General features: G+C 39.2%; 2 long non-coding RNA genes and 1 other non-coding gene across 4 annotated transcripts; 1 reads left to right on the top strand and 2 right to left on the bottom strand.

Moving 5' to 3' along the window:
* Nucleotides 1-37,202: 37,202 nt before the first annotated feature.
* LOC142864771 (small nucleolar RNA U13) lies at nucleotides 37,203-37,307 on the bottom strand. The gene has a single exon (XR_012915113.1). It is a non-coding gene; the product is annotated as a small nucleolar RNA U13 (small nucleolar RNA).
* A 9,830-nt stretch (nucleotides 37,308-47,137) lies between these two features.
* Nucleotides 47,138-136,268, top strand: LOC105867884 (uncharacterized). Its single transcript, XR_012915073.1, has 3 exons — nucleotides 47,138-47,231; nucleotides 134,951-134,992; nucleotides 136,176-136,268. It is a non-coding gene; the product is annotated as an uncharacterized LOC105867884 (long non-coding RNA).
* Nucleotides 72,178-85,013, bottom strand: LOC105867883 (uncharacterized). Of its 2 annotated transcripts, XR_012915083.1 has the most exons (6): nucleotides 84,953-85,013; nucleotides 84,229-84,415; nucleotides 83,606-83,766; nucleotides 74,905-74,950; nucleotides 74,348-74,509; nucleotides 72,178-72,328 (listed from the first exon to the last, which is right to left on the bottom strand). It is a non-coding gene; the product is annotated as an uncharacterized LOC105867883 (long non-coding RNA). The 2 variants fall into 2 exon arrangements; XR_001152474.3 differs by lacking the exons at nucleotides 72,178-72,328; nucleotides 74,348-74,509; nucleotides 74,905-74,950 and adding an exon at nucleotides 82,193-82,400.
* Nucleotides 136,269-144,179: the final 7,911 nt, after the last annotated feature.

The following is a 144,179-nucleotide window of genomic DNA, read 5'->3' as shown; positions in this document are numbered from 1 at the left end:
TTATGCTCTAAAAGGTTGCAGAGAAAACGGCGCAGACAGACCTGTAGGCCAAATACCAGGGAGCACGGAGAAACACAAATCAGGTTACAGTGTCACCCGGGTCGCGTGGAAAGTAGAAAGAAAGAAAGGATTGGCCGCGTGTCCTGTTGCTATTAACAAGCTTTCCACTGTCATTTCTCTTCCCCGGGGTCAGAGGGGAGTGAGAGAGAGATTGGCACTCTCCAGCCAGACTGGCTTCTTGCTTCCCTGGCTCTCTGCCCCTCCCCTCCCTGTCCCCCGCCTCCCCTCCCCCTGTCAGCCCCGGGTTGTGTGGCCCTGGCACTCAGACCTCTTTATCAGTCCCTTGAGCCGTTCTTGGCATGGAGGCAGCAGCGGAGAAGGTGTGCTGAACCTGCACCCAAATTACTAGCAACGGCAAGCGCCAGGGAGGCATCGATCCGGCGGCACGTGACAGCTCAGGGAGGAAGGTTAGAGCAATTTTATGGCCTATTACAGCATTGCTTTCTCACAAGGCTAAACCCATGGCAAGTGACTCCATCCCACCTGGGTCTCCGAGACACTGAAACTTGCTTTTAATTACAATAATTACTGCTCCCAGCCAGGCCTACCCCACAGTGGCCAGAGATACAGGGACATTCTTTGTTAGCTGGTGTTCGCTCCTGCCATCTTCCCTTATTGTCGCCAAACACGACTTGCATTCAGCATCACACCTGGAAAACTACTGTCACTGAACAAACCCGGACACAGCACATCCCAAGCCCAGCATGCTCCACATGCTGTCCTCGTCTAATCTTGTTCAATTCTCACCTCTCAGCACTAACGTGATAAGCCTTGTTTGTTCAGATCAGGAGACTGGGTCGCAGAGAGGTCAAACACCTTGCTCCAGGTCACGTAATTAGCGATAGGCAGGGTTGGGCTGAGCTTGGAACCCAGGCAGTCTGGCTCTGCTCCCTGGCACCTCAGCACTGTGTCCTGTTATTCCCAGAGTCAGCAGTGAGCTCACTTCCTGTGAGTAGAGAGGAAAGTTTACCTTTACGAAAGTATGAGAATGTTGGGCTGCCTCAGTTTCTCCAAGATGATCTGTCTTGGTGGGTGACATGGATTACTGCTACAGATGACAGTAAGTGCCAACGTTATTGGCTGCCTCTTCCAGAAACACCACCCTGACGAGCTTGGATGCCACCAACTTGTGTGTCGTAGGTCACAATGCACATGGTGTCATGGGTTCATCACCAGAAAGAAAAATGCCCATCCTTACGGGCAGTCCCTGGGGACCGCTGAGATGTCTCCAAGAACAAAGTCGTGACCTTTAATTAAATTTATTAAACAAGTACTGGTGGTGTGTCTACCACATGCTAGCACGAGGCTCAGTTCTGGGGATATGGAGATTCGTAAGACACAGTCTCGCCATCTTGCACCGGGTCTGGAGGGGACACAGGTAAGTAAACAACAAGATGTCCAGAAGTCTGCATCCCGGGGCCACATTCAAAGCCCCTCTCAGAGTTCTTGCAAATGAGATGTGACCCAGAACCTTAGTAAACAGGACTATAAGTCCCAGACTAGAGAAATTACCATCTATGCCAAGGAAGCTGTCTTGAGACTTACTAAACTATACCTTACCATAAACTCCTAACAGAGCAAGGAGAGAAAGTGGTGACCCCCATATATGGACCGGCTGGATGAGGCTTTAATTTCAGAAGCATTTTCCACTGCTCATTTATCACCATGACCGGCAAGCATTTCCATGAAACATTTCTGCTATGCTCGAGTTTCATCAGGTTAATCTTGCAAATAGAAATCTGTCCCCTGGTTTGCAATCTTGACATTTTGAGGAATGTGAACCTCATTGTCCTATCACAGCTCACAATATTCCACCAAGAAGGGAGAGAAGAAGGAAGATGACATCATTGGGTGTGAACATGGAAGGGGGGGATCACTGAGGACAAGGGAAGAGAGGACGAAGCCAGGAGAGGAGAAACAGCCAGAAAGGAGGACAGAGCAGGCAGGGCCGCTGGGGCCCCGATGGGAGGGAATTGCAGGACACCGGCTCTGCCCCTGCCCCTGCCTGACTGCCCCTTGCTCTATTGTTCACAGCAAGTCTGTAGGAATGAATTATTATTGTCCCCACGTCGTAGATGAGCAAACAGAGGCACGGAGTAGCCAAGTGACTTTTCCGAGGGCACGTAATAAGCAAGTGGCAGGGCTCGGATTCAAAGCCAGCAGCCCAGCTCCAGATCCGGGGCTGTTAACCACACCGCCTGCTGCCTCTGCAAGACAAGACGGGCTCTGTGAGCTGTGGCCACGACAGAGCCAGGGCGGAGAGACACGGGCAGGCGAGCACGAGGTGGCCCGGCTGGAAGTCAGCTGAAGCCATGAGCTGGTTCCGCACGGGAGGGCTGGCTTTGCTTTTCTGTCTAGGTGGTGGCTGATGGCGGCCTGCTCTTTTCCACATTCAGCTTCCAGTCGGGCTGAGTGGCTCGGAGGGCCAACTGTGTGGGCGGCAGGCAGGGTGCTTGGATCGTGGTGAATGGGACTTGGCTGGGACCAGGTCTACCGGCCACAAACATGTCAGTTTGGGGACAATTCTCTCATTGCAGGCCAGAGAAGTCCGCTGATGAAAAGGCCTCGTGCGTGAATCCTGCCAGGAATCTCCGTCCAGGCAGAAAATGGGATTTAGAAGAGGAGAGCTCAGAGCTCCCAGAGCTATGCAGAGCCAGGCTCAGGTTTGCGTGTGGCGGGAGGGTCTGCCTCTCCACTGGACTGTGTTTGATTCACCCTAACATTTCCAGAGTCTGGGATGGTGTCTGCATAATGGTAGGGACTCAGGAGTGCCTATTACATGAGCAGGCAATTAAGGCATACATTCTGCACCTAGTCTGAGAGGTGATGTGGAAAGCAAAACACCACTGTGGATTGTGAAGATAATCTCTCCAGTCAACACTCTGGCCTGGCTTCTTAGAGAGGAGAGAAGGTGGGCGGGGTGAGAGGAGGAGTAAACTAGTGCATGTTTAGCATGCATCTTACACACACACACACACACACACACACACACACACACACACACACACGTACTCACTGTGCTCATTCCTGTGCCATTTTGGAATCCGGAAGGGAGGGCTAAAAGCAAATGTTATATCAGGTGATTGTGCTTTTGAGCATTCTCCAATCCAAGAAGCCTGTCATGCTTGCAGTTTGCATAATACCTTGTTCATTAAAGCCCATACATTAGCGCTGTTTTAATTGATTCCCTGGAGATGGTAAATAGAATGACATGGAATGACATCAAAGGAGGGGGAATGGCACTAGGTGAGCGTTTATCCCTTCGCCCTCTGTGCCTGCTTTCAGGAGCAAGGTCTGACAATGCTCGCCCTCATACACTTCCTGGCCAGGCCTTTGTTCAAGCTGATTTAGGAAAAGGCCAATACCCTCAACGGGCTCCAGGGCTCTGGGGCAATTTCACCTCTTGGGTTTGGGGTCCTGAGTTGCCAGGGCAGGCTGTGCATGAGAAAGGAGTAGGTATGGTCAGATCACAAACTAGAGGTAGCGATTTTGCTAGTTATGGAAACAACTCTAATTGTGAAATCAGTCTCCATCCCTTACTAAAGCAATTTCAGCCGTTATGTGCTGGTGTCATTACTCACTCCAGCTCACTGGTCTCTGGCCATAAACCACGCTACCTTGAGAACAGCAAGTAAGCTGATGTTTGCCAAGGCCCGACTCTGCCAGATCATGCTCCAGGGACCTACACGTGTGATCTCGCTCTACAATCCCGATAAATGGATATTGATTTCTCTCTTTCTACAGACGAAAGAACAAAGATTCAGAGAGGTTAACTATCGGGCTCAAGGTCACAGAGCTTGAGAGGGATGGACCCAACATTTAAACTCATGTCTAACTGCAAAGAGTATGTTCTTTGTACAAAATGACATAGTCATAATCACTTTTGTGATTTCATCATGGGAGAACCAGAAAGGGGCCAGCATTGCTCCTTAAATAGTCCCCCTTCTCTGCCTACTGATGCGTAACTTTCACAGAGAAATTTAATGACATGCATGAATAATTCAGTATTTATGTAAATCTGTGTGTCACGTCTCAGCAATATTTTTATTTAAAGGGAGCCCTGGTTGTGGAATAAAAATGTTTGTCCCATATTTTTATGTTTTGTTCACTGCTCCTATTCCCAGTGCCCTGAACCGAGCCTGTCATGATGTAGAGTCTCGGTACATCTTTACTGAACACATTAAGGCAATGTCAGTTATCACGGATAGCTTGGGGAGAATTTTTTGGGGGCAGAGGAAGGTAGAATTTGAAAGTGTTCTTTCCTGGAACCCTTGAAATCACATGCCTTAGGCAGTGGCTTACTCAGAGAAAAAAACTAAATTTGTGTCTTTAAATAATGCTGATAGAAACCTCAGGGTTATGCAAAAACTGAAGGAATTGAAGACAGTAGAAGGAATAAGAGGGAGGAAAATACGTAGGAAAGGAAATGGGTAAAGGATGCAGAACTGTGAAGAACATTCTTGGTCTGTCTGCAAAGTTGATCGCATTCCCTTCCAGTCTTCTTTCATGGCAGTAGTGGGTCCTGAATGGTTTATGGAATGAGGCAGGAAGGCTGCAGGGCTTCCAGGATACTATGTTTTTAGGCAGTTGCTGGCTACGACTACCAGAGAGCAACAAATCTCAGCCTCACAGGTGCCTTCCTCACTGGATTCCTGGGCACAACTGCCTAGAGAGGCTGGGGTGGGGTGGCTAAGGGGGGCAGAGCTGATAGTAAGGGGATTGCACCAGTGCGGGGGTAAGAGAAGACATGAGGGAGAAGGGGAAACCGGTGGTGATTGTGAAAGGCGATCAGAATTGATGGGGATTTGCAGTTAAAACTCCTGTAGTTCTTAAAGATAGCAAGGTGACTTGCACACAGTGTAGATGAAAATATCTCATTGTTTAGATCCAGTAGACTGTGAGCTCCATGAGGGCAAGTATTACTGGCTCTGATGGTAAATTTCTTCTTTTTCTTTAAATATTTTTAAAAATTTTTTCTACAATTCATTTGTATTTTTTAAAATTTGAATAGATTTAGGGAGTACAAGTGGTTTTTTTTTGTTGCATGGATAAATTGTCTAGTGGTGAAGTTGGGCCTTTTAGTGTACTCATCACCCCAATAGCGTACATCATACCTGAAAGGTAACTTTTCATCCTTGACCCCCCCCCCATTTCTGAGTCTCCAAAGTCCATTATACCACTCGCTGTATGACGATGTATACCCATTGTTTAGTTCTTACTTATAAGGAAGCACATGCAGTATTTGTTTTTCTGTTCCTGAGATACCTCACTTAGGATAATGGCTTCCAAGTTCCATCCAAGTTACTGAAAAAGACATTATTTCATTCTTTTTTGTGGCTGAGTAGTATTCCATGGAATACTACACACACACACACACACACACACACACACACACACACACACACTACATTTTCTTTATCGTCTCATCAGTTGAGGGGCACTTAGGTTGATTCCATATCTTCGCAATTGTGAATTGTGCTGGAAAACATATGAGTGCAGGTGTCTTTTTGATATAATGACTTCTTTTCCTTTGGGTAGTGGGAAAAATCCCACCCAGTAGTGGATTGCTGGATTGAATGGTCGGTCTAATTTCAGTTCTTTGAGAATTCTTCACGCTGTTTTCCACAGAGGCTGTATGAATTTACATTTGCTCCAACAGTGTATAAGTGTTCCCTTTTCACCAAACCCATGCCAACATCTATTGTTTTTCAGCTTTTTAGTAATGGCCATTCTGACAGGGGTAAGGTGGTATCTCATTGTGGTTTTAATTTGCATTGTTCTAATGATTAGTGATATTGAGCATTTTTTCATGTTTGTGGGCCATTTATGTATCTTCTTTTGAAAAATGTCTGTTTATGTCTTTTGCCTGCTTTTTAGTGTTTTTTTGTTTGAGTTCCTAGTAGACCCTGGATATTAGTGCTTTGTCAGATTCATAATTTGAAAATATTTTCTCCCATTCTGTAGATTGTCTATTTACTCTGTTGAGTATTTCTTGTGCTGTACAGAAACTTTTTAGTTTAATTAAGTCCCATTTATTTATTTGTGTTTTTGTTGTGTTTGCATTTGGGGTCTTAGTCATAAATTCTTTGCCTAGGCCAATGTCCAGAAGAAATTTTCCTGTTTCCTTTTAAAATTTTTATGGTTTCAAGTCTTACATTTAAGTCTTTAATCCATCTTGAGTTAATTTTTGGTTGTATGGTGAAAGATAGGGATCCAGTTTCATTATTCTGTGTGTGGCTATCCAGTTTTTCCAGCACCATTTACTGAATAGGGCTTCCTTTTCCCAATGTAGGTTTTTGTCTAGTTTGTTGAAAGATTATTTGTTGTATGTATGTTGTTTTGTTTATAGGTTCTCTATTCTGTTCCATTGATCTGTGTGTTTACTGTTATATAAGTAAAATGCTGTTTTGGTTACTGTAGCCTTGTAGTATAATTTGAAGTCAGGTAATGTGATGCCCCTAAATTTGTTCTTTTGGCTTAGGATTGCTTTGGCTATTCAGGATCTTTTTGATTCCATATGAAATTTAGAATTTAGTTTTTCTAATAGTGTGAAACATGACTGGTATTTTGATGGAAATTGCATTGAATTTGTAAATCATTTTGGGCAGTATGGACATTTTAACAATATTGATTCTTCCAATCTATGAGCATGGGATATTTTTCTGTTTGTGTCATTAGTGATTTCTTTCATTAGTGTTTTGTAGCTCTCCTCATAGAGAGTGAGAGATCTAGGTATTTTTTTTGTTGTTGTTGCAGTTATTGTAAATGGTATTTAGTTCTTGATTTTATTTTCAGCTTGGCTGTTATTAGTGTATAAAAATGCTCCTAATTTGTGTACATTAATTTTGTAACCTGAGACTTAACTGAATTTATTTATGAATTCTACGAGTCTTTTGGAGAAGTCTGTAGGGTTTTCTAGATATTAGATCATATAATCAGAAAACAGGGATAGTTTCCCTTCCTCTTTCCCAGTTTGGATGCTCTCTATTTCTTTCTCTTGCCTGATTGCTCTGGGTAGGACTTCTAATACTATGCTGAATAGAAATGGTGACAGTGGGCATCCTTGCCTTGTTCCAGTTCTTAGGGGGAATGCTTTCAACTTTACCCCATTCAGTATGATGTTGACTATAACTTGGTCATATATGGCTTTTATTATTTTGAGGTATGTTCCTTCTATACCTAGTTTGTTAAGGATTTTTATCATGAAGGGGTGCTAGATTTTATCAATGCTTTTTCTATGTCTATTGGGATGACTGTATGGTTTCTTTTTTTTAATTCTGTTTATGTGTTGAGAATAACATTTATTGATTTGAGCATGTTGAAGCATCCTTGCACCCCTGGGATGAAACCCACTTGATTGTCTGGAATTATTTTTTTGGTGTGCTATTGGATTTGGGTTGCTAGTATTTTGTTGAGGATTTTTGCATCTATGTAGATGCCTGGGAGTGTCAGGTGCCAGCAGTAGTGGACTAGTTTAGGTAATCCTCAGTTTCCAGGCCCCTGGATGGTGTACTTGAGTTCTAGGGGGAGCCGGCTAAGACTGGGTTGGCACACCTGCCTTCAAGCCTCCCTGAGTTCACGTGCTGGCTGTGATAGTGTGGGGTGGGATGATCTCCTGATACAGAAGAATGCTAAGGCAGGAGAAGGACAGATGCACTGTTAGCCTGCAACAGCAGGGGTGGGCTTTTCTTGAGACTAGCAGAAGCAGGCAGCTATGGTATGCACAAGCTGCTTACACTTCTCTCTCAGCAATGGCAGCCGTCTTTGCCCTTCAGGGGCACAAAAGCACCCGGATTCCCAGCTTTCACCCTGGCCCAGTTGCAGCAAAGGTGATGGAATCAGTTCAACCCACTGTGTACAGGGCTACCAGACTGGCTGTGGGCTGTGGATAAAATGCTCTGGTACAGGAGGTGTCATTACACCAGGGACTTGCTTCCAGGATGGGTAGGCTTCTCCCAGAAGAGTCAGACAGCTTGGGGAGAGGACTGCACTAGCCCCACCCTCCCTAGAGGGAGGCAGTATTTTTTGTCCTTGGAACACATGAAAGTACTTGCTGGAGCTATCTAGAAGGAATGGCATGAGCCCCAAGCTCTGTAGAACACTGGATGTGGTATGGGTTCTGTCACAGGTGGGGTGGCCACTCCCAACTTCCCTGGCTTAATCATCCCTTGTGGGAACCTCACTGGTTCTAAGCAGAAACAGCTGTGGCTTCCTTGGCAGCAGTGGGCAAAGGAGAGGAAGAGAGGGAGAAACCTGGGACAGCTGCAGCCAGTGTGGCCCTGCCTGAAGCCTGGAACCTATTATAGTAGGTGTAGCACAGGGGTGGGTCAGAAGCTGGGGCCACTGATTTCAGCTTGGCAGTAGTGTGAGATGGAGCTCACCAAGCAAGTCTGAGGCTGTGTGGTCCTGCCTGGCCCTGGGGCATGTCTAGACACTCAGTTTACAGGCATTACCATGAAATATGAAATCATGGTGGTCTTCCCTGTGTTGAGTTTTATGTGGCAGTTCCAATGCTGGAATTCAAGGCAAAATCCTGTGCTCACTTCTTTTACTTTCCCCTATGTGGTGGTATGTCTCTCTGCACTGTGCTGCCTGAAGTTTGGGGAGGGGTGACATAGTAATGCAAAATTGTGTTTTCTACCTTCTTCAATGCATCTTTTTTTTAATGGTGCTATACCCAGGTATTGTGATCTTTCACCTGGTTTTCTTAGCTCTTGTGAAGGTATTTTTGTGTGTGGATGGTTGTTAAAAATCAATATTTCTGAGGGAGGATGATTGCTAGAGATTTCTACTCTGCCATCTTGCCCCATACCTCTCTCTGATGATGAATTTTATGTGCCAACTTGACTGGGATACAGGATATTCACATTGAACACTATTTCTAGGTGGGTATGAAGGTATTTCTGGATGAGTTTGGCATTTGAGTCTGTGAATTCAGTAAAGCAGATTGCCCTCTCTGATGTGAGTGGACCTGAATAGAAGAAAAGGTGGATGAAGGAGAAATTCTCCCCTTTATTCTTCCACCTCATTGATTAATTTGGGATGTCTCATCTCATCTTCTCTTGCCCTTGGACTGAGTCTTATACCATTGGCTCTACTGGTTCTCAGGCTGAATTATACCACTGGCTTTCCTGGTTCTCCAGCTCATAGACAGAAGATTGTAGGACTTCTCAGGTTCCATAATCATGTGAGGAAATTCCTCATAATAAACATGTATATCTCTCACATTCCATTGACTAGAGTTCAGTCAATCAAAAGCAATGTTTAAGTATATAATACAGAATTGTTGACTATAGGCAGTATGCTGTACAGCAGATCTCTAGAACTAGTTCATTTTGTATATCTATAAGTTTATACCAGTTGAACAACAAATTCCCATTTCCCCTCTCCATAGCCCCTGGTAATCAGTGTTCTTCTTTCTTCTTTTATGTGTTTGGTTATTCTAGGTATCTTATATAAGAGGAATCATGCTATATTTGACCTGTGACTGCCTTATTTCACTTATCATAATATCATCTAGGTTTATCCATGTTGTCACAACTGGCAAGATTTCCTTATTTTTTAAAGGCTGAATAATATTCCACTGTGATTATATACCACATTTTTTAAATCCATTATCTGCCAGTTGACATTTGTTAAGAGGATAGATTTCATGTTAAGTGTTCTTACTATATTAAAAACAAAAAACACAAACAAAAAACAACACCCCCTCCCCAACCACAAAGGAAAATAAGGAAAACTTTGGAGTCATGGATATGTTTATTAAATTGATTGTGGTGGTGGTTTTATAGGTGTGTGCATGTGTTCAGGCTCATCAAGTTGTATATATTAAATATGTGTAGTTCTTTGCATGTCAATTATACCTCAATAAAGCTGCTTTTTAAAAAAGAGTAATATTTTCAATAGGAGGTGGGAAATGTGGTCTAGCTATGTTCTGGTAAAAGAGATTGGTGAGCACTTATAATCCTCACCACATCCCCCTTGTCTAAAACTAAGTACTTTTGCAGGAACAATCTTTAAGTGATAGTACCAGTCCTAAATTCTCATGACTGATGGTCTGACTTCTCTTTCTTGAGACCCACAACAATTTTTAAAACCTTGATAATTATGGATAATGGCACTTCCTGTTTCAAATAACTCTCAGAGTCTCAGACAATTTTTACAGGAGTCTTGTTTGCTTTGGCAAAGTGGAGTTTTTCTGGGGACAAGATGAAGTTTCACATAGTTTCTCATCCAAAGTGGTCCAAAATTCAGGAGATTGGAGGATATTTTAGAAGAATAACCTAGACATACAGGATCTGTTATTACTCGTTATCTTATCAGGAGGCAACAAGCATAGCAGGTAGAGCATACCTGACTTGGACTGGCCACGCAGTGAATGTTCAATCTAGGTTAGCCAGTGTTCTCACTGTCTTTCACTGATCCATGAAGATAATGGATTTTTGTCCCTCCTGCTGTTGGCAAGGATAAGATTAAACTGAGCCAAAGCAGAATAAAATAATAAAAAGATTGTGACTTCTGTGTTGAGCGCTCACTTTCACTCTATTTTGGAACTTTTACTCTGGAGAAAGCAAATCACCATGTAGAAAAGTACATAAGGCAAGGGTTCAAGGTCCATGTGAGTGAGTGTGGAAGTAGATTCAGATGAGACTCCATCAGCTCTGATTTATAGCTTGACTGTAACCTCATGAAAGACCTTGAGCCAGAGGCACCCAATTAAGCTGTACTCATATCTTGGCTTACAGAAATGGTGATTCAATAATTATTTGCTGTTTTATGCTACTACATTTTGGAGCAATTTATTATGCATCAATAGATAGCCAATACAGTCCTACTAGACTATAAATTGCTTGTAGTCTGAGTCTTTTTCTTCTGTTTTTATCTGTAGCATCAAGCAGAACATTTTTGCATCAGTAGCAAAAAGAAATACCCTCACTCACATCTATAGTACTGTTGACACGGACTTGGGATTAAATAAAATCTTATTGCAATTAATTAATACCATCCCTCTTAGATGGCAAAGATAGCTAGTCCCAATGGCTGCAGTGGCTTATGTAAGTTGAGCTTGGCTCAGTAAAGAGCCAAAAAAAACATTTAGCCCTGAAATACCAGGAATCTTGTTTCCTAAGGACAGCATCACAAATCATGTTGATAGGGGGAATGTCTTTTCTTCATAAATGATTAGATCTGATTGCCTTAGGGAAAAGTTCTTACTTGCTTTGGTATCTGTTTGTTTCTTGGACAAACTAGTGAGAAAACCAGTTGCAGTTCTCCCTGACAGGGTGAAGGAAACAGAATTGGAGCAATAATCTTTGCATTTTCTCCTGGCACTAGATCTCACCTTTCTCCTTCTCCCTCCCTTCCTGTGTTTGCAACTGAGCACCTCAACACCTCAATAAGGCTTGAGAAACCTAATGTTTAAGCCACACAAGAAGGTATCAAAAATCCTCCTTTTTCCAGAGGGAGGATATAGTTTCCCAAGTGTTTTAGTCTGTTTTTTGCTGCTATAACAGAATATCATAGACTGTATAATTTATAAACAAGGACATTTATTTCTCATGGTTCTGGAGGCTGGGAAGTCCAAGATCAGGTGTGTCCGGTGGTTTGGTGTCTGGCAAAGTCCTGGTCTCTACTTCCAAGGTGGCTTCTTGAATGCTATATCCTCTGAAGGGGAGGAATGCTGTTTTTTACATTGCATGGAAGACAGTTGGAAGAGAGCAAACCTACTCCTACAAGCCCTTCTTATAAAAGCAGCAATCCACTCATGAGACTGGAGTCCAAATGACCTAAACACCTCCCATTAGCCCCCACCTCCCAACACTGTTGCATTGGGGATTAAGGTTCAACATGAGTTTTTTTTGGGGGGGGAGTGGGACAAACACATTCAAACCATAGCACTGTGGCAGGCAGTAAGATCACCAGGCTGGCTTGATGAAAGGATGGATTATTTGACAATAGGAAGAGGTTGAGAGAAAGAGAGAAGATCCCTGTATTACATACAGTCTTTGTTCAAAAGGCAGAGACTGAAAGCCTTGTTCCTTAGGGAACACCAAAAGGGTGAAGGTAAATGAAAGTTATAACCACTGTTTCTTCCAGACCATCTTGTTCTTTTGAGAGTGACTTGACCACTCTTATTTTGAAAACTCTTAATTTATTTTGCTTTGTGAGTTTATTATCACTGCTGTAGCTAAAGTTATCATGTAGGGGGAAGAGATGTTCCATTTTTTTTTCAATATGTTCTCATTTGTTTCCTGCCAATGTTTTGCAATATTATGAACATATTTGTGTTGTGTGCGTGTGTGCGTGTGTCTGTGTGTTTTAATTAAATCTACGTTTGTCAGGCTAACACGCCTCCCATTATTGGCAAATACAGAAATACTAATGCAATGTGCTATTTATTGACTAGAGAAGAAAGTTAAAGGATGAGATGTTTTGTCCAGGGAGGAGAAATTAAATTTATAATCTTCTGCCCCTTATGAAAGATCTTGTTGAATATTATCTTAAAACTGATCATAAGAAGGAAAAATTTAGAAATTTTTTTTGAAAGAAAGAAAAAGCAAATATCTATATAACAAACTTCTTTAACTTAAATAAACCCTGAGTGAAGGAACAATCCACAAGAATTATCTTCATTATTCCACAGCCAACAGCAAAGGCTTATATCCCATTATGGTAATAAGCAAACCTTTGAACTTTGCATTGTTCACTGCCAGACATCAGCAGTTAAGGCTTAGGCAAACAACATTGTACAATTGCTTTAGGGAATTGCTGGGATAATACCTCGGTTTCTATTTCTGAGCAGGCTTGATCCTGCCTTCCCAGCCTGCATTTCCCAGAGCCGAGGCTGAAAAGGCATACAACTGGATTAAAAAGTGGACTCTTGGGAGCAATACATCAAGTTTCTCCCTGTGCCTCATTCCTTCTCCTTGTTAATAAGTAATGGATTGACGTGAGGGAGACGATGTATCCTGTCAAGTCACGATATTGCTATTTAGTCTAAGTCTCTGCAAACCCCTCTGAGCTCAGGTTCGGAATATCCCATTACTCTGGTGGAATCTGTATGCAACTCATCTAAACATCTGAAAGGAATGACTGGGAAGCAGTGTACCACAGTGGAAACCACAAGGTTTTGAAGTTAGGTGGGCATGGGTTTGACTCTTAACTTCACCTTTAACAAGTTATTCATCTTTCAGTCTCTGTTTTCCCATCTGCAAAATAAATGGCATGATAGGGATAGAAGCATCATGTGCCCTATGTCAGTGTCTGATGAAAAGTTGATGCTCAGTGAATGGAAGTGTCTGATGAAATGGTCAATCCAAGCAAATAGGATTGTTTCAATGACTATTGAATATATTGAGGTTTAAAACTGAACTACTTGGAAAGTTTGATTAAAAACCTCATTGGATTTATATGGGTATGCAGTTTTAATGGGAAAAAATCAATCGAACCAATTATTTGCCATGGTGGGTTGTAGTGTTCACTACAAATATTGCTTTATTGCCTAGATTTCTCATTTATTAACTTATGGTATTAGTTATATCTTTAACCTTAGAAGTCCTTAGTTGGCTTGAGAGAAGCAACGTGTCTCTCTGATTTTCCAAACTTGTAACCATGGAAGCATTTGAGAATATAAAGAAGATGAAATGAAGGCAGTTATTTATTTAATCTTAGGATATTGTTTACATAATTTAGTGACATCATAGGTATTAAAATAGATTCTATATAACTCAGGTGGCATGTTCTCTTTTTCCTGGAAATTCAGCCAGACTTTGTTTCCCAGCCACTCTTGCAATTAGTTGAGGCCATCTGACTGAATTCTAGCCAGTACGTTGTGAATGAAAACCTTATGCTCCGCTTTCCTGCCCTGCTCATTAAAACCTCTCATGTGCTTCTCCATGCTCCTTTTCCCCCCTTCTAGCTGGCTGGAATTCCAACGCTTTCAGTGACATCTTGGAAGCTACACGTTGAAAACGGCAAAGACGCTGTCACCTTCATCAATTAGTCTCTAAATAATTACTTAGAAGAAAGATAGCTTACTAATTTATTCATTGTCCAGTACTAGTAAGTGAGTAAGAAATAAACATCTGTTATAGAAGATGCATTTTACATTTGGAGCTTATTTGTTACAACAGCTTACTCTAACTAATACGTGTAATTCTATTACATGCATTGGGGATTGCCTTTAAGTTTTCTCTATCCAAATAGTGTTCCTGTGTCAGTAACAAGGTGTCTACTGGGTTTCATGACGAAACTGAGATTGACAAAAGGCCGGAAAAGGGCATATTTAGCATATTTCATATCCACATTCTCTCAGCTGATACTATTCATAGTGTTAAACCATCTTTTTAAGTTTTTTGAGATTATTTCCCTTTGTGCCTGGTAGGTTGCTGTCCATATTACTCTTATGAGGGACAATTAGCATTGTGGTTGCTTCTGTCTGTTTTTCAGGGTGATAGAAAGAACAGTTCCCCTAGATCAAAGTAGAATTTCTGGCTGAAGGATAAAAGTGATGCAGAGAAAGGGAGAGAAAGTGCAAGTGGGGGTTTACTAGGTAGGGACCGAACGCTAAGGTAGTGACAGCCGAATGAAAGTCAGAATGCTAAAAAAGCGCTTTCATGATACCAAGGGCTGGGCACTTTGTCAGGGGAGAAGGGTGAGGCCTTGGCACAGGTCAGATGTGTGACTTTGGCAAATCACTAAGATTCTCTGGGACCAGTTTTCTAATAATGAAAGGGGATGTGACCAGATACTTCCTAAGATTTCTTTCTTAACTCTAAATATTTGATCCCAAGTCACATGAGTGAGAATGTAATGTACTGATAGGCATACATTGGTGCTGTAATGTATTATAATAAATGTCACAATCTCCCCCTCTTTTCCCTCCTCCTCCCCGCAAATTCCATGGCTCATTGATATACACACACCCCCCGCCATTTTTCAGGGCTTAGTGGTGATGCTCAGTGACATCTTATGCAGATCCACATGCATAGGGCGTCTGGGGTGGCTACGTTCAATTTTAATTGAAATAAAGCAAAGTAGCAGCTGTTTGGCATTAGAGGGAATTTTAAGCCTGTACTCCGATTCCACCAAGGAAAGGAGTGAACAAAAGTCAAAAACATTTTAAGCCAGTCAGTCTGAAATATTTAAGGCCATCTGCATTTTCTCAGTAAGTGGCCATCACCTGGAAGTGCTCTCATTTTCTTTTGAAAGCGGAATTGACAATGATTTACAACAGGATAAAAGATGCAGCGGCATTCAAGATACTGAATTCTTAGCTCATCTTCAGTGACCCTGCCATAATTATGAGTTATTCGTCTAAACCTGCTTTTTCCATTATAGCTAAAAATATTATAACAGCAGAGTCAAATTTTACATGGTGGGAGCAAAAGTGGACCTTGTTTTTCTATAGCAACATCGTTGAGCTTCCTGGTGTTGTCTGAACCTGAAGGTATTCAAATGCCCAAGCGCTGTAATTCTGATGCAGCAGAAGAGCAAGCACGCCATGTCATACTGTGCAGCATTTGATCCTGCTAGACTTCTGTGTCTCAGACTATCGACAGAGATATTTGCAGCTGCCTCATGCCAATGTACCCTTTACAGTTAGGTAATGCCAACTCAAGACGCTCACATCTGAACTCTGCGGCTGGCTACCATTGGTGCTCTCTGCGCTGCTGTCTCCTCGACCCTTTTGTTTCCTCCTAACTCATTCATTCATTCATTGAACAAATATTTCTTGAGAGACGGCTATGTGCTATACGTTTTAATAGGTGCTGGAGACACAGGGGCAAATAAGATAGATTTATTCCATGTTTTTACCATCCAGTGCAGAAAACAGACACCGATAATTATGAGTGTAATAAAGGAAGGATTTGCAAAGCAAGAGAGGGGGAGCTGAGCCATAATGGATGGGCAGACATTAGGCAAAGCGGGTAGAGGAGGCATTTGAAGGGGTGGGGTAGCTTCTGCAAGTAAATTCGTGCTGAATGTATTTAGCAGACACATGTATGATTCCTGCAGGGGCTTTGGTGTCTGTGTGTCGTTGGAGTGTGAGAACAAGTGAGCAGGTGCAGGACATGAGGCTGGAGAGAACAACAGGGGCCCCAGAGGTGCTGGTGTGCTGTGTTTTCTAGTTTGGACTATATCCTGTAGGTAAAAGTCACTGAGAGTTTAAACAGGTAAGCCAGATGGTCTTGTTATCTTTTATAAGGATCAGTGATGTGGAGAATGGAGCTTAGGGAATGGAAAAGAGGGCAAGACTTTTATAGGAAGCATTATCTCCTCCACGGAGATGGTCACAGCCAGGACGTGATCCACATGATTCTCCCCAATGGAAGGCCTACCCGTGAGCCTCCTCCCATTTGTGCTGGTTGATTCCAACCATATTTCCATGCCCAGCCCAAATTCCACTTCCTTTCTGGACCCTATGTTATTCCCACTCTCAGAGATTGCCTCTTTGAAATTCTATACTTATCTGTTCTCTTATTGGGCTTAGAGTACAACCAGCTTGTAATGTTCTTTGTTGTGTTTCTGTATGAACCTCGTTACTGCTACAAAGTGCCTCCTCTGAGGAATAGGGGAATGTCTATATTTTCTTAAATTTTTGGCGTCTAGGATGTGCCTTGAAGAAATCAAGGCACTTTAGAACTAGAAGAACCTCAGAGATCATCTGATCCTTTTTATTTGTTGTATGAAGAACTTGATGCCCAGAAAAATGAGTGCTTGCCTAGATTCCTTGGCTGCCAGTTTTCTATCTTTTCGGTTATCCAACAAGATAATTAATTTTGTGGTTGATGATGATGATTTAGATATTCATCACTTTATTAGAAAAATATGATTCTTTGAGGATTAAAGGATGAGTCTTGTTTATTCATACCTTTCTTCATTAATAACAAAAGGCCAAGTTAATGTACTTTGTTTTCCTCCCAGGAGAAAGCCCAGCAAATTCTACCGAATATTTGAGCCCCAAGATGATGGGGTCATGCATTGAATGTAGTAGCAGCTGCTGCTAACTGCACTAGGCATTTTCTTTCTTTCTTTCTTTCTTTCTTTCTTTCTTTCTTTCTTTCTTTCTTTCTTTCTTTCTTTCTTTCTTTCTTTCTTTCTTTCCTTCTTTCCTTCTTTCCTTCCTTTCTTCCTTTCCTTTCTTCTTTCTTTTCTTTCTTTCTCCTTCCTTCCTTCCTTCCCTCCCTCCCTCCCTTCTTTCCTTCCCTCCCTCCCTCCTTCCCTCCCTCCTTCCTTCCTTCTCTTTCTTTTTCTTCTTCTTCTTTAATAAATTAATTATTTTTCTGAGAACATAGCATAGGCAGACTGGTTGTCAGTTGGAGAATAAAATAAGAAAAATTTTTTTCTTCCTAAGCATGGATGCCCTCAGTGCATACCACCCCTTTTTATTTTCTATTTTCCCATAAATTTTGATTTAGTCCATGACAGTGCCTTCACGTGGGGGGTAAAGAATGCAGGCTGTGCAGAATGCAAATTATCTGCCCAACCAAGGGCATATAGGAATTTGGAGATGACAAATGCCTTACAAAGACCTCAATGTTTAAAATACATTGCAAACTCAATACATGCAGAAGCCACATAGGCAATGCAAATGAGTGAAGTTGGCTCAGTAGGCCCTCGTGACCTGGACAGGAAATGCCCTAACATGATGATAGCTTCTTCTCCAATCCAGTTATTTGTTGCTATGAGAGAATTTGCACAAATTCTATCAGGTTTTCTGATTTTCCAAGGCAATGCGGAAATCTGGGTATTTATGTGAAATATATCAAATCTTAAATAATGGCCATGGTTTAAAAAATTTAAGACTCTTTGCAGGCAAATACACAAACACTTTTGCAGACTGGCCTGAAGTCCTGTTAGTTTGCAATTTCTTCTTTCAAACATTCTAGACACTTTCTTTTAGTTACTAGATATGCAAACTGATCAATATACCATTAAGAATTTGGAGGTACTTTGTGTATGTCAAATATTATTCAGGGGTACTTAAGGGAACCTATAGAAGTTAAAGGCATGTTTTGGCCCACAATAAACTTTCAGTATTTTTGGGTAATATAAAACCACATGAAAAAAAAAATAACAAACATCTTAAGTGTAAACACAAAGTGAGGCAGCCTATAAGTTAAATAAGAATCCCTAGATCACATCCTTTGAGGGCCAAGTTAGTGCTCTACCCATAAGTTACGTTATATGCTCTGCAAACCTACATATCTTTTTATAAGTTCATTCAGCTCATTATAGTACAATTAAGGATTAAGAATCTGCTTGAAGCTCTTAAAATGCAAAATCGTGAGGTCACGACTGTCACAATTTATATTCATACATCCCATGCTTAGCATAGTGGCTTCAGGTGATAGTGTGAATTAAATGTTTGTGGAATGAGTCAATAGCAAATCAGAGCTTATAGGAATAATTGACCATTACAAAAATTTCACTAAATGGGAAAGAACTGGTGCCAGAGGGTAAAGAAAGACTGTGTAGAACGTAATGTTTTCAGTTGGATTGTGTGAAGCACAGTTTGGGTGGAGAACATTAGTAATGAGGTTATGATGAAACTAAATAGACTGATTTGCAGTATAGAATTCCACTTTTTTTTTTTTTTTTTTTTTTTTTTGAGACAGAGTCTCACTTTGTTGTCCAGGCTAGAGTGAGTGCCGTGGCGTCAGCCTAGCTCACAGCAACCTCAAACTCCTGGGCTCAAGCGATCCTCCTGCCTCAGCCTCCCGAGTAGCTGGGACTACAGGCATGTGCCACCATGCCCGGCTAATTTTTTCTATATATATCAGTTGGCCAATTAATTTCTTTCTATTTATAGTAGAGACGGGGTCTCGCTCTTGCTCAGGCTGGTTTTGAACTCCTGACCTTGAGCAATCCGCCCGCCTCGGCCTCCCAAGAGCTAGGATTACAGGCGTGAGCCACAGCGCCCGGCCTAGAATTCCACTTTTATAGCATGATTTTATTTGAATATGATTTTGATGTGCTTCAAATATTGCAGCTCAATGTGTCCCTGTGGGTCCACACTTTTCATATTATTTCCACCCCAGTTCACTAGCATGTTTAGTTATAAGCCTGTAACCCTCTTAGGAGATAAGGTGGTGACATGCTCCTTTGTAATGGTAAATCTTTCTTCATCCACTTGGTTGATTGGGAGATGAATACCAAGCAAGAGGAGATGTTTTATTAGCTAGGAACAATTTTTAATTACTTATATCAATTTCTATAGTGCTGATAGGGGATAGTTTTTAGAGCTATCTAATATGGTGGGAAACCAAAAACTTCTGGGGATTGGGCTTTATTCTTTCAAGCTTTTCCCCATTTTCTGGTTAATTGGATGTGCTCCAGAGGTCCCAGTGGGGGAAATTCTTCCCTTAACATTGTTGATACCTTTTCTACATAGCTTGCCCAACGAGGAATTGGGTTGAGAGAGTGAGGTGGTAGCTTCCTGGTATTTTCTGGATGCCTTGGTGACATGTGGATTTTGTCCATAAAATTCTCTGTCCTTAAAATTTTCTTTGCCTCTTTTCTGATACCAAGTCTTATTCTAGAACCTTCTCGAAGTCCTTTATTAAGCAAAAATATAGTTACATGTCAGAGGCCAGATCACTGTTTGCTGTGGAATTTTTCTTAAAGACTCTGACAAGATTATTTTAAGAACCCAAAAGGGTAAATTTATCAGCCAGTCTAAAACCTTATTTTTTCTCAATAATTTTATTTATTCATGTGTATTGCAAGTGATCAATCATTCTGCCAAATGTCCTGTACTAAATGTGCTAATGAACTAGTGAATCAAATATTTTGAAAGTATGGACACATGTAACATTGATTTTCAATATTTGAATCACATCAACAATCTGCTCAAGGAAAACAACTTTATAAGGATGGATTTCCATATAGCTTATTAATAGTTGGCAGGCAGAACACTTGTTAGATTCATCACTGATTTATTTCCTTTAACTCTCTGTGTCCTCAGTCCCCTGAGTCCTTAGTGACAATATTGGTAACAACAGAATTGTAATATCCATTATCTACTGAGCACTAGTGAAGCCTTGCTTTAGGCTTACCTGGATTTTTCCTTGAAGTAACTCAAATGTTTCTTGGGTTACTTTAGGAAATAGACTGTGGATACCAGTTGAATGCCAGGTAGAAAACAAACAACAGCAACACCAAGAAACAGCAGTGAAGGGAAGAGTTAAATGGGGAGTGGGGACAAGGCCGTGATGCAGAAAGTGCTGGAAGGATATGGAGTGGAGAGAATTGGGTTCTGATATACTCTAGCTCTGAACTGGGTCAGTCACTTAAGCTCTCTGAATCTCAGTTTCTTCACTTCTGAACAAGGGATAACAGTACCCATCCCTCATGGTAATGTGAACAATTAAGTGGATACAAACATCTGGATAGCACCCAGTGCAGCTTAGCCCAAGATAATTTAGTTCTCTTCATCGTCCTGCTTCTATTCATCTTCCGATCCCTCCACTCTCTCTCTTTTCACTGCCCACTTCTTTCAAAAAAAAAAAAACAAAACATCACTCTGACTTTCATATGTGGACATGGATATATTTGTTGTGTCAAACGACATGTGGTCTCAAAAGAATGATGATGTCAACTCCGCATACGAACAAGAAGGCGAGGCCAATTTTGTCTGACTCTCCAGCTTTCTCATTTTCTGAGACAGGTAGAGAGAGAAATCACACTCATGGGAAGCTTACCATGTACCGGGCACTGTGCACACCTAATTTGCATCTCACGACAATTCTGTGAGGTGTTAGCGTCCTCGATTTGCAGACGAGGAAGTGAGGTACAGAAAGGCTATTAACACGTCTGGTATCACACAGGTAATGAGAGGCATCCACTGGTATTCAGACCATGACGACTATCACCACTAAATCACACCGTCTGCCTCAGTGGCTCTCAACTGGTGAGAGGAGCACATCCGGATCATCTCAGGGAGCATAGGGGTGGTTTGAAAAATTTCCCCCAGGAATTTCCTTCTTTGGGTGGGAATCTTGACCTTGGGTCCCCGAGAGTCTCTGGTGGCCCTCCTTCCCAGCCTGGCAGGCGAAGCCACCAACTCCGCTCAGTGATCCTCAGAACAACCTCCAATGTCATTTCCTTCTTAATGGATTCCGAGTCTTTTATGGATGTTTTCTGCACAGTGTTTACCAAAGCAAATGCATTAAAAGATCAAAACTTGAATATGGGCTCCTTAGGGTCTATTTTAGAACAACATCACAAAAATAAAAATAGGGAACAACGTTTATGCATATTTTTAAAGGCAAAGGAAATCTCTGTCTTTTAGCTTGGCAGAGGAACCGAGGAAGTAATCATGGGCACCAGAGCTGTTGTTCACTGGCCGAGGTGCCAAAGATGCCCATCTGTCAAGAAAATGTGTAGGGTGCTGATCAAGCCTGGAGCCTCTGACCCTGAACGACCCGCTGGGGACTGGAGATGCCACTCCAATGAGAGTGTGCCTGCCTGACAGTGCATTGCCCCTGTGAGCAGGGATTTCCATCCATATTTCCACTGAAAAACCGGCTTTTATTAGGGTTGAAAAAAATGGCGCGGGAAAATTGCCTTCATCTTCACAAGAGGAGCTACGATCTGAGTGTTGCACACATTAAAAACTCTTTTTGAAAGATCATTTTGGACATTGACAAACCAAAGCAACTGGTATTTTAATTCAATGAAAATAACAAGCCTTTGCCCCAGCCACTGCTGAGGTTAGTGCTAAAACGGAGGACATATGAATGCAGCAGAGATATGGCTCCAGCCTTCCATGGCTTATATTTTCTTCTTTATTCTCCCTGATCAATGCTGTAAGTTCTCTCTAATATTATATATATATATATATATATATATATATATATATATATATATAGAGAGAGAGAGAGAGAGAGAGAGAGAGAGAGTTACCTGGCGGTAAATATATAACAGGTAATTTGCAATCTTTTGTTGATTGATACTAGACATTGGGAAGGACACTTGGACTTGAAAGACACCAACTCCCTGGAGCTCCTGAATCTACCTGTGACATCTGCAGTGCTCCTGGGCAGGTGGCCTACCATGCCCAGAGCCTGGAAACAAGGTCAGGAACGTGAGCATCACCGGGAGACAAGATCTGTTATATGAGGTGAAGGTAACGTCTGTTGGACACGTTCTATCCTGTGTAAAAAGCAAAAACACTTTTCACTATTTGTTTTGGGTGTTGTCATGGTGACAAAGATGGAAGTACAGAATGGGCAGAGTTTGAGAAAATACAGCAAAGAGTTTTATTTCTCTACAACTTTGTCTGAAAGTACTCATTTTTGCTACGCTTAAGACATGACATTACTTAAGCCCATGGTGCTGGCAGCATCTTAGGGACAGTAGGGAATGCTAATCATTGGCCAACCATACAGGTAGCCTCTGATTCCAGAAAAAAGCTACCCAGGACAGGGGCGAGGGTAGTGTCTTGAGTGTAAGAACACAGATAAGGCAGCTGCTTGGTGTCTTGCATAGACCAACTAGCAGTAAATTAAACTGTTTACATTTTGGCTAATTTCTTTGATATTATGGAGTTGTATCATTATTCCCATTACTTTCCCTGCCCCCACTTTCTCTCCTGCTTCCTCTCGGCTTTCTCTGGGAGCCACTGGAATGATCATTTGAAAGATGTGCTTCTAGAGTTCATCAAAGTGTCTGCGTAAACTATTCCCTCTATCTGCTCACTCCCTGTCCCACTTCACCTAGTTAAGTCTCATTCATGCTTTGGATCTCTTTCAAAAATGCCATTATTCCAGAGAAGCCACCTTTGACATCTCCTCAACCTGACCTTGTCTTTTTCCTTCCAAGTACTTATAATCAGTAATTAGAATTTATTTGAAAAACACAATCTCCCCCTCAATAATGCAGCTGCCATGAGGGCAAAGACAGCTCCTGTTTTGTGGCCACTGTTTAAGCAGAAAACCCAGTGTCTGCCATGTAGTGCCCAGAAATATTTATGGAAGGAGTCAATCAAATGTTGTATTACACTTACTGACCAGCATTCACGGAATGCTTCACAGCAAGCCCTGTACTGAGCAATGTGGGAGATGTAAAAGAAGCAGAAGCACAGATCATATCTCTAAAGAGCTTAAAACTGGTTTGGGAAAGGTAGTTCTTTGGAGGAGTGATCTTGTGATTTTTTTAAATTACATTGATTTTTAAAACACACTGCTTCAAAAATCACAAGTATTAATAGAGTAATATTAATGTTATATCACAGAAGTGCAAAAATCAAGAACAAGATTCACATTGGGTATGTAGACAAATTTCTACAGCTTCTGGTTTTGCACTTATTTTATCATAGTCTATTTCCTTCTTTGTACTTATTATGAACACAACTTTTTAATCTTCTTCCTCTCTTGTTTGCATCATTTCCTTGCTTTTATTCTGGTTGCATTGCACACTGTTGAGACTGATGATTTGAAAAGTTGCTAATGATTGGGAAAAAAAAAAATTTCCATGTGGGTGCTTGATAAGATATACCAAGATAAATCCAGAGAGTTTAGAAAGACAAGTATTTAAAGGTAGAGGCTTCATTCATATGTGAAACATAAAAAAGCTGATCTTGTAAAAGTAGAGAGTAGAACAGTGGTTACCAGAGGATGGGGAGAGGTTGGTTAATGGGTAGGAAGTTACATTTAGAGAGAAGGAAGAAGAAGTTCTGATGTTCTATTGCACAATAGGGTGACTATAATCAATAATAATGTATTATGTACCTCAAATGCACTAGAAAAGAGGATTTTAAATGTTCTCACCACAAAGAAATGACAAATGCTTGAAGTGATGGATATGCTAATTATCCTGATTTGATCACACGATGTATATATGCATCAAAACATCACACTGTACCCCATAAATATGTACAATTCTTGTGTATCAGTACAAATAAAACCAAACTTAAAAATGAGAGGGAAATGGATTGAATATTTGTTAAAATTCTCAAAAAGAGATTGACTTTCTCTGCTTAGAAATGAGAAGAAATTATAAGGAACAGACCTGTAGGTTTTATTTGATAAAAACTTCAGTTCCTTTATATTAGTAAATGATGGGTAGTATAGAGTAAATATCCCTAAATATTTATTATTATTATTATTGTTTTATTATTGTGTTATGACAATAAAAAGGACATAAAAGAAAAAATAAAAAGAACAATCTAGGGGAAACAGAAAACATGGAAAATATGAAGTTAATAGTTTTTTCTTAATCTAAAAATATTTAATTGACAAAGATTGTATATATTCAAAGTGTTCAACATGATTTGATATTTGGGTACATTGTGTAATGATTATCACAATCAAATTAATTAACACATTCATCACCATCCATGCTGTACATCAGATTCCTTTGACCAATATCTCCCCCTCATTCCTCAGTCCTTTGCAACCACTGTTCTCTCTTTTTTCTAGGAGTTTGACTTTTTTAGATTCCAACTATAAGTGAGATCATACAGTATTTTCTTTCTGTGGCTGACTTATTTCATTTAGCCTAATGTCCTATAGGTTCTTGTACGTTGTTACAAATGGCAGGATTTCCTTCTTTTTTTATGGCTAAATAATATTCGTGTGTGTGTGTGTGTGTGTGTGTGTAGATCTATATTTCACTCTATATTTTCTTTATTTCTTCATCTGTCCATGGAATGCAGGTTGTTCCCATACCATTGCTATCGTGAATAATGTTGCAATGAATATGGAGGTACAGGCATCTCTTTGAGATACTGATTTTATTTCCTTTGGGTATATGCCCAAGAAGGAAGATTGCTGGTGTATATGGTAGGTCTACTTTACAATTTTTGAGGAATCTCCATACTATTTTCCATAATGGCCATGTGAAATTAAGAGTTTTATCGAAGAGTTCATACTCCTTTGTCTTTCACCACTTTTGTTGGTTTAAAAGCTAAATTATCTGAAATCAGAACTGCCACGCCAGCCTTATTTTGGCTTACTTTTGCTTGAAATACTGATCTCTACCCCTTTACTTTTTAGTCTATTTGCATCCTTGTGGGGTAGGTATGTTTCCTGAAGACAACAGATACTTGGCTTGTATTTTTTTTTTTTTTTATCCATTCAGCCAGCCTATGTCTCTTGAGTGCAGAGTTTAAGCTGTTCACATTTATTGAGATAACTGATAGGTGGCGCAGATTATTGTTCATTCTGTTGGATTAGACATTGTTGCTTTGTTTTCTCTCTTAAACCATTGTGGTATCTGGCCTTTAATCTTCAGCTTTTGAGTGTTTTTACGTTCACGCATATTTATTATGCTGATCTGTGTGTAACACTGTTTTGAGTACTTCTTGTAGGGCTGGTCATGTCTTGGTGAATTCCCTCAGTCTTTGCTTATCTGAGAATGTCTTAATTTTCCTTCATGCATGAAACTTAGTTGTGCAGGGTGCAGAATTCTAGGTTGGGCATCATTCTGTTTCAGAAGAGTGAGAATAGGGTCCCAGTCTCTCCTTGTTTGTAAGGTTTCAGTTGAAAAGTCTGGCAGCAGAGGATGTAAACAGATGGAAATCCATACCATGCTTGTGAGTCGGCAGACTCAACATTTTTAAAATGTTTATACTACCCAAACTGATCTACAGATTCAATGCAATCCCTATTAAAATCCCCATATCATTTTTCACAGATATAGAAAAAATAATTTTATGCTTCATTTGGAACCAGAGAAGACCCCGTGTATCAAAAACAAAATAGGAGGTATCAATATGCCAGATTTCAAACTATACTACAAAGCTGTGATAATTAAATCAATTTGGTATTGGCACAAAAACAGGAATATTGTCCAGTGGAACAGAACTGAGAACCCTGATATAAAACCACCCTCATATAGCCATCTAATCTTCGACAAAGCAGACAAAAACATTCACTGGGGAAAAGAATCCCTATTCAAAAAATGGTGCTGGGAAAACTGGATAGCCACTTGTAGAAGGCTAAAGCAGGAACCACACCCTTTACCTCTCACAAAAATCAACTCATGCTAGGTAACAGACTTAAACCTAAGGTATGAAACTATTAAAATTCTAGAGGAAAATGTTGGAAACACTCTCCTAGACATCGGCCTAGGCAAAGAATTTATGAAGAAGACACCAAAGGCAATCACAGCAACAACAAAAATGAATAAATGGGACATGATCAAACTAAAAAGCTTCTGCACAGCCAAATAAACAGTCATGAAAGCAAACAGACAACCTACAGAATGGAAGAAAATTTCCGCATCCTACACATCTGATAAGGGGCTGATAACTAGAATCTACTTAGAACTCATGAAAATCAGCAAGAAAAAAATCAAACAACCCTATCAAAAAGTGGGCAAAGGACATGAAACTTTTCAAAAGAACAGAATAATGGCTAACAAACATATGAAAAAATGCTCAACATCTCTAATCCTCAGGGAAATGCAAATAAAAACCATAATGAGATATCACTTATCTCCAGTAAGAATGGCCTTTATCAAAAAGTCCCAAAACAATAAATGTTGGCATGGATGCGGAGAGATGGGAACACTCCTACACTGCTGGTGGGACTGCAAACTAGTTCAACCTCTATGGAAAGCAATATGGAGATATCTTAAAGTGATATAAGTAGATCTACCATTTGATCCAGCAATTCCATTACTGGGTATCTACCTAGAAGAAAAAAGGACAATGTATCAAAAAGACACCTGCACTCGAATGTTTATAGCAGCACAATTCATAATTGCAAAGCTGTGGAAACAACCCAAGTGCCCATCAATTCATGAGTAAATTAATAAAATGTGGTATATATATACCATGGAGTACTATTCAGCTCTAAGAAACAATGACAATATAGCACATCTTGTATTTTCCTGGATAGGGCTGGAACTCATACTACTAAGTGAAGTATCCCAAGAATGGAAAAACAAGCACCACATATACTCACCAACAAATTGGTATTAACTGATAAGCACCTAAGTGGACACATAGGAATTACATTTACTGGGTATTGGGCAGGTGGGAGGGGGAGGTGAGGGTGAGTATATATACACACATAATGAGTGAGATGTGCACTGTCTGGGGGTTGGTCACGCTTGAAGCTCAGACTTGTGGGAGGAGGGGAGGCAAGGGCATTATATGTAACCTTAAAGTTTGTACCCCCATAATATGCTGAAAAAAAAAAAACAGTTCATACTCCTAATAAATGGGCAAAAGTCCCTACATACATAATGTTCAAAACAAAAAATTCTAGAAAACATACATATAGAAAAAATATTCAACCTCGTTAGGTTCATCTATTAAGTTTAGTGAATATGATGATACACTTAATAAGATTATAAAAAGGTTGGAAAGAAATTCAACAGTATGCATGAATGATAAAACATGCTAAGAAATCATTATCTAAAATATTGAAAACCTGTATGTCCAGAGAATTCAATACAGCATTTGATTCATATTGGTGAAAACTTAACATTCACTTAAAATCTAATAACAGAGAAATGATGAAAGTATTTTTTCTATCTATGTGTCCAATATTATACAACTATGAAAAAGGTAGGATACATAATTTTAAGCAACATTTCATATGTTGATATACATGATGTCATCTTTGGAAGGTAATGTGACAGTACTTATTGTAATTTAAAATATCCTATGACCCACTACTTTTACTTTCTGGTATGTTTTATAAAGCATGTGCACAAAGATGTGTGTATAATATACACACTGCTTGTAGGAATATTGATTTTAGAGCAAAAATTGGATATCTAACAATACAGGTGTGGTTGAATTAATTTTTGATTTTTACGGTAATGGAATGTTACGTAGCCAATCAAAAGAATGACATACCCTTGTGGAAAAATTTCCAAATTATAATATGAAGTTAAAAAAATTAAGTTGCTAAATAGTGTGTACAATATGACCTAATTTTATTAAAACAAAACAGGCTATATATGTGTTGTGCAAACAAAGGGCTATATATAAATTCATGGAATAGGTTTGAGAACAATACACACTAAGATGCACCAGCTCTGACCTCTGGGAAGGGGGAGGGTTTGGGAATGGGTGGATGGGAAATTGGGGGGATTTTCATTTATTACTCTATAGGCATTTCTGTATTGTTAGTTTTTAAAAAAACCAAAAGAGCTTAAAATAATGTATTTCTTGCATTACGTTAAAATAATGTAAGAACAAAAGCTAAAACACAAAGAAGTAAAAGAGCAAAATAATAAAAGACAATAATGGTTACCTTAGGTCATGAGATTAAGGGTGATTTTTTCCCCCTCTCTTTTCTTTTTTCCCCTCACAAATACCATAATACGGTTAGACTCCTTTCATATTTAAAATTCAGAAAGAAAGCTTTTATTAGATCCAACATTCCCCCTAGGAAAATGGCTTGCAACCTCAGTTTTTTAGCGTGTAGTTGGAAGAGGGTGGGGAGAAGTCCTTGGTTATCCCAGCTGGAATTGTAAAATTCCGCTCAACCAGAATAGTTTCAATTTACATAAAATGAAAGTTCACATAATTTCAAGCTTTCTGATCTCATCCCTACTTTTTCTGGTGTGGGGAGAGGGGTTGGGGAAGGGCAGTTGTCATGTAACAAACAATAGGGATTTTCAATTCTCAAAAGGTTGGGGATCACTGCTTTAAGAACTAACCATCTAAGATGACAGGTGACACAGACAGTTATGAAAAAAAAGACAAGCAGACAACTGTACAAGTATTGAAAAAATGAAGTATTTACATTATGCATGAATAATATATCTTTGTGTGCATCTCCTGGGTGAACTTGTCAAGTTATCTTTCTCCCGTCTGCTTTGGTGTTTATTTCCAAACCATTTTCTATGCCGGAAAATCTTTTTGTATTGCTTTGGACCCTCTAGAAATGGATGATTGTGACTTACACTTTTCTCCTCTCCAGGATTTGTGGGGCTTCCTTTCCCCATAATTTTCACTTTCTGATTTGTTAGTTTAATTTCCACTTAGACGCTGACTGAATAAGGGTGATTCCATCTACCTTAATGTTCTTTGTGTCGTCTCCTCCACATTCTGGCATCTAATAATGGTTAAATAATTTACCATCACTGCGGGAAATATTTTCTGAGACTTCACCCATAAATTGGCTTAAATACCCTCCTCAGCAAAACCCAAATGGTTGAATTCCCTTCTAACCATATGATTTTCAAAATAACAAGCAAAAGAGCAAAATAAGCAAAAGAGCAAAAATACTCAAAAAACAGTAATGGTTATTTCTGGTCTTGAAATTAAGGGTGATTCTCTCCTCTCTTTTCCTGAACTACTAATACCGTATGGTTAGACTCCTTTTCTATTTAAAATTCAGATAAAAAGATCCAGAAATAAAACAATCAGCAGTTATTTGCTTTAAAAATAATAGTTGCCGAAGGGATTGACCCCCAGAGCTTTTCTTCTTGCAGTTGGTTGTTTTGTGTGGCCGAAGCTGCCTCAGATTTGTGCGCTGCGTTTGTTTTTCCATGTTAGTATTTCTCACACTGTGTGGAAATTCCAGCAAGGGTTTTAATAATTCAACATAAAGGAAGAACAATATTATAGTTGAAAATTAGCCTGAGAAAGGAGAATATACTCTTTTTAAATACGAGAAAAATAGGAAGGGTGAGAAGAAGGCAAATTAGCTGAACAAAAGAGCTGCACAATGATCCGCTTCACAAATAAATAGGAATGCCATATACATTGGAAACTATAGCGTTCACCAAGGAGGAATGTGAAGACTATTGATTTTAAGTGTAAGATCAGAAGAGTTAAGGCAAGAAACAAGATGTTAAAGAGGAATAATGTCTCAAAGGCTTAATCTCTTCACATCTCTTTTAGGCTCAGGTACGTAGGAGGCCCCAAGGGTGTGCGGGTATATTTAGAGTGTTCAAAACCATTTTTCTTCACTGCCACGGTTGGTGGCAATGGAAGTGGATGGTTTGCTTGCGAGACCCACGTGCTGGAGATCTGGTCTATGTTCTGATTCTGGGGTGCTGCTGCAGCAGCTAACTTTGAATATTCACAGCCATGGCCCGGCCCCTGGCACCTCTCCCTGGGTTCTGGACCGGATCCTGGGCAGTGCTGCTGCTTCCAAATCCCATCCCTGGCTCCTGGCTGAGTAACAATCCCCTGTATTCCTAGAGGATGACCTTGACATAGAGCTCACCTCCTCCCTTTCTCCTGGTTGTACCTGGGGCTAGAGTGGGGTGACGTCACCAATGAGCTTTACAGCTGGAATTTCAGGCTCTGTCATTGCTTTAGTTCCCTGTGGTAGGCATCTCCTATCCTACCCTCAAAACCCCAGGTTTCATCCTTTCTCTCTCTTTTGATGAAATACGTCCACAGGAAAGGATCTGATGCACTCACTGACTTTGAGCTAAATTGCTGATAAAATTTGAATTGTGACCCAACTTTCTGGTGTGTTTGCACCTGGCTTGAAAGCCAGGCAGGCAGGGGTGTCTCACTGTGGCACTTTAGCAGCTGTCGATACAGTGATTACAAAACTACTCGCCCAAATCACTGTTGCGATGGAGATTTCCCCACTTATAAACCATCTGCTTTTAAAGACTGTATTTATCAAAATGATTTTATCAAGTTCCTTCTCCACTAATGATCTTAAGGGTTGATATGATTTGAATCAAAAGCAAAAAAAAAAAAAAAACTTTTTAGAATATGTAGTTTTATACTGGACAAAAGTGTGTGATTTCTGTTAGAATTTTATTATTAATATGGGATCTTAATTTTTCTGTACTAACTTATGGTTCCTTAGAGGTCTTGGGGGGAAGTGTTTTCTTCAACAAATTTAGTAACTATTAATAGGTTAGTAAATGTTTTGCAGGAGATGGATTTATGGCAGGAGAAGTAAGTGGCGGAGACCATTCTGGTTCATTGAAATTTGACCTTTTTTATTTGTAAGAACCAGTATGGTTGCATAAAAGGAAACGTCTCTAAGGAAAAACTAAATGTCTCAATGAAAGATACTTTCCTGCTAATTTCCCTTGTAACCTACATCCAGTTGATCATCAAACTCTCTAAATTCTACTTCAAAAATATATCCTGCATCCTACCACTCCTCACCAAATCCACAGTTCAACCATTAGGTCAAGACAACGTAATTTCTCATCTGGAATACTCCAAATTATTCTCCCTGTTTCCACATTTGCACCCCACTCTCTGCCCCTCTACTCTTTACAGATCAATAGACTGAAAAAAGGGCAATTCAAGTCACGGCCCTCCTTGCTTAATACCTTCCAATGGCTTCTTAATCCAATTAAGATATAATTCTTCCAATCTTGTGTCACCTCACTTTGGATAATGGGCTTCAGCTCAATCCAGGATAATATAAGCGGTGCTAGCTCACTGTCATTTATTGGAATTGAGTAACATTCCATTGTAAACATATACCAAATTTTAATAATCCACTCATGAATTGACGGGGTTGTTTCTATGCCCTGGCAATAGTGAATTGTGCTGCCATGAACATTAGGGTGCAAAAATGATGTCACACAATATCAGAAAAATGGGCTCCACTTGTACTCGCCATCAAATTGGTACTGACTGATTATCACTATGGTGCTCAAAGGGTGGTGGTGTTCACCAGGGATTCGGGGGTAAGGGGGGGTAGACCCACATCTGAGGGATGTGGTGAGCATTGTGGAGGGGAAGGGCATACCTCTAACCCTAGCTAGGGAGAGGCAAAGATATAAAATGCAACCAAAATGTCTGTACCCTCATGTTTTCTTGAAATAAAAAAAAAAAGATATAATTCAAACTTCTTTCCAAGACCCATGAGACCCTGAGTGATCTGTCCATAGATTTCCTCACTGATCTCATCTTCTATTGGTCCTTCTCCCTTTCCCCTGGATTCCAGCTACAATGGTTTCTTCCCCGCCCCTTGTCTCTGAAACAGGATCAGTTTATTTCCATCTCAGGCCTTTCATTCCAGCTGTCCACTCCACCAGGATTACACTTTTCTTAGATCGTCGTGTAACTGCCTCCTTCTTAAAACTTATGTTTTAGTGCAACGTTCCCTTCTCAAGAGAGCTGTTTTCTGACCCAACCTTCTCCTCACTCCCTGTTCACTCTATCTCATTGTTCATTTTATTTTTCAGAGCTTATTCATGTCTGGAATAGTCTCATTCACTTGTCTGTTTCTTTATTATATGTCTCTTCCCCCAGACTATACATTTCATGAGAGCAAGGACCTTGTCTTTCTTGCTGTAATCCCAGAACCTAGAACAGTGCCTGCCACTGTGGATCCTCAGTAAATATTTGTTAACTATTTGAAGAAAGTGCCAGAAAACATATCAGCTCATTTGCACACCCGTAAGTATTAGGATGAGTCATCAGATACCATTTATAAGCAATTAGCAAAACACATAGCAATATCTGAAAGCAAGATTTTTTAATGAAATGATTCGTCCAAATGAAGTAAGGGGGATTTATTTTGGACAGTCCAAAAGTGAATGCCCTAAAATCGTGGCTGGTTGCATTGGGCTGGTCCACCAGTGGCAAAATAAGCATCACTCAAACTGGAAGTTTTAGTATGTTTTGTTCTCTTTTATTAAAACAGTACTGTTTTTAAATGACTTGAAGCTTGCAGTTCTGTCGCAATGAGTCATCAACTTGAAAAATGTGTTTCTTCAGGGTGGGAGGAGAGTTTTAAATTCATAATTCATTTGTTGCAATGTTCATTTATTAAAGCAAAGACATACTCTTTAACACTCCTTCCTTTCCATGGCACAATGCCTCTTCCCTCTTCTTTTGTCATATTTTATGTATGTATGTGCATACATATAAATAAGAAATTATGAAGTGCAGTTTATGTTAGTAGAAAGAACATTTTTAGTATGTTCATGTGTAGAGTGGAGCATGCTCTCCTATATTTCATTATAATTTGGTGTGCAATTTTAACGCATGGAGAGAGTATGAACACAAAGAGCATATACTTTTTTGCCTCCCTATTTATGGTTCTAAGCCAGAATTTTATCAACTTTGCATTTGGAAATATGACTAAAACAGAGCAGGGAATAAAGCTCACAGAGATCTCTGCATTAATTGAATTATTCAGTTTCATACTTACCCAGATCCCCTGTGGGGTAGAGGGTATAATCTATGCATTCATCTCTGTGTACTGCCCTTCTCACTAAGGTTCTATTAAACCGCCGCAATCATTAAGGCAGTGTGCAAACCACCAAATTAAACAAAAAGGCTATTTTTACAGAAGGGGATGAGAGGCGAGGCAAAACATTTTTTAAAATAAAAAATGACTTTTCCTCAAAGCTCAGAACAGTAGCAGAAGGCTTTAAGAACATAAACATAACCAATCTGTCTATTCCAGGGGATAAAGGCTATGTTTCTTAAACATAAAAGAACAAAATTTCTAAGCAGCAAGCAAGTTGGAAACATTTGCATAATGGATTCTATTTACATAAATTACATTGCTTATAGCACTCATCTAATAAGACTTGGCAAAGGTGGAAGGCAGAAGTTGAAGTGGAGTGAAAAGGAGGTTGAACGTGTAGTTCTAGAACTCTTTTCCATCCTTTTTGGCTTTTCTCCATTCTTTGAAGTTGGTGTTTCTTTGGGGGTTAATGTGTGCCTTTACCCCAAACTTTATAACCATGCATGTCAAGAAGCACTAGATTTGGTCATTCCTGCACTCTCTGTGCCCCCTACCTTGTGTTGTACTCTTTTAGGAAGGTAAAAATGAGGGCATCTGTCAACTACTGGAGCATGTTAACTCTTGTATGTTGGGATTTGACAGCCACTGGCTGTGAATTTTCTCGCCATAACAACCAAATGGAAATGTCAGCAATGAATCTTTCTGCTAAGTGCCAGATTTTGTCTTTCTCATATGCACCATTTCCCTTTGTCCGAATACAGAATTCTAGCATTTTACATAGCTTCAGCAAGGAGCTTATTTCTAATGGTATAACATGAAAGCTCGTGGTGTACAGTCCCTTCAAGAATGGGTAAGTACTGGGGGTGTTAGACAGAACCTTAGGCAATCTTCCTCAGGATCTCAAGTTCAAGAAAGACATTCTGGCATCACAGGTATCTGGGTGTAGACAACCCGCCAGTTTAAGAGGCCCATTCTTTAAGAATTTTTGGCTTTCTGCCCCAATTCTTTGGATTGAGTGAGGCTTCATCTGAGGGAAGACAGTGAATGATGGGAGGAGCTACCTGCCCTTCCCTTCAACTCAAAGTCTTTGATCTGATGAGAACTGGGAAAAACAGGACGTGTTTATTACTCACCTTCCGGATTCTGGAATTTCATAAGCATTGACTTACACTAATTCATCCACACTGAGACCAGTTTTTGCAAATGTGAAAACCTTTGGCCATGAGGTCCATTAGGAATGCATTTGGCTGCAGCTAACAGCATACCCAACCAAGGGTGTCTTAAGCAAATAAGAATTTATTTTTACGACATAACAAAAAGTTTAGAATTGTGTAGTTCTGGTATTGGGTCAACTGCTAAATGATGCCACGAGAAACCCAGGTTTTCTTTTTCTATCTTTCTACTCTAACGTCTTTGATGTGCTCACTTAATCTCTGTGCTTATTGCTTAATGGCTGCAAGAAGGCTGCCACAGCATTACACATGGAGACTTCTTTTGATGCAGGAAGAAAGGGAATTGGGAGAAATAGGCCAGGCCAGGAGCATTTGCTCTCTTCTATAAGGAAAGAAACAATTCCCTCACCCCCTAACCTCCCCTCCGCCCCCGCCAACTGACTCCCCACCAGCCACTTTCCTCTCAAGGTGTTTTTTGGTTTTGGTTATTTGCTTATATTGTGTTGACCAGAGCCATGCCAAATGACCACTCCTATCTACCAGTGAAGCTGAAGAAGTAAGCATTTAGCTTTTATAAGCACCTAATAAAGAGGCCAACAAGGTAAAATGTACCGAGTGAGCCAAACTACAAGATCAGTCTCAATGACCAAGGAATTATAATACCCAGGACAGGTAAGCACTATCTTGCATTCAAAGTCAGGAACTGATATTCTTTTGAGTATTTCAGGGCCATTTCTAACTTGTCCCTAATACCTGCCTGCCTCTTAGAAACAACGTGCATTCATCCTCAGCTTCCTTCTCAGAGGATGATCCAAATTTCCCCAGAAAGCTGCAATGTGATTCTAAATAAACTTAAACTATAGGGACATGGGGCACAATTTTGAGTATAAAAAAGGAAATATTGCATGCTGTGCTAAAGAAGCTTTGATGTCACAATTTTGGAGTCAGTTAAAATCTGGGAGACAGAATATTCACTTATCTGAACATTGCTTTAAGTTACCAACTCATCGACACAATTCCCTTACTGTTTCTCCTCTCCCTCCTGCAGTACACGTATTCAAAACATTAGGGTGGATACTCTTGAAAACATTTATTCTCCTGCCATGAAGAATGCATGTGAGGAAGCCCCCTCATCTGAAGTTTCACCCTGTGGTGTGTTGCATCATTCCCCATAAAGTCTTCCATGCTGCAAAGACAAAGCAATGCATCTTGTAGTGAAATGACAGATACTTCTCATTCCTCCTTGGCATGAAGCAAGCAGCTCCCGAGTAAAGGTAGCTGGCAGGATTCCCAGAGACGGGGCTTGGGCCACGGGTTGAGCAGAGGAGCAGTTGCCATCTCATTATTTCATTGTCTTGTGGTTGCTGGGCACACTAGCTGACATGCAGAATCAAAGTAAAAATTACTACTGTCAGAGAAGTGATACTAATGGTAGTGACTCTTTTTAGCCCTGCGATGTTTTCCAGGGACAATCACCTCAATTTCGTGGACCCGTTTCCAGCTGCATTAACCCCCTAGGAAGGCAGCTGGGATATGCTTCCCAAACTGGGGATGCTGGGTGATTTGTTGTAATAATGGTTTGAGGGCCAGAAGAATTAGTCAGTGTCATTCGAGGGAGGAGGAAGAAAGTGTGTTCAAAAGCATCACTGTATTATGCCAGTGGGAAGAGAAAAAAAAAAGCTTAAATCCATTACAACAAAATACTCTTTTAGCTCTTTTAAAAGAGAAACATACACCTTAGGGGACCCTGAGGTAGAAACATCAGAGAAGTGAAAAATTCACTCATCATGATGTTTGTTGATAGGAAGTCAATATTTTGGCAATTGGTGCTTGTGTTTATTAGTCTTAGTGTCCCCTGTTTCTCTCTCCTTTTCAATTTTCTTTTCATTAGGACTAATGATCGTTTGAGGACATTTGAAGTGGCTCAGGATTGTAGTGACCAAATGAACAGAGATAAGCCAACAGCAGGCAGTGACTTACATCCCTGCAAATCAGATCTGGGTGCTGCCGAGGGGTTTATTATATTTATTTTATATTTTATTATATTCCCCCACATTCTCTCCCATAGTAACACCACGGGCAGACATACGCATACATTCTTGTCTTGGTGTGTGGATCTTGAGTGTGTGGTTGAGTATTCTCATATCATAAAGGGGCATTAAAAGAAGAGTTTCATTATACTCTGAGAAACTTTTCTTACTGTGTATGCATGTGCATATATGCTTTGATTCTGTGTACATAACTGACCTCATTAACAACAACAAAAATCCTTAACATGTATATATAAGACCAATGATAAGGAATGAATAAACCCGAAATCAGAATGAAGGGAAAATAAAGGTAGAAAAATAAGCCCCAGAAAAGGTTGGTATATATACTAAATGATCTGAAATATAAATTCATTCACTTGAAGTGGTTGTAAACTTGGCTCTGAGTTTTCTGGCAGCCAAAGAAAAGAGAGAAACTTGATATGTTTCTCAATTCTATATAATGGAACCACAGCAGTTGCTGAAAAGAAGCAAAAAGCTCTGTCCTATTATGAAATCTGAAATAATTTCTTCCCATTCTAGTAAGTTTCAATTCATAGGTATTCTATGTTAAAAAATATTACTTGCATATAAAGTGCTGAGCAGTGGTGGTAGCTAGTGCTACAAAAAAAAAAAAAAAAGAAAAGAAAGAAAGAAAAATACAACAAATAATAAAAAACAAACAAGCCCACATTCATCCTTTTCCTTGAAATGTTGAATTGTTATTAACTGGATTGGTACGTGAGGCTCTGAACAGTGAAGTGAACATCACTAAAAGGAGGGCTTTTCATCTATAAATATATATTATATATATATGTATATATATATATGATTTCTTTTCACATCAGATGGGAACCTTACCAATGTTGTAACAAGATTTGAGGGAGATAATATCTCACTCAGGAGCATGAAAATCTAATCATCATGTCTATGAACTACAAAAGGATCACCCCACCAGTATTTTTTAGAAATATTAGATGGCATAAAAACTGTCAGGGTGTTTTTATTTTCAGAGGATCTGGATGATTCAGGGCACTGAACTGAGCCACTGAAAAATGTTAAGAGGGAGAACACGCTATGAGAGCTAAAGAGAGTCAAGCAGTCTGAAGTCCGCATTCTCTAAAAGATGTTCAAATGACCCCCAGAGAGTCACCGCTGGCTGTGTGTGCTGTGTTTGTTCAGTCACCAGCCAGAGCCTGGGGCCAGGAGGCACCTGCTTGCTCCACGGTGGTCAGCCATGGCCTATGGGTTGATAGCTGTTGTTGCAGTAGGCTCCTCTGCACTTAGAGTCCAGGCATTCTAGAACAATCTATACCTATTCTCTTTGGTGGGGCGATCTGCCAACATTTTCAAATGTGAAACTTCTAGCTGAGTGGATCTCCTCCCATGCTTAGCAACACCACAGCCTAACAAATAAGTTAAATCTCTTGCTAAATAACAAGACTTGAGCATACTAAAGCCTTTGGGGAAAAAAAAACTTTGACTTTAATTATTTGAAATAATGTGACATGGAAAGACCTATAAAATGAGCAGAGTTTAAGAGACAGGACAAGACAAATGGGTATAATAATATTTATATATATATATGTCTGATATATACATTTATACATATATACAGATACATCTAATATATTTATTTTCTTCCACATATAAACACATATAGATCTTTAAAAATTACCAAAATTTCACATCAAAGCAGGCCAAGCTCTACAGGCATTTAGATTTAGCAAGGAAAAAATAAAATAAAATAAATAAAAAGGTACTATAAATAAAAAGGTACTATCTGATATTTATAGAAGGCACATACTTTATATCTAAGCAGTGGTAAAGGCAAATATTTCAGGCGAGGAAAAAAAAAGAGAAGTGTTAGGAAATCAATGAACCACTGGCGTTTTACATTATCTCTTTTACTGCTGAAAGAATAACCACAAACAAACTCGTGTGGGTCTTTGGAGACAACTCGGCCACCCTTACAGATAGAATGTTTTCTTTATGGATGTGAAGGCGACCAGGCATGCCTTGTAAAAACTGTGAGAAAATGTGTAAAGCTTGGTATTGAAGGGAAGAGATAAAATGGCAAAATGATGAAATGGAACCAGCCATTACAAAATGTCCATTTCTGGCTCAGGTGCACTTTTCTCTCCATTTCCTTTGCAAAATTGCCCCCTTTTCTCCCACTTTCCCCTTGATTTTGTGCATCAGAGTTAGAGATCGATAGTTACTGCTTTATAGAACATTCCTTTGTGTGAGTGAAAAGCAAGGGGAAGAAGATGGGATTGGACCAATTGAGGGTTAAGTCAGGCAATGTTGGATTGGGCACGGTGATTTTGCTCTTTAAAACATGTTGTTTAAGAAACATTTGCAAAGTAATTACTGGGACATTATAGCAAGCAGATAATTTTGGGGGGAGGATAATTTATTTAGGCACATGCGACCATATTCTAGAAAAAATGGATCAGTAGTAGTTGTTTGTTACTTGGTGAACTACGGAAGTTTAAGAATCAGATATTTGCAGCTGACAGTGTTTACCAAAAGATCTTCAAAATGTATAAAGGAAGGCAGAGAACTAATGCTTGATATAAAACACCATCTTATTTTTTTAGCGTATCTAAGTTAAAAATACAGAGTCTCCTCTTTGTATGTTGGTTATAAACTTTGGGTTTCAAGGAAAAGGATCACTTAGGTACCTTCCAAGGATGGGAGGGGAGGAGTGGTCATTATGGGATACAGAGGAAATAAACCCGGCAGGAATCTTAGTCATGCGGGTTCTGAGGGGCCCAGGGAGATTCTCATAGTGAGGCCTTGCAGGAAAAACAAGAACACGGGCAGCAGGACAGCTCGGAGGCTAAGAGTTCCCTTGGAAGTTGAACTACTGCCTGAGAATATTAAAAAAGTAAAACAAAACAGAAAACAAATAGCCAGCTCTGAAACCACCTGTTCTATCAACTTCCGATTGGTTTCTATCTGCATTTGAGTTCTTCCCTATCCCATTTATAATCAAGGTGAGGTTAGTAGCCTTTAGTATTTTTAAGGGCTGCAATTTGTACATCATCCAAACTAACTGAGAACAAGTACAAGCTTAGTTATCTAAGAACAGGCACATGCCTTCAACAACAAATCTTTACTTGAATGTCTACTGAGTGTCGGACACTGTCCTGCATTCTGGGGTTGTAGCCTGGGAACTTGGGATGACCTTGGGTGGAGCTAAACAAAAGTAACTTCAATTAATAAATGGCCTTTGATACCTCTTGCTATGGCAATTTTCAGGGGCTTAAATTTTTACTTGTCTATTTTGAAGGTAAAGCTACTCACAGGCAGTTTTTTTAGTCTTTTTTTTTTTTTCATTTATAGACTTTGCTTTTCTTCCACTCTCAATGTGTTATCATTTTTCAAGTATTGTCATTGAATGTCCTTATACAAGGCACCATCTATGGCTTTTCAGCTTTCAGGAATCATGTTGTGTCTTTTTATTCTTCATTGGTATTGCCTTAAGTTGTGGGCATCCTTATAATGGGTTTTCTTCTTTTTCTGACCCATAAAGAAAATTCTGATATAATTTGCTGAACTCTGATCCCATTAACTTAAAATTTTTGTTATGAAAGGACAAGGTATTATAGTTGTCACTTTTCACAACCTTAGGAAGAGATGAGGTCAGTGGTACTCCTGCCCTTGAAGGTGTATGTTAATCAAAGTAGTACAAAGTTTAATTTTTAAGCCACTTCCAATGGACAACTGGTTTAACTTGAGCATTTATTAAATTGATGAGTATGCACTTGATCAAAAACATTCCTGAATAGTGCAAAGTTCAGTGCTGGGTAAGATGGAGGCCAAGATAAGAGCTTTCTATGTATCTCAGACTCCATGCTAGGCACTGGGGGGAATATAGATGCATTTAACACACTTCTAAAAAAAGTACTTCTCCTCAAAGAACTTGGGATGTATTTTTAATATCAAATAGTTTGAAGTAATAATAAGTGGCTGAAAGTTTGACTTTTGAGTCTTAATACATTATTAAAGGCCCTTCCTGGTGAGGTATGAGAATTTATGGGATACTGACTAGGGAATAAATATAAGGGCTTGAAGAAGAAAGAGAGCTAGATGGGTGGGTCAAAGAATGAAAATTGTAAGTGAGAATTACTCCCTTCTACCAGACTCTGGTATTTAAAAACAACCACCACCACCAAAAGAACCCAAAACCCCACCCAACAAACAACAGTTGAAATGAACATTTGAAGCTCCTGTAATTTGTAGAAAACCCACATTTACATAATGCTCAATTGGAAGCAAACAAGAAAAAAAAATGTTAGGCAACTGAATTATCTTTACAGGTTAATGAGACTGCCAGAAAGCAACTGAGAAAGTACTTCAAGAGGGGACTTATTTAACATAATGACATTTCTTTTCATGCAAACCAAATTAATTTTTGGAAATAAGCTAGACTCTTCCTCCTCTTCCTCTCCTTACAGATTTTCAAGCTAAATTGTGTTAGATCTAGAAAAACTCGAAATAGCCCCTCTGCCTATCTTCAGGAGTCTTTATAAAGTGAAAATGTGGGTGAAGGGAGTAATAAGAATCATGACACCAACCAAGATAGCTAGAAAGTCTATCCATATTGGGGACCAAACATAAGGTCTGCACTGTCAGTAATTAGCATTCATACTGGGAAAGAAATTACATATTAATATACTGTGTGTTCTTTTATTAGGTGGCTCATTTTTTAACAGTGACATGCCTGTGGACAAAAATGTAATTCTTCAGAGAGATTTAAAAGGTTGGGACTACATGCAATTCACCGCATTAATCATGTGTTAGATCAAATAAACTCCCATTGTGGGCTTTTTGTATTCATCAGGAGTTCAGTGACAGCAGCACATTCTTTTCCAACCCTGCGAGAAAGAGTAAAATCCAAACTAAAATATAGGAGGAAAAATGAAGAGCCTAAGAGAAACCAGGGTTGTTTTTTTTTTTTTCTTATTTATTTCCCAAATTCATCTTCTATTTCTGTAATTGAGGTAAAACTTCAGACTAATCTTTCGAGTTATCCATATGGCTATTATGAGTGGTTTGTTGCTATTAATTAATGCAGGAGATAGAATAAACCCAAATGTGTAACAACACTGGGAAACAATTTTAAGGATTTATTGCTTGCTGTTTAATCAGTGTTGAAAGACATTTTTATGCCAGTTCAATTCTTTTGCGCCTCTGTGTTGTATAATGCCTGGCAGTAGGAGAGACGGAAAAACCTTTTGTTTCTGGTTATATAACACATTCCAATAGAAGCTTATGGTGCACTAAGAGTGTATAAGGCTAATTACCTTTAAATGCTACAATGCATTTTCAGAGAATTAGAGTGTAGAAGGGCACAGAACTCCTTACAGTTTATTCTTTTAAAGATACCAACATTGAAAATAGATTTTAAGGCACTATTCATGAATCTACATTGTGGTATTGTTTAAAATAACATGATGTGAAGCATGAATTGCATTCATACATGAAAATGAAATCTGAATGCATTCTGCTAATGGAAGGCAAAAGTCAATTGTCATTTAGGTCACTGTGTGACAGTAGGAAATCATTTTAATGAAGCCAGGCCTGTTCAAAACAGTTTGGATCTCAGTATATAAAAGAATATGAGTTCCCAAACAGGATTTCACTGGAGGCAAATACTATCAAGCGAGCAACTCAAGTGTACAGTAAAAGCTCCCACTAGCAAAAGGTTGAATAAGCTTGAATCAACAAAATAGATGGTTTTAAGTATTTTATTCTACACACTTTTTGATGACTTTAAAAGTAGTACCCAGCTGCCTGCACTGTGTGAACTTTGGGGGCAGAATTATGCTCTTTGTAACCCTCAGAATAGTTAAAGACTATGCTTCATTTAATTAAAAGTACACCTAAAGATAAACAATGGAGAACACAGAATCTTCACTGGAGAAAACAAGAGCTGAAGCGTATTCATTATGCCATTATCCAGCACGTTTCTCCTTTTCTTTGCCTTCTCTCCCCAAATCAGAATCCCTCCATCACTTCTTGATTCTGCTTTTCCTCTCCCCTTCTTCCAAATTGGCTACCAGACTATTAAGAAATAAAACCCTCAGCAAGCCTTCCAGTTCAAGGTGCTCTTTGTGGAAGACGTAATGGTAATTGGGACTGCAGCTTCCTACATTTCCAGTCTTTTTCAAAAACCAGCAAATTTTGGCAAGGAGCTAAGAAAGTACAGTCCTTAGTTCAATCTGCATTTATTCAAGGCTGTGCTGTATGCCCCTGGGCAATCAAAGAGTCTCAGAATGTTTGCCAAGTGTCATGTCATGGAGCCTGCTGCTGCCATCCTCCCTCACCCAGGAAGGCTGTGGGGGAAGAAGCCAACCCCAGGGAAATCAAGTCAAGTTTACTCAGCGTTCAGTCTCAGGCTATCGGTTAAGGAGACAGTGGGAATTCTGGATATGGAGGCTTTTCATTTCTCATCCCTTCTTCCCATTCAGTAGAGGAGGAGGGAATTGAATCAGTGCAGTGAGATGAGCTAATATCTGAAAATAAAGAGGGAAAACTAGTCTATCAGATGCCTGTGCATTGTGTGTCAAAACTTTGTAAGTCTTTCTCATTACCTAAATTTTGTAGATATGTGTATTTTTTGTGTGTGTAGGGATAGGGAAAAAAATTTATCCAAACGATGGGACAATGTAATATGCAAAATATTTAAGCATTGCTAAGAACCCTGGCCCCTAGTCCTTCTGTTGTGTTTTAGAGTTAAAAATATCTAAGTTAGTAGACATCAAGGAAAACAAATATTAGAAAGAGAGACAATTAGAAGGTGATATAATGGAATGGTCTAAATGTCATCTTAGTGGTTTGCTATCAGGAAGAGTTGTCTGACCTTGGCAGATCGTTAATAATTCCTGTCAGTCTCAGTTTCCTCATCTGTCAAGTGGAGGCAATAAAATGAATGGCTTTTAATTGGATAGAGTGAAATCATGTATCTAAAGAGGTGAGCATATCGCCTGGGCCAAAGTATACATTGGTCATTAATGTTAAAGTATTACAATAAAATTCCAAATGATTAAATTTTTAACTTCCCCCCTGGGTATTTTGTTGGAGTTATCCACCATTATGCAAAAAAGAAAAACTTTTATAGTCTTTCTTCTTCTGTCTTTCTCTGCAGAAGTTTATTTCCTACTGCCCAGGTATTTGCCTTAAGGCTTATAAATGAAAAGAACAGATATTAAGTATTTCACATTTAAAAATTTATCAAATTTGGGGCGAGACTTAAGTCTAAAGAGCTTAATAAGGGGTGCGGGAGGACCACCGACCACCATCAGAGCATGCCTTTCCCAGCCCATACGGAAAGATTGGAGAGGAGAGAAAGGGCCTTCAGGGTCAGCCTTGGGGCAGTATTTGCACTGCGGCCACAGGATGGGCTTGCTAACTTCTGCCTAGAGACAGGTGAGGGGGTTCTTCAAGAGAAAGCACTTGTGGACTTTGAGGATACCTACTTAAAGGGGCTTAACAGAGCTCTTGTAGGCCTTTTGAGGAAGACTGCACTCCCAAATCTGGTGGTACAGAATAATCTAGTTTCTCATGCATCAAGTCACTAACATGGGAGGTATCTGGATTCGAACCACTTGAACCATTTCGAAGGGAGCTCAGCAGCAAGTGAGGGTGGAATGCCGTGAACGGAGGATGCTGAGGTCGACTGGAAGAGGTTGAACTGGGCCAGTCTGTCACACTGGGAACCGTGCAGCGAGGCAGCCCTGCACAGCTCAGTGACGAATGCATACGTGCGTCCCAGCACTTGGATGCACACCACAGGAAGGTCTGGACTCGGGGACAGTCACACCAAGGAAAGAACCACAGAACTAGAACTGCAGGGAATTAAGTAAAAGAGTATTTTCTTCCTATATCCATCCTTTCTTGCTGTGTCCCTACCCATGGGAGAGATTAGACCTAACAGAAAAGGAAAGAAGAATTTTAGAAGTTACCGTGTTCCTATCTATCCTCTGAGGTATGCTAGAGTTATAGGAGAGAAGGAGCAGACAGTCTTTCTTTGGTCACTTTAGGTGTCTTACGTCAGACATCTGTTCTGTATGAGAGGATGGTGACAGTAGGAATTTTTAACTGGACTGTTTTCTCTATCTTGATACAAAGTCAATACCCAGAAGAGGTTTGTTTTCCCCTGGTAGGGCGAGAGGTAATGCCCTTATCACTTTCACTTCGGAGTTGTATCAACTATCTTGCTCTGTGTCACAGTTTAGTTTGCAGGGACTCTCGTCTCGCCATCCTGCAGAAAATCATGTTAGCGTACTATATTGACGGCATGTAGACCCGTAGAGCAGATGCCCTCATGCCTTGGAAGATACATAAATGCCAGAGGGCAGAACATATACCTTTCAAAATGCAGAAATCTACAACTTCGATGAAATTTCTGAAGTTCTATTGGTCTGAGAATTTTCTGGAAATGTTTTCAAATTTGAAAGACAAGTTGCTAGACTTTTTGCTCCCCGTCAATAAGAAAGAGGCAATTGAAGGGCTTCTTTGCATTTTGGAATCAATATATGACACACAGGACTCATTTACAAAAGCTACCAGCTTTGTTGATGTTTAGAGCAAAAGAAGCTCCCCTAGCTGGTCTAAGCTATTAAATAAGTAATTCTTTGAACTCTAAGCTACTATATAAGCAATTCTTTCAGCTCGTACTAGGCGGTGCATCCAATCAGTAGTGGTCAAAGTGTCTGAAACAAATTGAGATGTTCATTGGAGCCTGTGGCAGATAGGAGAATCGGAGTGGAAATGCCAGAGTTTTGGCTGTTTTCAGTAATTATTCTCTCTGTGAAAAACAGGTCTTGCCTTGTTAATAGACCCTACTAGAGACTGAAGTCTGACCAATGACATGAGGTAGCCAGGCCATCCAAGCTGCTCACCATGAACTATATATTATCAGAATCACAAGCCACGAATTTGGGATATCCAGCAATACTCTTTCATCAGTTGAAGTGGAATATCTGCAACTGGGCCTGAGTACGTAGGGAAAACAAACTAAGATGCGTGATCATGTGGAGTACACGTTCAGTAGGTTTATTAAGCCTGTCAGCCCTCTTGTTCTCAATCTATGTATTTATGGCATCATTGTGGGTTCCGTATGATCATTGGTTGAGAAAGAAAATATTTGGGCCTATTTTATAGACAGCTCTACACAATATGCTGGTACTACTTATGTGCATTGCTGTGATATTCTCAGGCAGTGGTGGCTTTGAAATACAATTAAGGAGGGAAATTCTTTAGGAAACAGTTTGAATAATGTACACCTTTATGTAATTTATCTGAAAGGGGAGATGCCTTGAGATAAATATTAATATGTATATCTATTCATAGGTAGTAGTGCATGATTTGGATAGATTGTCAGAGATTTGGAAAGAGTAAGACCAGAGGATTGGTGACAGGTAGGTTTGATGAAGAAGTATGTAGATGGAACTCTGGAAATTGGTTCATAATATCTTTCTCTATCTATACTTGTATCTATATCTATATCTGTATCTATCTAATGTTTCCTATGTGAATGTTCATAAAAAGAACCTCCTTGAAGAGAAGGCTTTTAATAATATAGGCAAGATGATTTACCCTGTGCCTGTCTGCAGCTTTCTTTCCTAGCCAGTTTGATGTACTTTCTTAATGGGATCTTGAAAAAAGTTATGAATGATGAGGATACTGGCTGTGCTTGAAATCAACAAAATTGATTGCCCTTCACCAAATATGCCTTGACTACTATATCCCCGCTAGTGTCAGAGTTCACCTCTGAGTCCCTGATAAGATATCATGACCCAGGTGGCCCTTCTATCATTAAGAGGACATGATATGTCTCTTTGGAATAGACACATATCGTGGATTTATATTTTTCTTCCTATTCTGACATGCTCTTCCAACATCAATAGGCTTACTTAATGCTTTATACAGAATTATCACAGTCAAAAATCACTTCTCATTAGGAACTTTATCTGGGTGAAAGAAAAAATCCATGCTCTTTTCAGCAAGTAATTATTCACAGTGAATTAAGATGACAGGCTAATGCTGACGGTATTCACTAGTCTAACTATGTTCCCTCTTTATCAAGAACCATTAGATAGATATTGGAGACTCAGTTATAGCACCACCTAGGAGAGAACATCTTATATGTTTAAGGTACTGCCATACAGGTTGTGTTTTGTTTACTGAATCAGGGACCAATACATGTAGTTGTTTCATTAGAAGCCAGAATACCCAGATCTGAATATAAGGAGTAAAAGAAAGAGGGGTGTGTTTTTCTATTATGCCTATTGATTAATTTGTAATTTTTTTTCTGGCTATCCTTGTGACTCTAAATTTTATGAGTTTAGATATTTTTTACACAAGCAGGAGATTTTTCCATTAGAGATTACTACTGTGGTTCCAATAATTTGGAAGCTAAGACATTTTGGGCTCTTTTTGACCCTGGTGAATAGATTGAAAAGGGGCAGAGCACTGGCCACAATGATTGATCCCGATTGACAAGGTCTAAATATGGTATATTCTATACAATGGGGCCAGGGAAGAATGGAAGTGCCATGTTCTGAACATGTCCCTGAAAATTCATGTCGGAAACTTAATCCTCAATGCAACAGTGTCGGAAGGCTGGGCCTTTTGGGAGGTATTTAAGTCATGAATGGATTAATGTTGTTATAAAAGGGTTTGGCAGAGGGAGGTTCCCCATTTTTGTCCTTCGGCCTTCTGCCATGTGAGGACATAGTATTCCTCCCTTCCCAAGGACACAGCATTCAAGGCACCATCTTGTAGGCTGAGAACAGCCCTCAACAGACACTGAACATACCAGCGCCTTGATCTTGGACTTCACAGCCTTCAGAACTGTGAGCAATAAATTTGTTTCTTTTCTTTTTTTTTTAAATTAAATTACCCAGTCTCAAGTGTTCTGGTATAGTAGCACAAAGCAAACTAAGAGAGGAGGAAACCTAGAATTTCCCCTGTGGTGCCTCTCATTATTGTCATGTTAAGCCTACCAGTTAAAGAATCCCAACCTTCTGAAGTGATGGCTGAGGGCTTGAGGGCAAAGCAATGATGAAGTGAAGAGTGGGGGGAAAAAAAGTAATTAAATACAAACTGTGGCCTTGTAACCATATACAGAAACGTCTATTTCATCTTCCTTGCTGTGACTAGAATTTAAAACTGTAGGTATGGGAGATATTCCTGTACTCCAAAATATTTCCTAGTTCCCCCTGGGGAAAGAAAATGTATTTTTCCACCCCACTAACTTCAGACTTAACTGTCTTAATATCTTTGGTCAGTGGAAAGTGAGCAAAAGTGATGTGAATTACTACTGGCAGAAATTTAAGTCAGGGAGTGGTTCTCTGTGTTCTTTTTCTTATGCCAGGAGATTAGCGATATTTTAGATAGAGGTTGCTCCATCAAAATGAGTTTCACAAGTATAGACTATGTGGAGAGAGTTACAGCTCACCCACAATAAACATGCGCAAGTGAGAAATACATCTTTGTTCTTGGAAGTCACTGTGGTTTGGGGGTGGTTACTGTAGTGTAATGTAGTCTATTTTGACTTAGATAGTATGTTTTACTAACCTTAACAAATTTTTTATCATTCCCAACCTTTTCCCCTAATGTTTTATAAAGGGTGCATTGGTAGTGGGTTAACTTTGAAATTAAACCCATGTGTTATTGAATAAAAACACTGGACCATATAAACCTAGATGAGGAATGGGCATCCTTCAGAGACCCTGGACTTGACATTGGATACAGTAACTGATAAGGTTGGTGTGGATAGCCAGTCAATATATTTTTGGCTATGTGCTAGTTAGTTGTATTGTGTTCGAGGAGAAAAATTTAGAAGATGTAGTGTATACATATGGAAAACGAATATATATTGGTGTTCGGCAACCAAAAAGGTGGATTATTGTAGATGTTGATCTTTTTTTCCTGCCGTCCATATCTGATCCCACTTTCTGTGTTTGTGATTTTCATAAGTGGACTGAGAGTCAGAGCACATTTCTCACCAAAAAAAATCTGTAAATGCCAGATACTAGTGCTTTTGGCCTCCTTCAAACCTGGGGCATGACCATATGGTTTAGTCTCCACCAATTAGATGCACAGCTCCAGACTTTCTCTCTTCTTTTTCAGAGTAGAGATTTGAAGAGCCAGGATTTGAATTCAGATTTTTATGGTTTCAAAATCATGGCCCTTTATGTATTTATTTTTTCATTTCAGCATATTATGGGGGTACAAATTTTAAGGTTGCGTATATTGCCCTTGTCCCCACCCCCCACAAGTCTGAGCTTCAAGAGTGACCATCCCCCAGACGGTGCACATCTCACTCATTATGTATGCATATACCTGTCCCCTCCTCCCCCCTCCCACCTGCCCAATACCCGATAAATGTAATTCTTATGTGTCCACTTAATGCTGATCAGTTAATACCAATTTGCTGGTGAGTACATGTGGTGCTTGTTTCTCCATTCTTGGGATACTTCAAAGCATGTCACTGACAACTGTGAGTGAAGTGGCTCAACCAGCTACACCACCTGCTGGCTTTGTGATCCTGGGCAAGTCACCTACCTTGTCAGAACTTCCACTCCTGGTCTGCAAATTGAGGATAACGAGTGTACACTTCCACAGAGACCTTGAGAGGAATAAATGAGATAATGCACACCAAATACATTGAATGAGATAATGTGTAAAGCAAGGATTAAACAACTGGGAGCTTGGTCATGCGGAGAAGCAGAGATCATGGGGAGGACTCTTTTGGGAGTGAGGATGGCAGCAGCAAGCATGGTTCCCAGGGTGTCCTGGCAGTGACACCAGCCTCTCATGACCACGCCAGCTCCAGTGGTGGCTGTTCCCGCCCTGGACGAGTTCTGTGGCATGATGAGTCGCTGCTTTCGCGTCTGCAACTCCAGCACGGTTCTTCAGCCTTCCCAACGATTCTGTGAACTCCCCCGTAAGTCTTTTGGTAAATTCCTTGTGTGCTTATGTCTGCCAAGTCTCCGTTTTGTTGCCTGCAACTGGGAAACTTTGCTAGTCAATAGCCCTGGCTTTATTCCTGGTAGCCAAAAACACATGACTTTTGAAAATCAGGCAAATCTAGTTTGAATTTCACTGTGTTATTTACTAGTCCAAGTAACTCGCTCCAATTTCTTGAGCTCTTCGAGATTCTAGCTTCCTTATCCTTAAATGGAAATAATAAAACTTATTTTATACGGTAATCATAAAAATTAACTGAAATGGTATGTGTAAAAGGTAGCTATCACTGAATATAACCTCTACGAAGCCTGCAAGACAGGTTAATTTCTTCTCCCAAAGCCAATATGGATGTGTTTGTCTCTTCCATGATAGGAATTGGGCTACATAAACATTATATAAATAACTATTGGCCCCAATATTGGGATGAGTCAAAGAATGTGGAGGAGGAAAATGCCTTTGAGAGGACATGGAAAATAATTGAAAAAGGGAATTTCTCTAGCCATAGGCCTATCTTAACTGTGTAGAAGGAATGGGGATAACATAGAACGAAGTGTGTTATGTCTTCGATTGCCTTTTGCCTGCATTCAGCGGTAATTGAGTCTGCATTATTTGTAATTTTCTGCATTATTTGTGTCAAGCCCATTAGGCAACTGCATCATTAGTATCATATTCACAAGTGTTATCACGCAGCCACAGCCAACAGACACTTAATGGAAAAATCCACTTTGAATCATGTGGGTGTTTTCTTTTTCTCCTCCTTATTTCTTTCTTTCATCTTGCTGAGAACACACACACACACACACACACACACACACACACACACACACACACACACACAATGTAAACATATGCTAAGCTCTCCTATTTACGATAAAAGATCTAGTTACTAAGTGTACCCAGAATAATAATTCAGTAAAGGCACATTAACTCACTTAGCTTGGGTATTAGAAATATTTTATTTGCTATTTTTAAAAGCATGCTATTAAAAATTGCTATTTTTAAAAGCGTGACTCTAGAGCAGTGGATTTTAAACTTCAATGTGCAAAAAAATCATCAAGATCACTAAACATGCAGATTCCATGGTCCACTTTAATGAGGTGGGCCCTATTCTAGCTTCACTTCTACAATGTGGACAGGGAAATACAGAGAGGTTAATTGACTTGGCCACAGTCACTGGGAGAATTCAAATCCAGATGTATCTTGTCTGTGCTCCATAATACAGCAAAAAAGCAGAGCACTGTGCCCTCTTTTAGGCAACTAAAGACAGGTTTCCTTTTAATATCTTTTTCTTAGTGCACTGACCCAGGTATACGACTATGTTGTTGTCTTTTTGATATCAATTAGATTTTTACCAATTTTCATTAGAGGATGACAATCCACATTCTTTCAATTCTATTTCTTCTATCACTATTCCTTTTCTTAATTGAATGAAAGTAGATGTCTAATACATGTAGACCAAAGCAAACACTGGAAAGAATGACCACTGAAAAGCACCTGCCTCATTTTCCCAAATCTGTTAAATCTTTCCATGGATTTAGGCTTTAGGATTGAGAAATAGACCCTGTAGGACTGTTAGAGGAAAATGATTTGGGGAAATTAATCCACAGTAAAAATGTGTTTGTAGTACTTGGATTTTCTTAAACCTTCATCTGGAGAAAATTCATGATTCTTTTTCCTCTTCTCCTCAGCCCCTGTCTGACTTCCAAGTTTTTTTGTTACCATATGTCAAATGCATTCTGTATACAATAAATTTATATAAGATATACTATTTAATCATTACAGTGACTTACAGGGTGGATCTTACTCTATATTATAGATAAGAATAAGTAGCTTAGAGAGAACAGCTTCTCTAATATCACACAGCTAATCATCAGCAGAGGTAGTTTATTATTATCTGACTCCAGTTCCATCTCACTTTAAAACGTGTGTCCTTAACTGCCAACACTATTTAACCGCCTGCCTGTCTATTTAACAGAATCATAAGTTTTTATGTTCTCAGGATAAGCCAGCAATAAATTCAACAATAACAACAACACACTAAACAAACAGATTTTACTTTCTCTATTCCGACGTTATGGAGTGACTCTAAGGATTAGAGATTTAAACTTCGGCAAAATGAGAAGCTTTGTGACACGGTAACTGTTCTCGTGTCAATGACAAAGTGGCAGTGAGCCGTGTGCAGGTGACAGGAGGCCCCTCACAGCACTCTGTTTGTGCAACCTTTATTAAATGGAGCCGTTGGCTACCACCTGTGGTTTTGTAGTTGTGCCTCCCACTGAGCACACATTTGATCTTCTGATTAATTAGGTGCACCTTGGCTAGAAGCCCATGATCCAGCATACATATTTCAAAGCTTAAACTGGGCTCCTCCTAAGATGAAAGCAGAATGTTTCAAAGACCAGCATAAATCCTCGTGTCGTCTTCTTGGAAAATGAATGACATTAACAATATTAATTTATTGATAAAATAAAAAACATTATAAGGAAATGATGCACTTCAACATTTACTTATGATATATATTTTTATGACAAGTTTTTTTTTTTTATTGGAGTAAAGTGAGAGAGATCTTTTTGAGGGGATCTTTAATTCGAACAGATTAATTCCATCCTTTCGGCATTAAGAAGACAAGAAAATCGGCCTCCCCAAGATATTGTCTCTAGAATGCTTCAAAGTCTACCCACATTCTTTTGTAGATGAAGACATTACATTCCTTTTTATTTTTTCTTAAATGGATTTAATATTCTACGGGACAAGTAACATTTCTCTTTTTAATTGCTATTCTATCCAAGAGCAGTGCCCAAACTCCTTTTTTTTAAGAGATTCCAACCGTCTGAGTTGAGGGTTTATTTTCCCTTCCTTTGACTTTCATCCAAACGTGTGTCTTTTATCTCTGCAGTGAGCAAGGAATAACCAGCAAGGCCTGTCCCCCCTCCCTCACCCCCTTTCTCTGTGCTAAGGTAAACTCGGCATGTCTCAGTATGTCCTGCTTCCTTTCTCTGCAGTGGCTAGAGTACTGCCGGCATTTGAGACACCAACAAACTCATTTCCCATCTTCAGCCATGTAATTAACAGCAAAGACGAACAGATAGAACCAGGATTCATTTGTGCAGGCTTGGTGGCTCTCTTTGTGTTTTATCTAGGATGGATGATCTACATTTTTATTTTCCTGCTCATTTGTTTACCTTAATAGGGTGTCTTGATAAATGTATAGTAGCAACCAGACATTTGCTCATCAGCTCTGAAGTATAGATCATTCTTTGTTTAAACTAGTCTGTGTGAGACGGTTAGATCCAATGGGGGTGAGCAGAAAAGATCCCTGAGGAATATAATTTGAATTGTCCTTTCTATGTCAGCTCTTATTAATGGTCTTTAATAAACCTACAGACTCTTTCACTTTAGAATTTTTGTTCTTTGATTAGAAAAAAACCCTGCTAATGTAAATACATTCCTGTTATAAAAGGTGAAAAAAATTAAATGCTTTTGTAAAGAGAAAGCTAATAATTCCCTCTACTTCCTGTCTCTTTAAGTAAAAAAGCCAATGCTAACAGTCAAGGATGTATGTTTGTACCTTATTTCTATGGATACATACATATATATATATAGATATAAATATTAAAAATATATGTATATCCACATTTTAACATTTTTACAAACTGAAATAATATGTGTTCTTCTACACATTCTTATACTATATATATATTAATATATGGTTTTTAAAAATTTGGCAATATATCCATTCCAAAGTAGTCATTAGCTCTATGTGCCAGGCGGTTGTTTTAGGCACAGGAAATACAATGGTTAACAAGTTGGGTAACTTCCTGCCCTCACAAAGCTTACATGTTAGTGAATCATGGATATCCCTCAGGTCAGTATACACAGAACCAGATCATTTAAAAAATGGCTTCATAATCTTGTAAATTTCCTTTCCTACTGATAGACATTCATGTGTTTTCCATTTTTATTATTATTGCTAACAATGCTAAGCATTCTCATATAGATTCTCTTATGTACCAGTGGTTTCTTCTTTAATTCTGGAATTAATGTATGAATTTCTGGGGAAAACAAAAATGTTCTTTTCATTTTAATAAACATTGTAAACAGGTTTCCGAAAGTTTGTCATATCCTCATCTGCAAAACTTCCACTATCCACGCGTCCACCAAAGTTGTTGATGAGTGTTTGTTTCCTCTCATCCTGGGTAGTAGCCCTCTTTTGCCACTCATAACTAGCCATTTGTGAAAAATGGAGTGCTGTTTTGAATATAACTTGCACTTTCCTAATTACTAGTGAGACGGAGCACTTTTTCACGTTTGTTAGCCATTTGTGTGTCCTCTAGACTCTTTGGATAGATTTTAATTTTTCTCCCAGTTTCTTTTTTTTCTTCTTTACACATTAGAGATACTAACTCTGTATGTCTTCTATGTGTCACAGATATTTTCCTCAGTTCGTTTATATTTTCATTTTTTGGTACATTTTTCTAAATGAAATTTCTGTTGCCCGGGCTGGAGTACAGTGATGCTATCACAGCTCACTGTAACCTTGAACCCCTGGGCTCTAGAGATCCTTCCATTTCACCTTCCCTAGTAGCTGGGACTATACGCATGTGCCACCATGCACAGCTGATTTTTGAAATTTGTTTATTTAGTTTTTTAGAGACAGGGTCTCACTCTGTTGCCCAGGCTGGTCTTGAACTCATAGCCTCAAGTGATCTTCTCACCTCGGCTTCCTGAGTTGCTGGAATTACAGGCGTGAGCCACCATGTTGGCTAAATTCTTTACATAGCTGAATGCATTTAATTTTCTGTCTGTGACTTCTAGGCTTCCTGTCTCACTTTAGTTCTTTCCTATCCCAAAATTATTCAGATATCATTCTAAGGTTTCTTCTAATATTTTTATTGCTTCATTTTTAGAATTAGATACTCATTGTATTAAGATTTTGTTTATGAACATGATGTGGGGTGGGATTTTAGCTTTGTTTTCTTCCAGGTTGGTAGATATTATGCAAATGCCAGCCATTACACACGCCCCCTAAAACAGAATTGCCACCTTGCCATATAAATTCCCATACACACTTAAATGAATACCCACACCTCTTGTTAGATTTCATGGCCCTTCTAGATTTCTCTAAGATCTGCAATACAGTCTAAGGAAAATAGTGAGCAATTGAGAGTCTAAAAGTAAAGTGGTGAATTTATTACCATTAGTTTCTCATTAATGAATGATTATTCAAATGCTGTTCCTTCAGGACTAATAAATGATGATACACATGCTATTGGCTCACATTCCTCTGATAAAATTTCTGTATTAATAACCATAGTTCATGTAAAAATCTGTTCTTTATAGTTGTTTCAAACATAATAAAATGTACTTGCTTTTTCTCATATTGTCTTGCTATATTGCTTCATAATCAAGTTGGCATTATCCAGGGACATTAAAATTTATAATTTATTTGTTTCTAACATGCTTTGTAATTGATTAAATTGAAATTCAGTTTTTTTTAAAGCCTGTTACACCATAAATATTATGTGGAAGCTGGATACCAAAAAGAATAAAAAGCCAGAAAAATCCCCTTCCCCCAACTCCCCTTGACAACATTGGCCAGCTCTGCATCTCAAAACCTTTAGCTCAGTATTTCTCAAACCGTGTGATGTGGAATACTCATCCCATAGGATGTAAGTTAGTTTCATATACAAAGGAGGTAACTATGTCAAAAAGTTTGGGGGGGGGCGGAGCAAGATGGCGGACGAATAACACCGCCAGACAGAGGGTCTCTGCAAAAAGACCGATTCTAGCAGAAACTAGAGGAAAGAAGCAAGAAGACGAGCATACAGCGGACAAGGGCCGGAAGGAGGGGTACCTGAGACCCCAGGAGACTCCACGGGAGGAGGCTGCGGAGGAGAACTGGAGGCTGAGACCACCGGAGCAGCCCGGAGACCAGCGGCAAGGGTAGGTGGATCTGCTGTTTCCCCTCCCCTGCATTCGGGTCTGCTGGTGGGCTCCCCAGCGGGTGGAGAGACCTGCGGACACCAGCCCAGAGACTGCCGCCGCCTGCCAACGGTGAGCCTGTAGCAGACGTGGCACCAGGTTCCCAACTTCCTCCGGGCACCTCCGTGTGCATGGACCCGAGCCACGCGGCAGGCGCCGTATTGCCTCCTCCTCCCCTCCGCCGACCCTACCCGCGGCTGCCCAGAGAGACAATACAGCCACCAGCCGGAGGCACCTCCAGGGAACGGGACCTTCCCGTTTGGGACCCCGCCCGCCCTCCCAGGTGCTGCTGGCACCGTGTTCCCAGGAAAACGGTGCCGACTCAGAGGCTGAGAGACATAGACCCAGCTTGGGCTCCCTGTGGGTGAATTAGGACCGGAAATCCTCTCCCTGGTGGGAATACAGTTTGAACTCTGGGACCCAGAGGTCGGACCTGCAGACCAGATCCCCTGCACCGAGGGCTAGCATTGCCCGGGGCACAGAAGGGTTATACGTGAACAGCCTACTGAGGGCTCTGTGCCTCCAGGGGTGGATCGGCGCCCTAGAGGGCAACCCTCCTCCCAGGAGGAGGCCGTGCGCCCAACCCAGGTGGCGTTCCTGTGCAGGGAACCTCCCCGCCGGCATCACAGTCCGGGGAGGCCTGGTGGCTTGTGGTCTGGCCTGCTGGCAGAGGCCCAGGAGTAGCTGCAGAGTTGGGGAGGGTGGAAAGAAGCGAGGCCTGCTGCAGACTGCGGGTCTCAGACAGCCCCACCCCCACACCCAGACTTTCTGGCTGAGCGGGACCATTCCAGCCCCGCCCTGACAGCTTTCCCTGGAAGCTGAGAACAGAACTTTGACCCCTGCTAACGGCCTGAGGGCAGGCTTATCCAACCCAGCTCCGCCCAGAACGAGAGCTGATAACAGGACTCAAAATCAACACCATAGCCTGTTCCTCCAAGCAAACGCCACCTACTGACAGGGACGGCATCTTGCACAGCCTTTCCACGGCATCCACTGACTCAATATACAGGGAGTGGTCCAATTTCACCCACAGGCACCACCTAATGCCTCAGAAACTAAACAAGGTGTGTGAATACCCAAACATTAACCTAAGGAAAGAAACAACAACTGATCGACATGGGAAGAAGTCAGCGAAAGAACTCAGGAAATATGAAGAACCAAACGGAAAACACACCCCCAAGGAGGAGCACCAGCCCCCTAGAAACGGACACCGACCAAAATCAGGCAACCAATATGACAGAAGTGGAATTTCGTATGTGGATCATAAGAACACTCACCCAGCTGCAACAACAACTCAATAACCAACACCAAGAAAACACAAAAAACCTCCAAGAAATGGAACAAAGGTACAACAAAGAGATTGACACAGTGAAGAAAACTTTAACCGAAGTCCTGGAGATGAAGAATCAACTCAGAGAACTACAAAATACTGTGGAAAGTCTCAAGAACAGGGTAGATCAAGCAGAAGAAAGAATCTCAGAGCTTGAAGATAACACCTTCCAATTAAATAAATCAGTCACAGAAATACAGCAGAGAAACAAGAGAAAAGACCAAAGCCTACAAGAGCTGTGGGATTATGTGAAAAAACCTAACGTGAGGGTCATAGGTTTAGCCGAAGGGGAGGAAGACAACACTCAAGGGCTGGACAAGCTTTTTGAAGATATAATAGAGGAAAATTTCCCAGGCCTTGCTCAAAATCTCGATATACAAGTTCAAGAAGCCCAGAGGACCCCTGGGAGATTCAATGCAAACAGGAAGACGTCACGTCATGCAGTCATCAGACTGACCAAAGTATCAACTAAAGAGGCCCTTCTAAGAGCTGTAAGACAAAAGAAGCAAGTGACATACAAGGGAAAGCCAATTCGAATAACATCAGACTTCTCTAATGAGACTTTACAAGCAAGGAGAGACTGGGGCCCCATCCTCACTCTTTTGAAACAAAACAATGCCCAGCCTAGAATATTATTCCCTGCAAAACTAAGCTTCGTATATGAAGGAGAAATAAAAACATTCTCAGACAAGCAAAGGCTCAGAGAATTCACCAAGACAAGACCAGCCCTACAAGAAGTACTTAAAACAGCGTTATGCACGGAACATCATAATAATAATCCACGGATATAAAAACAACCAAAACCCAAAGATATTAAAGGCCAGATATTACAATGGCTCAAGACAGAAATCATAGCAACAACATCCAACCCAACAGAATGATCAGTAATCTACCTTACCTATCAGTTCTCTCAATAAATGTGAATGGCTTAAACTCTCCACTCAAAAGACATAGGCTGGCTGAATGGATAAGAAAATACAGGCCAAGTATATGCTGTCTTCAGGAAACACATTTAACCTGCAAGGATGCACATAGACTAAAAATAAAAGGGTGGAGATCAATATTCCAAGCAAATAGAAGCCAAAAGAAGGCGGGTGTGGCAGTTCTAATTTCAGACGATTTAGTTTTTAAACCAACAAAAGTAGTAAAAGACAAAGAGGGTCATTATATAATGGTGAAGGGCACAGTCCATCAAGAAGAGATAACAATTTTAAATATATATGCACCCAACTTAGGTGCACCCAGATTCATAAAGCAAACCTTACTGGAGCTAAGCAAATGGATTAATAGCAACTCCATAATCACCGGAGATTTCAACACCCCACTGACGGCACGAGACAGATCCTCCAAACAGAAAATTAATAAAGAAATAATGGACTTAAACAAAACTCTAGAACAATTGGGTCTGACAGACATCTACAGAACATTCTACCCAAAATCCACTGAATATACGTTCTTCTCATCAGCTCACGGGACATTCTCTAAGATTGACCATATCCTAGGACACAAAGAAAATCTCAAGAAATTTAAAAAAATAGAAATCATACCATGTACTTTCTCAGATCACAGTGGAATAAAACTAGAAATCAACCCTAACAGAAACTCACATTTCTACACAAAAACGTGGAAACTAAACAACCTCCTACTAAATGATTACTTCGTAAATGAAGAAATCAAGACGGAAATAAAAAACTTCTATGAAGAAAACGACAATGGAGAGACAAGTTATCAACTCCTCTGGGACACAGCTAAAGCAGTTCTGAGAGGAAAGTTTATCTCCATAAATGCCTATAACCAAAAGGCAAGAAGATAACAAATAGACAATCTAATGAAACGACTCAAAGAGCTGGAAAAAGAAGAACAGACCAACCCCAAACCCAGCAGAAGAAGTGAAATCAACAAGATCAAATCAGAACTAAACGAAATTGAAAACAGGAAAGCTATTCAGGAGATTAATAAAACAAAAAGTTGGTTCTTTGAAAAAATAAACAAAATTGACACGCCATTGGCTAAGCTAACGAAAAGCAGAAAAGAGAAATCTCTAATAAGCTCCATCAGGAATAAAAAAGGAGATATCACAACTGATCCCAAAGAGATACAAGATACAATTTATGAATACTACAAAAATCTTTATGCACACAAACTGGAAAATGTGGAGGAAATGGACAAATTTCTAGAAACACACAGCCTCCCTAGGCTCAACCAGGAAGAAATAGATTCCCTGAACAGACCAATCTCAACAGCTGAAATAGAAACAGCAATTAAAAATCTCCCTAAAAAGAAAAGTCCCGGTCCAGATGGCTTCACACCTGAATTTTACCATACTTACAAAGAAGAACTAGTACCTATCTTGCAGAAACTATTCCACAACATCGAGAAGAACGGAAACCTCCCCGACACCTTTTATGAAGCGAATATTACTCTGATACCAAAACCAGGAAAGGATGCAACAAAAAAAGAAAACTACAGACCAATATCCCTAATGAATATAGATGCAAAAATTTTCAACAAAATCTTAGCTAACCGAATCCAGACACTTATCAAAAAAGTAATCCACCACGACCAAGTGGGCTTCATCCCAGGGATGCAGGGATGGTTCAACATACGTAAATCTATAAATGCAATTCACCACATCAACAGAAGCAAAAACAAAGACCACATGATTCTTTCAATAGATGCAGAAAAAGCTTTTGACAAAATTCAACACCCTTTCATGATACGAACACTTAAGAAAATAGGCATAGAAGGGACATACCTAAAAATGATACAAGCCATATATGACAGACCCATAGCCAACATCATACTGAATGGGGAAAGATTGAAATCATTCCCACTTAGAACTGGAACCAGACAAGGCTGCCCACTATCTCCACTTCTGTTCAACATAGTGCTGGAAGTCTTGGCTACAGCAATCAGACAGGAAAATGGAATCAAAGGTATCCAAATAGGGGCAGAAGAGATCAAACTTTCACTGTTTGCTGATGATATGATATTGTATCTAGAAAACCCCATGGATTCAACCAAGAAACTCCTGGAACTGATCAATGAATTTAGTAAAGTCTCAGGATACAAAATCAATACACAGAAATCAGAGGCATTCATATACGCCAACAACAATCTAATTGAGAACCAAATCAAAGACTCAATTCCCTTCACAATAGCAACAAAGAAATTAAAGTACCTAGGAATATATTTAACCAAAGAGGTAAAAGACCTCTACAGGGAGAACTATGAAACACTGAGGAAGGAAATAGCAGAGGATGTAAACAGATGGAAATCCATACCATGCTCGTGGATCGGCAGACTCAATATCATCAAAATGTCTATACTACCCAAACTGATCTACAGATTCAATGCAATACCTATTAAAATCCCATCAGCATTCTTCACAGATATAGAAAAAATACTTTTACGCTTCGTATGGAACCAAAGAAGACCCCGAATATCAAGAGCAATTCTAGGCAACAAAAACAAAATGGGAGGCATTAATATGCCAGATATCAAACTATACTACAAAGCTGTAGTAATTAAAACAATATGGTATTGGCACAAAAACAGGAATATTGACTAGTGGAACAGATGTGAGAATCCTGATATAAAACCATCCTCATATAGCCATCTCATCTTTGACAAAGCAGACAAAAACATACGCTGGGGAAAAGAATCCCTCTTCAATAAATGGTGCTGGGAAAACTGGATAGCCACCTGTAGAAGGCTAAAACAGGACCCACACCTTTCACCTCTCACAAAAACCAACTCACGCTGGATAACAGACTTAAACCTAAGATATGAAACTATTAGAACTCTAGAGGAAAAAGTTGGAAACACTCTCCTAGACATCGGCCTGGGCAAAGAGTTTATGAAGAAGTCCCCAAAGGCAATCACAGCAGCAACAAAAATAGATAAATGGGACATGATCAAACTACAAAGCTTCTGCACAGCCAAAGAAATAGTCATGAAAGTAAACAGACAACCTACAGAATGGGAGAAAATTTTTGCATCCTATGCATCTGATAAGGGACTGATAACTAGAATATACTTAGAACTCACGAAAATTAGGAAGAAAAAAATCAAATAACCCCATTAAAAAGTGGGCAAAGGACTTGAACAGAAATTTTTCTAAAGAAGACAGAAGAATGGCCAACAAACATATGAAGAAATGCTCAACATCTCTAATCATCAGGGAAATGCAAATCAAAACCACAATGAGATATCACTTAACCCCAGTGAGAATGGCCTTTATCAAAAAATCTCCAAACAATAAATGCTGGCGTGGTTGCGGAGAGAGAGGAACACTCCTACACTGCTGGTGGGACTGCAAACTAGTTCAACCTCTGTGGAAAGCAATATGGAGATACCTTAAAGCAATACAAGTGAATCTACCATTTGATCCAGCAATCCCATTGCTGGGCATCTACCCAAATGATCCAGTGACACTCTACAAAAAAGACACCTGCACTCGAATGTTTATAGCAGCACAATTCATAATTGCAAGGCTGTGGAAACAGCCCAAGTGCCCATCCATCCAAGAATGGATTAATAAAATGTGGTATATGTACACCATGGAGTACTATTCAGCTCTTAGAAACAATGGTGATATAGCACATCTTATATTTTCCTGGTTAGAGCTGGAACCCATACTACTAAGTGAAGTATCCCAAGAATGGAAAAACAAGCACCAGATATATTCTCCAGCAAACTGGTATTAACTGAGTAGCACCTAAGTGGACACATAGGTGCTACAGTAATAGGGTATTGGGCAGGTGGGAGGGGGGAGGGGGGCGGGTATATACATACATAATGAGTGAGATGTGCACCATCTGGGGGATGGTCATGATGGAGACTCAGACTTTTGGGGGGAGGGGGGGAAATGGGCATTTATTGAAACCTTAAAATCTGTACCCCCATAATATGCCAAAATAAAAAAAATAATTAAAAAAAAAAAAAGCTTGGCAAGTGTTAGATCAAATGTTTTTAAATAGGGTTTATATTGCAGGACTTCTCAGAGCCTTTAGTTTATACTCATGCATTGTAGGGCATATCATGTGCTGTGTTTCACAAGCTTATACATAGCTTTTGTTTCACAGAACGTATTTTGGGAATGCTGCTCCAGCTTATTCTTATCGGTAGTCATGAACTTCCATTTCCCCCCAAAAGGAGTGCAAATATGAAGAGAGTGAGAGAGAGACAGAGAGAGAGAACACCACAGTCACCTGAATTAATTTGGCTTTGCATATAGGAAAAATTACTGCTAAAAAACTTTGCCATATTACTGGCTTTTTTTTTGTAATGTCTCCATCAAAAGCTTCATGTTTTTCTGGGCCTTATTATTATACCCATTCTATTTTCATAGCTGTTACCAAATAGCCTTCATATTGATGGGCTTTCAATTGTTATGAACCTTCCTAAATTTTGAAAGAAAGAAATCACCATCCTTCTAACACTACTCCCTTATGTTTCCTTGGAGGATCTTTCTAGACACGTGATGAACATTGAGTGGTTATGGGAAAGATTGTTTATTAGGGTTTATATTCTGCTGTTTGAAACCTATTTGTGTTGTAGTAAGGAAAACTTCTACGGGAATCTATATGTAAAGGGTTGGTTTTGCTTCTTTATTCCTGTAAATCAATATCATAATCAATTCTGTTATCTTTTGAACTATCTCTAACCCAATTCTATCTAACTAGCAGTTCAGCTGGTTAAAAATCAGTGCTCTTCTCATGGAGATAATCACTGGTTCAGCAATTCAGCACTTTCAATTTTTTCTCTAGAGAGATGGTGCAAAGAATGTGCAAATAATTGACTTGCCTCTTCTGTCTGTCTTCCATGATGGCAATAGCAAGGAGATGGGTTGATTTTCCCATCAAAAAAATATTATGTTTTAGTACTGCTACGAAAATAACTATTGAGGTCTAGTACACTAGTCAACTTTTTCCCTTTTCTTTCTCTTCCCTCTTATTTCTTCCCCCATATCCCCCTTTCTGCCTTGAGCTCTGTTATTCACTGACATAAGACTTGCACTGCAACTTGCACAGAGAAACTGGGAGAGAGGGAGTGTGCAGAATTAGGGAAGCAGTAGGTTTTGGATGTACAATTTATTTAAGACACAGCTCCTGGTATTTCATTTTATTTTGCAAGAAAAACTGACAATGGTAAAATCATTATTGCATATCTATTTTCCATAGATTTATGTAGCAAGGGAAAGATTCCATACTATTTTCTTCTTATATGCTACTCAGAAAACAATTTGCCACTTTTACTGGCAACATTTTATTGTTGCCATTGAGAAACCCCTATATTGCTCCTAAATACTTTAGTTATTTTTGCCCAGTGATATTGTCTGCTAGACTACTTTCCTCCCCTATTTTAGTTGGCTTTCTCATTTGCTCTTGTGAGAAATTTTTTAAACAAGGAAATCTATATTTATATAGGTTTCCATATATTTCTCTTCATATATTATATATATATATTTCTACATGTTTCAAGCACAATTTTCTCTATGATTTGTTTTCTTTTCTGTCTTCAGGCATAGTATAATACAGATATAATAGTATCCATGAACAAAAGGGAGTCTTTATATTATCTTATTAATTCAGGAGTCTATCAACTCCTGGTTGATAGACCAGGAGTCAGGAAACTTGGGTTTTTAATTCTGGCTCTGTTTGGTACATAGTTGTTTCTATTCTTTTAATAAAGTAATTGGAAATAATAATTTTTTGTCTATACATCTCATATGTGAAATGTGGGATGTTGAATATAAAAGAAAAGACTTTAAATATAAAGGTTGTAATAAGACACTATGCATTAACTGATTTATGGAATCATATTATTTATTCATCTCTTATTCAAGTGAGTTTAGCACCCAAAATGTGCCAGTGTGCTATATACTATGGATATAATGATAAATAATGTGAATCCTTCTCTCAAGACAATATATACATAATCAGAATCACTGAACTTCTTATGATTTTCCTTCATCTAATTTTGTGAGTTCACCTAAATTTTAAGTTTCCTAATTTTCCAAGTCCATTTGTTTATTTTGTTTTTGATGCTATAGAGTTTGCGTAATTTAAATAATGAGTTCAATATCCAGATACTGTTTGTATTTCTATGACTCTTCCCTACTTTTCCATATCAACTTTATTATTTATTGAGCACTACTCCTATTTCTCTTTAGTATCTTAGCTTGAACTTTTTTGTGTGTTTTAGATTCACTATTTTATTTTTGGGGGCAGAACCTTGAGAGCTTCGCTTCAAAGAGTCTTGTTATTGCCTGTATTTTCTTCTTATCACAAATTATATATCTCACATCTTTAGCTTTTGTTTTCAGTAGAAAATTTATTATTTATTTACACTCAATGTCAAATGTTGCCTTCAGGAAACAATTACATATTGTTTTTCCTTTTTTGGTCAAGGTATGTGATAAAGGTACCCAGTGGCATTCAGAAGGCACTAGTTCTATGTTCCCCATGGTCCTCTAAGGGTTCTGCACAGCCTCGGGCCTGAGGTGCTGAACTGCCTGCTCCATTCCTTATAGTTTATTTCTAAGGAGTAACATCAGCAAGATGACAGAGTAAGAGATACCAGCATTCATCCCTCCACAAAAAACAATAGTTAGATAGTCATACACAAAGGAAAATGGCGCTAGCAGGTCTCAAGAATCCAGTTAAGAATGTACAGCAACACAGTGGGGCAAACAACAAAGAAGAACTGCACAGAAAGATCTCTGGTAAGATTGGTGCACCTAAGATGTCTGTAGTTGTCTAAGAACAAGGAAAAGTGGAAGCTAGTAGTATCAGCCAGCTGGTGCAAACCACTGAGGTCCCCTGTGACCTGCTCTACAGAGGATCTGGCAGCCTTGGCTGCTGAGGACCTTGACAGCATCTCTGAAGCTCTTACAGCTGAGGTCCTTTTAGTGTTCATTTTCATGGACACCAGCAATTTGCTCCATAGAGGACATGGGCAGATTTTGTTAGTAAGGTAACCAACAGCCATTGTTGCCATTGACTTCTGAGAGAAGGAGATGCTGCTGTGCCTCCCCTAAGAAGGTGCCAACATTGTGCCACTCCAGACTGGGGTCCACCGTCCCTCCCTGATGGTCATGCACCCTGGAGCTTGGAGCCTCAGCTCTGTGTGTGCCTACATTCCAGAACTTGGCTCTGTGGCTGCACTGCATGTGTCTGCACATGAGACACTGAATCCACTGCAGCAGCAGGCACGACTGTCCCCTAGAACCCAGCATCCTGGCTCTTCCACAGGCACTTGCACCTTGCACGTTCCCAATGCTGCAGTGGCGGTGCTTGCATTCTCTGCACTGGTGCCACCACCACCCCGGACCTTGGAGCAACAGCCTTTTCATATGTGCTCATGCTTCAGATCCCAGTTCCCTAGACACTCCACAGGTGCTGTGCATCACACACCAGTGTCATGGCCAACACGTGCATGCCCATGACCCAGATCTGGTGCCAAGAGGGATCCCCTTGCCCATAAAATTCCCCACAAAAGAAAAAGAGTTCAGGAGTACTCCAGTAGCCTTCAGCCCTGATGAGTGCAACAGCTTTCACAACCATTGTGGATACCCACAGCCTTGGGCATTGAGGGCCCCTGAAATCTTTGCTGACAGTGACCTTAGTTGATAAAACAGCATTGAGACAACTCCCAAGGCATCCTCACCGGAGCTGGAACCACTGCATCCCACCTAGATGGTGCTGACACACCCACCTGAAGATGAAGGTCTTTTCCTACCTAAAACTGATCTATAATGTTTGCAATAGGCGACTGCTTCATCAAATGTGCAAAAACCAACACAAGGCAACAAGAAACGTGAAACACAAGGAAACATGACACCATCAAAGAAACACAATAATTTTCTAATAACTGACCCCAAACAAATGAAGATGTAGGAATTGTCTGACAAAGAATTCAAAATAATTGTTGTAAGGACGATGAGTGAGCTATAAGAGAACACAGAGAATGCAATGAAATAGAAAAATAATACATGAATACAATAGGAGGTTCAGTAAAGAGATAAAAGTCTTAAAAAGGAACCCAATGGAAATTCTTTAGCTGAAGAATACAATGAATGAAATAAAAAAATCAATAGACTGAACTGGCAAACTTGCTCCCAAGCCTCCCTTGGTTCAGGTGCTGGCTGTGATAGTGAAGGGTGGGTGCTCTCCTGCTCTGGAAGAATGCTGAGGCAGGAGGTGGGCAGATGCACTGAGAGCCTGAGACTGGAGGGGTGGGCACCTCTTGATGAGATTAGCAGAGGTGGGCAGCTGTGGGACATGAAAGCTGCTCATATCTCCCTTTCTTGGTAGAGTTTCTATTACTAGAAATAAAAACAAGAGAAAGGGTACTGGGGACAAACAGCATTCTCCTCCACAGGACTAACAACCCTTAAATATGTTAAAGAGTCTATGCTTGCTACTCATTTCTTTTTCTTTCTACTAGTGGGCTTCATTCCAACTTACTAGAGGCCACAGAGCAAGAGATAGGGTTATCAATGGCTCTGTGTTTATACTTCCCCAGTATCAAAACTACCTTGTCCAAAAGGTAGGCTCAACTCTTTTTCTGTATTTAAGCACATTGCCCAGGGAGGCTATGACCAGAGAGGGAATGGGGTTTCAGGTAATGGTAACTTTCATTTATGTAACACTTATTTATTTAATAGGAAGAACTCAAGTTTATTTTAGAGTTTGAAGACTTAGAAAAAGCACATGCAAAGTAGTATTAATCAGTCATAATCGAGAAAACAATCATCTACATATTTTTGATTTATGTCTGTAAACACACATAAATGGTGGGAATACACATGTGTTTCTATGGGTATACACAATTGTAAAAAATAAAATATGTATTTACTGCTTCATAAAGGCTTTTATGTTATCCTAATAATATATGAAGATCATTTTTTCATGTCATTCAATATTCCTCTGTTAACACATGAAGTACCTATATGCCAGGCAAAGCTCTAGAGCAGGACCACATAGGGCCTGCCAATAAAGTTTTATTGGAACACAGTCACACCCATTTGTTTGCATATTGTGTGTGGCTGTTTTTGTGTTATGACAAAAGAATTGAGTAGCTGTGATAGAGATAGCATGTTCTCAAAGCCTAAAATGTTTACTAACTGGCCTTTTACAGAAAAGGTTTGCCTGCCTCTGTTCTAGATGCTGGCAATACAATGGTGATCAAAACACAAAAGAGCTCTGTCTTTAAGAAGCAAATATATGTATGGTTTGCCTTCTGAGATCCAGTTTCCTTGGTGATACCTACTTCTTACTAGGATGTCTGATAGAGACATGATCTGTCAATTTATTTGCATGGGGATTCAAGTCTCCTTGGGATAGGCCTACACAATACAAAAGTTCATACAAACAGAGTCACATCATTGCAACCCAAGTTCAATGTCCTTATGAACTTACAGAGGAGATTTTACGATCATCAAAATGACCTTCATAGCTTTGGCACCTCTTTTTTTTTTTTTTTTTTTTTTTTTTGAGACAGAGTCTCACTTTGTTGTCCAGGCTAGAGTGAGTGCCGTGGCGTCAGCCTAGCTCACAGCAACCTCAAACTCCTGGGCTCAAGCGATCCTCCTGCCTCAGCCTCCCGAGTAGCTGGGACTACAGGCATGCGCCACCATGCCCGGCTAATTTTTTATATATATATCAGTTGGCCAATTAATTTCTTTGTATTTATAGTAGAGACGGGGTCTCGCTCTTGCTCAGGCTGGTTTTGAACTCCTGACCTTGAGCAATCCGCCCGCCTCAGCCTCCCAAGAGCTAGGATTACAGGCGTGAGCCACAGCGCCCGGCCTGGCACCTCTTATACTTGGCTCCTGGTCCTTCGTGGGCCATAGTTAATTCAGTCTATCATTTTGTCATGTTATCTGTTCATATTTCTGTTTTCTTTTTTCTGACCGTTTCCATATGAATTGCTCCATTTCTCTTGCTTTGTGTTCTCATGATATTTGTATTATTTTGAAAATTGGTGTGCTACTTGCGACTGAAACAGTAATGTCTTTTTTTCTCATTTAAATATCTCCATCCTTTCCATTTTGTTCTTGGTTTTTTTTTTCTTGGAATTTTATAGCTATGAATTAAGATTGTTGAAATTCTTTCAATGAGATTGAGGTTACTCATTACAGGTCTCACTCAATCTGCAAATTAATGCAGGGCATTAGTTTAACACTCAGACGCTCTCTGCTGCAGAATGACATCCCGCCACTGTCTGATTGTAAGTATCAAGATTAGAGCCTTCCTGTGACACAGCTATTGGGAGTTCAGAACTTGTCTGCCTGGAAATATGCCGCCATCCGTAGGTGGATAATTAATATAATGGGAAGTAATGAAGTAGGGGATAAAGGTACAAGAGCCTCATGGCAGGAGCAATTTATGATGGGGAGAACTTTATAATAAGAACAGAACATACATTAGTAAATTTATCAAAGGGTCAGAATTGAAAATCTATTGAGTATGGTGTGTGTTCATTGACTTCATGCCCTCAAGCCAAAGCAGGACTGAGAGGCTTATTGTGGCCTCATTTAGTTTATTAACTGTGAGCTTATTCTTCTTGGCTTTGCACCTGTTGGAGTATGTGCAGGTGTCTCTTTTTTTATCTCATTCCTTCCTCCCTCCCTCCCTCCCTCCCTCCCTCCCTCCCTCCCTCCCTCCCTCCCTCCCTCCCTCCCTCCCTTCCTTCCTTCCTTCCTTCCTTCCTTCCTTCCTTCCTTCCTTCCTTCCTTCCCTTCTTTTCCTCCCTCCCTCTCTCCCTTCCTTCCCTCCCTCCCTCCTTTCCTTTCTTCCATCAATAATTATGGAGTGTTTTCTATGTGATAGATTCTGAGTAAGATACCAGGAATGTAACTGAACAATAGAGACACAGGCCTTATCTTCCTTGAGTTTATGGTCTCTCAAGAGAGACAGATAAGATAAAAGGCAATTATTGGAGGGGACTGTGGATGCACATGGGGAGGGGGTCTTAGCTGAAAATTATGAGATGTTTTTTCCCCAGCTAAAATGTATTGGTAAATGATATAATCACTTTTTTTATTAATCATTTTTTTTATTTACTTCAATTTTTTCCTATAAATGCCAGTGAACTTTCTAAATTACCAGGTAAATAATTAATAAAATCAAAGGACTGAGAAATGACAGCTCTCTGTCATTCATATATAATGAATGGCCTAGCATATTCATGGCCTAGCATCATTACACTGGCGATTTGACATTACTACCAACTAAAACGGTATCTTCTTTTAAGGTACCACTGGTTAGCTTTATGTTATTGTGTATAGTAGACTTGTATTTCTTTAAAAAAACTCTATAAGAATACTTTTACTAGGCTTTCCTGAGATTATGCTTTTTTGGCAATTACAATTGAGGGACATTCCTCATATTAATATTTCCAAGTGTGATTACTCGAGAGGTAGGAGGCTGGTGAATGTATCATACAGGTTTCTAGAAACTTGTTACCCCTGATGACTTATACCTAAGCAGGTGTGATGATGTTTAATAACAGCAGCAGTAGTGATAGTAATAAATAGCTAACACGCCCAGATTGCTAAGTCATAAGTGTCTTATGCAGACTCCTTACTTGGGTTTCACACTTGTAAACACTATACTCTGCTGTCTTTTGTTGCCACAGAACACAGAACAGTTTTGAGGTATTGAGACAAAAAAAGGGCAGTCCTAGGAATTAGATTACTTAAGTTCTAATACCAACTCTCTATTAACAAGACTTTAGCCTTGGTTCACATAAATTAATTTGGGGGATTGGGTTGTATTGACATTTCACCAAGTATGTCCTTAGACGTGTTCTATAAAGTAGAGATTATACTTAAATAAGCTTAAGATATGCTGGAAAATATATTCTTCTCTTGGAAAGCATTCCCCAAAGTCTCACAGTAAAGACACCTAGTTTTAAGCTTTGTTCAATCCAGCTCTTCTTAAGTTTTGCCCAAGGGATGCCCTTTTTGGAGAAGAATAGAAGGCATACCACATTTTAACACCCCTAGATAACTAGTGGTTTATGAAACTACTTTGATAAACTTGGAACCACATAATCTTTGATGCCTCTTTCAATCTCAAAATTCCTGTGGTTATCAAAATTATCCTTTCTATGTATTTGTGGATCTGTTTGTATTGACTTACAACATTGAAACCAAACTGAAAGTCTGATGAACCCACATGTGTAATGCCAGGGGTGGAAAACATATTTTATATTCTTTACAACCACAGCCCGGTAGTATCAAATTTACACTTTGAGACCCTTCCAACTGGTTTTCTGGCATGTATTACTTATGTTTCCCATCAAGCTAAAGTAGAACTTGCCTTAACCATAGTTTATAAGAAGGTTTAATAACAATAATTTTCTGTTGAAGTTAACTGAATTATAGTTTTACTTGCAAATGGGTGTACCTTGTAATATCACTGAAGTCTTAGTGTTAATAATAGAAAGCAGTATTCACAATGTTTGTTTCACCATTCATGAAATTTTCTGCAAAGTTCTGCCTATAGCAGAAGAAAAATTTCCTTACTTTTCTTTTTTCCTTTTTTTAGCTGCTTCAGAGAAAGTTTAAACCTTTAGCTTCAAACTCTGTGAATGTTACCATGGGTGAACTTACTATTGTGTGTGTATTTGTGAAAATACACACAGGGAGGGCTTTCCCAACTTCATTTATGCAGGCACTGTCCAAGGCCATAGTGACACACAGAATTGCTCTTAGAGCAAGTACACTGAAGCCCCTTACAACACAGAAATTGAGGGACTTGAGAACCTACTCCAATTTCCACCCACAATCAAGAAGTAAGAAATTAGACTTGGCAGAGTAGTTCTTCATGAGCATTTAAGGTGGTGAAATTGAACTTATGCAACTTATTATCCTCAAGTTTTACCCACAATCAAGAAGCCAGAAATTAGACTTGCTAAGTGAAAAGATGTCTTCCTGCAAAATTGAACAAATGGGTTATTTGACGAAGTGCCACTGTAATATGACGAGTTGGCTAAGACCTTCAGAAATGAGATATTCTGTAGTATGAATGGGCTCTACTGGAAAAAAAAAAAAAGGAAGAAGAAATATTTTGTGCAGAAACACTGCTTGAGGTCCTTCTCTCCTGAAAGAATTTTTAATGGTTGTAGTCAGCTTTGAAAAGAGACTTAATGGGATACGTTGGCCTCTTTTATGGAATTTTCAGCGGGCATACTCTTCCAGCTTTCAGTCAAAAATTCAGTCAAAAATTTAAATTTCAGTCAAAATTTAGTGGCTTAAATTGAAATTCCTGACAGACACCTCGCCAAGTGTCTTCTCTCTCTTTGTTAAGGATGAAGTACAGCTCTTTAGCTGACCCAACAGTCCCTAAGCTTTCAGGAAGTGCTTTTCATTCACTGCAGGTTTGCCTAGGTGATTATTATAAGCTTGGCCCTATGGAAGGCTGGTATATTAAATTGGTCTGAGAAAGATTAGTCGCTTATTAATGTAATCTAAAAGTAGGAAGACACAGAAACACCCCATGAAAAACCATTCTCAAGGGGATTCTCTGGCATGCTAGTGCAATTATTGGAGTTTCATAGTCTAGCTCCACCACTTTCTAGTTGCATAATCTCAGGCCAATTATTTCACTTTTCTTAGTAGATTCAGTTTTCTCATTTGTAATATGGGGATTATGAAAATATCCCGGTGGCAGGGAGGTTGTCAGGATTAAAAGAGGCAGCACGTAATGAAGCAGTGGACATACCGTTGTCACATGTTAGGTATGATTATCGGTGGATGTAGAGATTCAAATGGTTTTCATCAAGCTTGTTAATACAGGGAAGAATATCCAGCTGGTTCATCAGCAGGCCCTTGAAAAAAAATGCCAAATTGTTTCCTCAAAGCTAAAGCCAATACCATTGTTGAAATTGCAGCAGTAGCAATTCTGTTCATAGTAATAATGTTACATTGCATCTAGGTTCTTAAATATATCCTTTAGTTTCTGGCTTATTATGGTTTAAGAACATAGGAAGAGGAAGAAGAATCAGCATGAGGTTGATGGTTGAGTGACAACTGTAATTTTCCATATAACAGAATCTTTGCTAATATAAAAGCTACCTTCTGGTTATGCAAAAGTTTAATGAAATATAGGCCCAAAGTGGTGTTTTCTATCCAACAAAGAAAAAGTGCAGTCACAGAATTTAGCATGTTGAGTTATTCTTTCCAAAATCAACCACCTAAGGACCAAGGAACAAGATTTAAAACATAATTTCTATGCATTCTTTTTTGAGTGAACAAAACAGCTTGTATAGCTAAACTGGGTAGCTGCAGCGTAATTTGGTAATGTTTCTATTTGTTGAAGAAATGCCGAATATTTGCAGGAATGGCAAGAAGCAAAACATAGTCCTCATCTGTATGCAACATAGTCATAACATAAAATTATGAACTCAGAGATATGATTTCTGAAAAGATTGAATTAACATTGTGAAAATTAGAGCCCCCTCATTTGCATAAATCTAGGGAATGCCATTGCATGACAAAGCTGGCAATTTATTTGGCAGTAGTAAAGAGAGAAGTTGCACAGCATTTCACAGCTCTTGCTCACTGGTGGAAGTTAGGACTGGGAGTCTGCTCTTTGTAGAAGGGCCTGGGAATCAGAATAATTCAGATATCACTCCCAACTCAAAGCTCATCTGAAATAAAAAGAGTCACCTTAGAAACATTGCTTGAAAAATGATGAGAAAGTTCTGACATGTAGCTGTTGGTGGTGAAAATTCCTGTGGGAGAAAAGTGTGTAATTATTTGATCAACACAAACCCTGGTAGCCTTTTTAGCTAACTGTAGTCATCCCTGGGTGACCTCTGATTTCTTGAGCTTTCAAGAAAGAGAACCCAGCCTGGAGGGAATCAAAGCTTTTACTTGGAAACCAGCAAACTGCTAACATGTTCCTGGGGTCATGTGATCATTTCATATCCAGAAAGTCTTAGCTGGAAAAAAAAATCACCTATACTCACAGAGCCAGAAGGCTGATCTCTCTTCTCAGAGGGCTGATATGTTACACTGAAGACTAAGATTTTTCCCGTGTTACAGCTGTTTTTTTCTTAACTAATGCACATGAACTGAAAAGGGTGCAGGAGTGGAGGAGTCATAAGTATGGAATGCAAAGGGTTAAATGGCAGTCACACCATGACATTGTGAGGATGGTATATGAATAAATGACCCTAGGTAAAAGTATACCTTCACTTTTTTTTTCTTTTTCCAGCATATTGTGGGGGTACAAATGTTAAGGTTATGTATATTGCCCTTGCCCAAATAGAATAAACATATGGGAAGAAACTTCTATGAACACTGTCCAGAAAGGTTCACTAAGCTCCATTTTGCTTACTGTTAGAAGGCATATAGCTTTTCTCTGTAATGATTCCCCCTGTGAAAAGATGAATGGAATGAGAAAAATTTCAAATTGTCATATGAAATTTGACAAACGTAGTAGACTAGAGCGAGTCTGATGAATGCTTTCCTTGAAGCTGTGAGGGCACCTCTATTAATCATTTATTTGGAAAATGTATGGAAATGAAAAATTTCATGCTATATCTATATGTTTAGTTAAAAGGCATATAGGAAGCACCTAAAAGTTAACTAAAACTGTTATATGTCAACTCAATGTCAATTTAGTGAAAAACAATTATCAATTAAGAGGCAATGTGATAAAGAGGAATAAACCTTGCATTCAGAATATTTGGGTTTTAGCCTTAATTCTACTATTGACTTTGTGAGGTTGGGAAAGTAACTCAACTTTCCAGGGACTGAGTTTTTTCATCTGTAAAATAAAGGTGTTCAATCAGCTCATTTTAAGGAGCCTTACCAATCTAAAATCACATGTGTTTCACTGAGACGGATTATAATAACTTCTACTAGTTAAGCAGTTTATACTTCAGTATTCAATCCACAAAAATTAAAGAATTATAATAAATTAGCTTAAAAAGGGCAAAATTAGGTAAATTATATGCAGTATAAATAAGCTTTCATAAGTTGGAAACTAATCTTGTATTACCCAGCTAGAGCCTCTGCCACCCATATGTTCATAAAAACACTGTGGTTGTTTTATTGTCCTCTCTGGCAGTGCCAATCATAGTTAGCACTAATTAATGAAATTCCAGGGCGCCGTTTGCCAGGAGGTTCATGCGATGGGTGAAGCAGACTACAGTGGCGAAGTTTCCATCATTTATATTGCTGTGACAATATTGGCTCAAGTTTCAGAAACAGTAATTCCAGCTCCCAGTCCCTATGAGAACAAATGTAGATTGATTTATGTTCAGAGCCTCTCTAGCATATTGTCAACACTGAGAAGCCTGCCAGAGCTCATCCTACAAAGTGCTGACATTTTCTGGGAATCCGTTTGCCTTTACACATATTCTCTCTCGTAGCTTCCATTTGAACACATTGTTGGTTTTTTAATTTTTTATTTTAAGGCCTGAGGCGTGGGTTATTGATATTAAAATTAATCTGACATATTAACCCAGTTTATGCCAATACAACACTTTTTGGGCTCAAGTCAAGCTCAGGAAAGACCATAAACTTCCTTTAACCCATGTTGGAGTTACCATAAACAGGGTTCAAATTTTGTGGGCTTTCCTTGAATCATGTTTCCTTTTTAGTAAACTCCCCACCTCCCCTCACCACAACCCATTTTTCTGGCTTTATTATCCACTTACTTTTATCAGTCAGTGAACCTCAATAATCAGGTCCACTTCTCCTATCCTAACCCACGTTGTCTTTGCTGCCGAGTCTAGTTCTTTTGGGCTCTATGGTCACTTTCTGGTTTCGGTCATAGTCATAGACAGTCATAGACATAGATTACTTTAAAAAATAAATCTCTGGAGAGGAAAAAGAACCAAACATCCCAACTGATTATTATAGCAGAAGATAGACACACCGGTATAACAATGACACATCTCTATGGGTTTGAGCAAACAGTTTGAATAGTATTCTCAGTTGTGTTGTGAGAAATGAAAGGTCATCATGTTGCAAATTTCTAGCACATTCTTTTCTTAGAAATATACATGTCAATGCTCCTTGAAACAAATCATTGAGATAAACTACGGATTTGACATAATCAGTTTTATGTTCCATGTTTCCAAATGGGAAAACATTTTTTTTCCATTAAAAAATATTGAAATATAATTCAGGTAAAGTATCATTTTACCTGGCCTGACTGATAGATTTTTATGACCTCATTCCCATCTTGATCAAAATATAGAATATTTCTCACCTGCTGGAAGGATCTCTCATTCCCTCTTGTAGTCTGCAGACCCAGCCTGTCTTTGCAGAGGGATAACAGAAATAATTATTTTTTAAATGAAGATGATGAATATTTTAAAATTTTTATTTTCAATTTTTTCCCCCAGTTTTTGTCATTGTAGATTTGCTTTCTCTTTTAAAATCCTCTTTCAGATTTTCCCTCTGAAGGATAGCATAGTAAATGGCCACTGAACATTGTGAGTTTTGTTGTCTATTATTTCCTGCCAGATGCATCTGTATGGCTGAATATTTCTTGTTGTCCCTTATTTGATTAACAGAGAGGTAGAAGATTTACTTTTTTATTTTTTTTCAGGATTCCTGAAAGATTACTTCTATGTATGAAAGTATAGAGTAATTTTACAGTTGTCTATCAGTGGAGATTTTTCTCATTCATGCACAGTTTATTTTTATTGTTCAGTTTCTGGAGAGGGACCAAATTTACCAAATTCCTTTGAATCTTCATTTTGTTGCAGTCAGCAACATTGCACTTGTAGGTTTTGCTCAGATGCAGAAAAGAGGATGAAGTGAAAGAGCAGTCCCTTCGGCCCTCCCTAGTCATGAGTTCTGTATCTGTGGATTCAACCAACTGCAGATTGAAAATATTTGGAAAAAAAACATTCCACAAACTTCCATAAAGCAAAACTTGAATTTGCAGCATGCCATGTACTGTGTTCAATCTGCATGACTGCAGTGATGTGTAGGCATTGTATCAGGTATTATAAATAATTTAGGGATGAGTTAGAGCATATGAGAGGATATGTATATGTTATATGCAAACACTATGCCATTTTTTGTAAGGGACTCAAGCATTGTGAATTTTGGTATTCATGGGAGTCCTGAAGCCAATCTTCCATGGATACTGAGGGACAACTGAACTGTGTCAGTGGACCTTTGCAGAAGTGATTCAAACATCTCATAAGGTTCTACCAAGAATGAGATACCATGATAGAAGGAGCAACGGGTTTACAGAGCCCAGAACTGATGCTTATTTACTGCCAAAGTCTGACTTCCCTCCATCCTCAATGCAGACTCCTGGCTACCCATATTGTTTAATAAATCTCAGGCATATTCAAATCCTGGTTGCCTCTACATATCACCAATAACCTTGACAGTATTAATACTGAACGTTTATATCATACTTTTATAGTTTATAAAATCCATCTCTTTTTATCTCATTATTTATTATGACAGCCTTGTAAAGTAAGTACTATAAGCCTGTTATCCCTTTTATATTGTTATGAAACTGAGATTTAAAGAGATGAAGAGTCATTCCCAAAGAATATGTCTTCCTTAAGTAGTCCGGTTCCTTACAATCTGGCTCCACAGTTAGAATCCTAAGGGATTTCTAATTTTATTAATGACTATGAAGTGTGTATTAGTTGTACCCATATATTCAGGGAATAAGGGAAGGCATGGAAGGTGATGCACATGATCCTTCTATGGCTTGACGTTTTAATAAAATACTCATAAAATGGGATTTAGTAGGACAGCTCAATTCAGGACAGTTTCTCACCACCGATCCTTCATATGATTAGTTTTGAATTACTTCAGTCTGCGGTTTCAGAAATAACATTTCCATGTAGATATAATACTTCAGGTTAGTTCTTATTGCACTCCTGGCTAAGAGAATCTTTAAAACCATGAGCTTTTTAAATTGGATGCTATTAGGATTTAAGACTGTCAGAAGCCTAGATTATAATAGCATTGGCTATAGTGGGTGACTGATATATATTTATCAAATGATTGAATGGTTCTAAGTATGGTTCATTGTTATTTATTATTATTCTATAGCAAGAATAAGAAAGAACTTTGTTAATTTTATAATGCCATTAACACAGCAGAGGAATTTATAGATTCACAATTTTACTCGAATATTATGTATATGATCAGTAACTGCAGCCCTTCTGAATTGTTCTGAAATTCTTGGAATAAACAAAGGCCTGTGTTGACAGCAAAAAATGAAAGTGTGCTATTCCCTTTGTTAGTATATCAGCAATATCAATAAATTATTAAAAATATGAGCAAAGAATGAATGGAAATTGTTATTGAAATCCTTTTTGCTTCCTCCGTTTTATAGAAATGTCATAGTTGATCTTTTCTCTAAGCCACTGGGTCTTAAAAACTGTAGATGGCAATCCAACCACAAAAATGATAGGGCTTGCTAAATTTAGTAGTGGATTTTGCTTTTCCTAGCGGCACAAAATTATGTTGCTCTAGGATAGCAGCATATCAGGAGAAAGAATCATAAAAAAAAAAGCAAATTTCAAAGAAATAGAAAACAAGATAATTTTTTTGCAGCCTTTTCTTTATAAGTTCCACTACATGTAAGTTTACAAAATGCAATTTTGGGTTCATGAGTTAATCAAGAAATACTGTGAAGGCATTTCAAACTATGGATAGTAGAAAATCTCTGTTACCATGGAAACAAGATACTATACATGAGAACAGGCCACATCATATAGAAGATTTAATTACAATGAAATGATAAATGAATAAAGGCAATTTTTTAGCCTATTTGTAGCTAAGGTCCATTAGAAGTCCAGTTTCCAAGGAAACCCATTTTTTAAAAAAGTAATAAAATAAGATAAACTGCATTAGAGAAAGATTTTGAAAAGGTAACAGCAGCCCCACCAATTAAAAATATTTCTAATTTTGAAAGAATCACACTGGAATGAACTTAGATGTCTTTTGAGAATCATGAGCTATCCATAATAACAATAACATATGCAATTTCTACACAGAATAATAAAATATTTGTTTGAAAAGTGTTCAAGAATCTATTTTTTAGAATACAATTGGAATGGCATATTTAGACATGTTTTTATTTTGAAGTGAGTTTTGCTATGATTTAACAGATCAAAGCATGGCCAGAAAACACAGCATGGTGGTGTCAGTGGATCATTTTGATTCCAAATGTTGTGTCCTATTACCAAATTTGCTGCTGATTTATGCATGTATGTTTGGGCTGAGCCAACAAGAAACAGACCATCTGGAGGGCCCTTTTGATGTAAGAATGTGAGTACAAAATATTCACTATCCAACGTAGTCTCACCAAGGAGTGGATTTAAGTCTAGGATACCCAGAACATCCTTAAAAGCACAGTATGTTTCAGCAGAAAGTGTATTAGTGGGGGCATTAGCGTGCTGGTGAGCATTTATTCTATGCATTGGTATTTTAAAGGAGCAGAAAATTGCCTCCATCTCGCTCCCATGGTGGAATAAACGTAAAGCTGGAGCAGGTTGAGGGATGAGAGACACAAACCTGGTGGGCTAATCTGCAGGGCTGTCATGTCAGTGAGCAGTTATTTGACCAGTGCAGTAAGTTTCTGTATATTCTATGCTGTCATAATGACTTTAAACATTCACAACAGGAGTGTCTGTTGATTTGAACTCTTAAAAAAAATACATTTTGAAGGCCATAGGCTTTCGAGTGAGACCAATATGGATTTGAACCCAAGCCCTACTATTTACTAGCTGCATGACCTTGGAAAATTTATTCAAACTCTTTTATTGCAGGTTCTTCATAAGGAATACTATCTACTGCTAGCTTGTATTAGTGTCAATATACATACAGCAGGTTTTCTCAACCTAGGCACTATTGATATTTAGACCAGATAATTCTTTGTTGTGAAGGTTGCCCTGTGCATTGTAGGATGTTTAGCAGTTTCCCTGGCTTCTACCCATCAGATGCCAGTAGCAACTCCCTCCAACCCTGGCCACCAGTCGTGACAACCAATAACTGTCTCCAGACATGCTAATGTCTTCTGGGAATTGAGAAGCACTGATGTGAAGTGAGATGCGAAAAGCAGATGATAAATAAATGGTGGTTAGACATTATACGTTTTTGTGAAGATGTATATATATCACATAGTGGTTAAATCCAGGCTTAGCCATTTAATTTCTCTGATGACCCATGCCTTCCATGCCTTTTATCAGTTCTAAAAATTTCTCAGCCAACATCTTTTCAAATATTTACTGTCTACTACACTCCCAATTTTCTCCTTCCAGTATGCCAATTACATGCATATTAGAACTTCTTTTTCTATCTTCCATGACCCTTAACCTCTCATCTCTTTTTCTCTATATCCCCCTATAATATGTTCTGGATGATTCCTGCAGAGTTATTTTTCATTTAGGGATTCTATTTTAAGGGAAATCTTATGTTAATCTTCATTGCTGAGTTTTTTAAAAAAATTTAATGATTATAAATTTTATTTAAAACTTTTAATTTGTTTTCTGCATCTACCTTCTATATTACTTTTTTTTCTTAATGGTTTTGTTTCTTTCCCCCCTCATTGGACATTATAAAATAACAATTATATTGTTTTAAAGTCTCTTTCAGATTTCTCTGATATTGATGACCCCTTAGCCTCTGCTGACTACCCATGATGATGTATTTTCTTATGTTCTTTATAATTTTCATCAGCTCACTTTTGATGGAACTATTTATTGTTGAGGTTTCATATTTTCTTTCATTTATAGAGCTGACCCTATTAATAATTTCATGGTTATCTCTGATGTAGACCTATTTGTTCACTCATTCTGGGCATGTTTTTATGTTACATTTTTAATGTCAGTTTTTACATCTCTATACAAGTCATGAAAGATTTTGAATATCACACACTTACAAGATTTAGGCTGGAGAATATGATTTTTTGAAGTAGATTTTTTCACACAAGGCTCAAGGTAGATAGCTCATTTTTGTGTTATATCAATAGTAGCTGGAAATTTGTCAAAGGGATTTTCCTATCTGACTTCTAACTGGAGACCCTAATTTTGGTTTCTTGTTTGAGTATTACTAACTTAGACATAGTCTTAGTATATTTTGTGTTTTTACAGCAGAATACCAAAGACTGGGTAATTTATAATAAAGAAAAATTTATTGGACTCATGGTTCTGGAGGCTGGGAAGTCCAAGAGCATGGTGCCAGCATCTGGCAAGGACCTTCGTGCTCTGTCATTCATGGTAAAATGTGGAAGGGCAAGAGAGAGTAAGGGCAAGAGAGAGCAAGGGCAAGAGAACAACAAAGGACTAAACTTGCTTTTATAATAAACCCTCTCATGATAACTAACCTATTGCTGTGATAATGTCATTAATCTATTTATGAGGGCAGAGCCCTCATGACCTGATCTCCAATTATTAGGCTCTACCTCTCAACATTGTTGCATTGGGGATTAAGTTTCCAACACACGAACTTTGGGGGACTTAATTCAAATCATAGCAGACACTTACAGTTTCATTATACCCATCTGATTTCAATATCCTGTTATAACTACGCATTCCCTTTTCATTTCTGGGACCCACAGAATTATATTTTTTGCTTTCAATCTTTACTATTCATTGTAAATAAAAATCTTTAGTTTTGACCTTTAGCCAAAGGATACAAAATTTTAGTAAGACAGGAGGAACAGGTTCATATTATACATTATGGTAACTATCATTAATAACTTTAAAATACTTGAAATCACTTGAAAATATTGGTCACACTTGAAATTGCCAAGATGTCATCTACTTGCGGTGAGAACACTTAAAATAGTACTCTTTAAGCCGGGCACGGTGGCTCACGCCTGTAATCCTAGCACTCTGGGAGGCTGAGGCGGGCGGATTGCTCGAGGTCAGGAGTTCGAAACCAGCCTGAGCAAGAGCAAGACCCTGTCTCTACTATAAATAGAAAGAAATTAATTGGCCAACTAATATATATAGAAAATTAGCTGGGCATGGTGGCGTATGCCTGTAGTCCCAGCTACTCGGGAGGCTGAGGCAGAAGGATTGCTTGAGCCCAGGAGTTTGAGGTTGCTGTGAGCTAGGCTGACGCCACGGCACTCACTCTAGCCTGGTCAACAAGCAAGACTCTGTCTCAAAAAAAAAAAAAAAAAAATAGTACTCTTTAATACAAACTAGTAGTAGATATGAAGAACCTTCAGTAAAAGAATTTGAATAAATTTTTCAAGGTCATGTAGCTAGTAAATAGTAGAGATGGGATTAAAATCCATATTAGTATCACTCCAAAGCCTATGGTCTTCAAGCTATATTTTTTTTTTTTTTTTTTTTTTTTTTTTTTTTTTTTTTGAGACAGAGTCTCGCTTTGTTGTCCAGGCTAGAGTGAGTGCCGTGGCGTCAGCCTAGCTCACAGCAACCTCAAACTCCTGGGCTCGAGTGATCCTTCTGCCTCAGCCTCCCGAGTAGCTGGGACTACAGGCATGTGCCACCATGCCCGGCTAATTTTTTTTATATATATATCAGTTGGCCAATTAATTTCTTTCTATTTATAGTAGAGACGGAGTCTCGCTCTTGCTCAGGCTGGTTTTGAACTCCTGACCTTGAGCAATCCGCCCGCCTCGGCCTCCCAAGAGCTAGGATTACAGGCGTGAGCCACAGCGCCCGGCCTATATTTTTTTAAAGAGTACTTTTTTAAGTATTCTAACCACAAGAAGTTAAGTGTGAGATAATACATACGCAAATAGCTTGATTTGGCCATTCCATAGTATATATATGTCAAAACATTATGCTATATACCACAAATATATATAATTTTGTCAAATGAATAAATAAATATAAAAATAACAACACTTCCCCCCAAATCTAGCATTTCTATGTTTTTGTAGTGGTATATGTATTGATTTTCTATGTCAGCTCAGTTTACCATCTTGACTAGAAGTTCCCATTTAATTATACTAAACTTCAGTTTTCTTATCTGTAACACTAAGATAAAGATGGCATCTACATTTTAGGGTTGCTGTGAGGATTAAATAAGATAATGAGTGTAAAACATTTATTTACTGAACACATAGTAATTGCTCAGTGCACACTACTATCATGTAAATCAGCTCCTATACTTCCTGCCAAATTTCAGATACTCAATAATTTATCACTAGAATCTATAATTATGGTTATTAGTATGGATCCTCATCTCAGATCCATTCATGATTGGGAACCATATCAAGAATTGAAAAATCCCAGCAAATAGTGCCAGAACTATTCAAATATTTCTACAATCTGTATTTTTCTCATTTTGAGGATCACTGACATAAATGCTTTGAGTAGGATAGTGATTCTCAATTGGGGATGACTTTGCCTCCAAAGGGACATTTGAAAGTGTCTGGTGACATTTTGATGGTCACAACTTGTGGGGCGGGAAGCTATGGGCATCTAGTGGGTAGAAGTTAGAGGTGCTGTAATGCATGGGGCAGCCTCTCACAATGAAGAATTTTACCAAAGTTTCAATGGTGCTAAGGTTGAGAAACCATGAACTAGGTTATTAAACCTCTTCATGGTTCAAATTCAATTTATTTTAAAACTATTTGTCACAGAAACAGTATTATGACTTATACTCTTCACTAAATTAATAATAGGATATTGACTATAAGTTGATGACCAAGGATGTCACTCTGATTCAGGGAGAATCGATCACATAACGCAGGATTTCTTTGGCAGTACAGGGTGTTGAGCAAGTACCAAATTTACATATCTATGTGGTAAAGAATAAAAAAGAAAATATTAACAAAAACAACACAACAACAATATCAATAATGCAATGACAACAACTCACACACAGTCACTGTCACATACACATAAACGCATAGTCACACACACAAAAGCCAATGAAGTTGGGTGGAAGCTTTCAGAGAGGCCTGAAGTAGATGGCATCTAACATTTATACCACTAAAATTTGGATTTGTTATGAATATAAAATTGAGCATCTCCAGGAATCCATATCTCTTCTCTAACTCTTTGAAGCCTCTCTTTTCAAAGTCTTTTTTACTGAATTTTAATTTTCTATTTCTGTGTCTGTTTCATTTTATAGACATTTTTGAGAGCAGGTCTCTTGTCTTATTTATTTATGGAACTTTGATACATAGAAGACATTCAGTAAATAAATGTTTGAATTGAAGATTGAATAGGTGAATGACTACTACTTGAAGAAGTTTATCAATATTTATAGTTATATTTAAGGACATACACCCCAACTAAGTTAAGCATCAGAGAATGCAGTGAGTAGCTACAAAGCAAAAGAGAAAACGTAAGGACAAATGGAAGCCCAGCCTCAAACAATATGACAGAGTTGTGCAGGGCTGGAAAACAATGTCAGTGAACTGAAAAATGTGACATACAGCAATCCAAAATGAAATTTGAACAAAGACTGAAGTAATTCCTGTTGTCTCAGAATCAGACAAACATTACTAGTCTCTGCAAATAGCAATGGCAGCCTCAAAGCCAAGAACACACTTGGCTTATGTATGTGCTGGTGGTGTCTTAGCTTTATGATTATGTGAGCCAAAAATCCAGGCTTTTCTCAGGCAGAGATTAGCAACAGCATCCAGCATATAGTTTCTATAAAATGGATATATTCAAATAACAGTATCAAATCTCGAACGAACAAATCATCTATTGCCACTACTTGTATGCTCAATTTAGGAAAAGCTGTAATGCCAACCTAGATCTAGAGAAATATACATTGTAGGGGAAACATTTTTTATCTGTTTTCAACCCTTTTCAATGATTTCTAAAATTCTGACATTTTTGTCTCTTTAATGACAACCATTTAATATAGTTTCACTTCAGATGCTGCCATCTTAAGTGAAATATATTTTCAGTTAAGATACTGCCATCGAGAAATCTTTTCTTCACTTTATAGAGGAGGAAACTGAGCCTTGGAAAGATGAACCAACTTACCCAGGACTTCACAACTGAAAGTAACTGAACAGAGATTCGAGGTCAGGTCTTTCTGGCTTTTTCTTGACATTGCATCCTCATGGCAGGTATATATCAAATTTTCAGTTGTTTGACAAACTTTCCCATATGAAGACATTGTATTTTCTATTTTTAGTTATTCACTGTAAAACATGTTTGAATACAAAAGTTTCCATTTTAAGTTAGAATAATACAGAAATTTCTTCATGATATACAGAACACTGCACTATGTACTACAATAGTGACTTTCCTAAGAAATAATTTTATTCCTTTCATGAATGCCTAGACAAATATAAAGTCACTTCATTTGATAATCAACCTAAAATTCCTCTTTACATTTTTTGTCTAATTTAAAAATTTCAAGTAAAATGTGGGTATATTCCTGTAAAAGATTTGAATGACATAGAAAAAGCAAAGCCCTTCCCCAGTTTTAGTCCCGCCCAGAGTCACCCTGCTTGTGATGCTGCAGCTGGGCCCAGGACTCTGCCAACACCACTTCCCAGCCTGCTGTACCACGTGGCTTCCTGGAAGGTTTTACAGCAGGGGTGGGGGGAGGGGAGAAGGGACTTCCCAGTTTTTTCCATTCTTGTCAGTATTAGTCTCGCCGGTGGCAACGTGCCTGGGGTCTCCAGGCTCTTTTGGCGACCCCAGGACCATCCTCAGGGCGTCCTCAGAAGCACAGCTGAAGCAGACGGGGCTCCTCCCCAAGGCTGCTCACACCCCTCCTTCGCGTGTCTAGCTCTTTGCTCTCGGATGTCGAGTGTGACTCCACAAGGTCAGCATCGGTAGCAGCTCACGCCATGAAAAATTACAGAGATTAAAATTACTCTTTGAATGTATCAATAATTTGAAATATAAAAAATAAAACCCAAATAAATAAGTTTGTATGCAAAGAAACTCCAGTTTTTGTAAAATCTGGGGTATTTAAAAAATTAAATCCCAAGTAGAATAAAGGAATGGAGGAAAAAGCGAGCGAGTACAAAGGGCTAGACTGTGCTAACCCTGCTTCTTGGCTTTTTGCTTTCCCGGGCCTCGGATGGTAGCTCTTTCCTGCAGCCACTACCTCTGGTTTCCCTCAGTGCTTCTTCTATATTTTCTTCTTCTAATTCTTGTGTTGAATCTCCTCTGTTTGCGGTGTGGTAAACTATTTTCCTATTTTCCTGACTGAACTCCGACAAACAGACCACCGGGATCAGGTTGGGCTGTACATATTTTTCTTTCTATCTTATTCACAATTTAATATATATATATTTTTATATCAATGATTATTTATATATACAAAGAAATTGAAAGGCGATACTATAAAAAATAAGAGTAGCAAGTACAAACCTAGCCGCGAAGGAGAGGACATGGCCGCCACCGCCGCTAGAGGCAGGCTTCCGGAAGAAGAAAGGCTGAGAAGCGTTTCCGGGTCAGTCTGGCTTCAGCTTCCCTGCGCTTACAGGTGCTCCTGGGGAGTCTGTGGGCAAGACTATGAGTTTTGGTCTCGGGGGAGGCCAGCGTGTCACATGGGTTGTCAGCAGGGTGGTATCCGTCCAGGTACTGATCATTTAGTAGGAATATGGTCAGGGGTGGGGGCTGCTCTGCATTTTCTGATGCCAATTTCCAGGTCTCAGAAGGACGCCAAAGCAGGACCTCTTTGAGGCTGCCATCAATGTCCTCAGCTGGCCCAGGCAGAAGGGAATGGAGAAGAGGGCAGGAGCTTCACCAGCACCTGGCCCATCAAATCAGCACAGCACTTGGCAAGTTAAACTTTTGCATACAGTCCTGACACCTGGCCCTGGGGCTCTCCAATGCAGCTGCCTCCCTGGGGCCTTCATTCACCATTCTCCTGGAATTACGGTGCTTCCCTGTTCTGTTGAGCTTTCTGTTTCCCATGTCCCATACTTCCTTTTTCTTGGGTTATCCCTCTGTTTGGTAGGACATCCTTTAGTAGCTTCCTGAGAAATGGTGCATGGGAAGTAAATAGTTTTTACATCGTGGATATCCAGAAATAATTTAATTCTACTCTCACATTTGATTGAGAGTTTGCCTGGCTATAGAACTGTAGAGTGGAAATAATTTTCCTTCAAAAGTTTGAAGACATTTCCCTACTGTCTTTTCGTTTCCCATATTACTGTGAGCGGTCTGAAGCCATTCTGATTTCTATCCTTTGCACAAAGTTCCTTTTTTCCTCTCAGGAATGTTGTAGGATCTATCTTCTCTTTTCCTCCCATGTTCTGAAATTTCATATATGCCCCAGTGTGAGTCTTTGTGTATATTATGGGCCCTTTTAGTTTGGAGGCTCATGTCTTTAGTTCTGAGAAATATTCTTGAATTATTTATTCAATGATTTCCTCTTCTCCATTTTTTATCCAGTTTCCTTTTCTGGAACTCGTATTACAGTATACTTATTCTTTAATTTCTTAATATTTTATGTTCTATTTTCTACATTTTTTTTTTTTTTTTACTTCTGTGAGATTTTTTCTGTCTTCTAAGCCATTGTTCTTTTTCTATCTCTGTTCTTGGCTATTTCTGAAGAAAGCATTAAATGTCCAATTTTTGGTGCCTGCATAGCATTCTCAACTTGCTTTTTGATTCTAGAAAGTTGAGGGCTTTGAGGGCTTTATACATTACAAACAGGCTCACTCTTAGTTTAGGGTATGGCACTTTTGCCAATTCAGCTCTCATAAACATGCAGTTGGACTTTTTGGTACGAGAGTCCATTTTACTCTGCATGACAAAAATGACACCCACAATTATTTTGAAGACCTGCCTGTCCCTCTAGACTCAATTATAGTTATGAGTGGGACCATACCCTTAAGTTGCATTGTCTTTGGATTTTGAACGTTGTTTTTAAAAACTCTAAAGCCATTGTGATTCCAGATTCTTTGCATATGAGGTTTCCTCTTTCTTTCTCTAGCAGTTTGTGAAATATCTTCTCTGTCTCCCATGTTCTACAGATTTGCATTTCGAACTCTTTGCTGAGAATAAGGATCAAAACGGACTTTTCTGTGGGACTTGTCTGGCTGTTCTACAGGCAGATAAAATACCACGTGGCAAAAATGCGGCTTCTTCCTTCCCTTCTTGCCCCTATGCTGCTCCCCTGCCTGCATTCCTGCTGCCTTTCATTTGCACTGCGTGTCCAGGGCCAATGCACAGGTCCCACTCTTGCCTCCTCCATATTCCTCCCAATTGAACATACTCTCATCACCACAGTCTGACGATTTTTATCTATGTCTACAAGTTTGTTGAATTTTCATCTTTTCTTTGTTTATACTACTACGAGCTGTAAACACAGTGGCCATCTATTCATCGAAACATAGCTCTGACCTTGGCCTCTGCTTACAACCCTTCAGGTGTCTGACTGCTTACAGAGGGAAGTAGGAGCTTCTCAACAAGACATTTGGAGCCTTCTGTGAATTGGTTCCTACCTACCTGTCTCAGTCTACTTAGGCTATAACAAAAAGCCACAGACTGGGTGGCTTACATGACAAGCATTTATTTCTCACCATTTTAGAGGCTGGAAGTCTGCGATCAGGGTGCCGTCATGGTCAGATTCTGGTGAGAAGCTGCTCCTTGGCTTGTAGATGGCTGTCCCCTGCTGTGTCTTCACACATCAGAGAGAAAAAGCTCTGGCGTCTTTTCCTCTGTTTACAGGGGGACTAATCCCATCATGGGGGCTTCACCCTCATGACCTCATCCAAACCTAATTGCCTCCCAAAGGCCCACCTCATAGTACCAGTACATTAGGGGTTAGGGCTTCTATCTATGAATTTTGTAGGGACACACACATTTAGGTCATAAAGGTGGAGCCCCCATGATGGGATTAGTACCCCCGTAAAGAGAGGAAGAGACACCAGAGCTTTCTCTCTCTAATGTGTGAAGAGATAGCAGGGGAAAGCCATCTATAAGCTTTATCTCCTCCAACTTCATGCCTTATAATTAACCAACACTTAGGGAATGTGCAGCTGTGCATTTGTGCCAACCTACCTCATTCTATTTCATACTTCTGTATATTTGTTCATGTTTTTTCTTCTGCCTTGAATGCCTGTCCTACCTTCTGTCACATGGATGTTCTTACACTATTTTTAGAACTTAGTTCAGGTGTTCTAATCTCTAGGAAGCCTATGTTTAACTTCCACACTGGATCAATTTTCCTTTTCATTTGATCCTTTAGTACCCTGAGTACACCTGCAGCTCAGCAAATACCCTATTATATTGCCACTCTTTGTGTGTGATGGTCTTCTCCTCTAAACATTAAGCTCTTCAAGTACAGAGATTATATCATTTGTGTTATAGTAATATATAATATATATGTACTATATATATTACATATAATATATATGATATAGTTATATCATTTGTGCCTAGTAACAAGCATAGTGTCTAGCCCATGGCAAACACTCAAAGAATATTGAGTGTTTGATTATTGGTTATTGGTTTGAATATTGAATATTGGTTTGAATATTGGTTATATTATAACCAAAGAATATTGGTTACCAAACTAACTAAATATATCATTTTACTCATGTTGTTAATCTATGTTAACTACTCCAAATTTCCTGATTTTTTTTTCCCCCGGTATCTATGCCTGTAGTTTATTTTCATTTTTTGTGTAGAGATACTTCATGTCCACATTATAAATTCAAAACAGTTTTGAGATCAACAATTTTGTTTGTAGTTTCAACTTTACATTTATTACATATCTGAATTTATGTACCAAGACTAATGGGGCCCATTTTAGACATTAGAAAATTGTACTTAAGCTTCAGCAGTAGGGCATTGCCTCAGTGGATTCTCAAAAGTTTCCTGCTGGTTCAGTGAGAAGAGCGTCAGATGTGGGAAGGTAGAGCATGGCGTCAAAGGGTAGTTGTGGATATCAAGAGTAAGGTGCGAAGCTTCTGGAGCGTGTGTATCATTTATACCCTATAGAGCTGGTGTTGGAAAAGTGAAGCATTGCAAATCAATATTTCTTAGAGTAGATCTCTGAAGAGATGACAGCAAGTGTGAGGCCATCTTCTGGCAAGAGTAAAAGGAAAGTGAATACTTTTATAGAGAAAGCATTGTGTGGGAAATGCTTTTTCAACAGTAAAGGGGTGTGCAGTTGCTTGCTGTGAAATCACTCTGATTGTTCTTAAGGCCAGTTTGAAAGTTAATTGCTTGTCTCAGCTCAATGAAAGTACTATGACTGTCATACTGCTCATGACTCAAGACCAGCAAATTCCATATACCATTTATCATGGACTTCAGTAGCTATTGTTTCTGGCTAAAAGGTAACTTTTTCTCATATCCTTCTCCTCCTGTCCTTTTTTAAACAGACCCCACTATCTGGCCATAAAAGGCCTAGTCAAACTTAATTCTCCATTCTTCTGGTCAGAATAATTTTTCATGGTAGCATCCAAGCAGAGCCAATCAGAATCTTCCCTGGGGTATATATATGGGTTTTAGAGAGAGACATTGTCTTTCCAATGGGTTTTTGATATACGGTGCCACAGACATTTAATGGGCTTTTCGAGTTGCCCGCAGCCAACTTTCTTGGATGCATTGAAGAAATCTGTGGGTCATTTTGTGATAATATACAATTAGAATAATACATACAAAAAGTCAAGCTTGAGAGATAGGGCAGGTGAGAGAGAGAGAGCATAATATGTATTACCTGATCCAATTGTGTCTGAATCTAGCAACTTCTGAAGTCATCAGATACATGAACTACTTTATTCCTCCATTTACGTAGAGTATTTTTAGTTGTTTCCCATCACTTTAACCTGAGGGTGTACTCACAAACACACCACTCTTAACAAGGGTGTTTTGGTCACCAATCCCCATTACTTCATTCTTTTTTCTTGGGCCTCTGTTTCACTTCTTAGTTGCCTAATGATTTGGTGCCTAAATACAAAGGCACTGAAGCCAAACAAGCTGAGTCTGAATCTTGGCCCTTCTACTTATTAGCTGTTTAGTCTTGGGCAAGTTAGTTAACCTCTTTAAGCTTATTTCTGTGTCGGCAAAATGAAGGCATTAATTGTCCCCACTTTTGGGGGAGTTTTGTGAGAATTAAATGAGTTAATTAAAGTGCTTAGAATAGGGCCTGACACCTGGTACTTGCATAGGAGGTGTGTCAGCTATTTTAATATTGTGCTCTGATAACAAATCAAAATGTTTGTGTTTGCCTTTATTTTCTATTTAAAACTATTTTCTTTAAAGATGTAATGACTTTACCTTTTTGGTTTGCATTGATTATGGCATCTGGCACGATCTTGTGTTCATGATGAGCATTTCCCTGTCTCCGTACCACATTGTTAATAGGGACCTGCCATTCCTAGACTCATTTCTCTCTTGCTTGCCTCAATCCATTTCTTGGTGCACTTAACTTCTCTTTTGACTTTATTATTTTGTGTGTGCCTCAAGGGTCTCTCATTTGACTGTCCTTTTGCTCTTTTTGACTATGATTTTTATTCTACTTCTTGTGATGCTATTTCAACTCACCACCCCTCTCACTAAAACCCTCAATGAGAGGAGCTCCTCCTACCAGCTTTACCCAAGCCCCATGGGCAGGGTCAGAACAGCATTTAGTAAATATTTGGGATTAAGGAATTACAGTACACTCATCAAAGAGTGATATTCTCAGCTCATGGGGAAGGGGAGTTAACTACAAACTGATTGTGTGACCTAACACAGGCGTCTCAATCTCGTGCTTCTCAAATGTGGCTATTCTCTGCTCAAAATTATTCTCAACCAATAATTTTCTTTAGTGTTAAGTAATTTGGAAACTTTTTCACATTAAAACAAACACAAATATATTCTTGAATATGTAGCAAAATTTACATAGTACTCACTTCAATTGTTCAGATCTTTAGGACTATGGGTTTAACATTCCTTGGAGAATGTAAGTGGTGGGACTCAAGTTACTGTTCTCTATCATTAAAGATACCTCCTCTCCATGAAAACCTTTGAGAGGATGATAGAACAGTACATTTCCTTTGCCAGTGCTAGATGGGGTTAATGTTTACAACAGCAGAACTTAATACTAGCTACCATTTTGGAGCACTTATTATATGTTCAAACCTCTACTGCATACTTTATGATAACATATAATTTCATATGCACAGCAATTCTGTTTTATTCAAGAGAAAATGAATCTTGAGAAGTTAAATAACTTGAGTGAGACCTCAAAACTATTCTGTTTTGGGACTTGGACTCCAATCCAGGTCCATAAACCTCTAACATGCTTTTAACTGCTACTGTGCACGGCCTATGCAGAATCATTCAGAATAACCTCATTCAAGATGAGAATTTTATGAACAATTAAAAAGAGCAGCTTCCATTAATACCAGCCAGCTTGAAGTCTCATAGGAACTCTGGGGTAAAAGGGGCAAGGGAGAAAAGGAAAGTAGAAGAACATAACGTGTGTGTGGGTATGTGTGTATGTGTACATATATGTATATATGCACATGTATATAAACACACACAAATTATATATTATTCATAAATAATACATATACTATAATATATATAACAACTTGCTTGAGGTGAATTATAAACCATCCCCATATCTCAAAATTGTAGTTGTCATTGTACCTTCTGCCAATTTAGTTTTAAAACCAGCCAGCTTTTGTATGCTGTGGGATCTGCTTTGTGTAGGTCATGATCTATTCAAGCCCCAAGCACACATCGGTGAGTGTAATGAATACCAACAACTTGATGGATAATTTGCCCTGAACATTATCCCCTAGGATTACAGTTCTTCAACTAAAATCATTCAAGAAGGTCAAATAGCCTGTTTTATTGTACATTATTTACAATAGAAAATTCATTAAATCCTTTTCTTAAAAGCTCATTGACAGAGCTGTTTACCATCATCACATTTCTTTCCCCTTTTCCTTTTTTTGCAAAGGTTGACTTAGAAAGAACTTCATTTCATTTTGCTATGCTCTGAACCTTTGGCGTGTATTCTCATTTATTTTGCAAATGAACTATTTTGGCTGTTTGGCTTAAAGTAGTTCACTCTAGGGTGCAATGGACAGCAAGAGCATGGCCTAACATTTTCTTCTGATGCACTTGAACCTCATTGATCTGCATATACAAAGATTAACGCACACTTATAAACATAAAAGCTCACCCAAGCTTCTAAGCTTAATATTGACTCTATTTGTAGGTACTAGTGCAGTTAAGTTGTTTCTCAGAGAATGTTCCATGGAACATATGATGCCGTGGTGATTGTCAGTCTGTATAGAAGCAGTCTCAGATGCATCAAGTATTCACCTCATTTTTGCTGTTTACATTGTTTTTTAGCTGTCTGATTTTGTCTGTAGGTCCCGACTCTATTTCGGCAAGGACTTAGTTCAAGATTGTCCTGGGTAGGCAGAGGCATATCTCACCTGGTAGACTTAAATTTTTCAATTTTAGTGGAATGGTGCATATATGAGACAAATGACTCTGCTCTTGCTAAATTTTACTCTCTTTCAAAGCATAACTTTGAAGTGTTACTATGCTAAAAGACCCATGATTTTCCATAGATAAGGAGAGAATGCAGTAATAAGTATGATGGGGACTGAATCTGACTCTACCCTTATGTTCTTATGAATTCCTGTACTATTTATTCCATTGCCTGAACATTCACTTTGATTGACTCATTTGGACAAGGGTCCTCTTCAATAGAGGTAAAAACCAGGGATTGTGAGCAGCTTATGTTGATATGTGAAAACTGAGGTGTAGGATGGTGGCTTAGTCCATTTTGTATTGCTACAACAGAACACCTGAAGCTGGGTAATTTATCAAGAAAGGAGGCTTATTTGGCTCACAGTTCTGCAGGCTGGGAAGTTCAAGGTCATGGCTCTGGCTTCTACTAAGGGCTTTCCTGCTGCATCATTACAGGACAAAAGGTCAAAAGGGAAGTGGACACAGGTGAAGGGACAAAACAGGAAGGATGTCCTTGCTTTATAACAACCTGCTCTCATGGAAACTAATCCATTCTTGCAAGAACTAATCCAGTCTCACTTGGAGAGTGAATAGCACCAAGACACCCACTAGGCTGAAGCCTTTATGATCCAGACACTTCCCATTAGGCCCCACCTCCCAACACTGCCACACTGATAATTAAACTTCAACATGAGTGTTGGCTGAAAATAACCACATCCAAACCATAGCATCCCACTCCTGGCCCCCCAAATCCATGTTTTTCTCACATACAAAATATACTCATCCCATCCTAATAGTCCCCAAAGTCTTAACTTGTTCTAGCACCAACTTAAAATTCCAAGGTTTCATCTGAGACTCAAGGCAAGTTCCTCCCAGCTATGAGCCTATATAATAAAAAAACAAGTTATTTATTTCCAAGAGATGATGATAGAACAGTCATGGGCCAGAGCTTCTCATTCCAAAAGGGCCAAAAGAAGAAAGCTGTAACAGGTCCCAAGCAAGTCCAAACTCAGCAGGGCATATGTTGAATCTTAATGCTTCACAAGAATCTCCTTTGACTCCATGTCTTGTATCCTGGGCACCCTGTGTGAGGGGTGGGTTTTCAAGAACTCAGGCAGCCACACCTCCATGGCTTTTTTAGGCTGAGGTTTCATGGTGCTGGTAATTCTCCAGCCCCACCTCTGCAGCTTTACTACTTATTGCGTTGGTGGGGACTCTTTGTGACAGCTCTGACTTCACATTTCCATTTGGCATTGCCCCAGTAGAGGCTCTCTGTGGGGTCTCCACCTCTTTGACAAGTCTCTGCCTGGGCCCACACACTTTTTCATACATCTTTTGAAATCTTGGTGGAGGAAGCCACACCTCCATAGCTCTTGCGTTCTGTGAGCCTGCAGAATTAACACCACGTGGATGCCAAGACATAACTGCTTGTGCTCTCTGGAGTGGTAGCATGAGCCTCACCTGGGGCTGCTTGAGCTGTGGCCGCTCCAGCTGGAGTGGATGAGATTCATCAACAGCATCCCAAGGCCCCACAGGGTAGTGGTGTCCCTTGTCTGTCCCCTAAATCCATTCTGTCCTTCTAGGCCTCTGGGCCTGTGATTGGAGGGGTAGCCTTAAAGATCTTCAACATGTCTTTGAGGAGGCCTTTATCCCACTGTTTTGACTATTAGCACCTGGCTCCCTTTTATCTTTAGCACGTAGTTCCTCATTCCACCCTTGGATTCCTCTCCTAAAAATGCTCCTTTACTCTCTCCCACATAGCCAGGCTACAAATTTCCCAAATCTGTATGCTCTGCTTCCCTTTGTACTATAAATTCTACCCGTACATCACTCCCTTTCTGCCACACTCAGAATAAGCTGTTAAAAGTAGTCACATGGATTCTTGAGCACTTTGCTGCTTAGAAATTTCTTCTGCCAGATATACAAGTTCATCACTTTTACGTTCCATCTTCCATAAAGACCTAGGACACAGACACAAGGCAGCCAAAGCCTTTGGTGTGGTGTAACAAGGATGGCCTTTTCTCCAGTTTCCAGTCCCCTTTTCCTCATTTCGTCTGAGACCTCATCAGAATGGTATTTGCTATGCATACTTCCATCAGCATTTTGGTCATGATCGCTTAACCAGTCTCTAAGAAGTTCTAAACTTTCTCTTGTCTTTTTGTCTTCTTATGAGCCCTCATCAGAGTCACCCTTAGTGTTTCATTCATGTCAATATAAAATTTTCTGTTCTGCTCCTCCAAATTCTTCTAGCCCCTACCCATAACCCAGTTCCAAAGCCAGGTTCATATTTTCAGGTATCCCTATAGCAACACCCCATTCTCAGTACCAATTTTTCTGCCTTAATCAGTTTTGTGCTGTCATAACATAACACCTGAGGCTGGGTAGTTTATTTAAAAGAAGAGATTTATTTGGCTCAGGGTTTTTCAGGCTGGAAAGGTCAATGGCAGGGTACTGGCTGCCAGTGAGGGCTTTCCTGTTGCATCATAATAAGGCAGAAGGTCAAAGGGGACACGGAGACATGCCAAGGAGCCAAACACAAAGAACATCGTTGCTTTTTTTTTTTTTTGTAAATAATTTTATTGGAATTATTTGCACATATGTCACAAATAGTTTGATGTATTTTTTACAACTAAACACACACCTCTAACTAGCATCCCTGACATCTCTCAGGCTCCCATCCAGTCACTGTCCCCACTCTGCACCCAGAGGTAACTTCTATCCTGATTACTAACAAAATAAATTAGGTTTTCTTGTTTTGAATTCAATATAAAATGGATTATTACAGTATGCATTTTGTCTAAATTTTTCCTCAATGTTGTCTATAAGATTTATCTATATTTGCTGTATATTAAAAACAACCCACTCCCGTGAGCACTGATATATTCCCACAAGACCTAATCCAATCTTACAAGAGTGAGAACCCACTGACCACTGTGAGAACAGCACCAACACACCTATGAGGCGGCAGCTGCCATGACCAAACACAGGCCACTAAACCCCACCTCTCGATACTGCCACACCAGCAATTAAACTTTAACATGACAAGCCATGTCCAAACCATAGCAGATGGCTAACAATATTGGCTTTGGATTCAGGTGGACCTTGGTTGGAATGCACGCTCTACCACCTACTGGCTATGTCACCTTGATCTTTGAGATTTGGTTTTCTCTGATTATATACAGTATAATGTTTGTAATGGATGTTGTGCTTGCTTCTCCAGCATTTATTTCACTTCCTGGGAGTAGGCTTGACATTGTCCCCAGCTCGATGCATGGGCTATATTTAACAGTAGGCAATCACAGTCCTTGTCACAGAGAATGATATAGGGATGACCAACGAAATGGGCCTAAGCCAATGAGTGGATAGCATTGCATTGACTTCTGTGATTGGTTAAGGCTGGTCCAGTGAGAGTGAAGTGCAAGTCATCTGCACAAGATACACACTGTCTCTTGCTCTGAATGGTGTGGTGTCAGGTTGAAAAGTACGGGAATCTATAGCAGTTTTTTTGCTGCCGTTTAAGATGGCAGTGTGCAGATAAATGTAGTGTACAAGAGTGGAAAGAGTAAAGTGAGTGACAGGAAATAGAAACTGCACCTGACTGATATTCTTCCAAATCTTGCCCTACTTCTGGAATTTCAAGTTACCTGGGCGAACAGATTCCTTTTTTTAAATCCATTATTTGCAAAATAAGGAATCCTAACTAATAAGCATACCATAAATATATCATATCTGACTTATATGTCAGATCGTGGCAAGCAATATAGAGGAAATTTTAAAAAGAGGGAGAGAGGGATCTTGAAATGAGAGTAATAAATAACTACAACTGAAGTCGGGAAAGGCTGGCTGAGAAAAGTGACCTTTAAGCAATGACTTGAAAGAGGCAAGGGGCAAGCCATGAGGTCATCTGGATGAAGAGTGTTCTTGGCAGAAGTAAGAGCAAATGCAAAGGCCCTGAGGCAGGACTCTGCCTGGCACTTTCTAAGAACAGGAAAAAGACTAGGGTGACTAGACTATGGAGAACAAATGGAGGGTAGAAGATAAGGTCAGAAAGGTAACGTGAGGTGGACTGTTAAGGGTTTTGAGGTCATTGTAAGGATTTTGGCTTTACTTGAAGTTATAGGTAAGGCCACTGGAGGGTTGGTTAAGAGTAGGGAAGTGACATGACCTGACTTACATTTTTAAAGGATCATGCAGTGTTGTTTTGAACATAGACTAGGTGGAGTGCTAGTGTCAGGTGCAAATTAGCAGAGGCTGGAAAACCATTTGGAAGCTATTAGATTAATCCAGGGAAGATGAGGTGGGTTCTCAGGCTGGGGGGATGGAGAGGAGGTTTTGAGAAGTGGGTAGAATCTCCCTAAATTTTGGAAGTCAAATCTAGTTGATTCAAAGAAAGGAAACCCTTTCTTCAAGATGGAATTTTGACAAGAGTTTTCCCATAGAAGCGAAATTAGAGATCCATCTCCTTTCACTTCAAAGTGTCCTTGATTCAGAGGCATGGCTAATCTTAGAAGAGCTGACAGAACAGAGTGTTTAACAAGGTTTCATTACAGTGTCCAGGCATGTTTTTTTTTCCCCTCCCAGGTGGCTTGAAACAGAGGAGAAAAGAGTATAATTTTCTATTACTCAAAATATTGCAAATAAAAAAGCTCTTTTGGGTATCCTTAGGCTATCTAAGCCCTCTTTCTATTTCATTCCTCAGTAGACATTTAAGCAGGAAGCAATAGCAACATCAAGAGGCTCCATTTCATGGAGCCCCAGGGACTGCTGAAAACTTCAGATATTCTTTTCTTTACTCCTCTCAGGGTACTTGCAGGGTAGTTTCTTACACTTAGTAGGCACTTATATGGTGTTGATTAAATTGAAATATGTCTCTAAGAGGCATCAAGTTGTCATGAAAATATCTGGTTCCTAGTCTGTGATCCATCATTAAGTTGTCATGGGACCTGAGATGAATCATATCACTTCTTTGAACCTCAATGTCCTCATTTGCAAAATCATGACAATGAAGTAGTCATTGTCTACTTCATTGAGCCTTTGTAACTCTGGCATTTGATGGATAAAAAGGGTCAAACTTGTCACCTGTGTTTCATCTGCTAAGATAATATTTGAGATATTAAATTAGATTTTTCTCCCCATATTTCCATTTTTTTTTTTAACTTTTTTCTCCAAGCCTAGGTCCAGGAGAGGCTTGCTTCAGGGCTGAGAATATGAGGGTATGAGGAGCTTGTGTGGATAAAGGTGGCCAGGAATCGGACTGCCTCTGTCTTAATTCTGCATAAATTGGCAGAATGCTCACGCTCCTGCATAGAAATGAAAGGGAGGGAAGAATCTGAGATATGACTACATTTGTCCTTCTTCTACTGGACAGTAATGAAAACAATATTTATAGGGCAAAATAATTTTATAACTTGAAATAGTGTTTCCACTGCTTTGTATGTAATTCAAAAAATTCACAATTGCAAAGATGTGGAAACAACTGAAGTGCCCATCAATACATGAGTGGATTAATAAAATGTGGTATATGTATACCATGGAGGGCTATTCAGCTATAAGAAACAATGGTGATCTAGCACCTCTTGTATTTTACTGGATAGAGCTGGAACCCATTCTATTAAGTGAAGTATCCCAATAATGGAAAAATAAGCACCACATGTACTCACCAGCAAATTGGTATTAACTGATTAACACCTAAGTGGACATATAGGAATAACATCTATTGGGTGTCAGGCAGGTAGGGTGGGAGGGGATGTGTATATACATACATAATGAGTGTGGTGTGCACCATCTGGGGGATGAACACGTTTGAAGCTCTGACTCGAGCTTCAAACGTGGGGGGAAGGGGGACAAGGGCAATATATGTAACCTTAACATTTGTACCCCCATAATACGCTGAAAAGAAAAAAAAGACCCAGTTCAACTCTGTTCTTCCTTACATCAGCTGGTCATTTTGGTGTTCTATAAAGGTATTGTGAGATTTCTGTTATAGAAAATGCTAGGACTACTAAATTGTACAATCCTCCAAATTTATATTGGAAAGTCCTAACCCCTTATGTGACCATATTTGGAGATAGGGACTGTGAGGTGGTAATAAAGTTTAAATGAAGTCATAAGGATGTAGTCCTAATCCTCTAGGACTGATGCCCTTAAAAGAGGAAGAGACCCAAGAGCTTTTCCTTTCTGACGTGTGAGGGCACAGTGAGAAGGTGCCACCTGTAAGGTCAGAAAGAGAGCCCTCACCAGACTCTGAGCTCTGCCAGAAACTTGACCCTTCAACCCCTACACTCTTTCCTTCTTGCACCAAATTTCTCCCTTTTGGAATGGGAATGGCTATCTTATAGTTGTCCCATCATTGTGTTTTGGAAGAACATAACTTGTCTGGTTGCACGGGTTCACAGCTGGAGGGAAATTTGGCTTCAGGATGAATCGTATCTTGAGTCTCACCCATACCTGATTTAGCTGATAATTAGATGAGACTTTGTACCTTATAGTCAATTGTGAAATGAATTAAGACTTTGGGAGCTGTCAGGGTAGAATGAACATATTTTGCACACAAGGGGACAAACATTTTGGGAGAAACCAGGGACAGAAGACTATGGACTGAATTGTGTCTTCTCCAGGCTGACATTTTGAAGCTCTAACCTCCAATGTGACTGTATTTGAGGATAAGGCCTCTGAGGAGGTGAAAAAGGTTAAATGAGTTCATAAGGGATGGGTCATCATCTGCTAGGGTTGGTGCCATTATAAGAAGAGGAAGAGGCACCGGAGCTTTTTCTCAGATTCTCTGTGCCATTCAGTGAGAAGGTGGGTGTCTGCGAACCAGGAACAGAGAATTCACCAGAAACTGATCATGCTGGCACCGTCTCAGACTTCCTGGTCTCCAGAATTGTGAGAAAATAAAATTCTGTCCTTTAAGGCACCCCGTCTCTGAATATTTTGTTACCGCAGACGAATACGTAGAGTCTCAACATGGCCATTAGTTGACAGAAAAATCCATGCAGACTGGTCTGTGGTGAAGCTTGTTGACATCAGCGAGGTAAGCTACAGCAGGGTGAGAAATTTTCCTGCCAATTATTTGAAATAGTTAAGGATAAAACTCAAGCTATGATCAACATTCCGAAAATGAATGAAATCAGAGTCGCAAGCTGCTGGGAGAGTTGATAATTGCATCTAATGGACTGTAAGCAAAATTATCAGTGTTCACTGCCTTTGATTTTGTTATTAACCTCCTTCCTCTTATTTGGAGCCTGTGAATTTTAGTTGAGGGGTAAGGCAGGCTAGATCAGATGTGCTGACAAGGGCCAAAACTGAAGGACAGAGGGAGTAAGGGGTGCTCACGGAGCAATTTTGTGGGGGGCCCTGCCTGCCCAGTCACTAACCAAGGAACATTCCTTTGACATTCCTTCTAGGGCACGGACATCTCTCAATTAAAATGTCTCCATGTAACCTCTGCCAGCAGCACACAGACTATCTTATAAGCAACATCAAGAAAAATATGAGATTTTAAAGGAAGAGGCTCATTTCTATTTATGGTTGCCTTCATTACTTACCAAATGGAAAAGAATGATTGTGGCAAAGCCACCCCCAGAAATTTGAAAAGATTACTTATATTTTGCTTGAATTATTGGAATAGTTGTTTGCTGTCTTTATGATAGGTAGCATATATGTCTCTTTAATCCAGTTCATTTCAATTACATTAAAATTCTCTGTCTTCCCATAACATACCCAGGGTAGGGGGGGAAAAAAAAACCAGTTTCAGAGTCTGCTGGCCAATAATTGAAGCTGATCTGTTGTGATTAAAAGTCAGCCTAGGATAATCCTCAATGAGTTTAATTCACATGTAGAAAATGAGTTATATATAAAGCTTGTAGCTACTTGAGATCTAATTTTTTCCTTTTATCCGTATCCAATAAGCACTGATTAAGCCTCACCTTGGTTATGTGTTCCCTGGGAACTGTCTGTGAAATGACCATCACGTCCTTCCTGGTTCTGCTCATCAGGAAATCCCAGTGAATGGCAGGGTCTTCTCAGGTTTTGTTTTTAGGACCTTTGTCCCTGACCTCTTCTGTGTAATACCACAGCTCGGTGCCTGCAGATATTTAAATTGAAGCCTCTGGAAAGAGCTCCAATTTCTTACACTCACGCTCAGGGATGATTTTCATGGCCCCAGCTCTTTGTGTGACCTCTATGCCCTGATATTTTAAAGAGAGATTGGATGGCATGGGTATTGGCTGTGATGATGAAGGTTACAAAAAATAAGAAATAACTGACCCTTTAATAAGATTTAAAACAGGCTTATTGAGCTGTGAGGTTGTCAGCGGTAATGAGATTTTATTCTCATTTTCTCACATCTCTTTTAATTTACAGCAGAGTTAGGAAAAAAAATTGTTTTTAAGGGCCACCAAAAAATATGATTCATGGCTTCTGCTCATGGATATCTTAAGCTCATTAGAAAATTATGAAGATGCATAACGCCCAGGGTAAACTAAAGGCTCATAAAACATTTTGCTTAAGGTAAAATTGATTTCAAATGTGCTGGGGAAAGTGAATATTAGTTAGCCTGAGATTAATTCTCTTTAGCTTCAAGACTATATTGTACGGGGGCAAGGTAGTTCTTTAAATTAAAGATGGCATAATTAAAAGTGCAATAAATTGAAAGAATTACTTTATTTGATGTAATTTCTGTGCAGTCTGGTCTCACTGTCTGATTCTGTTATGGGACTGTCAATGAGTGGTGACGACTAGGTACCGATTTTCAACTATATTATTCTTCACTATAATCACCCTTTATTATCATACTTATCTGCAAGGGTGCATCGATCAGAAAATGCCCATTAATTACACTGCTAATGGTCAGTAGGTGAGAGGATTCTGCTAGAATGAATAGGAAAGGAGCTGTGAGCACCTTTGGGGTAGTCATTGTGACTACAGAGGTGCTGAATTGGTAGATGAAGCTGCCAGCCTCGAGCCAGCAGGTAGTGTGATTATCGACCTTCCGTTTACTTAAACTGCAGGAGCCTGAAGCCTAATATGAACCTAATATGAACCAGTGATACTTCGAGCATCTCTGGCATGGAGCATGTAGTCCTCTGATAATCTAAAGAGATGAAGATGTTTCTAAATGCCATAGTTTGATTCTGCTTTGGGTTTGTGAATGTTTCTTATCTCCCCTAAAGACGAATAAAATTTGAAATATGAGTCGAAAGCTCTTTATATTTGAATGTAAAATATGGCAAGAAATAATTATTTTCAGGCAAGCTGCTTCTGCATACCTAGTAGGTTAGTGGGTGCATTTATTTAGTATACTTATATGTTGAATTTTCCCACTAGTTCTCATATCCTTAAAATTATGATAATGTGTAAATTGCTTTTATTGTTATTCCCTCAGACATCTGAAGCAAGCAGTTTGAGCTTATAAGGGATTTTAACTTTGTTTTAGGTAAGAGTTTGCTCTTTATTGTTTTTCAAGAGAATTTTTAAGACTAGCCATGACATTATTATGTGTCCTTTTAAAAATTTTAATTTAACCTTTCCATTAGTTGTTTGGAATAAGAGATCTCTATTTTTTTTTTTTTAATTTAGGAATCTCATTTATAGGTTCTATCTTTTGGCCATTGACAATTAGAATTTTTAATGGTGTACTTCATTCCAACAGTGACCTGATCCAATAGCCTCTTCAGCCAAGAAGCTGTCCAAAATATCCACCCCACTCTCCCGATTTTCCTAGAAATAAACTAAGATAGCAAAAAAATCTCTTGTTGCCACAGGCAGTTAAGGATGGTGTTTGTCTCTGCTAATCCACAAATTTGGTGGGGAGTGGGGCACCAGTACAGACCTATCAATCCGTGGTACCAGGTAGGTCCTACTGGTGTTGAGCTTTCTCAGCACAAACTAGGCAACAAGTTGAGATGACAAAAACTTTTTATGGATGAGATTTCTTACAACAAACCTTCCCAAGAGCTTGACAGATTCAGAACAAAAAACCCTCGGGTTCCCAGCCATTTTCAGACTAGCCACCTGGTGTGATCTGAAAATCACACCCCAGGGTGGCAGAGACCAAGAAAGAGAGAGATCCCACTTGGTCATGAGTTAAGCTCTCAAGAACATAAAACAAGACAAGAGGGGAGGGGACCTCATCTGGTACCCCTCTTTAGGACAGACAACACAGAAAGACAAAGCAAAGGAAAAGAGAAAAGGAATCACATAATATGACCACAAAGTACCCAAAAGTGCACCAGAATTGCTGTACCCCAAGACTAGACCTTTTCTCTCATTAATCAAAACCTTGCAGAGAAAACAAACCATGATTTTTACCATCGGCTCAACAGAATTGCACAGAGAGATAGGCTAGGAGCCTGATGGATAAGAAATTCTTACAGTTTTGCCAGCAGATCAAGCTCCTGGGTTCCCTTCACTGTGGCTTCCAGAAGAACAGTGTTTTTGGTGATTCTGCTCACAGCATGGTAACTGTGGAGGCCAAGGTCCTTGTCCCCCTAAAGGTTTGCTGAAAAATCACTGACATGAGGCAGACTGGTTAATGGGAGAAAAGGCTACAAATTTATTTAATATATATATAAATATATAAATGTGTATATATATACATTTATATTTATTATATATATTTATTATATAATATATATTTATTCATTATGTAGAAATATATATTTAATATATATTTATATATAAAAATATATACAATAAATTATATATGTATATAAATGTATAGGAGCCTTCAGAATGAATACCCAAAGATATAGGGGAAATGTTCCATTTTTCTACTTAGGTTCAACAGGTATGCACAGCCATGTAGAACTATGCTTGGACAAGGGTATGATCTAATGCTAACAGACTGAGTGAGGAAATGCAGGTAGGCATGTCTGTCTAGATTCTTCTTGGCCTTTCTAAGCATGCACTTTCCTTCTAGGTGTGGGGCAGGAGCATATCTGGAATTGGCAGGGGTGTTTTTATGACCTACAAACAAGGTAGTTCAGGGCATTTCTTCATGGTCAGTTTTTACACAGAATATATTTAGGTCTTATGGTTGGCTTTCAAGAAAAGAGATTCAGGTTTCTATGACCTGCCTTGGAGAATGGGGATTCTAGTTTTATGGCTTGCCTCAGTGAAGAATGGGACAGAGAGACAGGAGGGCAATAGACGGACAGAGAAAAACTTTTGCTTCTGAGACCTTCATTTTGGGGTAATGTTTTCTGAGCTTCAACATTACTAATATGCAGATATCACATATTTGAAGGTCATAGGGTCTTCATCTGGTAGTATTTCATCTTGACCCCATTGGGATTGAAATTACATTCCTATTTATTTAAAGCTAGTATTTAGAAAAATCACAAATTTCTCAAAATTAATCTTATTCTTGTGAAATGGGGTATAATTTAGATATAGTTTTTAAGTGCCATTGAGCTTGAAAGTTGATGAAAAGGGAAATGAGATGATTTTGAACTTACCTTAATAGAGAAATGGGTAGTGCCAAATCACACAATTAGAGAAAGAAGAAAATGGGATGGTTATGGACCATTTACTGGAGAAATGAAGGTATAAGTTGATTTTCATGTTTGAAATAAAAGAGTAAAAAGGAGCAGGACAGAGAGGTGCAAACAGCGGTGAGAAGAAGTGGGATGATTATTCTTCTTTATCCAAACTTACTGCTAACACGGATGAGTTAGAACATTTTTGGACTATTCTTGAGGTCAGTTAGAAGAAGCACCTGCCAGAAAGAAGCAGCATTATAAAATACACGAGGAAACAAACAAGATGCTGATCTTCATAAATATCGTTTCTCTTCACTAGTCTCTTGATTGAAATGCAAGAAAAACTAAAAATAATCATGCTCTGTCAGTTAATTTTTTAAAAGTAAACTCGGTTTTTCAACTCATGCCTTTGCATTTGCTGCCAAACGACTTTGATTTTATTGTATTTTCAATTTGTATGAATATACTGCTTGTTTTTGGCATTGAGAAGACAATGCTTTTGTCTCCTGTGGATGCCAAATGGGGGACAAATTAATATTCAACATACCTATTACTTGGATATTAAAATACTATTACATTTCTTCTGAATGATTTCTTTTATTACAAAGATATATTTAATAAGGCATTTAAAAACGAAGTGTTCCTTGAAATTTGGAAGTAATTTTATTATTTCCATAATTCTCTTGCCAAATTAATTAGATATTGTGGGCCAAATGTGTAGTTTAAAATCATCAGATTAATGCAAATGACATTTTGCATGTAAAATCAAATAGGAGACTTTTAGAGATTTCTTAATTTAATCTGAAAGGCAATTGTGAAAATGGTTCTCTGTACCAAAATTAAAGATGTTATTTAAAATTAATTCTAAAGCTAAAGGACAAACATTACTTCAGATTAAATGCTAAAGGACAAAGATTAATGGTGAAAAATCTTTAATTAGTAGGAAGGAATTGAGTGGAAAATTATTAACTTGTCCCTTCATAAATCTTTAATACTAATTGATTAGTGCTTTATATTTAAAGATATAATCATCAGAGTGTAAATAAGCAGTGTAACCTTTCTTAATAGTGGGCTAAAATATTCCACCAGACATCTGAAAGACACATCCTTCTGGAGTAGTTGGACTATGTTATTCTAAGAATATTGGAGCTGTTTTATTAGGAAAACCAAATTCTTGTGAATTTTTGGAAATATTTCCTAAACTTTGAATCTCTGTTTCCTTCTCTCTCTCCCACAAACATTATACTAGCTATATCAGAAATACCAAATTTACTGCTATCATTAAAAAATGTGATTTCTCAGACTCATATTAGATAGTCATTTTAACATACCCTTAAGAATTTATTTTTAACCTTTTAGCAACTAACTACGTTTCATAGAACTGTCAATACCTGTTCATGTGCATGCTGGTCAAAATGTGGGCATTTTTTAAACTAGCTGCTTTATTAATAAACATAACTGGATATGGTTTTCTCATCTTTAGTAGTGACGGAGGAGGCCAAATAGTAAGGACTGAATAAAAACTCAAATATATTTTTAGTAGTATGTATGGATTTTTGGAAATTTTATTCATTAGAATTTCTCTTGTGGGGAGCATTGTCTGAGAGAAGTAATACTTTGATAAAAATATTTTGGTAGATGGTGATCCCCCCGGGCATGCGCAGATAATAAAGACGAGTAATTTGCATTGCTTCCGGAAGAGTGTGAGTGTGAGAGCATGCTAATAAGATAAGGAATAAGCTGTCAGAACAGTGTGTGTTGCAAGGTGTGGCTGATCCTTGTGATCTCTCACAGATCCTTCCTGTTAGTGCACTTTTTTTGAGAAGGTGCTGAATTTCGCAACGCCTGTTGATACAAGGTGAGACAGAGAAAGGGTGCACAAAAATAGAAGCCAAGGGCAGGTTCTGCACCCAGAGCTGAAATTTCAGATACGTGAAATTAAACAAAGACATTCTATCAGCATACTGATGGAAAAACATCCCACCTTTAGGTCTTTAGGAAGCACGAATGAGATTGAGGAAGAAAGCTTTTCTTTAGTCAGCTCAGCTGCCATGACAAATACCATAGAGCAGGTGGCTTAAGCAAGAGAATTTTATTTCTCACGGTTCTAGAAGCTGGAAAATCCAAGATCAGGTGCCAGCTGATTCCGTTCTCGGTGAGGGCTCTCTTGTAGAGGGCAGTCTTCATAGTGTATCCTCACATGGCTTAGAGAGAGATCATTTCTCTTGTGTTTCATCTTACAAGGGCACTAATTCCATTCATAAGGGTACTACCCTCATAACCTGAGATAAGGAAAGAACATTCTCATTGCATTTAGCAACATGGATTTGGCATCCATGGAGGTCCTTGGAGGCTTGGCTGGAACAGTTCCTATGGAACAAGAGGAAGAAACCAGTCAATAAAGGATTTCACAAACAACAGGAGGGGAGGAGGTGAAGAAGTGGGAAATGCCATGAAGATGATCCAGGAAATTTGACCATGGAGGGGAACAATGAAATGAGGCCATATGCAAACCAATATATGGAGTCATGGAAACTTTTTAAATTCAGTTCCTTATTATACATTATTTGTTTATTTTAAAAATCATGGTAGTTACCACAGTGTATTTGGAAATAATGACAATATTACAATAGAAGGAAAATACTGGTGATTCAGGAGATTGGGGGTTAAGTGATCAATAAAGGCTTTGAGCAGGAAAGAGGAGATTGACACAAAAGCACAATGGAATGGGTTGGCCTTTTACAGGGAGAGGGACGACATGAGAGAGAAGGGTCAAGTTCAATCTATTTTTAGGAGGAGGAATGTGTCTGATAGCTCCAATTTTCTAGTTCTAGTGAGAGGCCGGTTCAGTAGGAGAGAGTTAGTGTGGAAGACAGAGAAGGAATTGTATGAGAAGGCTAAAAAAATAATGTGGGCAGTATCAAATGCCAACTGGTAAAGTAAAACCAGTTAGCTCAGGTATAATTTTTTTTTTTTTCCCCAGCAACTGCTAGAACAGACTTTATGAATGTCATTAGGAATAAGTGCCAAGATCTTAGGCAGTTTACAGCAAATTCTGAAGAGAGGATAGACCTCAAATTCGGGGTTCAAATTCTGCCTTTACCTCTTCCTAGCCGTGTGATATTGGCAAGTAATTTTACTACTCTGGCCATCAGTTTTCTTCACTGTAACATCTATGTTGGTGTATAACAAAAATTAAATGTCAGTGTACATACAGTCCTCAGCAACAATAAAATCCTTAAATGCTAGCTGTTGCAATTATACATGGATGTTTCCCTTATAAAACCTCCATCAGTAAGACAGCTTTGTTTGTTTGTTTGGACCTTTGATCATTTTCTTTATCTGCAGGGTATTTTCTTTGTTTTTAATATAGATCAAACTATTTGTGAGGTTTGGCACCCAAGCTACATGTATTCTTCTGAATTTCTTTATGTCTCCACATCCTCACCCTCACTAACTCCAGAGGAATGCCCTGATTTAAGCAGATAAAAGACAAAACAAATTCCATATTTGATTGCAATTAAGAAAGAAGGAATTTCTGTTTAACAATTTGCTCAGATCAAGTAGGGTTTGCTTTGTGAATCCGGATGCACCTAAGTTGGGTGCATCTATATTTAAAATTGTTTGGAATTTCTGAAGAGATGAGCGATGAGCAGAATTTTGAAGAGAAGCAAGATATTGATGAAAAGAGCAAGAAATGAATTTGTAGGTCAGTGGGGGGCAGGGGGGTTCACACGAGGAAAGATATGGAGATGAAAATGAGCACGTCACATGCAGGGGGGTGTCAGTGGTGGGAGTGAAGAGGCTGCAGGGAGAGGTAATGAGAAATGAAGGTGGGATGGGATCCTGGGTTGTGTCATATTGGTGGAAAGCTCTGAAGGCCAGACAGGGCTTGGGGTGTGCATAATAAGTGACATGGAAACCCCAGAGATGGCTGAGCAGGCAAGACACCTGAAGAAAATGAAGTTAGAGGAAAATCTTTAGAGCATTAGTGAGTAGGTGGGATCAGATGAACACAAACCAGAGATAGGGAACTGAGCTGCTGAGAACCCCCTGGACTGGGTGGCTAGGGGAGAGGAGGGGAGAGGCTAGATTAACATATCACAGTGCAGTGTTTGTGGCAAGTCGTTCGAAGAGCTAAGAGAGCAATAGGAAATAACTCAGACTTAACGGAGGGAACTTGGAGATCACGGTGATGTGGTATTTTGAGGGGAGGTAGGATGGGGGTAATAAGAGAAGAGAATAGTAGTGGTTTTAATAGGGCGAAGTCTAATAAGACCACTGTATTTGCATGTTAAATTTATATTTTAATTACAATAATGGAAAACTACAGCTAGGTAACACATTACTGACTCAAAGAAAGGAAAATAATGGAAAGAAGGAATATTTGGGACACTCTTCAGAAATTGTCATCTTGAGCAATCTCAAGCCACATAACGTTTTTGTTTGATGTTGTCTATGGGTGTAGAACAGTGTGCCAAAGACAGCGAGTGAATGTGATGCCTTGGGCCTGTGTGTCTGTGTGTTTAACTTCCAGTCTTTGCTCTGCCACCTCACCTTGTGCACCAGCATTTCAGGGTTGGGAATATGCAGGGTTTTTGTTTTTGTTTTTTTTGAGACAGTCTCACTCTGTCGCTCTGGGTAGAGTGCAGTGGCATGCTTCATGGTAGCTCACTGCAACCTCAAACTCTTCGGCTCAAGTGATCCTCCTGCCTCAGCCTCCCGAGTAGCTGGGACTACAGGCACCCATCACAGTGTCCAACCAATTTTTCTATTTTTAGTAGAGATGGGGGTCTTGCTCTTGCTCAGGCTGGTCTCGAACTCCTGAGCTCAAGCAACCTGTGGATTGGGAATACGATGATAGAGTTTGCCATGAAACTTGATACTTCATGAGACACCTCAGAGCTTCCAACAGCCTCTCTGTAGCCTGGGAATACAAGAGGAAGCAGGATTTTCCTGAGAGCTGGAATGTATTGAGGAATCATTTTAGGTGCCCCTGGGTCATGAGGTGTCATGGGACCAGGGTCTCTAATGACTGACATGTGATGGGCGCTTAGGGGCTGGCACTGTGCTCTGTCCTTTGCACATGGTTGTGTTGCACAGTTGTCACCGAAACATGGCTGCCTTTGCAGTCTCTGCAAATGGTGCCCTCCATGTTGGAAGTGAAATCTTTTTCTTATAGAAAGCTCCTGTGAATATCTTAGTTCGAAATGCCTCTCTCAACTTTCTCCGTGAATAAGGAGAGGAGAGACAGTGCACTTTCAAGTTTGATCAGATCACAGAATTACTGTTATCTTCAACACCTTTAAGATACCTTTAACTGTGAAGTAAAGTGTAAATTAGCAGGAAAAACATGTTTGGTTTCCTGACTAAGATAGGGAGATTTCAACAGTTGACATCCAGCTGGTTTTTAAATTTTGGCTTGTAAGTGTTTTGTGTTTTTAATGGTGCTGACAAAACTTTTAAAAAATGAGGAATACATTATAAGAATATAAGATGCCAGTTTCTGTCTTAAAAAAATGTTGTCTGATTTCTTATGGAATATACATACCCTGTTTTAATATATGATTTACTAAATATGTATCTTTTGCATATTATAAAAGATACATACATATCTCTACAATGTCTGCATCTTTTCTAAGTTTAATCTCTCCAATTTAGTGGACTTTAATATTTTTATATGCTAACTTATTTGTAGTCAAAAAAATGGTAAATTGCGGTTATTTCACTCTATTTTTAAAGTTACTTTCATATGGCCTGAAGGTTTAAATTAAATGTGCACATTATGTTGGTGTTTAATTTACATGCTTCAGATTTCTATCACTAATGAAATAATATTTTATTTCCTTTAGAAATAACTTTATACTTCATAATTTATAGCTTAATAAAATAGCATATATTTAGGCATAATTTTTGAAATGAAGGAGGTGATCTATTTTGCATTTGAATTTGTAAAGAAAGCTTCTTTAAAAAGCTAAACTCAACAGCATAAAAATATTAATACATTTGGTTGAAGAAAAACTGGTTTAAAGCTGAACAAGTCAAAGTATTTTAAAAATGAAGTGTTTCATGTATTTGACCAGCTGTCTATAGAATTAGGCAGAGAGTGGGGTGCATAGCCAACGTGTGGCAAAAGCTTTCGCTTTCAACCACATTGAATCACCAGAAAGTGCATTACATCTTTTGTTCATTCGATGGCCACGTGGGCGGAAAAGTGTTTTTCGAATTGCATTCCACAGTTTTCTGAAGCGCCTTTGAATGGAGTAGCTCTTTGAAATTAAGTGTGATTTTGACAGGCAGGTTTCTGCAAAGCAGGGTGAGAACTTCCTAAGCCATGAATTGGAAATAGGCTTCTCTCCTTCAAATCACCTTTTAAGGGTTTTCATGTTTGTGCTGAAAGGTCGGTAAGGACAGTTCCTCTTTCACATGATCTCTGAGCTTTGGCCAACCAGGTCTCTAGTCTTGCCTATAGGTGGTTGTCACATCCCTTCCTGGGGACCAGCAGCTTTCACTCCTCTGGGAGGTTCACCAAGACTCCCTGACTGGAGAGAGCTCAGCTATTAACCCTTCATTGCTTGGCTCAGACAGTTTGAATCAGCACACACATTCCCCATCCCCAACTCTAAAAGTTTTCTGGTGAGCTTTTAAAAAAAAAGAATTTATCTCCTTCCCTAAATGTTGGGGAATATCCAAAATTGAGATTCTGGACTTGAAGCCCTCACATTTAGGAGCTGAAGTTAGTAGAACACTGGAAATAAAAATGTCCTGTCTTAGTAGAGTTGAGTTTTTCCAAGGGTGGGGGTAAGGGTGGCTGGTGGTGAAGCTGAACAAGGAACAGACACAAGAAGAGTAGGAGAATGATAGAGCTGGGATTTGACATTATTGATTCAATAATTGATTTTGCTTCTGGATTATAATCTCTAACTTCATTCTTAGATATTTCTTAGTTTTAGAGCAGGCATGGAAACATTTTCGACTTGTTCATTGAAAATAAACCTAACTTCTAAGTTATTTTTTTAAAAGACTAGTTTCTTTCATTTTTTGACGTTTTTCAAAGTCTGCTCACCGTGCCCCAGACCAGTCCAGTGCTTTTTTCCATTTAGCAGGTGCAGTAAGTGGACTGATCCCACCACCCTCCACCTTAGGCGTGGAAATCCACTGGGTCCTTTTAAAATCGGGCACCAAAGCTGTTGCTCCTCCCAGACTAATGATGAAGGCCATAAATCCACATGTGACTGAACATTAATTCCCAACCACTCTTCCTGGAGATTCTGGTTCATTTTAGTGTCTTCTCACAATTACCGCTCCTTCGACACAATAACTGATCTTGAAAAATTTGAGTGTAAGTCCTTTGAGGGAGGCAGCATTGTTCTGTGTATCTTCCTGAAGGTTGATGAACCTAAGGGAAATCAGTGGGAAAAGACCAGTCAGAGATACTTTAGGGGTGCAAATCTCTGCTTTAACCTGTGTTGTTAGAATCTTTCTAGACCATGGGAATAGGAACTTAATATTCCTGGGTGGAGGTGTAGAAAAAGCACTAGAGTTTTCACCTATTATATAAACTGGAAAAAGCAAGAGTGTCTAATTTATTATTATTGTTATTATTTCAATAGATTTAGGGGGTACGAGTGTTTGTTACATGAATGAATTATATAGTGCTGATGTCATAGTTTTTAGTGTATCTGTCACCAGAATAGTAAGAGTGCCTAATTTTTGTATCAGAACTTTTTAAATAGCAAGCGACAGAATGCTCAATCCAAAAGGGCTTAACAGATATTTATTAGCTCATAAAACTGAAAAGTCTGGGAATATGGTTTCTTTGGACAACATAGGGCTCAAACAATTTTCACTGGCCCAAGTTGTTCTCTCTTCCTGTCTTCACACAACCTTTGTGGCATTGGCTCTGTCCCTTGACAGTCTCCTCCTTTTTGGTGTGGCATCAGCCTCGTACTTTGTCAGATTAAGTACCCCATCACTCAAGATGAGGTTCTGAATCTAGCACTGCTTGGACATGACTGACTCGATTAGAATCGCGTTTCTAACTGAACCAATCCCTGTCGCCAGGGGAAGGAGGTGATCTATCTGATGGACCAAGCTGGGATCACCTGCCACTCAAGAATCTGGAAGTGAACTTAGCTTCGCAGAGACCATGTGGTCTGTGATGAATGAAGAAAAGATGAGTCTTCATATAAAGGTGGGAGCACTGTTGGCAAAGTAGGATGAAAGGATTCTGGGCGATCAGAAACAATAGTGGCCTTCTCTGTCCTTACAGTACTTTCTCCTGAAAGTATGTTTAGGGAGAGACCTGATATGTCACAAGATCCATGTACCTGAGTAACATAATAAAGATAAGCTTCTATAGACTTCCTCTTCATTTGGAATTAAAAAAAAATTAATATATTACACTGCACAATACAACTCTACGCTAGGTTTACTGATGATAAAGCAATTATTAAACATCATGTGTATGATATACTTGGAACAACTGTTGGAAATGTGTGTTTATAACTCCCTTCATAACTAGCATGAAAAGACCAACTGAGGTCATCTGAAACTTTTAAAATGCTTTGAGTGACTAGACATAGTCTTACATTAAAATTGCTAGCAAAATTTTGAGAAATGCACAAGGGACCACAAAAAGTAGTAAAGGAAAGAAAGGGAAATTATAATAGATGCTGGCTGAGGTTAAATGATCCATTATGTATCAATTTTGTGTTGTATCAATAATTCTGCTATTAAAATGTTTTTCATATCTAAAGAGTATTATGACATTATTTCTTATTACAAGGCTATAGCCAAAAAAGGAAATCGTAGATTCTGCTGACATTCTATTTATTCTTTAGATTTTACTACTTCAAATAAAAATCTGTCAGTGTTGCATTTTTTTTTTCTTTCTCAGCTTCTCTGAGTACTGGATCGAGCTTTTATCTCCCCTGTGAATGAGATCTATTTTGTAAACAATTGGCATAGCATTGTTGACAGCTCAGACAGGTTTTGGAGATTCAAGGGGAAGAAAGAACAGAAAATCACTGGCAAAGTCTGCATGGGTCCAAAAGTGTGAAATATATTTCACAGTGATGTTTTGGATTAAGTGTTGCTCTTTTTCTGGTCATCTTAAGTAGGATGACCATATATACATATGTACATATATGTTGTATTTGATGTAGAGGCATTAATATTTGAATATCAGGATATACACTTTCCACACAGTGCTGTCAGGTGGGGTATTTGGATAGAATTAAACTAATTCAGCCAAACGATCAATTTTATTTTTTCTCTCCTCAGAATCACTATGCAATCGAATGGAAGCAACTTAATTGGCCTGTTATTTTGGTGTTATCTAAGAACATCATGCCCTCTTTCATGACATAATTTGAGCTTGATAATTTCACCATTCAAAGAGCTATGTTCCGGACTTACAATTTTATTTTATTTTTTGGTCAGGGGTAATTGGGCCAAAATTGAAATTTAATAAAAGTGACAGCAATAAAAGCCACAATGTTAAAATGGCATTGTGGTATTGTGCAAGAGTACAAGGAAGATGAGAAAGCATTTCTGGGAAATACTCAAATGGATATTAGAAAATGGCCGACTATTTTTTTAAAACGAGAGAATGAACACCATCTTCTACAAGTAAGACTGTAGATAATATAAACTGCTGCTTGCTTCCTTTTCCCCAGTTGGCCTGGGAGAATCCATGTGCTCGTCTAATATGTACTTGTTCAAGTAGGTTCAGAATCACTAACAAGCCTCTATTGAATATCCACTATGTAAAACACACGTGTTAGACCAGAATATTACACAGTAGCAGAAGGATTTCTGCTCTTGAAAGGCTTAAAAGAAAGTTGGGGAAAAAGGAAATGTAGAAAAACATAAATATCACTTTTAAGTAATACAAGTTAAGTACATAATTAATAGTATAGATCAAAGGTCAACAAGTGTGTTTTTAAAGGGCTACTTAGAAAATATTTTAGGCTTGTGGGGCATGTGGTCTCTGTTGCAACTATCCAACTCTTGTAGCACAAAAGCAGCTACAAAAATGAATGAGTGTGACGATGTTCCAATAAAACTTTATTTGTAGACATTGGAATTTGAAATTCATATATTGTTCAGGTGTCATAACACATTAATCTTCATTTGATTTTTTTCCAATAATTTAAAAATGTAAAACTCATTCTTAGCTTGCAGACTATACGGAAACAGCAAAGGGTCAGATTTGGTCGGTGGGGCACAGTTTTTTGATATATAGAACAAATATTAAGTGTTTTGCTTTGTAGGGATATAAATATGTAACATGTTCGTTGCTGATGTTTCTCATCTTAGAAGGAAGTTAAATATGTAAAACAATACACTTGATTTTAAGATAACTAGGTCTAGGGTTCAGTTTTCTTTTCTTTTTCTTAGTTAACTAATTGGTTATTTAATTATTTCCAGTGGAAGCTTTTCTGGTTAGGGCTGAACCTCAGATGTGTTTGCATGTGACACTGGGAAATGGTTTGGTTTGGCTATGCATAAGGGATGTATTTAAGACAGCAGTGAGAGAGGAAAGAAGAGACTTGAATTCTGGGCTGAGTGGGCCATACTTCAGGGAAGAGATGTCCTGGAAGTTACTTAGCAGGAGAATAATCTGCTCAGAGTTGAGCTCTAGGTGGTTTAATGTTTAGACCAGAAATAGGAAAACAAAAACAAAAACAAAAAAACAAAGCAGGGTAAGGCAGCTAACATGACCAAACTTCTCATATGTCAGACACTCCATAGTGGTAATCTTAAATCATTTCTGCATTTAGTGGAACGAAGGGAAGGCCAGTGTATAAAGTCTTGCAGGAATAAGAAGAGAAGAGAAAGGTGCTAGAAAAATTCCACACTCTTTTGCTTCAGGTGGAATGAATAAAGGAAAGGAAAGAATCAAAGATAATTCAATGTTTCCTAGCCCAGGAGACTAAAAGAATGGTAACAGGGAGTCACGAATAGTGGGGTTTTGGAAAGAAGCTTGAGTTCAGAAACATGCTCACAGCTAAGCAAATTATTGCAGGCCAGCAGACTCGAGTTCCAAGAGACTGAGCTGAAAATTCATGGCTCTCTTAGTAAATACTGTCTGGAGTTGATTCTAAGAACTGTTTCTGCATGGCTTCGATTAAGGACCCTTGTGCTTCGCCACTTCACTGACCATAGTGGGTGTGAGAGAGACTGGTTACATTTTGTGGGTCGGTAAAAATGTTTGAATAGTTAAACAGTTTTAAGATGTTATGGAAAAATACATATACACACACACATATAGACACACTCATGCACACACACACAACCACAGAAACTACCACACTGAATTTAGTGATTCCAGAAATTGGATGTATTACAAGTGGCAATTCTTTGAGTTCAGCTTTAAATATGTCAAAATCCATATGTTCAACACCTTTGTTTAACATATGCCTGAAACATATTCTGCTTTTTATTCCCCTAACATTTGCTTTGTGAATACTAAAATAATGAAGTTATGTATCCGATTCATAGACGCCTCATTGTTTTAGTTTGCGGACTTGTAGTGCCTCTTCTTATTCGGAATAAAAAATTCTTCAAAAGAACAAACAGTTTTTGACTGATCCATGCCCTTCCCCTTAAGTTCCTTGCGTGATTAAATAGATGTTCTCACTACTCTACTGGTCTTTTCTCTGAGTAGCCCAATTATTCTGTCAGCTTTGATTACTAATCTGCCAACATGTTCGCATTTTCTAATTCAGAGAATTAGTCACAATTGCTTGTGATGCCCGTCTTCAGTGATTTGCTTTATTGGCGTCCGTGAGTGCTGAGGAAGACTGGCTTTAAGTCACAATCCCTGGCATTGTCATATTTTCAAAGTATTGAAGAGCTCACACGACTCCCCTGAGTGCAGGTAGAATTAGGAAGGAGGCGTAGCCCTGGCTCTGGTCAACTGTGTGAGGTTTTTTCTCACCTCTCTTCACGTCTCTCCTTTTCTGCTCCCTTCCTTCTTTCTTTACTTTCTTTCTCCCTTTTCCTTCCCACTGAAGTGCTCACTGCAGCCAGGCTTCAATGAGGAAAACAGAAGGCGCTTCCAATCCCCAAGTAGGAAGGGTTTTAACACAGGGAGATGGAGGTTTTCCCAGCTGCTGGCTGGGCTGAGGAAAGGGAAGTCAGGGAAGGACAGCCCCTGGTGTCCACACCAACCTAGAAGATTCTCCATCATTTGCCTGGACTCCCCACGAAGCCCCTGTCCCTGGCTCCCCACACCCAATAATGGCTTCTCCTTCTTAGTGTGTGCTACAGTTTGGATATTTGACCCTTCAGCCCTCGTGTTGAAAGTTGGCCCCCGATTTGAGGTGGGGCCTGGTGGGAGGGGTGTGGGTCATGGGGGCAGATCCCTCAGGAATGAATGGCTTGGTGCCCTCCCCGCCTGTTCGTGAGTGACTTCTCACGCTATTAGTTCTGATGAGAGCTGGTTGTTAATTAAAAAAACACCTGGTGCCGGGCGCGGTGGCTCACACCTGTCATCCTAGCACTCTGGGAGGCCGAGGTGGGTGGATTGCTCGAGGTCAGGAGTTCGAAACCAGCCTAAGCAAGAGCAAGACCCCGTCTCTACTACAAACAGAAAAGAAATTAATTGGCCAACTAATATATAGAGAAAAAATTAGCCCGGCATGGTGGCGCATGCCTGTAGTCCCAGCTACTCGGGAGGCTGAGGCAGGAGGATCGCTTGAGCCCGGGAGTTTGAGGTTGCTGTGAGCGAGGCTGATGCCAGGGCACTCACTCTAGCCTGGGCAACAAAGTGAGACTCTGGCGCAAAACAAAACAAAACAAAACAAAAACAAACAAACATAACATGTGGCACCTCCCTCCTCTCTTGCTTCTGTTCTTGCCACTTGGTCTTTGGGGGCCTCCTCCCCTTCCCCTTCAGCAGCAGGAGGCCCTCAACAGCAGCCGAGCAGATGCTCATGCCATGATGCTTCTTGTACAGCCTGCAGAGCCCTGCGCCAAATAGATCTCTCCTTATAAATCACCCAGTCCCGGGTATTCCTTTAGAGCAACAAGAGCAGCCTAAGACGGTTCGCCAAGACATGCAAATGCCTCTCACTGGCAGATGCTAGCCTGGAACAACATGGGGAAAGGAATCCTGGAAACTATAGCTCCAGTCTCTTCCCCTGCAATGCAGGAAGTCATATAAATGGGAGTGACAATGACATTGAATTGACAACGCTGACACGTGTGCTGAACTTCTATCAAGCCAAACAAAGATAAATGTGGTGATTTCTCTCCTCGAGATTCTGACAGTCTGGTTAAATGGACCATATGTTAGTTTTCTAAGATGGTAAATTTTACTGAGCAACTATGCCAGGATGAATTCTCACCATAGAGCCCTGCTGGAAAACATTATTAATGCATAACATTGATTATATAATAGTTCATTTTCATTAAGTCCTCAGTTCTTAACAGATACTTACAGTAAAGCTTGACATACAGCAATTACTAGAAATAAAAACACTGTCCCTCAACATAAGTAGTATAATGTCACTAAATTTTCAAGGTGCTTTTAAAAATATTAATGTTGTAATTATATTTTTTCAGGTAATGATTGGGGAATAAATTATTCTTGGATTACAATATTCCCTTTGAATGGGTAAAAATCTCCCATTTATAAGTAGGGTAAAATCTTCCTTGAGGATAACTTCATAAAACTTCAGAACAGCTCTGTTCATTTAAGTACCATGTATCATTACATTACAAAGAAGCTTTCAGATGGAATTTAGTGCCTAGAGAATGCTGAAAATTCAGTGAAATTGGTAAGTTTCCAGTCTTATTTCTGTCGAGCCACAGAGGCATATGATATGTCGAAAGATATGCATCAGGTACAATGAGAAATTAGCTGTGTAAATTTAAGCTAGTTATTGCCGTTGAATTGCATGTTGTCTCTTTCCACATTTAGGTTTCTTGATACGATTACTGAATCTTAGTGGAAAGAGAATTCTGTAGTGGAAACATATGTGCTTGTGGCAACAACAAATGATCACATCTCTACACAACCTCCCTCAATGACTCCTGTTGTAGTCATCTTGGCTTGCCGTAACAAATTACCATAGACCAAGTGGCTTCCACAACAGACATCTATCTTCTCTTAGTTCTGGAGGCTGGAAAGTACAAGATCAATGTTCTAGCAGAAACTTTGGTTTCTGGTAAGGGCATTTTTCATGGCTTGCAGATGGTGGCTTTCTTGCCTGTCCCCACAGGGCAAACACACACACACACACACACACACACACACACACACACACACAGTTCTTTCTCTTGTTATAAGGCCATAGTCCTATCAGATTAGGTGCCCACCTTTATGACCTCATTTAACCTTAACTTTAGCCTTAATCACCTCTCCTATCACCAGATACAGTCACATTGGAGCGTTGAGGGTTGGGGCTTCAACATATGAATTTGGGTGTGGGGACACAACTCAGGCCATGACAGCTCCCATTGCTCACATGCAAGATAACATCTTAGCTCTGCAGTATGGCTTGAAGCTGGGCTCTCCAACCTCAGAACTCAGAGCTTCTTCATGTGGGCCTTTTCCCCCCCAGTTCTTCCTTAATTTTGTCTGTCTGGCTATTATCTCACACCTGGATGTCTTTGTAGATGTTATTTGCTCAAGTAGAAACCCTATTCTCCTCTTCTGTTCTTCTTCATCTACTGTGATATCCCAAACCAAGCTAATTTCTATTCATGTTTAGTATTGTGCGTTCTGCCAAGCGCTGTGTCTTCTGTGTATTTATGGGTTCCACTGCCTACCTCTGTTTTTCCACCTAAATTTTTATTTTAATAATTCGATTGTAAGTGTTCTGCATGGGACTGAAAGCTCCTCAAAGGCAGACACTGTTCTTATGCAACTTGGCATCCTTTAGAGCCAGACAGAACTCCCAGTACATAGTAAGTGCTCATTAACGGGTAAATGAATGAATGAACAAAGCTTGGGAGCGGGCAACTCCTAATCACAATGATAAAATTAATAAAACAGAACTAACCTTACATTCATCCCCATTTAATTGCTTTATAATGATAGCAGTATTATAACATTTTTATCATAATTCTATAAAAAGGATAGGAGTTATAGATCTTTCATAATGTTTTTTCCCAGTGCCAAGTATTCTACTGGGGCCCACTGTACGATCTGCAATGCTTATAATAATGAACTAGGCCAGCCAATATATATATTTTTCCTCCCAATTAATTCACTCTCCCTGGTTTACCTTGCAAACCCAGCTGCAGCTGCAGGAGAAGCTCTGATGGTTATGGGGTTAAAGAGGAAATGGTCATAATTTTTATTTAGTGTTTTCCATATAAATGCACCTCATTATCTGCTGTACCTCGTTATATATGATCTATTTTATGACCATTTAGTTCTCCTTGGCAGTCCTGTTTTTATTCTGGTATGCTTGCTGTCTAAACTCTCAACTTTATGACTCCATTACCCCTGCTCTCTGCTGCCTGCTGTCCCATTCCCACTGCTGGGGTGGCTGGTGCAGCCTGCTGCTGCCAGACCAGCATTCCTAATGCATTCCTCACATCCACCCAGACCGGCAGCAGCGCAGGGCACAGCGGCTGAAAGTCAGGCTTTCATATCACATCGCTAGACTCTCATTAGATACTTGGGAGAGAAATTACCAGCGAGGCTTCTTCCGGCACAATAGCATTAATGAAGTCAGAAAATGACTCCCACAGATGTTTGACACTCAATCAATCCTCCTTAATTTAATTACACTCCTGAACGAAAGACAAAAGAGATGCTCTTGTAGTCCGTCCCTTGCTTTTCACTTCCTCATATGTTTCACCTCCCTTCTGACTTACCTAATCCTCGCTGAGAAATGTCAATGTAATTAACATACGTTATAATTATTGAAAAGTGGACTTTGTTATAATACCTGTATCATTTTCCACTTCTCTTCCCCGACTGTACTGCAAGTACGTGAGAACTCTCTAGGCAAACAGAGTGGGGAACAACTGTGCTCTTACAACCTTGAGAACTCAGCCACGTCTTATGTCTCTGTAGTTAAGGATAGTGACGACTCTGGTGTGGACAACTTTATGTCTTGATATTTTGTTCACCGAGATATTTTCAGGGGCTTATTCTGAAGTTAAACAGATTCTGGGACATTTTATTTTTACTAGCCTCAATAATGGTAGGATAAGCTTATAAAGTGCCAAAATTAAAATAACAACTGACACCACATGATAACTTTACTTGTTACAAAGTCCATTTAGGCACGGAACCTTCTTTAATCCTCACATTGTCTTAGTAGGGTGGATATCACTGCCATTTTGGAGATAAGGGATTTGAGGCAAAGAATGGTTAAGTGATTACTTGTCCCAGGTTTTACGGTCAGTAAACAGGAATCCTAAAACATTGACTATCATAATAAATAATTATTGTCACTAAACATGTGCCAAGCATTATTCCTGGCACTGAAGAAGTTGCAAATAAGTAGATGGCCACAAAACGGTGTTGCGCTGCTTGGAGAAAGGCATGCAAAGGAGGCAATGGGAGACATAGCAGGAAACTAACTAGGCTGTCATGACCAGTGGCATGGCAAGTAGAGCCCATGGATGCTAAGGTGTCCGAAATGTATATTGACATCAAAGGGAATCATGGAAGAACTTTTTTTTTTTTTTCCCCTCATGAGTAGTGTTATCAGCTTGAATCTTAGAAAGAGTTCAGCCAGTTTTAGTACGGGTCATGTCCATACTGCCTCCCAAGGTTGATATTGCTGCCTGACACCAGCATAGTAAAACACTGGAAGAGAAGCAGGATTGGGAGGGAAGATTTCCATGTTGAACTTATGTTGTAAGTTTTAATTTATGTTTTAATTTCCATGTTGAACTTATGTTTCTTTGCCTGTGGGATATCCAGAGGGATCTGTTGGTGTGTAGCTCACTGGGAAGATCTGATCTGGAGGTACACTTTGAGAGATACCAGTGTAGAGGTGGGGGTTAAGGAGTCCTCTCACTGAGAATGTGTGGGGTGGGAAGCAAAGAGGGCCGAAGGCAAGATCAATATCAATGATAATATTGGTGGGAGTGATAACAGTGAATGGCCCTGACCCCTTGAGTGCGGACATGTCATGCTGACCACCCCTACATGCATTGACACTGTGCCCTTGGGGAAGTAGCAGGGTGAGGTAGAAAGCATGTTGGCTTCAAAACTCTGAGGTCTTGTTCTTGCTCAACTAATGGCTTCCCTGTGGGGTCCAAGGGGTAAATAACCCCGTTCCATTCTGGGTCTCAGTTGTCCTATCTCTGGAGATGAGGGGCCTTGGAGGGTTCCTCTCTCAACCTTGTCACCTCTACTATTGTGTGTGATAGAGTCACAATGTCCAAGGCTTTGACATGAACGGTGGAGACTGAAATAGCCAGGAACACAGTGATTCTTCTACATCAAATCAGAGTAGCTCCTCCTTGCATGGGGAGGCTCATATGGACCGATATACCCCCCTGTAACTCAGAGCTTCAGAAATTTTCTAATGAGACGGGGTTTGAGTGCTGCTCATCACCTTTCCCCTACATCTCATTTCACACTCCTTCCGGATTGATCTCTAGACTGTTCCCCTTCTTCAGTTGGTCGGTGAAGTGGGCAAAATCACCAACAACTGACCTTTGTGAAATGATCAAGTATGTAGGTACTTGCTCATCACTTGAAATGATCAAGTATGTACATATTGTGTGTATCTACACAAACATACAATCTTGCATTATCATATAATATTATACATAATTTAATAAATAATATCAGAGAGAGAGAGCACTATCATTTATTGAGTGCTCGTTGTCTACGCTAGCATATTTACAGTATACCAATAGTGGCTCGTTCATCCATCAAAATCACCCTATATACCAATAGTGGCTCGTTCATCCATCAAAATCACCCTGTGCGTTAGAAATTATTTAATCCAAGTTTAAAGCCACATTTGAAAAGGTTCAATAACTTTCCAAAAATGTAGTAAGTACATGGCAACATGGTAGAATCAAGGTGAAAATCAAGTTTGCCTCCAAAGTCTGTGCTCTTAACCATTCTATTATATTGCCTTTAATAGTGTTTATATTAATAGTAACTTAATTGCTCTTTAAGATAATAAACTCAAGGAAGTCTTGCTAAGATGCCTAAAACTGGATATCTGACTTTTATGGAAAATGGTAGTAATAGTCACAATACTCATATACTTTATCTAAGGGTTTTTGACTTTTTGCTTAAAAAAAGTTTATGTAGTTTTTCATTTGATGTTATATTTCATCTTTTGATTATTTACTTTGCTAAGGAGGATGTGATTTTGATTTGAAACTTTTCTCAGGGTCTGTTACATATTTATGATACTTGTTTGCAGTTCTTCGAAAATAGCATGGCATGGCTGATCTAAATCATTCCCCCCACCCACTAATCTGAAGTTGCTGTCTGTTTCTCGTCCTATATTTTGTCTCCATCTGTGAGGGAACAAAAGACTCCATGGGGGATCATTTTTTTCTTGATGGATTCTTGACAGAATCCATCATAGAAAAATTAACTTACTTTGCACAAGGAGTAGTTTCCCCTTAAAAATTTGCATAGAAACTAAGGTTGCCAGATAAAATACAGGAATCCTAGTTAAGTTTGAATTTCAGATAAGCAACAAGTATTTTTTTAGTTTAAGGCAGGTCTCAAGTATTTTAAGGTTGAGTAAGGTGCATGGGACCTGGTGGTGGAAGGTGGTAGCCTCAGATTTCTGGGGTGTCCCCTGGGGCTTTTGTCTTCCGATGCACAGTGGCAGTTCTCCTAGTTCATCCTGGTGGAATGTCCCAGCTTCCAGCTCTTTGGCACTAGTGGCTCACAAAGAGTGTCTTTGGATTGGGTGTTTTTCCAGAAGCTTCTGCTATGATTCCTTGACTTATTCACATCACTTGGTCCTATCTACCGCCGCCGCCACCCTCCCCGTGGGACATGCGGAATTTAGGATTCCTATCACACTCAGAACATGAACTCAGGCCCTCCTGCAGCCCACCTAGGACCCTTAGCCCTTTCTATTCTTCCCAGTGACAGTCTTACCCCAGAGTTTCAGACAGTAGCAGAGTAAGCCCCTGTGTTTTCCACTTTCGTCTCAAACTTGCTAATACTTTTCTTGCCTCTCCCAACCTGCGGTTTCTCCTCCCACCTCTCTCTCACTTCCTCCATTCCTACTCACTTTCCCTCTGTCCTACAAAGAATTTGTCTTCTCGCAGGAGACTGTTCACCCTACCCACCTTCCTGGGATCTGGTGGCCAAATAGCTGTAGTAGGAAGATGAAAAATACATGGGCTCGCTACTTTAAAAATAATTTCCATTTTAAACCTAAGTTCATTGAGGTTTTACCATGCAACAAACTCTATGGTGAAAGCTCTAGAGACATCATCTAATTTGAGAGGTAAATGAAACATCAAGAGTTAATTAAAGAATATAGCCTTCAAGGTCAGACTGCCTGTGTTCAAATCCTGGCCATGCCGTCTATTAGCCTTGTGGTTTTGTGCAAGTTACCTAATTCACTGTACCTCAGTTTTCTCATGTGTAAAATGGGGCTAATAATAGCATTTACTGCACAGAGTTTTTGCAAAGATTAAATGAGGCAATGTACCAAAAACTCTGCCTGGGATATTGCAAGAACTCTATAAAAGTTAACTAACATTATATTTTAATTCTCAAAAAGAATTCTAGGGTGTATTTATCATTATGCCTTCCTATTATTTATAGATTTGAAAGCTGAGGTTTGAGATAGTGTCCCTTATCCAAAGTTGTGTATCTAATAAATGGTAGGGCCCATGCTCTGAATCAGCGAGGGATATTTCAAGACTGTAATGTGAGTGAAGAGTTAATTATTCACTGCTCTTCAATACTTCACTACTTACCTGAGACTGGTCTTATTTAGGCAAATACCTATCACCTAAGAGAGCTACAGAATCTCTAATATTTTCAAATCAGATTTTTAAAGTTTCCCCATTTTGCAGAGGAGCCATGGTTCCTACTTTTGTTTATTGTATCATTTATTGCCTCGTGATGTTTTATCACAGTCATTTGTTCCCGTGCCTGTCTTTTCTATGGGGTGTGAGCTCTAGGTCACATACCACTGTCTTCCTCAACTTCAGCTTACAGCAGATGTTGTTGAATTGAACTGGATTATGTTTTTTTAAAGTTTCTTTTTAAATTCCCCAATATTCCCTAATTTCAAATTCTACTAGCTCCACGATGTCTGTATGTAACCCTCTTGCTGGTTCTACCTTCCAGCATCCTCTAAATCAACATAAAGGAGAAGGGGGTGGAGGTTGTATATTTGTATTGATTGACTGAAACTTGCAAGTGCTACCTCTGAGACCCGCAGACAGACAGAGCAGGATGCAAATCTGGCGTACTCATTTGCAAGCTCTCTATCTTTGGCAAGTCACTTAACTGACCTTAATTTTTTCCATAATGCAAGACTAATATCATATTTGTTACAGCACTTTTAATTAATAAAAAAAACATTTAGTGGATACTTATTATGTGTCAGACACTGTAGTGAGTGTTAGATTTGAATATCTGTCTCTTTCAGTCTCCTGGGGAACTCTAAATGCCTTCCTGTCAATCAGTAACTATTAGGAAGGCAGTCTGAAGAATGGAGCTTTCTTTTTGGTAGAGGTGGACAACTGTGACAGTGAGCTCTCGATGAATATGGGGAGACTGACAAAGCCATTTATGCCACCATAAATTTCTTAAACAAACTGTCCTGTTTCATTATCGCCAAAGGTACCTTGTGAAATGAGCCAAAAGTCTCGATGGAAGATTTTGAACTACCTTCTGTGAGCAATAGAAAGGCTGGTGGAATTTTAAGCCAGGAAGAAAAATGCTCAGATTTACTTTTTAGCGAGCCCACACAGCCTATCCAATGGAGAATGGATTAGAGAAGGATGAGATTTAGTGCAAACGGGTAAAATAGAAGGTACTCTAGCTTCTCAGTGAAAGTTTATAGTGGATTGGACAAAGGTGACAGCAGTGGGATAGAGAAAAAAGGTGATCAATTAATACCTGGGAGATGGAATCGAATATATTTGGGGATAGGTTGGGTATAGGTAAGGGTTAAAGGAAAAGGCATCATTTAAAGATGTTACTCCTGAGCAACTGGGTGGTTGTAGAATGATTTATTAAAATAGACAACATAGAAAGAAGAGAAAGTCTGCTGGGAAGAACAGAGTTTGCTTGGAGATGATCACATCTGCATGCCTGAGATATATGGAAGTGGAGATGTTAAGTAAGCAATATTTAAGGGTCTGGATTAACTCTGTAATGTTCCAGGTTGCTGTAGAGACAGTCCTATTGTTCGGATAGTTTGATAAACTGATGAAGCACAAGAAGGAGCAGGCATCCAAGAAGAGGGCCAAAGCCTCGTAGGTTGCTGATTTCAATCCTTCCATTGTTCTTGCTTGGGAAGATGGGCCACTGTGCTCCCAGCTCGGTACCTGACTGCCCATAGGGACTGCTAGAGTGGGGATGGGACCAACTGGCTGGGTTTTCCAACTTCGGAATGCAAAGACAGCAGGTGAGAATTTTAATGTGGACAATCCAGAATCCCAATAGCAGAATGAGAGCCAAATCTGGAAAGAAAGAAGCCATTTGGTCTTACTGGTCCTAACTACAAAGAATATTTAGGAATTTTGTGTCACACACATAACTATGTGGCTTAGCCATGTCGTACCAATCCTGCAAAAGGGATTTCTTGTGATTTTCTGCTCCTTTTCATTGTCACATGTATTGCAAACCTCTTGTACTTAATAAAGAAACATTGTAGATGAAGCACTCTGTGTCTTATGTGTTTCATTATTATAATATATTCTGACCATCCCCAATCATCTCATTTGCAGAAAATGACTAATCTGTGAAAGCAAAATGTACAATCAAAGCTTAAAAATGGTGATAATTACTGCTCTTGTGTAGGAATAAAGTATTATCTTTTCTGGAAATTGAGCGAAGTTACACAGAGCACCAAGGGACAAATCTGTTTTATTTACAAATACTAAGTTGATAGGTAGGCATTTGACACCTGCATTGCATATTAATAAGTATGACTTAGTGTCTAAGCACTGGGTCATTATTTTATTACTACCTTTGCTGGCACAGACAGGGCTACTCTTAGTTTTGGAGAGAAATAAAGCACGTCTATGAGATGTGGAGATTGATCAGAAGATTGGAAATATCGACAGTTTGAATGGGGCATGTATGAGCTTGCAGTGGCCCCAGTTCCTCCTGCTTCTTTGTGACCACACTTTTTTGCCACGTGGCTTTGCAGTTTCTTCCTGTCCTTATGTGAGTTTGTCCATGTGATTTGCTTTGACTAATGGCATGTTAGCAGGTGTGACATGACCAAAGACTTGAAGAGCGTTTGCTCAGTTGGACTTGCTCTACTCTGCCTTCACCACAAGAAGAACAGACAGCGGGCTAGTCCTCTGGTACCAGGTAGAGGAAAGACAGGTAGGGCAGACAAGTCCCGTCTGCAGCAACCTGCACTCTGCTGACCCTCAGCCACTGAGCTCTGGCGTGGTTTATGACACAGTCATCAAGTGACATTAGCTAACCGATAAGGGCAATTGCAGACTCAAGAGAAAGACCCCAGCTAATGTTAGTAATATAGGGGGAAATGAGTGAGAGATAAAGAGACAAAGGAGAAAGACAGACAGACAGATATACACACAGAGAAAGGGAGAGGGTGAGGGGCAGAGACGTTGACACTGGATGAATAAATAATTCAGTATAAGAGAATACAACTGTTTTGAGGTTAAAAAGTGAAAACATCGAGGAAAGTCAAAGGCTTGGCACATGAAGAATGAAAACATGAATGCATCCAGAAAAAATGATTCAAGAAGATTTGAGGCCAAGCAAAATAACAAATCACCAATTTGTGCATGGTCTGAATATAAAAGCAGCAGGAATCGCTGCTGGAGGATTTGATCCCTCCTAAGGTGAATCTCCTTCTCTTTCCCTGATCCCCTCTTACTTGAGCCCCTGAGAAAGTTGTTCTTCTGGGGGAATGTTGCCTCCGTGAGACAACTGGCAATGACTGGAGACATTTTTGATTGTCATGCCTTGGGGTGTTCAGTGCTACTGGCAGCTAGTGGGTAGCATTCTACCATGTCTAGGACCTCCCTGACAAGGAATTATCCAGTCCAGAATGTCAATAGCACCAAACTCAAGAAATCTTGCCGTAATATATAACTGGCATGGCCTGACCTGTGACATTCCAGAAGATTATATATAGCCAAGAAGGAGAATGGAGCAGAAGTCAGACAGAATCTGTTTCTTGAGGACCTAGTATGCACTAAACCCTCAACTAAGCAATAGAGATACAAACATGAAAAAGCTGCGGTCTTGTCTACATAGAACATAGAGACCAAACAGTGAGAAAAACAGAAAGAAAATTTTTAAAAGTCCTATAGATACATTGCCATTACCTTCCCTCCCCTCTTGAGTCAGAGCTTCAAGCGTGTCCATGTCCCCGACAATGCATATCGCACTTATAATGTATATATATAAACCCATCCCCTCCCTCCACCTGTCCAACACCCGATATTTTTTGTTGTTTTTTTTATAACATTTTGGTTAGATTTTATAACTTTGCCTTTACTTAGCAAAGGTTAGAGGTATGCCCTTCCCCTCCACACTGTAAGCTTAACATTTGTATCCCCATATTACACCGAAATAAAAAAAAAAAGTCCTATAGATAAACACAAAATGACAAACTGCCATGAAAGAAAAGATCTGGGGGTTTATGGTAACAATTTGACTTAGGTGGGCTAGAGAAGATTTTAGTGGCAGGTACCGGTTAGGTACCTGAGGATGAATTGGCATTAATTAGGTAAGTAAAAGTGGGAGAGCCGGTTGGAAAGGGATACAGCACGTGCAAAGACGCTGTGACAGAGGGCACGTGGTAACTTTGAGGAACTGGAGGCAAAGCAATTTGGCTGAACTGCCTAGAACAAGAGCAGGGTGGCCTGGGGTGTGATGGAAGAGGCAGGCAGGGGCTAGATGATGCAGGCATTTTTGAGAATTTGGATGCTTGTTGCAAGAACATTAACAATCCAATGAAGGATTTAAACAGGGAATGATGTGATTAGCTTTGTACGTTTGAAAGATGGCTGTGATTACCCTGTGAATTAAGGTTTGGAGTAGTGAGTGGAGAAACAACCAGGTGGTGGTGGGGATTAGTCCTTTATTGGGATGGCCGCTAGTGCCAGTCATGTTGGCATTTTGCTCACAGTGGAGGGAACTCATTTGAGGTGATTGGAAGGAAACCGGAAGCTGGAGCAGGGCTGACAAGTGAAGGCAAGTTAGCCAGAGCTTCCCAGTAACCAGTCAGGCACTGGATAGGGCTCGGGTTGCTGTGGGTTAATGAGGTGGGACAACCTGCTTACTCCCGGGAGTGAATGGAGAATCTCCACCTAGTGTTTACTTCTTTTAGCCTGAAAGTGGTACCTTGCCAACTGGGGCAAGGGAGTCATCCCAAGCCACCCAGCTGTCCCGACCAACACTTAGAGATTGGTAGAAGTACTCATTTTACCTAACACCTTTCCAATCACCTCCTAACTTCTCTGTTAGGAGCTGTAAGCACTGACAATACTTCCTTATCTCCCTTCCTCCACTGCTTTATGTAACACATTTTCATCAGGTTAATTTATTTAAATAAAACCAGGTATCAGGAGCCTACTGAGCATCTAAGGTAACAGAGGGTTCTCAAGCGTGGGCTATGGACTAGGCTGTCTCTGTTCAGTGTCTGTTTTTACCAGCAGCATGATTCTGGCAAATGTACTTACTGGCTCTTAGCCTTAGTTTCTTCACCTGTAATACGAGGGCAGTAATACTACTACCTCATAGGGCTGTTGTGAGGATTAAATCAGTGTATGTGTGAAAGAACAGTGCCTGGTCAATAATAAGCTCTCAGTGATAGCTATTATAATAATTGCTTACTAGGCACTGGAGATAGAAAGATGAATATAAATGAGCTCTGTTCCCAGAGGATGCATAGTCTAGTAGTAGAGACAGAGACTAAACATATAATACGACAGGAACAGGTAGGACTTGGTCTAGAAGTGTGGAAGAAACACATTTTCCATCCGGGTCTGTATCTTTAGCCCAGCCATTCTGCGGAGCACCTGATCTGTGTATCACTCTGCTCCCTGGCTGTCACCACTGGTGGCTCCAAAGGAAACCCAGGCACCATTTTTTATCCCGTTGCTGGAGCGAAAATCTCAAGTGTCATTCTAGTGCCTCCACCTCACTGTTGCTCAACCGATCACCACGCCTGGCAGCTTTTACCTCCTTAATATCCCTCACAGTCAGCTTCTTCCTCACTGTGTTAAACTCTGCTTGTGTCAACTTCATCTTCCCCTAAATCATTGCAGTCCCCCCTACCCCACCCCCCTGCCTTGTCCCAGTAGCTCTTCCTTCCAGTATTGTTCCTCCCACTTTCTTGTCCACACAGCAGCTTGAGGGATCTTTCCAGAGCACAGAACTGGTAGTCTTATTCCCCGAATGAAAATTTAAACAGCTCCCAATTGCTTTGGTATGAAGTCCAAGCTCCTTGGGCAGCAGAGGATGCTCTTTACACAGGCAGCCTCCCTGTCTGACCCCCTGCTGTTCCTGCTCTCCTTTCCCCAGACACTTCCTATGTTCCTAACGGCCTGGCATTCCCTGAACACAGCTCTGCTCTGCCTCTCTCACCTCTGGACCTTTGCAATGTGCCTCTGATCTTTTTCCTCCTGCCTTGACAGAGAATTAATAGCAACTTTTTATCCCATACTTGGAAACCTGAAAAAAAGAAAAAGCAATGGGGCAAAATGCAATAATTCAGCATTTTTATTTCCAAAGAGCGTACTCAAGAGACCATTTGCTTCTTATATCTTCCTCATTGTTTACTCTTTTCTATTTGGTGTGGATGTGGGGATCCAGTCACTTGAAGTGATAACGTTTGAAATTTACAACTGTTAATGCATTTTAAAGTAAATATGAAAGATCTACAAAAACACAGAATTTTAGTTTATCATTTTTTTCAAGTTGTAGGAAAGATATGAGACATGCTTCAAATCTGCACATCTTATTTTAAAAATATCATGCTAATAAATCCTAAAGCCACACTTTTGAGGGTTTGAGTAAAACCACGATTCCTGTATTCTCCCTGAAGGAGCTGAGTATGTAAATGCCAGTCATTCCTTATTAATCCACTCTTTGATGATCTCAAATACAGTACCCTTGGTTCCATTATCTGGGATAATTGATGTGTACTGTGTCATGGTTCTCCTTCACTTTGGATTATTAACAATCTCCATGACAAGCTCCTACAACTTCAACTTAGTTTTTTGCTTCTCTCTCAGAAACTAGGATGATTATTGGTTATTTTTTTCTAAATCTCAAAGTAAACCTTTCTCAAAGCAAACCTACTTTAGAGAGTATTTCAACATATACCTTTTAAAATATATTTTTAAAGAATGTCTATGTTAATGAGCTTGTTTTTTTTTTTTTTTTTTTGGACTTAAGGCAATGATCTGATTAGGTTTATTGACAAGGACCTTTCACAAAATAATATTAAAGCACACTACTACTTTAAATTTTGATGGAGTGCTTAAGTGAAAAAAAAAAAAAATAAAGCACCTGAAAATAAATGCTAAAACTCCTCTATGGGTCAGAAATCTAGTTAATGAGAATGAGAGTCCTTACTCTAAAGGACAGTTATCCTTAAGTAGCTTAGCTAAGTAATGATCATGGGAATTATATGCTGGCCTATGAAAAAGGAGTTAATTGCATTTTCTCACCTTCAACTGGGCAGATACACATATCATAAAATCCACTACTGTTCTTTTCCCAGTGTTCAAGGAAGTACCTTGGTTAAAAATTCTTTATAACTTATGTTTGGATGTGATCCTTGAAGATGAGTGTGATACTCGTATTGTCATGCAGTTATTTGGAATAGCTTCCATTGGTCTATTTTGTGCCATGATTATATTTTGGGTATGTTATAAGAATATAAGTCTTACAAAATTTTAGTAAATCATAGAAGTTATGTTTTAAAAGTCACATAACCGAGGTGTCTCAGGGAAGATATGGTGGCTCTGTCTAGTGGCTTTGGAGGACGGAGTATCTGGGATTTGAGAAATGGGCTTCCCAATCTGTAGCTGGAAATAGGTGTGTATGGAGGTAAGAAAATGGTGGGGCCTCCACAGGGTTTTATTTAGTTGCCTCATGAAATAGGACACACATGATTGATGGAAATACTCATTTTTTTTTCCCCAAAGACCATTCTCTTTCATCTACATGAGTAATTTGTGTTTTTCTGATGACCTGACAGAGACCATTTTTTTTAAATTAAACTATATCCCTGGCCTTGTATTATCAGTGCATTTGCCCCTCCTTGCTCTGTGCTGCATACAGGCTCACATACATTAGCTGAGGACGCATGCTACTCTGCCCGAGTAACTTTCCTTTGCCTCAAATTTCTCTGCATACTATTCAGCTATAAGAAACAATGGTGATATAGCACCTCTTATATTTTCCTGGATAGAGCTGGAACCCATTCTATTAAGTGAAGTACCCCAAGAATGGAAAAATAAGCACCACATGTACTCACCAGCAAATTGGCTTTCACCGATCAACACCTAAGTGGACATATAGGAATAACATTTATCGGGTGTCGAGCGGGTGGGAGGGGGAAGGTAGAGGTGGGTATATACATACATAATGAGTGCGAGATGCACTGTCTGGGGGATCGTCATGCCTAAAGCTCTGACTCGAGGGTGGAGAGGGGTCAAGGGCAATATATGTAACCTTTACATTTATGCCCCCATAATATGCTGAAATAAATAAAAAAGTATAGGGAAAATGCCAGTTTACTCCACCACAATAAAAAGGAATGCAGAAGAAAGAGGCAGTGTTACAGAAAAAGTTTCTTCTGCCTTGTGAAGTTTGTCTCTTCTCTCCTTAGCTGTGTTAATCGCAATTTCTTTTGTGCCTACCATTATAACTTCAATCCATTTCAATTATAATTATTATCACACTAAATACTGTATTTTACTAATTTACAAATGTCCAGTGCTTGGCATATCACTTGGCATATGTTAGATAATCAATAAATTTTTGACTGAATGACCAAGGTATTGCTGGCATCAGAAATATTTTTTGTACATAAAAAATATCTTTAAAAATAATTAAAAAAAACAGCTAATATTTTTTTCAGCTCTTAGCATGTGCCAGGCACAGTACTGAACATATTATACAGATTTTCTATTTAAATCTCATTAATAGGCCTATGAGTTGGGTCACATTATCCTTATATTGCAGATAAGGATACTGAAACATGCAAAGCTAAGGAAATTTCCCCCAAGTCATACAGCTTGAAAGGGGTTGAGATTGGAGCTCTAGCACCCATATTCTTAATCTCTATTACAGATAAATGGAGATGGATGTAAATAATTGTAGTGCTATAGCTAATTAAAACAATGGATTTAGGTAGTTGGCCCACTTGTGATACAAAATGTAAATGATCAGATTTACTTGAATAGTCAGGGAAAGCTTCCCAGAAAGGGTCAAAAATATTGACGGGCATGTGCCATGGTGAGAATATTTGACCTAGTTCTCTTTTTGGTGTTGTCACCAAGTTTTATTAAACTAGGCTGACCTCATGCAAAACATCATTAAACTCACTTGTTTCTATCTCCTTATCTGTGTAAGAGGTGGTTTCAATGAAATGACATTTCATCTTAAATATCTTGATTGAAAATGAATTATTTCACTGGGGCATGTGTCTTGCACATAATGCAGACTCATAAACGTCTACTGGATTGAAACTTTGGAACAGAGAGAATACATCCAGTGGAAGGTCTTGTTGCAGCTAAAACCATCATCTGTCTAGATTGTTCTTCTTTCATTATCTTATATAGTTTTTGAACATTAGTGGAATTTTCCTGTAATATTTCCTTTTTTGAAATTACCAAATACAGGGATATCATGATTTATTGTTGCTGAATTCCAAATTTAGTTGTTTGAGATTTATTATTTTTCTTTCATTCCCAAGGTGTGCCTTATGCTGGGGATTTGATTTGATCATGATCTATCATTGTTTTGCTTTGTAAACTCTGAAGAATCTTTAAGAAATCTGGCTAAACTATATATCACTTATATGTATTAATGATGTATGAGTATACCCACATGGGAGAATATGTATGAGTATATTTTCATAGGAGGGAATAAACTATGAACCACTGATTCAATGTCAGGAATTGAATTTTCAGAGGGGCACAATCCATCCTCTTACTTATGGGAAATGAGTCCCATCTCTCATCTATATCATCTTTGTAAGAGGAAATATAATCATCTCTTAAATTACTTTTAGAGAAAATTCATGATCTCCTTCAGATACCAATAGAGAAAAAAGTGTATTTGAGATGTACTGGTGATAATACATAATTTTCACTGGGAATTGTGTTTGGGGCTGGGTGTAGTAGTTTAGTACATTTTGGGGGGTTAATTTATTTTCTCTATTTTTTATTTTCAATTTCAGTGACTTTTGTTCTTTATTATTTCCTTCCTTCTGCATATTTTGGGTTTAATTGACTTCTCTTTTATTCTAGCCTCTTAAAGTAGAAGCTTAACTTATTGATTTAAAAACCCTTTCTTTTTTTGTAACTTAGACAAAGGAGCCAGGAAGTGCCTTGCTTATTAGCTTGTTCTTCTCTGAGAACTGAAGCTATGTGTAGAGTTTCCTTTCAATCGCATTTAAGAAACTTAAGTTCTTTCATAAAGAATTTCCATATACAAATGTTTACAGTGACTTAGACAAAGCAGCTAGAAAGTGCCTTGCTGATTGGTTTGTTTTTGTCTGAGAACTGAAGATATGTGTAGAGTTTTCTCTCAATCACATATAAGAAACATTAAGTTCTTTCATAAAGAACTTGCATATAGAAATGTATACAGTGACTTGCACAAGGATGCTAAAAAGTGCCTGGCTTATTAGCTTGTTGTTCTCTGAGAACTGAAGCAGTAGAGTTTCCAGTCAATTGCATTTAACAAACATTAAGTTCTTTCATAAAGACTTTCCATATACAAATGTTTACAGTGACTTAGACAAAGGAGCTAGAAAGTGCCTTTCTTATCGGCTTGTTCTTCTCTGAGAACTGAAGCAGTGTGTAGAGTTTCCTATGATACCCACATAAGGAACTTTAAGTTCTTTCACAAATTACTTGCACATACAAATGTTTATAGTGACTTAGACAAAGTAGCTAGAAAGTGCCTTGCTTATTGGCTTGTTCTTCTCTGAGAACTGAAGCAGTGTGTAGAGTTTCCTTTCAACTACATTTAAGAAATATTAAGTTCTTTCATAGAGAATTTCCATATACAAATATTTATAGTGACTTAGAGAAAGGAACTAGAAAATGCCTTTCTTATCGGCTTGTTCTTCTCTAAGAACTGAAGCATGCATTTAATGCTATTAATTTTTGTCTATGCTACCTTTAGCTAAATCTCATATATTTGGATATATTGTGTTTTTGTTTTTATTCAATATAAAATATTATTTCCCTCAAGGAACCTCTGTGATCTCTAGTTATTTAGTGGTGTATTATTTAATTTATAAATAGTTGGGGCATTTTCTAGATGTTTTTCTATTATTGATTACTAGTTTAATGCTGTTATGGTCAGAGAATATATCTTGTATTATTCCAATTCTTAAATTGGTTGTGGATTGTTTTATTGCCCAGAATATGATCTGTCTTAGGGAATGAGCTGCCATAACTTCAATATAGAGCTGGTGAACTTAGAAGGAATATTGTGAGCCAAAGGGCCCTTTTTTTTTGGACTACAGCCTAAAGCAGACCTAAAGTGGGCCTCTGGGTTTCCCTGCCACTGTGCTGCTCAATACGACAGCCATTAGCCACATGTTCCTATTTACATTTTTAAAATCAAATAAAATTTAATGTTTTCAATTAAATAAAATTCAAAATTCATTTCCTCAACCACACTAGCCATAAGCACTTAATATCACACATGTCTAGTGGCAAATACACTCGACATATCCATCACCACAGAGTGTTCTATTGGGCAGTGCTGCTCTAGATTCACATCCTGATTTTGGCCTTTGAGGTCTCATCACTCTACTAACCAGATGAGGCTTGGAGAGACCAACTGAGGTGGAAAGAGTCAGGGAAACGAGCTTCCTATATGTGAGGCTTAGAGCAAAGCTTGCAAAGTTGTTCTTCTCAAGACTTCTGGCAGGGATTTTTTAATGAAGGAGGAAGCTATAGATCTGTTTTGATGGGGAAATTTTCAGAGAACAAGCTCTATGGCAAAATAAATCATTCCATTTGAAAGAAAACATTTTTACCTCCTTTATTTGTACCACCAATCATACAGTGGCCTAAAGAATGCCTTAATCTCTCTTTGGTGTTTCAGGCAGATGCAACTTGGGAAGAGCTGCAGTAGCTGAGAGCCAAGGTGGGAAAAGTTTAAAATCTTTATTCCTGATATATGCTGTGTGCTTACTCTATGTCTGTCTCTTCCACAAGACTGCAAACTCTATTATGATACAAACTGTGACAATTATGGTCATATTGTATCTTCGGGATCTAGCAAAATGCCTGGCATTCAGTAGACACTCAAAATATTTGCAAATGAATGAATCAATCCTATTTGGATAAGGTTTATTATTATTAGTTATTTTGATACTATATATTAAAGTAATAGAATTTGTTCTGTTAAATAACATTAGCTCCTATAACTGTTCATTATATACTGCTCTCCAATTATTTATTTCCCACACGTATGGGTCCCAACAATGTGTGTGCTTTTAAACTGGACTTAAGGGTCTTAACTGGGGCTACATTGCATGTTAGACAGCTTGTGCTTGAGCTTTAGGGACCTATGTGTATGTACATGTATATATTTTTCTAGAGAATCTAACAATTCTTAGATTTTTGTTAAATATTCAGAGAGGTCATGAACCACCTGTCCTCCAAATGTTATGAACAACTAGGTTAGCCAGCTCTGGGCATATCTGAAATGTCACTTTCAGTTCTGTGGCTTGGTGCAGAGTAAAGAATGCATAATTGGGATTGAGGAAATAGGCATACTACTACCTTGTTAAAGTCTCTAGTCTGATTTGGCCTGGATTTTATCATATATAAAATGAAGAGAGTGAAGATGATGATGGACAACTTCTACAAGGCCTTGTAACTTGGATGATTTTATGTTTTAGAACCCAAGTCACTGGTTTCCCAATAAGCTCGTTGAACCTTGTGTTTCTTAATCTGAAGCAAGTCTACACTGTAAAGTCTAACTTTGGGTCCTTTATGGGCCCCAGATCATTATCTACCACACTCTAAAAAGTTCTAAGTTATTTGTAAACTTGTATTTCTTTAGGTGCTTTTAAAAAATTTCCTGTGTGCCCTTCAACTGAAGATATAGTTTATTTCTGACTTCCTGTTCTGTCAAAGGCATTTTGAATTCTCAACCTTATTTCCATGGTACTGGATTTTGTGTAGAGCAGTGATTCTCAAAGTGTGGTCCAATGACCCTTCCAAGTTCCAGAGATCCCTTGGAGGAGGGGGTCTACGAGGTCAAAGCTATCTTCATCATGATACTAATCTCTTATCTTGATTTTTTTCTCTCATTCTTTCAGAAGTTTACCGGTAGTGTTTGATATCACAACAGATGGACTGCATAAGCAGATATAAGGAGGACCCAACTGCCTTTTATTAAGTCACACATGGAAAAGACCTATAAAAATGTAAACCAAAAGCTATTCTTCTGACTACTTTTTTAAAAAAATGTGTTATTTCTCATAAAAACATATGATTTATTGGTATGTAATGGGTTTATTATTGTTTTCTTTTAATGAATTAATATATATTTAAAAAAATTTCTCAGTTTTAAGTTTGAATGGTAAATATCCACAAATATAATACACATGAACAAAAGCTCTTTGGAGTTCTCAATAGTTTTTTTTTTTCCTTTGAAAGAGAGTCTTACTCAGTCATCCTGGGTAGAGTGCCATGGTGTCAGCCTAGCTCACAGCAACCTCAAACTCCTGGGCTCAAGTGATCCTCCTGCCTCAGCCTCCAGGGTAGCTGGGACTATAGGCATGCACCACCATGCCTGGCTAATTTTTCTATCTTTTATAGAGACAGAGTCTCACTCTTGCTCAGGCTGGTCTTGAACTCCTGACCTCAAGCAATCCTCCTGTCTCAGCCTCCCAGAGTCTGGGATTACAGGCATGAGCCATGGTGCCAGGCTTCTCAATAGTTTTTAAAAGTGTGAAGAAGTCTTGAAATCAAGAAGACGACATAGAAGAACTTCATCTTATTTGTGCTGTTATTTAGTAGAAAAATACCATAGCCCTCATTGCTCTTGGTCTCACCATTTGGGTCTTAAAAAGATAGTGCAAGTCACCAAAGGTGCCATGGTCAAGTTAGCAGAGGAGAGCTCCAGGCAGAGAACTAGCTGGGAATACACCTTGTAACTTTTGAGCATGTACGTCCCCTTTGTACTCCAATTCTCCCTTCTCTCAGAGATATTACTACCAGATGTGCTTAGTTTAGAAGCCCTGTATGGAAGTCAAATGATCAAGTAGCTGAGCCACAGCATATAGCACACTGCCATGAAGTAAGCCCAAGATACCACCTTTTTAGGATAGTTACTAGCCCCAAAGAATTCCCACCATGAACCTCTACTTTCCCTGACACCCCGAAACAGTACCTGGTCTTCTGAAGTAGTTTTTCTGAATCAGACCCATACCTAGTATTTTCACAAATGTTTCTTTGAGGGATATTTAAACCATTTTATGGTTCAAGCCATTATTTAAGAGGGGGAGAAAAAGTCCTAGAAGATTTCTTGCCAGACCAGCCCCATCTATAAGCAATTACTTTCGGGTTGTGAGTATTAGCAATACTCAAGGGCTTGCTGGAAGCAACATTTCTATTATTGTTAATGATGAAAATGTTTGGCTAGGGAGTATATCCATTTTCCTCTTTGTTGTTTATAATCGATTACTCACAGTAACCCTAGGTGGGAAGTACATTTTTATGACAGTTGTGCTTCAGAGAGAGAAGAGAAATTCTGAGTTATTGGTTATTAAGGTTTGCCTATTTATAACATTCCCGTGGGCATGGCAACTGGGAAAGTAGTAGGTATTTTAAAAAAATCATTTAGTTTCTCTGTCAAATTGTTGGGGTTTTTTTTGTTTTGTTTTGTATGTTAAAATAAATGGAAAGAAAATCTGGCAAAGTATGTTAATACTAGAGCTTGGAAGCACAAAGCTATAATTGCTTGATACATACAATATGCACATGTATGTTTATATATAGCATATCAAACTGTGATAGATTGATTTTGAAGGTTAGACATCTTTTATATGATGTCGTTTTCTTTTAAACTTCTGCTTAAGGAAAGTGCAGAAACTTTAACTTTTTCTGTATTTTTAAAATTAAAGAGAAATAATTGGAAGAATTAATATTTCTTAGTCGCTTTATTGGTTTGGCATCTCAAGCTCTTGAACTCAAGAAGTCAACTAGAAAATCTTTTTATTTGTGGAAAAAAACACTAACTCATGTGAATGAGACAGAGCATAAGAAAGAAGTTAAGTCTGAAAAATAGAGAGGAAAACAAAAACAAACATAAAAGGTAAAACTTGGCAACATAGTACTTCATGATGAAAATGTTTTAAGTGGTTTGCATAAGAGATAAAGGGGATGGCAATATATTTTAGAACACATGCTCATCAAAATTGGTTATAACATTTTTTGAAGTTTTTGTGTATGAAAGCTGACAACAAAAGAACTTCAGACACTGAGTGTTGAATCAGTGTGGCAAAAGTTGACTTTACTTGAAATGAGATTGAAATCTGAGGGCAGGAAGATGTCCTTGTTGTTAATACCATGAGGGGGTAGAATGCTAATTTCAATTTTCAATATGGTTTCTGTTAAAAATAAAAACCAAAACCTTGTTATGTAGAAAGAAGAAGAAATATTATAAATGTTTGAATTTCATCCTGATTTATAATGTTGCTGGTTTTAGAAAATGAATCCTATTTCTACAAGAACTTTGCTTTTTAACTTGGTGCATGTATGTGTGTGTATGTGCTACGTTTTTTTTGTGTCAGTACTAGTAGCAAACTTGGAATCTGACAGTGGTTGACAAGCCATCACCAAATCCAATTATAGGCTTTTTAGCCAAACATAAGCCCCTGTGAGAACCTGTAATAAAGTGAAATAGCAAATAAAATAAATATTTGTATAATTAATAAAAGTACACCTATTGTCTCCTCACAGAAATATAATCCTAAAAAGAGTTAACAATATGTTATATAATTCAGTGATCAGTTAATGAGACTAAAAAAATTCCCCATAACTTTAGGAAAGCAGTCTCCAAAATGTTAAAGCAAATATTGGGAGGTGTCTATGGCCAGATATGATAAATTAGAATAAAGGGCTTTAAAACAAGATTTTTTTTGACTGTACATTCATAAATGATCTCAGGAAGGAAGTTGAAGAAAGATCAAAGAAGATCAATGTGTCTATATAGAAAGCTCTTTGAGCTCAGACATGAAAAGATCATGTACAAAAGAGGCACATGCCCAAGGACAAACACAAAAGAGTGGCTCAACTCTAAAGAGCTGGGTCAAGAAGGCTAAAGTCCAGAAAGACTTTGTGAGAAATGCTAATGGCCACAAAAGTCCTGAAAACTATGTTTGGAGCAAGCTGAAAAACAAGAAAGAAGTAGGCTCAAACTCAGGGAAAATAATATAATGTTAAGAGGTGGCAGAGAAAAAAAAAATTTTCTAATTCCTTCTCTGTCTCTATGTTCTGTATCAAAGACTAAAATTTGTTTATTGGGCACCAATTTAGTGAGCACAGACAGTTATTTCAGAGACCAAGTGCAATGATTTATATAATGTAGCATAGACCCATTTTGAGGTAAGTCTTGTCTATTCTTATTTTGTTAAGTGTTCTTATCATAAAAGAGTGCTGAATTTTGTTGAATGCTTTTTCTGCATTTGGACTATTTTACAATGTGCCCATTGTTACCACTTCTCACTGTGCTAACACCATAGCCCTGAATACCATTATCTTTCACCTGAACTGTCTTAATAGCTTCTTATTTTTTTCACCCTTGCTCACCCCTGCAACTTGTTCTCTCTCTCCTCTCTCTCTGTCTCCCTCCCTCTCTCTCTCTCTCTCTCTCACATACACACACACACACGCACACGCACACACACACACACACTCTTCTCCTATTCTCTGCACAGCAGCCCGAATGATAATTTTAAAACAAAATTCAGATCATGTTACTCCACTATTGGAAACCTTCAGTGGCTTATACAGATTTATGGTGCAGAAAAAAATGTCACCAATCACCACGTTCTTTTCTAGGCTCTGATGGCTAGTCTTTAGTGTGCTGCCTCTCAGAGGTCTCCTTTAACTTCTCTGTACTTTGCTTTATCCTTTCCCTACCAATATTGATACCAGTGACTAATCACAGGGCCAAGGGGCCTTGTGGAACTGCAGTCTCCTGATTTCATTTAGCCATAAAGGTATGTTGAGTTTCAACACAGTCTTGTTCATTCAAAAACTACACGTGCTAAACAATAACTATCATCATGATACATTGCCATCCCTTCAGTTTTGTAGTTTCAGGTAAGCTTATGATTAATATTCCCTTAGTAATGTTGTATGCAACCAGTTTGATGAAAAGGCATAACTTATGCAATATGATCAAAGTAAGACTTTATTTTTCTTTCTCGTTGTTCCTTTACATTTTGTTACTGGATGAAAACTTGGTCAAATTGCCTGGCTTTTCTTGTCTATCTTGGGCAATAGCTTCACCATCTCCTTAAGTCATACATGCTACAAAAAAGAATCTCCTGCCCTTGAAAATAAAACCCTGACTTAAATTTCAAGTTAATCTTTTATACTGCCTCAACTGGGCTCACATGTGCAGGCCATTTACAATGAGGGAGGAAGGTAGCCCCTCTCTCTCTCTCTCTCTCTCCCTCCTCCCCACCACTCCTTCAACCCTAGCTGGGGAAATAAATGTTTCAGCCCCTTCTGGGATGGGTGTGTGGGGAGACAAGAGAGGAAAGAAGGGTGTGGTGGTTTCAAAACACAGCCCCAAATCCTTTGCTGCTCTTCCCATGCAGAGGGAAAATGTATATTCAATACCTTAGGATCTTTGGGGGCTTGTGACTATTTTGACTAAGAGAGTACAGTGGAAGTGATGTCCTAGGAGGGTAGGTCATAAGAGCCAGTGCCTTTCTGCTTGGTGTTTGTGGCACACGTTATTCTCTTGGAATGCTCAAAGAACACAGCCAACATGCTGAGAAAAACCCAAGTCACATGGAAGGGCCAGATGTAGTAGCTTCACTTAGCTTCTCCAGCTAAACCCAACCTTTCATACCAGGCCCAGGACCAAGTGTAGGAAAGCAAGGCGCTCAAGGTGCAAAAGAATGTCCTGCCCTTGAAAATAAAACCCTGAATTAAATTTCAAGTTAATCTTTCATACTGCCTCAATTGGGCTCACATGTGCAGGCTATTTACAATGAGGGAGGAAGACAGGACATTTCAAGGGCAGGACATTTAAGGAGGCCTTCACTTTTCAGAGTCTCCCAAGTGCAGAGTGGACACTTGCATGAGAGTGAGAGTGAGTGCCTCCTTAAGTTTGCATCCTAGTCATCCTACTTGCTTCACACTGGTCTGGCTGGCCCAGCCCCTAGTTGTTTGCTGTGGGGAAGAGGGCAGGGCTGCGAGGAGATCAGCTACTTCTCCCCACAAAGCCAGCTCCCTTAGATAGGAGTCACCAGAGAGGGTAAGAAAATTGATAGGAAATAGAGAGAATAAAAGAATACACAGAGACTGAGGTATAGTTTATACTTTTATATAGATAGATCATATAAAGCAGGGGTACTCAGGAGTCTGGACCACATCTTCATAAGTGGTCCAGCTCCAAAGTTAGATTCACATAGGTTTTTATAATTACACATATCAATTACCAGTTGCCATATTAACACATTTACATATCAGGTAATGCAGTTGCAATAGGTAACAGGTAGTGGGTTAGAGTCAAAAGTCCTCTCAAAGGGCTTCTAACAAATTCTAATCTATCTAGGTGAACAAACAGGTACAAAGTCTTTCAAGGACTAACTTCTAAGAGATAGCTATCAATTAACAGAGGAATAACAAAGAGGTATAGTGGCTCTATATTTCTTTTATCTAGTTATTGTGAACTTAAGGCAGACAGAGAGCAGGAAGAGAGCAGGAAGTCCATCTCTACAAGATATGTTGTTTATAAGCATGGGGGCACGTCTCTGGGCAAAGGACACTCATTGTCTCTGGCTCCCATTCTGAGAGCCAGATATTTACGTGTCTTGTCTTTCAAAAACAGGAAGACCTCACAGATTTTGAGATAATTGGACCAGGAAGCCTTCCTGGAATACATCCCTACTGGAGCTTTGAGAGCTATCCCAAGGTGAGGAAGCTCTTGATAAGCAAACTAATGAGTTCACTTATTTCTTCAGGGCAAAATTCTGTTTCTGCCTTTAACATAGCAATATTGGGCAATGCATAAAATAATGATCATATGAGCCATATCTCATTAATTCCCGAATCATCTTTCCCCAATGGTTTGCAATACCCCAGCCCTTGCAGTCTTCCCAGATGAGGGTCCAGATATCCTGGAGAACTCACATAATCCATGAGCATAATAAAGCTCATATGTTATGCTGTCAAATTCAGGGTGTTGCTACACAGTAATAATTAGAGCAGAGGGAAGACATTTTCTTACTTGTACTGAACTGGAATGTGTTAATTAAGGTATTTTTGTGGTTTCTGGGTCTGGTAAATGTTTTAAAGTGACTCTTTCAATCATTTTTAAGTTCCCTTTTGAGCCTTTTTAGGGGCAATTCCTATGACCAAAGAAGAGATTGGGACTCACAAGATATGCATCTCCAAAGAAGTCCTCCTACAAAAGTCCCACTTCCCTGTTTCCCTCTCTTGGCTCTTTTCCTGAAGTGAGTGCAGGGTTCCTGAGTGAAGGGCACTAAGGTCAAGAACATGCTACAAACACGTCCATGTATATACTCCTTCGGAGAGTTTGCTCACACGCACTTTGCTGCCCAATTGCTGGCACTTCTGTTGAAACTGAGAGTCCCAGTTTAACACTCTATTAAACAGGATATGACTTGCTAGTTTATCTCACTTATAGAATTCATTTACTAGTTTTATAATTGGTAATCTTGTATTTATAGAATCAGCATTGATCTGAAGGAATCATGTAGAATGTTCAATTCTGTTTGACTCAAATTTTTTCCACAGTTTATATCCGACAATTTGAGGATCTGCGAAGGAACTTGGGTGGCGTTTCTTGCAAATCTCAAGGGCTTTCTGTATATCTAGGACCAGATAAGAAAGCAATGATAGTGAAACCACTGTTCTCGCTTCTATTTATGGCCTGGATTCCCAAGCAATGCCATTCAAGGTGAAGAGTGCCAAGGTCAAGATGGGCTATTTATTAATGTGTTGAGTGTTTTAGAGTCAGTGGCATTCTTGTTGTCACCTCTATTTCTAACTGCTTATAGCTTCCTATAAGGAAGAGTGTCTGGCCCAGTGCCTAGAACATAACGAGTGCTCAATACCTGTTAATTTAATGGTTGTGAATGAGGGTTTCAGAGCAGGGGTTGGCAAACTTTTTCAGTAAAGGCCAGATGGCAAATATCTTTGGTAAATATTTTAGAAACCAAATATTTGGTGTCTGTTACAACTACTTAACTCTGCTGAGGTAGTGTGAAAACAGACATAGGCAACATGTAAATGAATGGCATGGTAAATAAAACCTTATTTATAAAAACAGGTGGTAGGCCAGATTTGGCCCACAGGGCAACCCCTGATCTGAAGTCAGACAAGCCTAGATTTTGAAATCCTGCTGTATGGAATGCCAGCCATATGACTTTTAGCACATCAGGTAATTTGTGCATAGATTTCCTTATCTGTAAAATGAGGGTAATCATTTCTTTTTTGTTGTTGTCATAAGGATTGTATGAGATAGGTACACAAGGCAGTTAGCATAGTATTTAGGACTGTGGTCACCAAACCCTGGGGCATGGACTGGTACCAGTGTGTGGCCTGTTAGGGACCAGGCTGCAGAGCTCTACCCTCCTCAGCCCCTATTGCCATCCATAGAAAAATTGTCTTCCATGAAATTTAGGAACCGGGAGCACAGAAGGAGGTGAGCAGCAGGTGGGCAAGGGAAGCTTCATCTGTATTTACAGTTGCCCCCCATCCCCCCTCACCTGCATCACTACCTGAGATCCCATGCCCCCACGCATGGAAAAATTGTCTCCCATGAAAACGGTCACTGGTGCCAAAAAGATTGGGGACCATTGCGCTAGGACATCCTAAGCATTCAGGGGAAGGGTTGCTGCTATCATCATTATTTCTGGTCCACTTGAGTTGTGCCTATCCCTGATGTTTCCCCATATACCCTCACTCCTCTGTGAATGTTTCTCAGACTCTCCACCCCTCACTGTTATTGATCTAGTTTAACTATTCATAATAAGAGCTTTCTTATTGTGTTTTGTCACCCGGAAGTCTTAATTCCCCAATCCATTCCCTACACTTTCACCTAAATTATATTT

This window comes from Microcebus murinus, chromosome 26 (assembly GCF_040939455.1).
Source record: "Microcebus murinus isolate Inina chromosome 26, M.murinus_Inina_mat1.0, whole genome shotgun sequence".
Classification (NCBI taxonomy): domain Eukaryota; kingdom Metazoa; phylum Chordata; class Mammalia; order Primates; family Cheirogaleidae; genus Microcebus; species Microcebus murinus.
Note: the sequence above shows the minus strand (reverse complement) of the source record. Positions and strands in the feature narration are given on the sequence as shown.